The sequence below is a fragment of the Chiloscyllium plagiosum genome, unplaced genomic scaffold (genome assembly GCF_037043375.1).
Source record: "Chiloscyllium plagiosum isolate Xiang-an unplaced genomic scaffold, Cpla_swu_hap1 HiC_scaffold_34, whole genome shotgun sequence".
NCBI lineage: Eukaryota > Metazoa > Chordata > Chondrichthyes > Orectolobiformes > Hemiscylliidae > Chiloscyllium > Chiloscyllium plagiosum.
In genome coordinates this window covers 42748229-42892407 of record NW_028270172.1, presented here as the reverse complement: position 1 = coordinate 42892407, position 144179 = coordinate 42748229, and the positions used below count along the sequence as shown (strand labels likewise).

Here is a 144179-nt window from a genome sequence, read left to right as displayed (position 1 = left end):
TACATCCTGTCCCTCAGGATTCCCTCCAACAACTTGCCCACCACCGAGGTCAGGCTCACTGGTCTATAGTTCCCTGGCTTGTCCTTACCACCCTTCTTAAACAGTGGCACCACGTTTGCCAACCTCCAGTCTTCCAGCACCTCACCTGTGACTATTGATGATACACATATCTCAGCAAGGGGCCCAGCAATCACTTCTCTAGCTTCCCACAGAGTTCTCGGGTACACCTGATCAGGTCCTGGGGATTTATCCACCTTTAACCGTTTCAAGACATCCAGCACTTCCTCCTCTGTCATCTGGACATTTGCAAGATGTCACCGTCTATTTCCCTACAGTCTATATCTTCCATATCCTTTTCCACAGTAAAGACTAATGCAAAATATTCATTTAGTATCTCCCCCATTTTCTGTGGCTCCACACAAAGGCCGCCTTGCTGATCTTTGAAGGGACCTATTCTCACCCTAGTTACCCTTTTGTCCTTAATATATTTGTAAAACCCCTTTAGATTCTCCATAATTGTATTTGCCAAAGCTATCTCATGTACCCGTTTTGCCCTCCTGATTTCTCTCTTAAGTATACTCCTACTTTCTTTATATTCTAAGGATTCACTCGATCTATCCTGTCTGTACCTGACATATGCTTCCTTCTTTTTCTTAACCAAACCCTCAATTTCTTTAGTCATTCAGCATTCCTTATGGTTACCAGCCTTCCCTTTCACCCTGACAGGAATATACTTTCTCTGGATTCTTGTTATCTTATTTCTGAAGGCTTTGTGTTTTCTTTTGATTTTTCTTTGATTTATTAGTCACTTATTTATTGGTGTTGTTTTGCACAGGGTTAGGTTTTGTTTTGTATTATAGGGTAGGTTTGTAGTTAGTAGACAGTAGTTGTAATTTGTGGGGGTTTTCCCCTCTTTATTATACTGGTATTTGTTATTGTTTGTATTTTCAATAACTTTGTATTTTTGTAAAGTCAAAATTTTAAAGTGTTGTTTTATTAACCCAGAAATGTTACACTATGTACTGCACAATAAATTAGCCCACTGCTTAGTTAGAAATTTGTTTTTTTTGTTTCACCAATTTTTCTCATTAATCTGGCCAGAGATGTTCTTACACACCTCTAGAACAGATGGACTTGAACCTGAGCCTTCTGGATCAGGGTCGGGATATGATGACTATGCAACGAGAGCGCGATGAAAAGACAAAATTCACAAAGCTTTTGTTTATCTTAGAGTTTCAATGGTGATGAATACAAAGTTGCAAGTCAGAAAGATCAAGGGAATCATGACTAATCAAACATTTTGTCTGCACCATTCCTGTATCCTTGCATGCCAATCTATCAATCTTAATCTTAAACAGACTCTAAGAATGAGCTTCCACACCCCTCTGTGGTACAGAATTCTGAAAGTTTACAACCCTTTGAGTAAAACATATTTATACCTCTCAATTAGGGATGGCACCACCTCATTATTCGTAAATTATTCCCCCGGCTCTAGACTGTCCAACCGGGGGAAACATCTTATCTCCATCTATCCTACCCATTCCTTTTAAGGATTCGTAGGTTTCAATGAGATCATCTTTCCTTCTTTAAAACTCCAGAACCTATAGGCCCAATTAGCCCAATCTCTCTTCATCATCTCAGGAACAACAGTCTGTCTGTCTATCTTTATTGTATCCCCTCAATGGCAGTAATTTTTTTTCCTGAGGTATGGAGACCAAAACTGCAAACAATACTCCAGATATAGTCTAACCAAACTCTTGTGCACTTGAAGAAAGATTTTGCAACTCCTATACTCAAATCTCCTTTCAATAATAGCTAACATTCCATTAATCTCCTTACTAGCTTGCTGGACTATCATGTCAGCTGTCAGGGAATTATTGACAAGGATACCCAGATTCCCCTTGTACATCTACACTGTCCAACCTCTTGCTATTTAAAAACTACACTACGTATCTTCATCACCTGCTTAAAACAGATAACTTTTCACATTTTTCCACATCATGCCATGTTTCTGTCCACACATTCAAGGTGTTCAAATGTTCCTGAAGAGACCTTCCATCTTTCTCACAATACCCATTAACACGCAGTTTTGTATCATCTGCAAATCTGGAACTCTTAATTGGGTCCCTACCTCTAAAGCATGGACATATAGTGAATAGCAGGGGCTATAGATAGAAAACACAGGAATAAAAATCAATCATTAATCCATGCTAATACACTCTCATTGCATTTTTCACCATCCATTTGAAAATTTAAGTACTCCAATCAGCTCTCCGTTCTCAATTTTGTTAGTTATATCTACAAAGACCTCCAAGTTCCTATTCACAAATCTATGCTGACAATGCCTAATCACAGAATTGTATCAATGTCTATTTGCTCCATCCTGAATATAGATTTGAATATTTTCCCCTTCTACTAATGCAAAACTAACCAGGTTGAAATGCTGTTTTCTTTCTTGCTTCCTTCTTAATGAGTAGGAAGGTAATCTATAGAAGTTTGGAAGATAATCACCAATGACTCTCTACAGCCATCTCCTTCAACACTATGGGATGAAGATATCAGATCCTGGAGACTTATCAAGTGTCGACCCCATTAATTTCTCCAGTACAATTTTTATAAACCGAAAACTAATTTTCTTCAAGTTCTCATTTTTCCCATCCACATGGATCACTAGTTTGGGAGATTTCTGGCATGTTCCTCCATGAAGACAGACAAAACAGCCACTTCACTTCTCTGCCATTTCTTTATGCACACATTTTCTTTTCTTCTGACTACCTGTAATGGATCCACATTCATTCTAGCCAAACGTTTACACACCTATAGAATCTCTACAATCCATTTTGGCAGTATTCATAAATAGCTCCAAACTTAGATTGACATAAATTTATTCACTTAGTCAATTTGACATGAATTGAGCTTGAATTGGCAGACAAGGGAGGTGCGGTAGTAGTTTGGCGCACAGACCTTTACACCGCTGAAGCTAAACACCAGCTCGCGGACACCTCCTACCACCGCCCTCCTACCCTTGACCATGACACCACCTCCTACCACCAAACCATCATCTCCCAGACCATCCATAACCTCATCTCCTCAGGGAATCTCCCATCCACTGCCTCCAACCTCATCGTCCCACAACCCCGCACCGCCTGTTTCTACCTCCTGCCCAAAATCCACAAACCTGACTGCCCCGGCCGACCCATCGTCTCAGCCTGCTCCTGCCCCACCGAACTCATCTCTGCATACCTCGACACGGTCCTGTCCCCCTTAGTCCAAGAACTCCCCACCTATGTTCGAGACACCACCCACGCCCTCCACCTCCTCCATGATTTTCGCTTCCCCAGTCCCCAACGCCTTATCTTCACCATGGACATCCAGTCCCTGTACACCTCCATCCCCCAGCACAAAGGACTCAAAGCCCTCCGCTTCTTCCTTTCCCGCCGTACCAACCAGGACCCTTCCACTGACACCCTGCTTCGACTGACTGAACTGGTCCTCACTCTGAACAACTTCTCTTTCCAATCCTCCCACTTCCTCCAAATCAAAGGAGGAGCCATGGGCACCCGCATGTTCTACGAAGCCCTTCTTCGTAGGATATGTGGAACAGTCCATCTTCCACAGCTACACTGGCACCACCCCCCACCTTTTCCTCCATTACATCGATGACTGTATCGGCGCTGCCTCGTGCTCCCACGAGGAGGTTGAACAATTCATCCACTTTACCAACACCTTTCACCCCAAACTCAAATTTACCTGGACCGTCTCAGACTCCTCCCTCTCGTTCCTAGACCTCTCTATTTCTATCTCAGACGACCGAATCAACACGGACATTGACTATAAACTGACCGACTCCCACAGCTACCTAGACTACACCTCCTCCCACCCTGCCCCCCTATAAAAATGCTATCCCATATTCCCAATTCCTTTGTCTCCGCCGTATCTGCTCCCAGGAGGACCAGTTCCAATACCGAACAACCCAGATGGCCTCCTTCTTCAAAGACAGCAATTTCCCCCCCAGACGTGATCGACAATGCTCTCCACTGCATCTCCTCCACCCTTGAGCCTCACCTGTCCAATCGCCACCAGGACAGAACCCCACTGGTCCTTCCCTACCACCCCACCAACCTCCATATACATCATATCATCCGTCGTCATTTCCGCCACCTCCAAACGGACCCCACCACCAGGGATATATTTCCCTCCCTTCCCCTATCAGCGTTCCGAAAAGACCACTCCCTCCGTGACTCCCTTGTCAGGTCCACACCCCCAACCAACCCAACCTCCACTCCCGGCACCTTCCCCTGCAACTGCAAGAAATGCAAAACTTGCGCCCACACTCCCCCCTTACTTCCCTCCAAGGCCCCAAGGGATCCTTCCATATCCGCCACAAATTCACCTGCATCTCCACACACATCATTTACTGCATCTGCTGCACCCGATGTGGCCTCCTCTATATTGGGGAGACAGGCCGCCTACTTGCTGAACGTTTCAGAGAACACCTCTGGGACACCAGGACCAACCAACCCAACCACCCCGTGGCTCAACACTTCAATTCCCCCTCCCACTTCACCAAGGACATGCAGGTCCTTGGACTCCTCCATCGCCAGACCATAGCAACACGACGGCTGGAGGAAGAGCGCCTCATCTTCCGCCTAGGAACCCTCCAACCACAAGGGATGAACTCATTTCTCCAGTTCCCTGATTTCCCCTCCCCCCCACCTTGTCTCCGTCCCAACCCTCGAACTCAGCACTACCTTCTTCCTGACCTCTCCGCCCCCACCCCCACTCCGGCCTATCACACTCACCTTAACCTCCTTCCACCTATCGCATTTCCAACGCCTCTCCCCCAAGTCCCTCCTCCCTACCTTTTACCTTAGCCTGCTGGACACACTTTCCTCATTCCTGAAGAAGGGCTCATGCCCAAAATGTCGATTATCCTGCTCCTTGGATGCTGCCTGACCTGCTGCACTTTTCCAGCATCACATTTTCAGCTCTGATCTCCAGCATCTGCAGTCCTCACTTTTAACTTGAATTATATTAATGACTGGGTCTCATGACCATGCCACTCACTCAAAAATTTTGTGAATGCCTGACTATTATACAGGGTTATAAGGAATGAAGGGGTCTCAGGTATATCCAGCATTCTAACATAGATAGTTTAGAATTAAAGAATAATAGAGAACCTGTTATGATGCTGGGTGAATGCTTCAAGCACCAAACTGTAGAAAGCGCAAAGATAAATTACAGTAAAACGTGCAAGAACTTGGAGACTCGCGAAGCATAAGGCACAGAGGGCACAAATTTCTGGAATAATTCCCTTGTTAATTGTTTCCACCCCAATTAGAAAGGAATAAATACTGGATCGAGCTGTGGGAATGTAGTGGGACAAGTGTTGTGTGGGGGGGTTGGGGGGTAAGAAAAGAGTTGGCGAACTACGATCACAATGTCATGAAAAAGAACCAGGAAATAGCAAATTTGAAAATACTCAACTGGAGCAAGCTATTTACAATGAAGTGGGAAGGGACCCCTCGTATACTGGAACAGAGTTTCACAGGTAAAGAAAGAAGAGAATACAGCTTCCTATATGACAAAGACAGAAATTAAGACACAAAAGAAAAAGCAATGTTGTTTAGATGGACTTTACTAAAGCCTAGACAAGGTTCCGCAATGTCGTCTAATCAGTAAAACGGAATCACGTGCATTCACAGTGAGCTTGCCAACTGGATACAAAATTGGCTTTATTCTAGGAGACAGAGGGTGGTGGTAGTGGTGGTGGAGGGTTGCTTTTCAGAATGGAGGCCTGTGACCAGCAGTGTTCCGCAGGGATTGGTACTAGGTCCACTTTTGTTTGTCATTTAAATCAATGATTTGGATGAGAATTTAGGAGGCATGGTAAGTAAGTTTCCAGATGACACCAAAATTGGTGACATAGTGGACAGTGAAGAAAGTTATCTAAGATTAGAAAGAGAGATCTTGATCAATTGAGTTAATAGGCTGTACTTAGGATGTACAAAACAAGGACAGGACTTGAACCACTACCCAGGGCCCTACCATTAATTGTACAAGAATAGAGACAACATGGTTCAGGTACAAAGTCCTTTGTAATTTATGTCACAGGTTGACAGAGTGGTTAGGAAAGCATTTAGCACATTTGCCTTCATTGCTCAGACCTTTGAATACAGGAGTTGGGACATCACATTGAGGTTGTACAGGATATTGGTGATGCTCCTCCTACACTACTGTGTGCAGTTTTAGTCACCTTGGTATAAGGAGGATATTATGAAATTGGAGAGGATTCAGAGAAGATTTACCAGAATGTTGCTGAGAGTGGAGAGTTCAGTTTTAAACAAAGGCTGGATAGTCTGGGGCTTGTTTCACTGGACCTTAGGAAGCTGTGAGGTGACCTTGTGAGGTTTATAAAATCATGAGCGGCATAGATAGGGTTAATGGCAGGTGTCTTTTCCTTGGGATGAGGCATATCAACACTAGGAGACATGTTTTTAAACATGAGAGGAGAGACATTTAAAAAAAAAAGACATGAAGAGCAATTTCTTTTTTACAAAGGTGTTTCTCACATGGAATGAACTTCCTGAGAAGTGGTGGATGTAGGCACAGTTACAACATTTAAAAAGATAGTTCAATAAGTATATGGAATACAACTGATTGGGATGGAAATGAGCAGGAGCAGGCCGGTGCAAATAATTTATAGTTGGCTTGGACTGAAGAATCTGTTTCCATACTCTATGACTTGATGACCCAAAGTGACAAATGTTAAAATCATTATTCAGCTCCCTAAATGACAAAGACAGAGATTAAGACACAAAAGAAAAAGAGGAGTCAGAGCGTGATGCACGTTAGACAAATTATTTAGTAGAAAACTAACCAGAATATAAATAGAGGAACTGAAAAAGGAAACAAACAAGACAGAGTGCACGAGCACAGATATGCTGCTACCATTAGAAGAAACCCAAGGAGCTCTTCTGGAAATTAGCAAATAGGAAAAACTAAGTCAAAAGGAATTTTTACCAACTGAGGACCAAACACATGGAAGTGGTTATGGCTGAGCTTGTAAGTGAGTATCTTGTATCAGTTTCCACCCAGAAGAGGATGCTGCAAATGTCACATTAATGATAGATGAAAAATAGATAAAACAAGATGGTTGGAAGTTCTCATGAGAGAAAACAAAATAATTTCATCCAGATAGGATGAAACCTAGATTGTTAAAGGATTAAAACAGTAAAGAAAAATTGGATGATTAATTGGTTTGACGTTTATTTATAGTTGCTGGTGATTACCTAGTTTTGATGCTGATCTTCATAGTTGATGGATATTATTCATAGTTTTTGCCATGACATGAAACAAAGTACTTCTAGCTCCACGTTCAGTACTGATTAGGTTCTTCATTACCAGAGAAAGTCACGTGAACTCTTAAATTTCTTCCATCACTCAAAAGACAAAAACTCTTTATATTAGTTTTGAAAAAAATGGAAATCAAATCAATCAGTCATTTCTCCAGTTTGCTAAATTAACACATATTTACTAAACCTTCCCTTACGAGTTGCAATCCCAGTGTCAGGCTTTCATATCAAAATGTCTTCCTGGTTGAAGGTCAGAAAATAATAGATTGAGAACAATTAGGTGGACTTAGTCCCTCACTTTTCCACTGTACCATGGGTGCTACACGGTTACATGCCAGTGTGAATTGGAATCCCACCATCATGCAAGTTACCCCCTCTGGGAAATTCTAATAATTTTGTAATTGTGGATAAATATGCATGTTGGTAGCAACCTTAATCCAGGTCCTGTACTTTCAGTGTAGGTTAGCAGTAGCTGTTTTTAGAATTGATTTTAAGACTTATTTTAAGTGCTACTGTCATTGTCCAAAATCTAACATTTGGAAAAATTAATTCCTGAAACTTCTCAACTTCACCCCTTGCCTGAGGGGAGTTAAGTTTCACGTTTAACAAACCAACAGTGTCTCTCTCTCACACATGAGACAGCAGTCAGAGTCATACAGCATGAACACATGCCCTTCAGTCCAACTTGTCTGCATCGACCAGACATCCAATCTGACCTCGTCCCATTTGCCAGAATTTGGACCATATCCCTTGTAAACCTTTCCTAATTATGTACCCATCCAGATGCCTTAGAAAATGTTGCATTTCATAGTTTGTACTCATCTCCACCATCACCCCCAGCAGCTCGTTCCATACACGTATCACACTGCATGAAAACGTTGCCCCTCAGGTCCTTTTCATATCTTTCCCCTCTCACCTTAAACCTTTAGTTTTGCAATCCCCACCCTGGGGAAAAGACGTTGTCTATTCACTCTGTGCCGCTCATGATTTTATCAACTTCTATAAAGGTCACCACTCAACCTCTGACGAAAAAAGCCCCAGTCTGTTCAGCCTATCCCTATAACTCAAATCCTCCAGTCCCAGCAACATCCTTGCAAATCTTTTCTGAACTTTCAATTTTAACAGTATCTTTCCTATAGCAGGAAGACCAGAATTGTACACAGTATACTAGAATTGACCTCACCAATGTCCTGTCAGCTGCAACATGATGTTCCAACACATGTACTCCATAAACTGACCAATAAAGGCAAGAGTCCCAAATGCTTTCTTCATCACCCTGCCTACCCACGACTCCATTTTCAAGGAACTATGCCCCTGCACCCCAACATTTGTTTATTCAGCAACACTCACCAGGGACTCATGATAAGTCTTGCCCTGGTTTGTCTTTCCAAAATGCAACACCTCACATTTATCTAAATTAAACTTGATCTGCCACCCACAGCCCACTGGAGCATCTGATCAAGATCCCTTTGTACTCTGAGATTACCTTCTTCACTGTCCACTACACCACCTCTTTTGGTGTTGTTTGCAAACTTACTAACTACGCCTATATTCTCACCCAAATCATTTATATAAATGGACCCAGCACTGATCCTTGTGACACACCACTGGTCACAGACCCTCTACCACCACCCTGTGTTTCCTACCTTCAAATCAATTGGCTAGCTCCCCCAGATCCCATGTGATCTAACCTTACAGAGCAGTCTACCATAGTCTTGGGAGACCATGGGAATAGTAAAATGAATTTTCCTTACTATTGAAACCATAATGCTTACAAATACCACAATGCATTTCTTAATGCACCTAAATGGCAACTAAATTACCAATTTAGGATTATTTAATAATGGAGTATTTGCTGAAGATTCTCAAAATCCATTTTTACATTATTTCTAAAGCAAACCACACAGCATAATAAATTCAAATCATTTAAATAATGAAAAGACTATGTTTCAGTGAATTTGACAGCTTGATCTAGTTTATTTTGAGATATTTTAATGAGGGAAACAGGCAGTGGATAATTTAAATGATGGTTATGTGAACAAACTATAGACACAGTAAACTACTTAATTTATACGTACGTTCATTGGAATAACTCCAATGAAAAGTTACAGCAAGATGTTAATTGTTTCTTTTCCCACGGAAATCCACCTGTTTAGCATTTGCAGCATGTTTCATTTATTACTTTTTGCCACTCCAGGTGGACAGAAGTCATATTTTACATCTATTTAGATGTAAACAAATCTCAAACTAGATAGATTTCAACAAAGCCTGGTATATAATTAACATATGGCCCCAGGAAAATCTGATCAGTACTTTCAGATCCTATAGCCTTTTGAAAGAATCATTTTGGAAGATATGACAAATTGACTTTTTTCCTTTTATATTGTTTATGGTCTCAGCTGATTTGATGCAATTGGCCACAACAGTCAAAACACAATCAGGGTTTTCCAGGTGTGAATTGGCCTGAAGCCATGGCAGTGAAGCTCTTAGAGTGTTGCACTTTTCAATGTTGCAGTTACTGGTTAGCTCAGTCAGCTACATGGCTTGATAAGAAATTAGAGGAAAACAAATTAAGCGTTTTGACTGTCGAAGAGCGACACAACGGAAAGGTGGAAAACGAACTAAAGTTGGTCGGGTGAGGGATTTGACACACAACGTTTTGAGTGGGAATGAAGAATTTCCTCTTTCAGCTCTGGTAGTGAGGGGCTGAAGTAGCGGCGTTAGTCTCTTAGTGTTTTCCACAACCGCTCCCCCCCCACCCTGCCGCCAACCTTTCCCCGGTCCCAATCCAAAGAGGCATGCACATCCATCTCCTTTGACATGTTGACTGAACTTTACATTTACTTTTATTTTCCTTGTAACTAGATGAGCTGTTTTATTCTAACCCTTTCTCAGTTTTGTATTGCTGTGTCTTTGAAAAATATCCCCCAATAGGTGAAGGATTCACTGCAGCCCAGTGACTGGCTGGGTACACCTGGTGCAGGACTACCTGGACTGCACTCCCTCGCTCTTCCCATCGATGATGCCTTCAACTTGTTCATAAGCGCAAACTTGGACCATTTGATATGATGTCCTGCAAAGGTGAGGGAAGGAGCATATAAGGGTTTCCCTCGCAAACAAAACGATTGGTGTGAATTGTATTTGTGCAAGGATGATTCAGTACTCTTTGTTAATTTGCATCAGAATATTGCCTTGTGCCTTTCTGAAGTAACTTTCATAAGTCCTCAACTGTAGCATATTTAGATACTTCAAAAATATTTAAAGTATGGAACAAACAGGCACACCAACTTGACGAGTTTTTCTGTAGTATGTAGTATTGTATCTGATTTTTGGTGTATTTTTACTACACTTTGTAAAGTGCACGGGTGTAATGAGTTTAAATTTTATGTGCAATGATGGTGAAATATTGCACTAAATACTTGTGACGTACATTCCACATGATGGCTAACTTTTGCTTGATCAAGATTTTGGAATTTTTTTTATACAAGTTATCTGCAACTATCAGAATTCTTCTAAATCTCGCTCATCACTCGAAGATCGAGCCAAGTTGGTTGCAAGCATCAAATACTTTAACTGAACCCCATCCCATCCCATGGGTTAATGGAGAATAGTCACAATCTTGACAACTATTGATAACTGGATAAACTTGATTTTGGCTAGTTTGAAGTACTTAAGATGTGGAATGCATTTTGTTTTTAGTACATCACTAGTTTTTAAGCACTGTTGTCTCTCACAGCCAGGAACCCAGATTCGATCCCAGCCTCAAGCGACTGCCTGTGTGGAATTTGCACATTCTCCTTGTGGCTGCATGGGTTTCCTCCCACACTCCAAAGATGTGCAGGTTAGGTGAACTGGCCACTCTAAATTGCCCTTAGGTGTTCATGGATGTGTCAATTATGTGCATTACTCAGGGGAAAATATAGGGTAGGGGAATGGGTCTGGGTGGGTCACTCTTCAGATGATCGTTGTGGACTTGTTGGGCTGAAAGGTCTGTTTCCACACTGTAGGGATTCTAGGATTCAAAAACAGAAAGACTTCATATCCCATACCGGCTGAGGTCACCAAAGGTTCCAACCATCTCAAATCACCTTATGCCTGAGGCATTGTGACCTTCAGATTAAAATCATCACCACACCTGCAAGAATTCTTTGAGGAAGTAACAAGCATGTTAGACCAAGGAGAGCTGATTAATGTTATCTACCTGGACTTCAAAGGAGGCATTTGACAAGCTGCCACACAGGACTCTGAGTAAGATAAGGGCCCATGGCGTTAGAGGCAAGGTGCTAGCATGGGCGGAAGATTGGCTGTTTGGCAGAAAGTGGGGATAAAAGGGTCCTTCTCAGGATGGCAGCCGCTGAGAAGAGATGTTCCGCAAGGCTCATTGTTGAGACTACAACTTTTCACTTTAGACATTAATGATCAGATGAAGGAACTGAGGGCATTCTGGCTAAGTTTGCAGATGGTACAAAGACTGATAACATTGAGGAGGTAGGGATGCTGCAGAAGGATTGAGACAGGATAGGAAGGTGGGCACAGAAGTGGCAAATGGAGTACAACATGGAAAAGTGTGTGATTATGCACCTTGGTAGAAAGAAGGGGAGGCATGGACTATTTTCTAATGGGAAGAATATTCAGAGGTTTGAATTGCAAAGAGACTTGGGAGTTCTAGTCCAGAATTCTTAAGGTAACTCTCAGGTTGAGTTAGTAGTAAGGCAGGCAAATGCAATGCTAGCCTTTACCATAGAATCCCTACATGTGGAAATAAGCCCTTCAGCCCAACAGGTCCACACTGACACTCCGAAAAGTAACCCACCCAGACCCATTCCCCTGTGATCCTATATTTACACTTGACTAATGCACCTAACCTTCAAATCCCTGAACATTATAGGCAATTTAGCACGGCCAATTCACCTAACCTGCACATCTTTGGATTGTGGGAGGAAATCCATGCAGACACGGGCAGAATGTTGGAAGGAGCAACAGGAATTCAGAGTACTGAGTTAATGGTAAGATTCTTGGTAGTGTAGGTGAGCAGAGAGAGAGGGATCTCAGTGCCCAGGTACATAGATCCTTGAAAGTTGCCAACCAAGAAGATAGGGTTGTTAAGGCATACGGTATGTTAGCTTTTATTGGTAGAGGGATTGAATTTCAGAACCATGAGATCATGCTGCAGCTGTACAAAACTCTGGTGCGGCCACATTTGGAATATTGCATACACTTTTGATCACCGCATTATAGGAAGGATGTGGAAGCTTTGGAAAGTGCTCAGAAGAGATTTACTAGGATGTTGCCTGGTATGGAGGGATGGTCTTACAAGGAAAGGCTGAGCGACTTGAGGCTGTTTTCGATAGAGAGAAAGAGGTTGAGAGGTGACTTAATTAAGACATAAGATAATCAGAGGGATAGATAGGTTGGACAGTGAGAACCTTTTTCCTCAGATTGTGATGGCTAGCACGAGGGGACATAGCTTTAAGTTGAGGGGTGATAGATATAGGACATATGTCAGAAGTAGAGAATGCATTGCCTGCAACAGGAGTAGACTTGCCAACTTTAAAGGCATTTAAATGGTCATTGAATAGGCAGATAGACAAGAATGGAATAATGTAGGCGAGATGGACTTCAGATTGCACCAACCTGTAGAATCAACATGGAGGGCCGAATGGCCTCTATTGCACTGAAATGTTCTACGCTTTAATGTGCAAAACTCACCACAGTCGCCAGAGGCTTGAATCGAACCCGGGTTTCTGGCACTGTGAGTCAGTAGTGCTAACCACTGAGCCAGAGGACTTGAATAGAAAACAGGGATGTACTTCTGAGGCTGTAAACGTCTTTGGTCACACCACATTTGGAGTATTGTGCACAGTTATGTGCCCCACACCTCAGGAAAAATATACAGGCCCAGGAACACGTTCAGAAGAGATTCACGAGTATAGTCCCAGGAATGACAAGCTTAATGTATGAGAAACATTGAGAAGTGTGGGTCTATACTCAATAGAGTTTAGAAGGATGAGGGGGTATCTAATTGAAACTTACAGAATACTGAATGGCCTGGACCGAGTGGATGTTGGGAAGATGTTTCCATTGGGAGCAGAGACGAGGACTTGAGGGGACAGCCTTAGAGTAGAAGGAAGACCTTTGAGAATAGAGATTTGCTGAAGATGTTTCACCCTGAGGGAGTGGTGAATCTATGGAATTCATTGACACAGAAAGCTGTGGAGGCCACGTCATTGAGTGCATTTGAGGCTGAGTTAGATAGGCTCTTGACCGTCAAGAGCACCAAGGGTTACAGGGAAAAAGCAGGAGAATAGGGTTGAGAAACTTATCAGCCATGATTGAATGGTAGAGCAGACTCAATGGGCTGAATGGCCTGACTTATGCTCTTATGTCTCACAGTCTTATCTCTCTCCAATGAGAGAACAACCCTATGGTCCTCTAGGACTTTGATACTTCCGAATCAGGCATAGAAAGCCTCAAGGGACAACTGGAGTATCGTAATAACAGTTAACAACTGAGTGGATATGTGCAGAGTGACCTCAACATATTATACCACATAGTCACACCTGATATTACCATTTTACTTCATTGGTTTCGTGCAATTCTGCAGCACTACAAAAGAAATATACTGCCGATTCACGTCGCTCTTCACCAGGAGAAACTCAGCTCATGGGACAGCATCGTGTGTAAAGAAAAACAGTATTAACGTTTCCAGTCCAGTGAACCTTTGTCGACTCATCCTCACTTTTTTTGTTCACTAATCACAGGAATTCAAAACTCTGCAGTTAGAGTCATTGATTATTGTTCACTCGTTTCCCCCCCACCCCCCGAAGCAAAGGTTTGCTACTCAGCTCCGCATTGGTTTTTAAAATATAACTTTGACGCATAAATATAAATTCTATTTAAAGGAGGACAGACAATATAATTGCAGTACCCACTTGATATGGACGACGTTGAGATCTTATCTTGGTGGTAACAGGAACTTATAAGCAAATGATATAATTTCTCTCTACCGCCTTCAAAAATTTAAACCCGCAAATCTGACCACTTGGTATTTTTGATACGTCTTACTTACTAGTAAATATAAATTGATTATGTACAAATACTCACTTTGATTTAGAGAGGAATTTCTTTAGTAAGCTCTTCTTTGCATACAGACAGCCAGTGCTGTGCACTTGCCTGCACTGACCTCCGGTCAGAGACAGACCCTACCATTTGTACCAACCACCAGGGACCGCATACCTGCGCAGTGCGCTCAAAACTCCAACTGCTGCCATGAGGCCAACTGGGAAAACTCAGGAAAAGGTTCAGCCTCCATCCATAGATGCTCCTCCATCGTTGACTCTAGGGAAGCGAGAAGAAAAAAGGACATTTACTTCCAACCAGAACTCTCGTTATATCAAAAACACAAAACTATCCCTGAACTGCTCTTCACTAAGACACCCTGCCATTGCCGCTCATGCGCGGTCTGGATCAGGTACATGGTCACATTGGTGCACGTGCGAGTAGCACCTCATGGGCACGCGGTTGTTGGTGCGCACGAGCCTTCTTAGCCGTTGGGTTTCCCGGCAAAGTGCGCGTGCTGCTGACAGCAACCCTTGTCCGAGATGACAATTGCTCTTATGGGATTTGTAATGTACTGCAGTTAGTATAAGACTTATATTTGAGCTCCTAAAGTTATTTCGTTTGTGAATAGCAGAAACATGTTGGTGCTGAAAATTTGCAATGAAATCAGAAACGATGGTGTAAGAAACAAACTCAATAAAATTTTAGACAAGACCAACAAATCTGGAAAGAAGACAATTTATTACGGACTTGCAAGTACGGGCTGCAACTGCACAAAGCAATTGAGCGAATTAGACTTGGGTTAGTTTACAATTATACCAAAGTCCGTGAGAAGATTTGTAGCTCGGGTGTTCGTTGTTGTGGTTCTGTTCGCCGAGCTGGGAATTTGTGTTGCAGATGTTTCGTCCCCTGTCTAGGTGACATCCTCAGTGCTTGGGAGCCTCCTGTGAAGCGCTTCTGTGATCTTTCCTCCGGCATTTATAGTGGTTTGAATCTGCCACTTCCGGTTGTCAGTTCCAGCTGTCCGTTGCAGTGGTCGGTATATTGGGTCCAGGTCGATGTGCTTATTGATTGAATCTGTGGATGAGTGCCATGCCTCTAGGAATTCCCTGACTGTCTCTGGCTTGTCCTATAATAGTAGTGTTGTCCCAGTCGAATTCATGTTGCTTGTCATCTGCGTGTGTGGCTACTAAGGATAGCTGGTCGTGTCGTTTCGTGGCTAGTTGGTGTTCATGGATGCGGATCGTTAGCTGTCTTCCTGTTTGTCCTATGTAGTGTTTTGTGCAGTCCTTGCATGGGATTTTGTACACTACATTGATTTTGCTCGTGCTGGGTATTGGGTCCTTTGTTCTGGTGAGTTGTTGTCTGAGAGTGGCTGTTGGTTTGTGTGCTATTATGAGTCCTAGTGGTCTCATTGAGCTGAGTGAGGTCGCCTCTCCAGACTCCTAATTACCAAATCTCTCTTACTAGGCTATACAACTGCCCATCTTCGCTCCACCCTTGTTACTTCCCCTTCCCCATGTTGGCAACCTTCCTCCCTGTTAGTGCTGACATTTTCATTATTTTGTCGATAGTACATCAAGATAAAGTTTAACATTTTGTATTAATACTGCTGGTACATTCCATTCTCCATACACTTCATCAATTTTGTATCATTTTTGTACAGCTCAGGCATCTTAGTTATCTCAGGTTTTTTGCTGAAAACCTATTTTAAAAAAGTTAACTTGACTCCAGAATTAGTATTAATTAACCATAATTAAAAGTAAAGATACACTTCCCTAAGTACCTGCAGAGTTAATAGCTTTTTTTGCTGGACCCCTTTTCTTAATGTTTTTATATATCTGCAAAAACAACACTCCTTTTCGTTTCTAACAACAGGAAACACCAGCATCTGTAAAGAGTTATCGCATAAATTCAGATCAGACAGGAAATGTAATTTCAAAAAATTGCAAGGACCATGATATGTGACATAGTGACATAAAGGTAACCATCTTTTCTTCAGTCACACTCTGGGTAAAATAAAGTCAGTGTTGTGTGTTTGGTCAGTCAATTATGTCTGTGTAATGTACAGCAACATTCAGCACCAAATCTAGGCTATGTATACCTCTGTGATGTTATAACAATGGAAATGCTTTGTGTTAATTTAAGCTTAAGACATTTGTCTCAACAAGCACGTGATATTTATCATATACTTTACGTGAGCTAACATATATGCCAGTCTCAGATTGATAATAGTGCTTGACCCAAGAAACCATATCATGGTGACACATTATTTAACATTTCAGATCAATTTTTTTTATTAGAACTGGGGAAAGTTAAAGATCTAATAGACATTGAACAAGAGGTAAGGACAAAATGAAAATTTGTGATAAGATGGAGGACAGGAGAGATTGAATGATAAAAAGAGTTACTTCCATGGGGTAGAAGGGAAATGTGGTAGGGCAAGAACAGAAACAAAACAAAAGAATGTCTGGAGCACGTGTGCTACTGGAATTAAAGGTTAAAGCTCTCAACTGCATTTTGTGGTTATGATCTGTTGTCATCACAGCCTCCATACCCACTTTGTTGGCCAGGAATCCACACTGAACACCAGTTCTCCAACTCTTCTTATGAGGATTATGACTTCACCGCTGACCATCAAGCCACCATTTTTAAAGCAGATGTTTCCCTCATTTCTTCATAAGCAAGTTTGAGGAACCAAATGGGCTCCTCCTGTTCCTATTTCTTATGATCTTTATGGGGTTCTGGAATTTTCCCTGAACAGCTTCTTCCTGCTTCCCAAGATCAATAACTAGCTCTGCTCTGGTGGACACAACCTTCCTGCCCCAGTAAATTAATTTCTTCCAATTTTGACTCCATTTATCTCTCTCCAAACTGTCTGCATTAGGCGATTGCAAGAGAAGAGGGAGCTGTGGGGTCATGTAACTTACTATGTACATTTAACCCATTTCTAACTATCCCATATGCCGCACTTCTAAACATTTCTTACATTTTTGGCATAATAAAATTTATCAGTGTTGGGACCTTTGCTATTTGTGGTAAATATAAGTGATTTAAATTTGATTGCAGGATTATGTGAAATTTGTTGGAGTGTTAAATCGTGAAGAGGATCAACTTACATTGCAGGAATGTACAGATTGGCTGCTCAGATGGTCTGATCAATGGCAAATGGAATTTAATCAGAATAAGTCTGAGGTGGTTCATTTGGGCAGGACAAATAAAGCAAGAGAATATATGATGAATGGCAGGACCTTGGATACACCTTGACATGCAGGTCTGTGGTCTTTTAATGTCGGACAAGTAAAGTTATTGCCTTTATTAGCTGAGGCATAGAGTTTAAGAGTAGGCAGGGTGTACTGCAATTGGATAATAGTCATGATTCGGAGATGCCGGTGTTGGACTGGGGTGTACAAAGTTAAAAATCACACAACACCAGGTTATAGTCCAACTCGTGTGCTTCCAATTAAACCTGTTGGACTATAACCTGGTGTTGTGTGATTTTTAACTTTGCAATTGGATAAGGCATTGCTTTGGCAGAGACTACAATACTTTGTGCAGAGGGGAATCCATGTTATCAGAAGGATATGATGGCACGAGAGAGAATGCACAAGCAATTTACCAGAATGTTATTTAGACTGGACAGTTTTAATTATGAAGAGAGATTGTTTACCTGAGAACAGAGGAGACTGAGGGGAGCCACTATTGAGTTGTGTAAAATAATGGGAGGCATAGTTAGTATAGACAGAAAGGAATTTTTCCCCTTGGTGGAGGAATCAATTCCAGGGACATAGCGTGAAGGCAAGGGGCAGGAGGTTTAAAAGGACTGTGAGGAAAAACCTTTTCACCCAGAGCGTATTGGGAATCTGGAACTCAATACTTCTAAGGGTGGAAGAGGCAGAAGCCCTCATAATTTCAAGAAATATTCAGATGTGTTGTTGCAGTGCCAAGACATTCAAGGCTACGGGCCAAGTGCTGGATTTTGGGATTAGAATAGTCAGATGCTTGTCTTTGACTGGCACAGATTCAATAGACAGAATGGCCTTTGTTCTGTCCTGTAGATTTCTGTGACTCTATAACTGTTCCAAACCTGTTCTTTCCTGGGAAAGCCGTAGTTATACTTCATAATTTACTGTCTGTGAGGACATTTATGTATCACTATTGTTTTGTGTTTTGACTAAAAATGTCATAAGAAAAGCCTTTTTAAAAAAAAAAATCATCTCCCGATGTGGGAATCGAGACAGTGGCTCTGGGAATAAGAGACCTCGAAAATTAGCTACCTGCGCTGTCCAAATATTGGGATTTGCCGATAACTGGCACTTTTGCCAGTATGTCCCACCATTTCAGATGTCTTTCTGGTTTGCATCAGGTGTTACAATGTTCACGAGAGGCCACAATTTATTACTGTTCCATAAAACAAAATTTAATTGAAACTGATAGTAAAATCAGCAAATTGTATTGCTTTCTCATCGAGCCTCAAGGGAGGAATGAATGTTGACCAGCCTGCATTGGAATATTGAACTACCAATAGACTTCAATAAAAAAGGCGGTTCCCAAGACTGGTTAAAAAAAATTCTTGTCAAGGTAACTGTTGATGAGGATGTATGATTCACATCAGTCCCAGTCTGGCATAAAATCAAAGCTGATGGCGATATTTCAGTGCAAAGCTTTTCCTGAGGAGAATTTTTTGATTTTATTGTCACATGTATTTTACAGTCAGAATGCAATAATACAGGGTGAAAAATTTTCATTTGTCGTCACTGTGAGATATTGTATTATAGGTCTCATTACTAACCCACTCACAAGTGCCTTGTTTATTCATTCGTAACTCCTTTCTTACCCACTCTCAAGCGAACACAGTGTACCCGTTTCATTCATTCATAACTCCCTACTATAATAAAATTTCATTTGTTCGTTCATAAAACCATGGTTGTGTAGTATAATTTTACGATCATAAGATAGACCAAATTAAAACAACACTTTCTAATCAAAATAACCCTTTCAAACCCATTACTGCATTTTCACACCTTATCAGTCATTGCTATAAGCAGTGTTTAGGCCTATTTACCTCTGAATAAGTGTAGCATATTCAGAACAATATCAACCCCAACATCAACTCTCCACAAAACATTATAATATTAATTAGCCCTTACCAACCGTCTCTCGGACCTGATAAGATTACAGAACACCAAACATTTCTCCCAATTAGTATGTACCTGTTAAATACCCTTCAACTGGGCTGTTATCTCATTAAGAAACCAACTGTCATAACAGCACTGATGTGAAATTGCATGAATGAATGAAACTCACACCAGCAAATAGTAAACAAATCTCACATCGGCTGTGGTAATCAGTTTAATATCCTTTATTCTTTTCTTAAATACAGGTACAATTTCTAACTTATTTAAAGCATGTCAGCCTGGTAAATGTTTTACTAATGTTGACTAACAGTTCAGACAAAAGGATGAATACCTCTTAATTATACAAGCAGACAGGACAGTCACACTTAATCCTATCAGGAGTAGCAACTAGTATTTAGCACATGTTTTAATCAATCTCCTGTCTCCCAGGGCAGACGCCTGTCAAACCATTGTGTATTATAGATAAAACAATGTAACATCACAGTAATGGGAATTTTAATATATGTAAGAACTGTGCATAAAGAGGCTAGTGTAAGATCTGTATTTTGGGACTCTGTTGCCACCTTGAAATTATGCTTCTTGTGGTTGCTGAATAAAGAGGCTATTTTCTCCACTCACTGATTTCGATCATTATTTGAAGACGATCCCACACCACAAATCGGCGCCCTTTTAAATAATTTAAAAATAGGGACAAAAAAAATTTCAGAAAGGCACTGTGATCCACTTGTACAAGAAAGGTTTAATTGAAGAAATAGATCAAATAAGTGTGAAATTTGAGAATGGGGGACTATTGAAGAAAGAACTTTGCTTCTCTGGGATTTGTTCATATTCCACCTTGTCAACAGTGTAGTCTGTGTTATACAATCAATCAAAACCAACTTAGAAGTTATACCTGGCCTTATGAATGTAGTTCAGCCCTTGGAAATGTGCAAAAATAAACTTATCTAGGACAGCATCTGAAATATTTGGAACAACTGCAAACATCTGAAGATAAACAATTTCACTAAGGGCAGAAGTATGTGAACATCCTTACAAGCAGTTGTGTCATAGCGTCATGGAAATGGGGAATGAATTTGATTCTAAAATTGCCAAAAAGTTAATTTCTAACATTGAATATCAAATGTACCAAGAGCAATTACTTATGCAACAATAATGCCAAAGTTAATGGGGTACTGAAGATGCCAAGCTCAGGGACGAATCAAATTTTGATATTATGCAACAAAGCTACTCATGTTGTATATTTTATGGATCCATGCAGAGACAACACTAGTTTCTATGAACATAAGTTTCATTTACTGTGCTTTAAAATACTTACATTACTGTTTTCTGAGACCTCCCCCCCCCCCCCCCCCGCCGCCCCCCAATTAAGCATAAAGAGGATCAAGAGTAAACAGACCACAACATGATAATCAAACTCTTAACAATTGAATACTACATTTTTTTCCCTTTGGAAAACTCAAATACCTTATTTTAAACTAAACCATCGAAGGAACAGATATTTGTATATAAAGTTATTTCGTAGAATTCAATTTGCCTTGTTTGACCAAGTACAGAAATAATATTTGTATCGAGACATCAAAGTTTCTGTTGTCTCTGTTGTGATGAGCAAATTTGAGGTTGGAGTTCTGTGTGATCGACTAATGAAAAAGATAGTCAACCTAATTGCAAGGACCTGCAAGATATTCAATCTTGAAGTTATTACTGATGATCCTGATTCCATCGATCTGTCAATGACTAGATCTTGAAATGGCTTAACATTGTAGTCAGCACTTGATAATCGTTGCAGAGAGTGTATCTTCTACCAATGTGGTACATGTGCCAGCGTCGACAGGTGTACGTGTAAACTAATACTTCCTGCACTTCAGGAAAATATTTGCATTCAGTTTCTTACATCATGTACGATGTGTAAGTGATTTTTTTTTGCTTCCTTTGTGTCCTGTGTTAGCACAGCTGCAAGCATATTTTCAGATGTACCAGTTGTGACAACCATTTCCACAGGTGAAGAACTGTGAGGACTGGGATGCAGATACAGTCTTCACCTTTAATGTGCCAAATATGGTTGTTGTGCAATTGTTAATTCCGAATGGGTGTCTTTGCACAGTAGCTTCTGATGAGTCTCCACGATCTCTGAGGATTTGGAAGGAATTTATGACAGAAGTGGCACTGTGGTTAACACTGCTGCCTCACAGCGCCAGAGACCCGGGTTCAATTCCCGCCTCAGGTGACTGACTGTGTGGAGTTTGCACATTCTCCCCGTGTCTGTGTGGGTTTGCTCCGGTTTCCTCCCACAGTCCAAAAATGTTAGGTGAATTGGCCATGCTAAATTGCCTGTAGTGTTGAGTGTAGGGGAATGGGTTTGGGTGGGTTGCACTTCGGTAGGTTAGTGTGGACTTGTTGGACCGAAGGGCCTGTTTCCACACTGTAGGTAATCTAAAAAAAAGTTTTCGTATTCTATGACAAAATTAGCTCCAACACTTCATGTTGAAATCCTTCAAAATCATTCTGATCACTATCTGAATCACCAAACAATTCATCCCAATTTTAGTTTTCCATTGTTCATGACTAGATTATGTGAGTTTGAATACAGGCATTCTTCACTGTGCTTAATTGGTTCAGAAAATACATTTTTGCAACGTTGCTAGGTAATTACCATCTCCAGTAAGAGACAATCTAACCACCACTCTTTGACATTTGATGGCATTACCATCACTGAATCCCTCACTATCAATATCCTGGGGATTGCTGTTGACCAGAAACTCAACTGGACTCACCATAAAACTCCATTGGCCATGTTAACAGGTCAGAGGTTAGGAATACAGCAGCAAATAACTCACCTCCTGCCTCCCCAGAGCTTGCCCACCATCTACAAGGCACAAGTCAGGAACGTGATGCAATACTCATCACTTGCCTGGATGAGTGTAGCTCTAACAACACTCAGTAAGTTTGACACCATCCAGGACAAAACATCCTACTTGATTGGCACCATATCCACAAGCATCCACTCCCTCAGCCACTGATTCCCAGTAACAGCAATGTACTATCAACAAGATGTCTTGTAGGAATTCCCTAAAGATTCTTGGACAGTAGATTCCAAAGCCAAAACCACTTCCATCGAGAAGGGCAAGGGCAGCAGATATACAGGAACAGTACCACTTGCAAGGTCCCCTCCAAGACATTCACTTCCTGACTTGGAAATATATTGCCATTCCTTCACTGTCCCACCAAAGTCCCGAAATTCTCTGCTTAATGGTATTGTGAGTCAATCTATAGCATGTGGACTATGGTAGTTCAAGAAGGCAGCTTCCCACCAACTTCTCATGGGTAACGACGGATGGTCAGTAAATGCTGGCCAAGTGGCAACTCTTACATTCAACAAGAGAATAAAAAGATTGGGTGTGGACCTAGCTAAGAAAACAAGCTGTTGAAAGAGATGGAACCCAGAGCTGAAGTGTGGAGAAATCATTTTAAAGCACTGCAAGTAGTAATTATGATCTCTGCATGGTAAGGAATGAATTTAGAGTCACAGAGAAGTACAGCATGAAAACAGACCCTTCGGTCCAACCCGTCCATGCCGACCAGATATACCAACCCAATCTAATCCCACCTGCCAGCACCTGGCGCATTTCCCTCCAAACCCTTCCTATTCATATACCCATCCAAATGCCTCTTAAATGTTGCAATTGTACCAGCCTCCCCCACATCCTCTGGCAGTTCATTCCATACACGTACCACCCTCTGCGTGAAAACGTTGCCCCTTCGGTCTCTTTTATATCTTTCCCCTCTCACCCTAAACCTATGCCCACTAGTTCTGGACTCCCCGATCCCAGGGAAAAAACTTTGTCTATTTATCCTATCCATGCCCCTCATCATTTTGTAAACCTCTATAAGGTCACCCCTCAGCCTCCGACACTCCAGGGAAAACAGCCCCAGCCTGTTCAACCTCTCCCCGTAGCTCAGATCCTCCAACCCTGGCAACATCCTTGTAAATCTTTTCTGAACCCTTTCAAGTTTCACAACATCTTTCCGATAGGAAGGAGGCCAGAATTGCACGCAATATTCCAACAGTGGCCTAACCAATGTCCTGTAAAGCTGCAACATTACCTCCCAACACCTGTACTCAATACTCTGACCAATAAAGGAAAGCGTACCAAACGCCTTCTTCACTATCCTATCTACTTGCGACTCCACTTTCAAGGAGCTATGAACCTGCACTCCAAGGTCTCTTTGTTCAGCACCACTCCCTAAGACCTTACCATTAAGTGTATAAATCCTGCTAAGATTTGCTTTCCCAAAATGCAGCACCTCGCATTTGTGTCAAATATTGTGCCAGGGTTCACTCCAGCAAGGGTTGTCATGACTTTAACGTTGTGTTTCGGCTTTGCTCCAGACTGTGATCACAACTTAAACTGATCAATGAAGGAGTTTTGATTCAAGGCATCCAGTAGGGATCAGAATGGCTGAACTCAATATTGGTTCCAAAGACTTCAGAAAGCAGAAAAATGGAAGTGAGACTTTGTTTTAATATTTCAAGGAGCATAGCAAATGTACAATTATGTTAAATGAACTATACTTTGTGAATAAAAGCAAATTACTGTGGATGCTGGCATCTGTAACCAAGAGAAAATGCTGGAAAATCTCAGCAGGTCTGGCAGCATCAAAGGTCAGTTAGACTCGAAACATCAGCTCTTTTCTCTCCTTACAGATGCTGCCAGACCTGCTGAGCATTTCCAGCATTTTCTCTTATATTTTGTGAATTTTGTTTACTTGTTTGCTCTGTTGTTAAATCATTTATTTTCAGTTATCTGGGAGCATGCATCTTTTGGAGGGTAAATGTTCATTATTGAGGAGAGTCAGATGGTGGCTAATGTTCCCTCTAAGTTTTCTTTATTTTCGCAGGCTCAAAGCTCCTCTGAACACTGTGTTGAAATTTATGGAGTGAGAGGGGCAGCTATGGTACATATTGTTTCCCAAATCCAGAAGTAAAGTCAGTCCCAAATGGACATTTTATAGAGGCCAGCCCACAGCCAAAATAGACAACCTTAGCGATATGACAATAGATATTTCCAACCCTTAGCACAAGGATGTTCTAACTTTAAGAGCCGTCCAGTTCCAACAATGCCAGAATGTGGCAATGGAAACCTTTTGAGGCTATAAGCAAACCCACAGAGATTGTCAGTTGGATCTAGCTAGGACCCTGGCATTTTTGGCAGGGAGCTTGCAAGGAGCCTAAGGAGCAGGGTGAGGCATAGGATTTGGTGGTCAGATGAGAAGTGGCAAACAGCAGTTACGTCAGAATGTGCTCCTCACACATACAGGATGCATGTACCGTCTTTCATACACGTTTATGTAGGTATGTTGGACTATCTTTTTAAGAGCTGAAAATGTGTTGCTGGAAAAGCGCAGCAGGTCAGGCAGCATCCAGGGAACAGGAGAATCGACGTTTCGGACATAAGCCCTTCTTATCTCCTGTTCCCTGGATGCTGCCTGACCTGCTGTGCTTTTCCAGCAACACATTTTCAGGTCTGATCTCCAGCATCTGCAGACCTCACTTTCTCCTATCATTTTAAGAGTCCAATTATGTGATGTTCTATGCCTATATGCATCATGTTACTGCAATCCAAAAATGTTTGGTGGGCAGAAGCCAAATTCAAAGGGCTGAGAAATGATCAATGATTCTTTCAATTTCTGTGAACCATTGTATATATGATTGCAAATACTGAACATGTTTTCATTGCATTTCATTATTTATTGTGTGTTTATCTAAGTTTGTTGGATTATCCCTTTAAGCATCTGACATTGACATTTTGGAGGAAAGCATCTTAATATGAGCCTTGCCTGCAGAGTGGTCACATTGTAATATAAACCTTCTGCTGTTGTGAAACACTTTGGCCTTCCATCCTTCTTGGAATGCTGACACTACTACCTTCCACTTCCTTCCCACCTTTCAATCAGCTGAATTAAAAATGTGCTTTTAAACTCCTACCTGCCTGCTGTAGCTACAGTATTATAGCACGGCAATGCAATATTGCGATCATTTGGCTTGTTAAGAATTTCAATTTCCATTAGTTACTTTTGAAAACATGATTGGTGGATAGGTTGTCGGTTTCAGCACCCACCAGCCTATGAGGATTTGTCATGGATGGATGGGAAGGCATGGACTCGCCACCTGATACTTTAAATGAAAACATGTCAGCAGAGAGCCATAACATTCAGCCATATATTTTTGACTGTAAACAGTTTTCATTTTAAAAGAAAAGCAATATATTGAGAATGATGGAAATCTGAAATAAGAAATGCTGGAGAAACTCCAGAACAAGAGAATGAGAAGAAGTCATTGGATTCGAAATGTTTACTCTTATTCTCGTTCCACAGATGCCTCCAAACTTGCGATGCTCATTCACATTTTCTGTTATTATTCCATTTTAAAGATCATGACTTATATTATTGCTGGAAATTTCTCCTGAAGAAATTGTGTGCTGTCTGTCTATTTCAGTTTTCTGACTGCATGGCTGCACACATGTGTATCTGAGAGAGAACATAGTGATGGATTGTGATACTTTTTTAAGCTAGAATATGGTGGCCAGGCTATTACTTATCAGAAACCCTGGCTATAACTTAGATCTATTTAGATACTAGGCATGTTATGGTACATTGTACTCCTCTACATTGGGGAGACAGGCCGTCTACTTGCGGAACGTTTCAGGGAACACCTCTGAGATACCCGCACCAACCAACCCGACCGCCCCGTGGCTGAACACTTTAGCTCCCCCTCCCACACCGCCAATGACATGCAGGTCCTTGGCCGCCTCCATCGCCAGACCCTGGCCACACGAGGATGAGCACCTCATCTTCCGCCTCGGAACCCTCCAATCACACGGGATGAATGTGGATTTCTCCAGCTTCCTCATTTCCCGTCCCCACCCCCCCCACCTTATCTCAGTCCCAACCTTCGGATTCAGCACCGCCCTCTTGACCTGCAATCTTCTTCCTGACCTCTCCGCCCCCACCTCGTCTCCGGCCTATCACCCTCACCCTCACCTCCTTCCACCTATCGTATTCCCAGCGCTCCACCTTTTATCTCAGCCCACTTGGCACACCACCCTCATTCCTGAAGAAGGGCTTATGCCTGAAACGTCGATTCTCCTGTTCCTCGGATGCTGCCTGGCCTGCTGTGTTTTTCCAGCACCACATTTTTCAACTCTGGTACTCCAGCATCTGCAGTCCTCACTTTCTCCTATATTATGGTACATTCTGACTTGGGGACATGGAAATTATTTGCAAAAATAGTGTTTGATCCAGAACCTGAGCAAGACATGTAGTGGAACCCCAAATTAGTGGAATCACTCTACATATGCAGATTTGCTCGTAGAATTCTAAAACCTACAGTGTGAAAGGTGTCAATTTTGCGTGCTGTGCCTCTGTTTGCTTTTTGTACTGACTTCCAAATCCCCTATTTATGTGTATAACCTTGAAAAGAGATTGTGTTCGCCGAGCTGGGAATTTGTGTTGCAGACGTTTCGTCCCCGGTCGAGGTGACATCCTCAGTGCTTGGGAGCCTCCTGTGAAGCGCTTCCGTGATCTTTCCTCCGGCGGCATTTGTAGTGGTTTGAATCTGCCGCTTCCGGTTGTCAGTTCCAGCTGTCCGCTGCAGTGGTCTGTATATTGGGTCCAGGTCGATGTGCTTATTGATTGAATCTGTGGATGAGTGCCATGCCTCTAGGAATTCCCTGGCTGTTCTCTGTTCGGATTCGACTGGGACAACAGTACTATTATAGGACAAGCCAAACAGAGAACAGCCAGTGAATTCCTAGAGGCATGGCACTCATCCACAGATTCAATCAATAAGCACATCGACCTGGACCCAATATACCGACCACTGCAGTGGACAGCTGGAACTGACAATCGGAAGCGGCAGATTCAAACCACTACAAATGCCAGAGGAAAGATCACAGAAGCGCTTCACAGGAGGCTCCCAAGCACTGAGGATGTCACCTAGACAGGGGACGATACGTCTGCAACACAAACTCCCAGCTCGGTGAACAGAACCACAACAACGAGCACCCGAGCTACAAATCTTCTCACAAACTTTGAACCTTGAAAATTCCTAATCCTGGAGTACATTTTTAAATTATTTATGGAATCAACTTCTGCTATATTTTCATGGTGAACATTCCAGAGGTTATTGAACATTCCAGAGGTTATTACCATGGCCAATCAATTTTTGACTGTGAAAGGAAACCAGATTGATTGAAATTCACACAGATGCAGGAGAATGAGCAAACTCCACAACGTGACCCAAGGTGAACCCGGATTCCTGGCGCTGTGAGACAGCAGTACTAACTACTGTGCCTCTGTGCCACCCAGCTTTGTTCAAAGGGTCTCTGGAAAACCAATAGATAGACCAATAAGAAATGGCTCTTATCTCTAACAAGGTATACTCAAATGTAGTATAGCCATCAGATACACCCCTGAGAAGGAATATCTGAGAAGCTCTGAGAATGTACCATCAAAATGTTCCTCCCATCTTCCATAAGTGTAGATACATTCACTTGGGTGTGTAATCTATCCTGAATAGGCTCAGGGACAACTGCTGGTGAGCTTGGCACAGACATGGGCCTTATGGCTAGTGGATGAAATCATGACCAAGCTCTCTAAAACCCAGAGGATATTTGGAGAACAGGTCCCTGCTGAGCACACTATGATGATGAGTCTCTGGATGTGGACATGAACGAACCAATGGAACGCATGAGAAGCAGAGGAATGTTAGGCAGAGGTGTCAGAGATTACGTGTAGACTGGAACAAGATGCCTCGGAGTCTGGCCAAGGTCTGTCTGACCTATAGTTCTGGCATGGCAGCCTCCATAGTGACGGCCGCTGCCCTGGGAAGTTAGGTCCAGCAGAGCAAACAAAGGGAACTTCAATCTATTATTCAAGCTCCAGGCGCATGGATGAATTCATTCAATGGTGAGGTGAGGCCTCCTTGCAAGTGCTACATCCCTTCAAAGTGTGAAGATGGTGCCATTGTGCCCCAACAGGGAGGAGGACTGACAGCCAGACATCCAAGAATTCTTATCCCAGGATACTTCGGCAGAGAAGTGCCTCTCCACCTTCATCTGCCTGTGACCTAATAACCTCAAGGAGGGTAGGCCAAGAAGATTACATCTATGCAGGCATCCCACAGCAGGCCTCACTGCTCTAGCTCCTAAATGACCAGAATTCACCCACCAAAGTCACCTGAGGCATTCTGTCAAAGTGGTCAGCAGGCTTCCTCAAGCTTAGCTGCAGCTGTCAAGGTAGTACCCAGCTGTAGCAGTAAGAAAAGAAAGAATAAAGAACATTAACATTTTCTTTTGGATGTGCAGCTGTCTATGTTATGTGGAACCAAGTATTTCACAAACATAGCACTTTGCACTACATGAATGAAGTTTCTTTCTCACTGTTAAGGCTTCTAAAAGTTTCTGTTATGTGCAAGATGGATAGGGTAGCAGTGATAGGGAAGCAGATTGGGTCTGAAAGGGATGATGTTCAGAGGGGCAATGTGGACTCGATGGACTGAATGGCCTGCTTCCACACTGCTGGGATTCTGATTCTATGAGAGTCATGATTCTTTGCAACTGTCTCCCTGAAAAAAAACGGTGAAAGTGGAGTCTTTGAATATTTCAGAGCAGAGGTGGACAGATTCAAATTAAGTAAGTGGTGAAAGGTTAAAAGGCTGGTGGGAATGTGAACTTAATCATATAATCAGATCAACCGTGATCATCTTAAATGTTGCAGCAGGCTCGAGGGGCTGAGTGGCCATTCCTATTCCTGATCCTGTGTTTTAATCTACATCTACCTGCCGATCAAAGGGTACAGCTGGATTTCCAAGCCATTATTATCCAGAATCCCTGTTTCTACTGAACTTCTAGGTTGTAACCCTTGTGGAATTTGATGAGAAGACATTGGAACAGTGGTATTGCACTTGTAAGAAGGGTTGGGGGTGGGGTGAATAACTTAGTTGGTTGGACTGCTGGTTTACAATTTACAATAATACTAACAGTGTGGGTTCAGCTGCACCAGCTGAGGTTATGATAAAGGATTGTCCTTCTCAACCTCTCCCCTTGCCTGAGGTGTGTTGACCTTCAGGTTATACCATTACCAGTCATCTCTCTCTCATTAGAGAGCAGCCCTATGGTCCAGTAGGACTGTGGCAACTTTATCTTTACCTGTAATTTGTTCCCCACAAATTGTTTCCACAGGCTTCTGAACAGTTTGGACTGCAAAATATTTATCAAACAAATATAGTGGAACCTCTAGATGCCAAATACCCATGCCAACATTCCACTTTCAGTATTGGACTTATTTTCCTGTGCCGTTGTGATGGGTTTTGGATCTGAATGTGACACATTAGTTGTCCTGCAGCAGACCCGTACCAAGGCCTTTTTGAGAGGTGTCTATTTTCAGAATGGTAAGGTTAGAGAGTTTACTGAAGTACACGTTGTCTCTTGATGTAAGACACAGCATTCTTGAGTGAAACATTATGTAGAGATGACCAAAATAAGGTGTTTTTTTCTCCAGTTATGAAAGCAGCTGAGCAATGTTCAAGCATAGTGCTGTACCCAAACCTAGCAAATTTGTGTAGATCTTTCACTGCTCAACAGAGAGATGTCAAGAGGAATCCACCGAATGTCTACCCGAGTTAATGAGAGTTCAACAAAATTATCCAAAAGTGTGTTTCTCATGAACCTCAATGCATTTTGCCAGGTGCTATTGATAACCAATCAAGATTGTGGCACGATGGCACAGTGGTTAGCACTGCTGCCTCACAGACCCGGGTTCAATTCCCACCTCAGGCGACTGACTGTGTGGAGTTTGCACATTCTCCCTGTGACTGCGTGGGTTTCCTCCGGGTGCTCCGGTTTCCTCCCACAGTCCAAAAATGTGCAGGTTAGGTGAATTGGCCATGGTAAATTGCCCGTAGTGTTAGGTGAAGGGATAAATGTAGGGGAATGGGTTTGGGTGGGTTGCGCTTCGGCGGGTCGGTGTGGACTTGTTGGACCGAAGGGCCTGTTTCCACACTGTAAGTAATCTAATCTAATTGCTTGTCACATTCATTTGGAAAGTTTTGCTTCACCAGATTAACATTGGGATCACTTTGGTCCTCATCATTTTCCAAAGGAATATGTCCAATATCGTATAATGTCTTCAAATAGTCATATGCCACATGGAAACATAATGATGCTTGGGAAACAGGGGGACACGATCAGAGTCCTAAAGCAATTATCTGTGGAAGGGCTCACCCAAAACAGCATGTATTATTTTCAAAAGAATGTATTTTCTTCTCGCAACATAATCAACAATGATGGTAGACCTAAGAAGACTAAAGTCCTTTCAGGATTTTGCTAGTTCAAACTCAGTTCATGATTCCCAAGATCTTAGAAGATGGTAAACCAGTTGGTGATTGCTTTTGTCTCACTTTGCAACTACCATAGAACCCTGACACATTCTGCAAGAAAGCGTAAGAATGTGGGCGGCACGGTGGCACAGTGGTTAGCACTGCTGCCTCACAGCGCCAGAGACCCGGGTTCAATTCCCGCCTCAGGCAACTGACTGTGTGGAGTTTGCACGTTCTCCCCGTGTCTGCGTGGGTTTCCTCCAGGTGCTCCGGTTTCCTCCCACAGTCCAAAGATGTGCAGGTCAGATGAATTGGCCATGCTAAATTGCTTGTAGTGTTAGGGAAGGGTAAATGTAAATGTAGGGGTTGGGGTATGGGTGGGTTGCGCTTCGGCGGGTCGGTGTGGACTTGTTGGGCCGAAGGGCCTGTTTCCACACTGTAATGTAATCTAATCGTATCCACTGTGGCTGCATCAATTGAATGCTTTTCACAGGATCAAGAACATGTCGTGTCAAAGATGTCCTAGCTTAATACAAGTTGGCCTTTCCAATCATTACGGAGGAGAAAGTGAGGTCTGCAGATGCTGGAGATCAGAGCTGGAAATGTGTTGCTGGAAAAGCGCAGCAGGTCAGGCAGCATCCAGGGAACAGGAGAATCGACGTTTCGGGCATAAGCCCTTCTTCAGGAATGGGGAAAGTTTGTCCAGCAGGCTAAGATAAAAGGTAGGGAGGAGGGACTTGGGGGAGGGGCGTCGGAAATGTGATAGGTGGAAAGAGGTCAAGGTGAGGGTGATCGGTCAGACTGGGGTGGGGGCAGAGAGGTCGGGAAGAAGATCTCAGGTTAGGAAGGCGGTGCTGAATTTGATGGATTTGACTGAGACAGGGTGGGGGGAGGGGAAATGAGGAAACAGGTGAAATCCGAGTTCATCCCTTGTGGTTGGAGGGTTCCTAGCCGGAAGATGAGGCGTTCTTCCTCCAACCGTCGTTTTGTTGTGGTCTGACGATGGAGGAGTCCAAAGACCTGCATATCCTTGGTGGAGTGGGAGGGGGAATTGAAATGTTGAGCTACAGAGTGGTTGGGTTGGTTGGTCCGGGTGTCCCAGAGGTGTTCTCTGAAACGCTCCGCAAGTAGCCGGCCTGTCTCCCCAATATAGAGGAGGCCACATCAGGTGCAGAGGATGCAATAGATGATATGTGTGTAGGTGCAGGTGAATCTGTGGCGGATATGGAAGTTTCCTTTGGGGCCTTGGAGGGAGGTGAGGGGGGAGGTGTGGGCGCAAGTCTTGCACCTCCTGCGGTTGCAGGGGAAGGTGCCGGGAGCGCAAGTCTTGCACCTCCTGCGGTTGCAGGGGAAGGTGCCGGGAGCGCAAGTCTTGCACCTCCTGCGGTTGTAGGGGAAGGTGCCCTCCACCACATCTCTTCCACTTCCCGCTCCTCCGCCCTTGAACCCCGCCCCTCCAACCGCCACCAGGACAGAACCCCACTGGTCCTCACCTACCACCCCACCAATCTCCATGTACAGCGCATCATCCGCCGTCATTTCCGCTACCTCCAAACGGACCCCACCACCAAGGATATATTTCCCTCCCCTCCCCTATCAGCATTCCGTAAAGACCACTCCCTCCGTGACTCCCTCGTCAGATCCACACCCCCCACCAACCCAACCTCCACTCCCGGCACCTTCCCCTGCAACCGTCATAAACTGGTCGATTATACATTATAAGCATTATCAGTCACGGTAAATTGTGCAGGGCCATTTCTGTGGTTCTGGCACCTAATGTCATCCCCTGAAGTAAACTGTCTCTCTTGCTTAAAGTAAGCAGGTGGCCTGCATTTGCATTCCTGCTGGTTCCAATCACTACACTCCTTTTCTTCTCTCTCTCTCTCTCTCTCTCTCTCTGTCCCCCTTCCCCCTTTCTTCTGATGGGGCCTTTCTCTCCTTTAGCTTCTGCTTTTAATCATAATTCAAAGTTCCATTTCCTTTTCTCTTCCTTTTTGTTCTGATCTGGCTATTCTTTCCTTTCGTTTTCCCTTTCCATTGCCTTTAATTCCAGCTGCTTCACTTGCAATCAAATTTTAGCCATTTCCAAAGATTCCGATTGTATTCCTGACAATTGTAAATCCTGTGCAATTGCCACAACTATCTCCACTTTCCTCACAGGTACAGGCAACTCCAACTCCAGCTTTTTTGCTAATTCTGGAAGCTTTGCTTTGCTCACTTTCTGTAAAACTTTTGAAGTGACTTCTTCCACCCTGAGGAAACCCTTAGTGACTGAAAGAGCCATCATTCCACAAGGCACACCCTGTTTAAACCAACGAAATACAATGCTTGAAATGAAAAAAAGTCAACACTTTCTACTCACTGCCTTTGAGTCCAATAATCTTAAATCCATTCTAGAAATAGAGATTTTGATCCCAACAAGAGTCACCAATTTGTTATGGACCACAATATATTTTGAATTTATATATTAAGAAAGTAGACTAGACTGTACCCTTTTCTTATTTTAAAGGCATTGTGTTCTGGGTGCAATTTGATTGGTCAAATTACCAGTGTTGAAGCAAAATGCACTTGACTCATACACGATAGTTAAAATACATTAGAAGACAAATTGTAGTAATTTAACTCTAATAGAAAACTTAACAGAACAATAGATTACTTAATGAATAAACAGTAACTGTTCCAATATAGTAACATCCCATAAACACACCCCCAATAAAGGCAAATTCAGCAAAATAGATTGTCTTACAGGCAATTGTCTAGTCTAGGAGGAAAGAAAAAAAACAAGAAGACTCTGTGTGTGTGTGAGAGAGAGAGTAGCAGCGAGAAATGTATTGCAGCTTCCACCCAGCTTCAAGAACCTAACAACTGCCACTGAAGCATTAATAGTAAAAACAGTGCTGGCTCTGTGGAAGCCTGACCCCAGTCATTTCGGCTGCCTCCATTGCTCCAATTTAAAAAAAATACCCAAAGCCTCATAAGCTCTTTACTGGATTCAAATAGCCAGCTTGTTGTATCTGTCTTTAAACCTCTCTTCAAAAAAACACAGGACAATATGTACTTCTTAAAGCCACAATATCACCACATCACCACCCTGTCTACCTCCCACTCCACTAATTGTGCATCTGCACCCTTCGGTCTCTTTTTATCGGCCACACTCTCCAGAACCGTATCATTAACTGTATAAGTTCTGCCCTGGTTTGCCTCACATTTGTCTAAATTACACTCCATCTGCCATATCCCTTTACTGTGAATAGCCTCTCCCAATCAACTTGTGAAAGTTCTTGCCTAATCCTATCAAAATTGGCCTTACTCCAATTTAGGACTTTAACTTTTACATCAGGTCTATCTTTTCCATAACTATTTTAAAACTAACAAAAGAATTATATCTGTTTCTAGTACAGTGAGTGCTGATGCAGCTTATTTCAGAAATGGTTTGGAGATGTCGGTGTTGGACTGGGGTGTACAAAGTTAAAAATCACACAACACCAGGCTATAGTCCAACAGGTTTAATTGGAAGCACGAGCTTTCGGAGAATTGCTCCTTCATCAGGTGGTTGTGACAACCCCCTGGTAAGGAGCAGCTCTCCGAAAGCTAGTGCTTCCAAATAAATCTGTTGGACTATAGCCTGGTGTTGTGTGATTTTTAACTTATTTCAGAAATGTGAGTGACTGCTAAATACTGTGTTTGCTAGCCTGCCAACCTCTGATATCTGGCAAGCTGATAAAGGAATGGAAATGATTGTGAAAATAGAAAGTTTTGAGATGTATTGGAGTACATCTTCCATGGATAAAATGCTAATCTGGCTTGTACAACAGTTCTACTCCCTTGACTGACCAAGGGAATCTAATGTTATCCGGTTGGTGGGAATGTGGAATTGAGGCCACGATCAGATCCCCCATGATATAGTGGATGGTGAAGCAGCTTTCAAGGGGCCTACTCTTGCTCCTGCTTCATATATAGAATGTTGAAGTTTGGATCTAACAGTGTGAAATGTACCCATAGCTTTGAATGGTTTCCTTGAAGTTTAGTTCATCCATTTGCTTGGTTTTCAAGCTTTGGCAGAAGGCTGGGCATCTGATTATCTTCAAATGCTTTACTGAATTAAGCCAAGGAGAGTTTGTTGACCCAGTTCTTCAATTGAATCTTGTTATAAATAGTTGGCTGACTTTCAAAACAACTATTTGATTCCGCTCTGGAAGGTTAGTTCACATAGTGGTCAAACAGAATATGAACTTTCTTATTGTGACAGATTTTGACTTGGTCTGAGATCATGGTTTTCAAGTGAAATTCAAGTAATGTTTATTTATTTAGTCAAAATTATCACCTTCCCAAGGATTTGCAAATGTTAGTATATAGCTTGTGAGTTATTTTTACCATGGATATTGGATGACGGCTCGGGGTTATACAGAGATGAGGGATGTCTTGAGGGCGTGGGGTGGTAAGAGAGTGAATGTCAAGGAGCTGTACACATCACCAGACTGGGCTGTTATTTCAATGAACAGAGGTGGGCCTCAGTATTGATCAGCTCCTGTTCCTGAGCTGGGTCTGATGAATATAGTGTTGGTGGGCAGAAGTAGAATCACAATGTTTTACTTGTTAAGTCAATTCATTATTCATCTTGTCATATCTGCATGAAGATTCTTGTGCTTCAGTGTGAGAGCTGGCCTGAATTTTATAAATTAATATGAAAGGAGGGAAAAGGAAAATCCCAGTATTATTTTGGCTGACAACAGGATATAAAACCTTATTTCTTCACTAAAATGTTGACATTTTTGTTTTTAATGAATTGATGTTGAGGTGGTCATTCCTACAATGTATTAGTATCAAAGCATCACAAAGTCTCTACTGATTATACCCATCATGACAGCAGCACTTCGTCAGGCATCGGAAATCCACGAACAGCAGCCACAGCATTTTCAGTCATTATCTCCAGCATTTCACGAGTGGTCTTTTCAGTGGCAGTTCCAATGTGGGGAGTCAGAATGACATTTGGTAAGTGTAGTAAAGGATGATTCCTTTTAGGAAAATCACAAGATGGTTGTGATGTCAAATGGGTTTCTGTGCCAAGATTATTGATTGTTATTTTTGAAATGATAATTTGAATAAATGAATGTGACAACATACCTCGGAAGGGGCTCTGGTTCAGAGACATCTAGTGCTGCTGCACGAATAACCCCATTCTGAAGCGCTTTCGCCAAAGCATCCTGATCAATCACTCCACCTTGAGGTATCAAGCAAACTATGTTAGCTTGGTCTCATAGTCTTCTGTATATGGAACAAAGATTTGTAATATGCAGGCAAAGTAAAAGTTACATAGTTTTAGCAACATTTATTTTGGGGAAATTTATCCCAAAAATGTTTTATTGCAGTTGTGGAGGCCATATCATTCATTTTACTTGAAATTAATGTCAATTAGGGAAAAGTATTGCACCTAACATATAAATGTAATGTTAACTTTATAAAGAATTCATTAACTCAAAAATGATTGGTTGAGGTAACCACTATCTCCTGTTTTCTTGATTACTGTTCACTATGTTTCTCCATGGACAAGGCATTCTGGTTCAACAGCAACACTGTTTCAATGGTTAGAACAAGTCAGTAGTGGCTTGAAGAGATAGGGACATGAATGACAAAACCAGGCATGTTCACCTCATGTGCCTGGGCCTGAGTGGCTGCTGTGGGTAAAGGTAGATGGGTTAGGTTTAGATTTGTGCAAGTGTAATTCCTTCTAGGTTGATGGGATAGACCACTGGTAAGTGGCTGTGGATATTTGAGGAGTCATGTTGAGGCTGGGAGAATGTTGCAATAATGACAAGGAGGAAGAGTGCTTACTATTGCCTTCCATCTGGAAATTGCAAGTGCAGGCTAAGTGACTGGGTCTGTGTGGGAGGAAACTGCAGCATACACATCACAGGGCTTTTAGAGGGAACCAACAAAGGTTACAGGCATGTGAAAGGTCGAGTGCAAAAGCCTGCATGATGTATACTCACTGGTCATTCTCCAGAATTGACTGTCTCTGAAGGTGGCACCTCTCTGGCACAGCCACTTTGACTGCTAAACTTCGTGCACAAAGGTATTTAGATTAGATTAGATTCCCTACAGTGTGGAAATAGGCCCTTCAGCCCAACCAGTCCACACCAATCTCCGAAGAGTAACCCACCCAGACCCATGCCCCTCTGACTAATGCGCCTAACACTAAGGGCAATTTAGCATTGTCAATTCACCTAACCTGCACATCTTTGCAATGTGGGAGGAGACCAGAGCACCCGGGGGAAACCCACTCAGACACGGGGAGAATGTGCAAATTCCACACAGACAGACGCCCGAGGCTGGAATCAAACCTGGGACCCTGGTGCAGTGCTAACCACTGAGCCACCATGCTGCCACCCTAAACATTTAAACGTTTGGGATCTTCATCCAGAAGGGCCAAAGGTGTCAGCAGCATATAAAGTGATGTGCACACATTGTTCTATCTGATTATAAGTGATGCTGTCAGCTCTGTGCACAAACCTCAATCCATGAAGCCCCTTGTTTGATTATGAACTCCTGCTGGATGATATGACCAAGTATCATCAGTTGTCTCTGCCGCTACTTCAATGCATCTTCTCCTGAAACTTATGCAGGATTTATTTTTCTCCAGACTCATTCTAAAACTCTTTCAATGGCTTCCAATTCTCCACTTAGCTTCAGGTCATCCTGAAGCAGATCCTGCTCACACATCACCACAACCAAGCTTTCTTATATTGATTTATAGTCCTTTTCTCAATATTTCATGCACTATCGATGAAAATTTCATACAGTTTATATACCAGCAGTACTGCTCAAATCTTGACCTTCAAGTTGACTTTGGGTAGTCCACTTTGTGAGGTGGTGAATGAGTTTAACTACCGCATGGAAAGCTCTGTTACATGTTCTTATATACAAGAAGTGTCTTGCCCAGTCCTGTTTGATCCTTACTAATTGGAAGATGTTGCCCCTTTGAAAGGAAACATATATTGTTGACATAACTACATAAATATTTAGGCTGCTCCCCGGAGATGCAATGCTGAAACCATCAATCAGTGGAATTCACAAGTGCTCCTGTGAAGAAGAGTATAAACTATGGAATCTGGTAAAACACATCCAAAAAAATGAGTTTTGATAATTTTCTGTGTTAGAAATGTGTCACTTTTATAAAATATTAAATAGAATTACAAAATCAGAAACCTCTTAAATAAGGAACTTAGTCATAGCAAAGAGATGGTGAAAACATTTTTGCAAACGACATCTATATTTGTAAAACAAGCAATCACATATATATTTTCTTACCACGGGAGATATTAATAAGAGTAGTGTTGGGTTTCATTAGACTGAGCTCTCTTTCCCCAATCATTTTGGAAGTTTGAGGAGTCAAGCTTACTACTATCATCACAAAATCTGACTTCAGGAGGAGATCATCAATTTTTGCACAGTAACAAGCCCCAACCAGCCTCTCTTCTTCCTCAGTCCTAAAAATAGATGAAACAAGTGTTCTGATAAAGATAGAGAATTTTTAGGACCTGGTATCCAGTTTAGTTTAGTATGCTGTTTTGGAAAATGTAGAGGATGACTGACTCTCAGGAGAGTGTAGCATGAAATGCCAAGTTTCTGGTATCGAGATTGGCTCTAATGCAATCAGGGGACATTGGGTTCCAAGCGATTGATTGTGATAGGGGACTCTGCAGCCAGAGGCACAGACAGACGTTTCTGCAGCCGACAGCAAGAAATCAGTATGGTGTGTTGCCTCTCTGGTGCCAAGTTCAAAGACATCTCTGAGAGGGTGCAGAATGATCTCAAAGGGGAGAGGGACCTGCCGGTCATTGTACACATTGGAACTAACAACATAGAAAGGGAAAAGCATGAGATTCTGAAGGGACAAAAAAAAAGTTAGGCATGAATTTAAAAAGGAGGTCTTTGAGAGTAGTAATATCTGGATTACTCCCAGTGCTATGAGCTAGTGAGGATAGGAATAGGAGGATAGATCTGATGAATGCGTGATTGGGGAGCTGGTGCAGGGGAGAAGGGTTCACGTTTTTGGATCATTGGAATCTCTTCTGGGGTAGAAGTTACCTGTACAAGAAGGACAGATTGCACCTCAATTAGAAGGGGACTAATATACTGGCAGGGAAATTTACTCAAGCTACTTGGGAATATTTTAAACTGGTAAGGTGGGACAAGGGGTTGGGGGATTGGACCCAGGGAAATAGTGAGGAAAGAGATCAATCTGAGACTGGTACAGTTGGAAAAATGAGTGAGTCAAACAGTCAGGGCAGGCAGGGCCAAAGCAGAGAAGAAGGTAGGACTGATAAATTAAACTGCATTTATTTCAATGCAAAAAGCCTATGCAAAAAGCCTAGAAGGGAAGGCAGATGAACTCAGAGCATGGTTAGGAACATGGGACTGGGATATCATGGCAATTATAGAGATGTGGCTCAGGGATGGACAGGACTGACAGCTTAATGTTCCTGGAAACAGATGTTATAGGAAGGATAGAAGGGGGAGGTGGGGCAAGAGAGGAAGGGGAGTGGCGTTTTTGATAAGGAATAGCATTAATGCTGTACTTAGGGAGGATATTCCTGGGAATACACCCAGGGAAGTTATTTGAGAGGAACTGAGAAATAAGAAAGGGATGATCACCTTATTGGGATTGTATTGTAGACCTCATAATAGTCAGTGGGAAATTGAGAAACAAATTTGAAAGGAGATTTCACTTACGTGTAAAACTAATAGGGTGGTTATGGTTGGGGATTTTAACTTTCCAAATGTAGATTGGGTTGCCGTGGCATTAAGGGTTTAGAAGGAGAGGAATTTATTAAGTGTGTACAAGAAAATTGTCTGATTCAGTATGTGGAAGTACCTAGTGGAGAAGGTGCAAAACTAAGTGTGACTTGAAAGTGTGATACCAACAGTGTGGGTTCAATTCCCATTACTGGTTTGAGGTTACCATGGTGGACTCTCCTTCTCAACCTCTTCCCTGGCCTGAGGTCTGGTGACCCTCAGGTTAAATCACCAATGAAGAGAGCGGCCACTATGGTCTGGTAAGAAAATGGCAAGGAGAAAGTGAGGTCTGCAGATGCTGGAGATCAAAGTTGAAACTTTATTGCTGGAACAGCACAGCAGGTCAGGCAGCATCCAGGGAACAGGAGATTCGACGTTTCGGGCACAGGCCCTTCTTCAGGAAATATAAATCTGCACTCCAAGGTCTCTTTGTTCAGCAACACTCCTCAGGACCTTGCCATTAGGTGTATAAATCCTGCCCTGATTTGCCTTTCCAAAATGCAGCACCTCACATTTATCTAAATTAAACTCTATCTGCCACTCCTCAGCCCATCGACCCATCTGTTGTACTCTGAGGTAACCTTCTTGGCTATCCACTATATCAACAAGTTTGGTGTCATCTGCGAATTTACTAACTATACCTTCTATTTTCATATCCAAATAATTTACATAAATGACAAAAAGCACTGAACCCACCACCAATCCTTGTGGCAACTTCTGGTCATAGGTCTCCACTCTGAAAAGCAACTCTCCACCACCACCCTCTGTCTTCTACCTTTTGAGCCAGTTCTGTATCCAATTGGCTAGTTCTCCCTAATTTCCAACCTTGCTAACCAGTCTACCATGAGAAACCTTTTTTGAATGCCTTACTGAAGTCGGTATAGATCACGTCCATTGCTCTCTCTTCATCAATCCTCTTTGTTACTTCTTCAAAAAAATCAATTAAGTTCATGAGACACGATTTCCCATGGTCAAAGTCATGTTGACTATCCCAAATCAGTCCTTTCCTTTCCAAATACATGGAAATCCTGTCCCTGAGGATCGCATCCAAAAGCTTGCCGACCACTGATGTCAGACTCACTGGTCTGTAGTTCCCTAGCTTCCCCCGTCTTCCAACACCTCACCTGTGGCTATTGATGATTCAAATATCTGAGCAAAGGGCCCAACAATCAACCCTCTCGCTTCCAAAATGTTAGGTTACACTTGATTTATCCATCTTCAATCATTTTAAGACATTCAGCACATCATCTTCTGTAATAGGGACATGTTTCAAAATGAAGCCATTTATTTCCTCATGTTCTCTAGCTTCCATATCATTCTCCACAGGATTCACTGATGTAAAATACTCGTTTAGTATATTACCCCCATCTCCTGCGGTTCCATATGTAGGCAGTCTTGATGATCTTTGAGGGGTCCTGTTCTCTCCCTAGTTACCCTTTTGACCGTCATTTATTTAAAAGTCCTTTGGGATTCTCCTTAACCCTATTTGCGAAAGCCCCTTTTTGCCATCCTGATTTCCCTCTTTAAGTACACTTCTATGGCCTTTATATTCTTCGAGGGAATCATTCAATTTCTGCTGTCTATATCTGCCATATGCCTCCTTTATCTTGACGAATACGTCAATTTCTCTTGTCATCCAGCATTCCCTGTACCTAATAAGCGTACCCTTCACTCTCACAGGAACATACGCTCTGTGAACTCTCATTAAATAATTTTTGATGGCTTCCAACTTTCCAGTGGTCCCTTTACCTGCAGATACCCACCCCCAATCTACACTTGAAAGTTTTTTGCCTAATTCCATCAAAATTGTTCTACCTCCAGTTTAGAACTTGAAATTTAGATCTGGTCCATCATTTTTCTATCACTATTTTGAAAGCAAGAGAATTATGATCACTCGCCCCAAAGTGCTCTCCCACTGACACCTCAGTCACCTGCACTGCCTTATTTCCCAAGAGTAGGTCAAGTTTTGCTCCTTTTCTCATAGGTACATTCACATACTGAATCAGAAAATTTTCTTGTACATGTGTAACAAATTCCTGTCTGTCCAAGCTGTTAACACTATGGCAGTGTCAGTCTGTTTGGAATGTTCAAATTCCCTAACATTACCACCCTATAATTCTTACCGATAACTGAGATCTCTTTACAAATTTGCTTCTCAATTTCCTACTGACTACTGAGGAGTCTGTAGTACAATCCCAGTAAGGTGATCATCTCTTTCTTATTTCTGAGTTCCACCCAAATAAGTTTCCTGGATGGACTCCCCGGAATATCCTCCCGAAGTACAGCTGTTATGATATTCGTAATCAAAAGCACCACTCGCCTTCCTTTCATGCCCCACTTTCTATCCTTCCTATCGCATCTATACCCTGGAACATTAAGCTGCCAGTCCTGTCCATCCCCGAGCCATGTTTCTGTAATGGCTATGATATCCCAGTCCTATGTTCCCAAACATGCCCTGAGTTCATCTGCCTTACCTGTTGGGCTTCTCGCATTGAAATAAATGTATTTTAATTCATCAGTCCAACCTGTTCTCTGCTTTATTCCTGCCTGCCTTAACTGAGATACTCCATTTTCCAGTTGCAACAGTCTCAGACTGATCTCTTTTCTCATTATCTCCCTGGGTCCATCCCTTACTGGTGTAAATCCTCCCGAGCATCCCTCGCAAATCTCCCCAACAGTGTATTAGTCCCCTTCCAATTGAGGTGCTATCGTCCTTCTTATACAGGTCACTTTTTTACCCAGAAGAGATTACAATGATCCAAAAATGTGCATCCTTCTCCCCCACACCAGCTCCTCAGCCACGCATTCATCTGTTCTATCCTCATATTCCAACTCTCACTCGCTCATGGTAGAGAGTCAATCCAGATTTTACTACCTTTGAGGAACTACTTTTCAAATTCCTGTCTAATTTCCTATATTGTCTCCTCGAATCAAGTCCTTTACTCTCCCTATGTCATTGATTCTGCGTAATCCAAGATGGAAGACAGGAAAACATTGTGGATGTAAGAGCTGCTCCTTATTTGAAATGTTTTAGGTGTTGGAGGTGATTTCCTTGAAATCCAGGAGCAGCGATTACTGTTCTATATACTGTTATGTTGATTTGGAACTTAGTGGGGAACAACAGATCAAAACAATAGCACTTTAAAAAGGAGGAAGACAGAGAAAAGCATTGACCACATGGTTAAAGAAAGAAACCTATACTGCTGTCTGACACAGCAGTGAATCTGCACAGTTACTACCTTTGCTGTTGAGTTCAAGTATCTCTGGACATCAGAGTGTGTCCATGAAAAATTAACAAACAGCGAAATTCACAGCTGAACCTGGAGGAACCTCTGTGGGAGAGCTCACAGCACAGGAACGGATAGGTGCTTAGTTTTTAAGTGTAGCCTTACTGTAAATCAACAACAGTGAGTACAGTGGGTTATTTCTTGATTATATTTTTAATTCCAATCTGTCTCCTGATTAAATTTTAAAAATATAAGCTATAAGTATTAAGTTAGCCTGGAGCAGTATTTTTATTAGAGTGGTACTGGAAAAGCACAGCAGGTCATGCAGCATCTGAGGAGCAGCAAAATTGATATTTCGGGCAGGAGCCCTTCATCATTCCTGATTTTCCTGCTCCTTGGATGCTGCCTGACCTCCTGTACTTTTTCAGCACCACTCTAATCTTGATGCTAATCTCTAGCATCTGCAGCCCTCAGTTTCCCCCAGTGTTTTTATTTAAGAACAATAAGACGGTGCTATTTTTTGGGCTAGTAGATTGTGAAGGAGCAAAGATGGCCTTTCGTAGAGTGAGGTGCTCTTCCTGTCAGGTGTGGGAGTTGAGGGAGAGTTGCCATGTTACTGATGATTATGTCCAGGGGAAGAGTCATTGGTTGCAAATCCTATCCGATCGCATGGGTCAGTTGGAGCAGCAGTTAGAGGCAATAAGGAATTTTCAGGAGCTAAGGAGTGTGATCAATGACAGTTATAGGAAAGGAAAAAAGCCACAGTTAGAGCCAGGATGATGAGCTAACTCCAGGAAAGATAGGAGGGGTAGATAGGTAATGCAGGAGTCTCCTGTGGCTATCCCCATCTCAAACAAATATGCTGTTTTGGAAAATGTAGTGGACTCTCAGGGGAATGTAGCATGAACAGCCAAGTTTCTGGATCTGGAATGGCTGTAATGTAACGAGGGGTATGTCAAGTCCCAAGCAATCGATTGTGATAGGGGACTCTCCAATCAGAGGCACAGATAGATGTTTCTGTGCCCAGCAGCAAAAAATCAGAATGGTGTGTTGCCTCCCTGGTACCAGGATCAAGGATGTCTCAGAGACGGTGCAGAATGTTCTCAAAGGGGAAAGGAACCAGCAGGAGGTCATTGCACACATTGGAACTAACAACATAGAAATGGAAAAGGATGAGATTCTCAAGGGATAATTTAGAAAACTAGGCTGTAATATAAAAGTTAGGTCTTCTAGGGTAGTATTATCTGGATTACTCCCGGTGTTACTAATACCTGGACCCCCTGGGGTGGGGGGTTGTGGGGTGGTACCGCTCTGTTCCGTGATCGGTCAATAAGCACTCACAATCAGTCTGGTTCTTTAAGGCTTCATTCTTTCTTTCTTAATACGGCCAGGTACACAGCATCCGGAAACACAGAGGTTATTCACTTCCATGTTCCTCAGAAGAGCTGCACACATGGTTAAAATAAAGACATTTTTATACTTTTCTTAAGGAAAGATACAGGCCATGATCACCTAGTTCATTCAGACAATTACCAATCAATACATGATACTGCTTTATTTGATAGTTACTGTCAGGCAATGAGACAAGTCACTGACAATGTGTAAAGGAATAAAACCAAGCAATCCTGCCAATTAATTCTGATTTTGTGATTCAGGGCTAATACAATTGATTATTAAAAATAATAAATAAAATAATCATGATCTGTAATTCAGAGGGGGAAACTGAACAAGTGACTCAGATATTTTTTAAATCATCATAGAAGTTGGGAAGTTATGTTGCAGTTGTACAGGACTTTGATGAGGCGCAATTGGAGTATTGTGTTCAGTTTTGGTCACCTTGTTATCGGAAGAATGTTATTAAACTGGAAAGAGGTGCAGAAGAAATTTGCAAGGATGTTGCCAGAACACAAGAGACTGAGTTATAGCGAGAAGTTGGACAAGCTAGGACATTTTTCTTCAGATCTTAGGAGACTGAGAGGGGATCTGATAGAAGTGTGTAAGATCATGAAAGTGGGGATAGGGTGAATGTATACTGTCTTTTTAACCAGGGTTGGGGAATCGAGGACGAGAGGACATCAGTTTAAGAATAAACAGGAACCTGAAGGACAACTTTTATATACAGAGGGTGGTACACAAATGGAATGAGCTGCAGGTGGAAGTGGTTGACGCAAGTACATTAATGACATTTAAAAGACATTTGGAGAAATACATGGATAGGAAAGGTTCAAAAGAATATGGGCCAAGTGCAGGGAAATGGGATTAGCGTGGATGGACATTTTAGTTGGCATGGACCATTTTGGGCTGAAGGGCCTTTCTCCATACGAGAGGACTCTATGACTCCATAAAAAGAGCAATTTAAGGAAACTTGCCATGGTGAACAATTAGATCTGAGGCCACAGCAACTTCAGGACAACCCAAGTACTCAACAGACAATCAAGCGGTCTTTGAAATGTGGTCACGATTGTAACATAGGAACCATGGCTGCCAACTTGTACGTCGCAAGCTTCACAAACAAGTGTGGTAACAAGCAATTAATTGTTTTTGTATGTTGCTTGAAGGGTGAACATTAACTAGGACACTGTGAAGAAGTTATTAACTCTTTTTAGGAATAGCACCATAGGATTTTATATATCCCATAGAAAACACAGCATCTCTGAAATGCAGTACTCTCTCAGTTCTACATTGATATAGCAACCTACATTTTGCTGGAGTGGGACCTGAATTCAAAATGTTCTGACTCAGAGGTATGTGTGCTACATTTGGCACATAAACGTTAAGAAGATTAAACTCAGTTTCTTCAAACCCCACCACAAACTCTGCATCTTTGCTGCTATTTCCAATTCTATTTTGGCTGCTGTCTCAATAACCTGGGTAGACCTTTGGACTCCCTGAGGGGTTTGCGGACACAATCGGGTTGCACCTTTTGAATTTTTAGTCAGCCTCTATGTATTCTTGTGGGGGGGGGGCGCGGAACTTCCACCAGGATTTGAATTATCACTGTGAATATGGCAGCAAGGCAGTTGTAATATGGAATATCAATTTTTTGTGATTTTAATTTCTCATTCAACCCTGACCTGGCTATCCAAGAAGCAGGTGAAATACTGTGTTTGGGGACTAATGTGCTAGTATGTCAAGGTGGACCTCATGATTTAGAAAAGTCGGTGTGGACTGGGGTGGACAAAGTCAAAACTCACACAACACCAGGTTATAGTCCAACAAGTTTATTTGGAAGCACTAGCTTTCAAGGCGCTGCCTCTTTATCAGGTGTTATGGAACATGATCATATAACGCAGAAATTAAAGCAAAAAGGTTACAGTGTCATGGAGTTGTAATGATATATTCAACAACTTCAGTTAAAAATCACACCATAAGACCATAAGAATTAGAAGTGGAAGTAAGGCCATTCAGCCCATCGAGGCCACTCCACCATTCAATCATGGCTGATGGGTATCTATCCACACTCTCCCCGTAACTGTCTGAGCTGAGATGACACCTATTATTAAATAAGCTGACGTCACCTTGAGAATGTAATTCTGGGATTTACATACTAAAGAACCTAAACCATCATATCCCAATCTCAAAGATGAAAGACTTAATCTACATTTGTTTAAGAACTATAATCTGGTGTGGTGTGATTTTTTTAATAATGTGCACCTCAATATACTATTAACAGATAATATCTATGCACTGTTACAAAATGATCTTTATTTGGAACCTCCAATAAATCCTACCTCCTGTTCCTGTTGTGATACAGAATTTTCATCTCAAATCCTTTGGCTCTTTGAGCGACTTTGTATCCGATCCGTCCCATTCCAATGATCCCAAGAGTGGCTCCGTCACTTCGACTCCGTACCAACTCAAAGGGTACATTTTAGTGTCTGGACAAGTTGTAATCTTCTGACCTAAAATTTTAAAATCAAACTAGTCAAGAGCAGACTAATAAATGTGTTTCAGAAATAAAAATATAAAACTGCTGGAAATATTCAGCAGGTCAGGCAGCATCTGTGGAGAGAGAAACAGAGTTATCATTTCAGGGCGATGACGTTCAAACAGAATGTTTTTCAGAAGCTGGAAGAAGGTTATAATTGAAGGCCAATATTGTCCAATATCCTCGTTGTCTGGCAATAAATAGGTCAACAATCTGTTGCAGTACTGCTTGCAGATTAGCAGATTATCTTGAGATGTCACTACAGTGCTATTTGGGTTAATTAACTTTTATACCTGCAACAATTAAACTTAGAAGCCTCGTGCACATCTTCAGCACTGTAGCACCAACAAAATAGTTGGTTTCATATGAAAACCAGGGAAGAAGTGTGCACAAATCTGATATGACCAATTGAAAATCTATAGGAGGCTCATGTGCTAAATTGAAAATCAATTTTCAGTAATTTTGGTGGGGGGCTTATGTAAAGACTTTCCTTTTATAACCCATACATCATGAATGCCTACTGTTTATGTAAAATACCACATCCACAAGAGAAACAATTCATATTGTTAAATGTAGTAACCCCATATGGTAAGACGTGGAGTCCCTGAGTGAACTGCATGTCTAAATTCAGATCAATTCTGTTGAATTCAGTTTTCAGATATTATTTTTATGAAGACGAGAACACTCAGAAGTTAATAATTTTAATCACATAAAGCAACCCAATCTTTTCATGGTTTATATATTTTAACAAGGTACATTCCTTTTCCTGTCCATAAGACAAAGGAGCAGAAATTATCATCACGTTGCTCTGCTACTGAATCATAACTGATAGGTTTCTCAACCCCATTCTCCTGCTTTCTCCCCATAACTCTTGACCCCCTTGACAATCAAGAACCTACCTATCTCTGTCTTAAATATACTCAATGATCTGACCTTCACAGCCTTCTGTGGGAGTGAATTCCGTAGATTCACACTCTCTGGCTAAAGGGGTTTCTCCTTATCTCCATTATAAAAGGCTGTGCTCTTGGGTCCTAATGTCTCCTACCAATAGAAACATCTTCCCAACATCCACTTTGTCCAGCCATTCAGTATTTTATAAGTTTCAGTTCGATACCCCCTCATCCTTCCAAACTCCATTGCGTATAGAGCCAGAATCCTCAAACATTCCTCATATGTTAAGCTTTTCTTTCCTGGGACCATTCTCCTGAACCTCCTCTGAACATGCTCCAGGGCCAGTACATCTTCCTGAGATTTGGAGCCCAAAACTACACACAATACTCCAAATGTAGCCTGACCAGAGCCTTATTGAGCGTCTGAAGTACATCCCTGTCTTTCTAGTCAAGTCCTCTCAAAAGAAGTGCCATCATTGCATTTGCCTTCCTATCTACTGACTCAATCTGTAAGTTTACATGAGAGAATCCCAGACTAGAATCCCAATTCTCTTTGCACTTCAGACTTCTGAATTTTCTCCACATTTAGAAAATAGTCCATGCCTCTATTCTTCCTACCAACACGCATGACCTCACATTTTCCCAGGTTGTATTCTATATGCCACTTCTTTGTCCACTCTCTTAACTTGTCCAAATCTTCTGCAGCCTCCACCCCTCCTCCATGCTGCCTGTCCCTCTACCTATCTTTGTATTGTCTGCAAACTTAACCAGAATGCCCTCAGTTCCTTCATCTAGATCATTAATGCATAAAATGAAAGTTGTAGTCCCAACACTGAACCTTGTGGAACACCACTTGTCACTGGCTGCCATCCTGAGAAAGATGTTTTTATCCCCACTCTCTGCTTCCTGCCAGACAGCCAGGTTTCTACTTCTGTGAGCACCTTGCCTCTAACACCATGAGCCCTTATCTTACTCAGTCTGCTGTGCGGCACCTTGTCAAAGGCCTTCTTGAAGTCCAAATAGATATATCCATTGGCTCTTCTTGGTCTAACATGCTTGTTCCTTCCTCAAAGTATTCAAACAGAGTTGTCAGGCATGACTTCCCCTTGATGAAACCATGCTGACTTTGCCCTATTTTACCATGCTTTCCCTAGTTTTCAGAAATCTCATTCTTCACAATGGACTCCCATGACCAAGGCTAGGCTAATCGGTCTGTAATTTTCTGTCTTTTGCCTTAAAATTAAATTTGTGCCCTCTCGTTTTGATCCTTCTAGCTTCTTCCTTTGCCTATAAATCGGATACACAAGGGATGAGTGAAATTAAGTAATTCCTACAGGGTGAAAATGTGAAAAAAAGCTAAAGAAGCACCTCCTTCATCTAACTCCATCAATTCACCAAACTCCCAGCATTCCGTTCAAGTTGCACTGAGGTGCTATGTGTAATAACTCTGAAACTGAACTCCAGTTACAGAAAGAAAGTTCAAACGAGCTTCCTTAATTTACTAACCTAGCTATCCTACAGTGATAATTTGCATACCTCTGCTTAGGCCCTGGTTCATAAATTTATGCATTAACTTTTAGCTAACTGTTAGATATAAGCAAGTTTAAATTTTAAGAAAGAGATAAAAATACCCTCAACTCACCAACTCCAGCACACTGAGCTAGTTGTAATAACAGCCAGTAAATGCAGTTAGTCTATCTGACAGCGTGTTTCTGTTGTGCATAATTTTATGATTTGAACCTCTGTTTTCTCTGATTATTATATGTTAATTTGAATGTTTATTACCACATGCTCTACTCCTTCCTTGGTTTTAAAGTTCAAAGTTATAGATTCCAAGTCATCATCTGTCTGTTTGCCAAAATAGTTTACATTTTACCTTCCAATATATTCCTGGCAGATGCCAACATCAAAGCCATGCCCATTTCAGCAGTAACATTTTCCACCACATGAGGAGTGTTGGCCACCTTCACCCCAAAACTTTTGATTAGAGGTAAGTCGAGATGGTCCACACCAACTCCATGATTTATAATGGCCTTCAAATGAGGTAGAGATTTCAGAAGCTTTTCATCTATTATGGGATAGTGTTTCCAACCAAAAATAAACTGGATTTTCTCAGCAAGTTCTTTTTCATTTTTCAGGAATTCTTCATAGTAGATGATGTTGAAATGTTTCTTGATGAGTTCTACAAACCTTTCTGGAATACCTTCAGTTTCATGAAGTGCATAAGCTAAAACGTGAGGCTGATTGTTCATTGTCTGTGGAAGAGCAGAAATGAAAAGGCATTATTCTGTAAATTTGTTGCTACATTTTTCTTCTCATAATCCTTCACTTCTGATGCATCATGTAGGCAAACACCAGGGAGAGAGTTAAAATGGATTGAGCCATCAACATGTGGAAACCTCCTGGGTCTCACACACACACAGGTTTGGAGACAAGTCAAAGGGCAGAATTGGAAATTTGCAACTCTGGTTGACACAATTCCACCCTCAAGCACTCTTGCCAGAGGCAGCACTATTGTCACAGAGGTCATCCATTTTAAAAAATATTAGACAGATTCTGAGAGCGCCTGCATCTTGAGCCAACCTCACACTCTCCCATCTACCTCAACAACTCCACCTCAGCTGGTGGTACTTCTATTTTCCCCTGCTGCAAGCCTCCCTAAAGGCTTTCCTGTCTTGGGAGCCCACCCATCGTCCTTCACTATATAGTGAATTTGAAGGTAGCCTATTCATTTGCTGCCTCCTGGAAGATTGCAACCTCTGACCTGGACTGGGTTTGGGGGCCCAGAAATAGATCTGATTCATAAAACTTTCCAAAAAGCAGGTGGTCCCATCCAACATGTGATTTGGTGACCAATTGCTGAATTCATGACACATGGAGTGAGTCAACTAAGGGAAAATCCTTCGCTGTGATGGAAAAATTATTTCCCACAATACACTGCTGAACAAGCATCTGCACTTAACTAACTAATCCTGCAGAGTAAATTAGTTTTACTACCATTTTAATTTCACTGCTTTGTTAATTCAGTTTATTTCTATTTCTATTTAGTGTACTTACATTTTTCGCTCTCTTAACTCTATACAGGGCAAAGGAGTAAAGAAGTAACTTTTGAACAGAACCACAGGTTGGAAATGCAAAGAAAAATGAAAACCAATTTTTTAAAAATCTCCATGATTTTTCTCCAGGACTGTTTCAATTCTTTTAGGAGAATCATTTTTAGTTCCAGGGCAATGCTGGAGGATTGATGTTCTGCACAAATTTGAATTTTTAAAGTGAAAATCTCAAAAAATGAAAGGAAATATTATCGAAAACTAAGTGCATACTCCTCTGAGTCATGCTTGTTGGAGATTCATGATAGGATAACATGGTATTCCATTGTATTATTGTAAGATCATCTTGGTGTCTGTCAGCTAGCAAGATTAATTGGTTGACCAGCCATTATGCGGAAAGGTCAAAGAGAGTGGCTCATTCTGATAATTGGAAGAGAACAGGACAGACAATACGTCTTCAGATTTGCAGTTGGGTGGACAGGTTTCGGAGTTATAGGTTTGAGGGAGGGTTTGTTTGATAACCAAAGAAACCTACTCGAAGAAACACGGACAACAGTCCTGATCCCCTGACTCGCCAGGGTGCATTTTTCTGCTCGTTCAGGCTGCTACTATCTCTGTTTTGCGATTGGATTTATCAAGAATTAGGAAAGCGCACTTGCAGCCATGAAATCAGGTTTTCCGTCTCATTGAGGAAGCATAATTTAGTTATTATAGTGGAGTATTCCATTTTACAGGTTCGCTACACTGCACAATGATGCAAAACAGTGTGTATGCTGAGGGTTGGGTTACACCATTGTTTACTTTTACCTTCTTTTTCCTCCTCCCATACTTTCTACCCTGTCATGAGAAGGATTAAAATTTGCAATTTCACCTCCATGTAATGTTTTAAGTGGCCATGGTGAAAAGTTGAAGGTCGAGTGAGGAAGGCGTTTGGTATGCTTTCCTTTATTGGTCAGAGTACTGAGTACAGGAGTTGGGAGGTTGCTGCACAGGACATTGGTTAGGCCACTGTTGAAATATTGTGTGCAATTCTGGTCTCCTTCCTATTGGAAAGATGTTGTGAAACTTGAAAGGGTTCAGAAAAGATTTACAAGAATGTTGCCAGGGTTGGACGATTTGAGCTATGGGGAGAGGTTGGAACAGGCTGGGGCTGGTTTCCCTGGAGCGTCGGAGGCTGAGGGGTGACCATATAGAGGTTTACAGAATTATGAGGGGCATGGATAGGGTAAACAGGCAAAGTCTTTTCCCTGGGGCTGGGGAGTCCAAAACTAGAGGACATAAGTTTAGGGTGGGAGGCGAAAGATATAAAAGCGACCTAAGGGGCAACATTTTCATACAGAGGGTGGTATGTGTATGGAATGAACTGCCAGAGGAAGTGGTGGAGGCTGGTACAATTGCAACATTTAAGAGGCATTTGGATGGGTATATGAATAGGAAGGGTTTGGAGGGAAATGCGCCAGGTGCTGGCAGGTGGGACAAGATTGGGTTGGTATATCTGGTCGGCATGGACGGATTGGACCGAAGGGTCTGTTTCCATGCTGTACATCTCTATGACTATGACTCTATCTATAAATAGCACACCTGATCCATGGTGCAAGTCACTTCCTGTTACTGCAACAGTTTGATTTCTGTTGTTTTGTAGCTTTGTTGGTTGTTCTTTGCTGTTAATGGATTTACAATCTATCTGGCAACAGCAATAATGAAACCATCAAATCTCAAATAAAGTCAGTAATGTGTGAAATTAAGAAGCCACATTGTGAGCTGACAGTGATCTAGGTTTTAATTGCATCCCAACTATATTCGCCACAGGGAGAGGACATGTTCTGGTGTGAAGGAGAAACTGCTGAATTGCTGCAACTAATTTCTGCCTTGCTGCAATCAGCTGCCAAGTTTATGGTCTTTGAAAGGGGAAATAAATGGTGGAAAATCAAAGCATTTATTTGCTTCCATGGTTTCTGTCAAGATCGTCTATTTAGAGGGATGTTTAGGAAGCGTGAAGTAAAGATTGTGCTTAAATTTGTAGTTGCAAACAATGAAGCTGAACTGGACCTTTATGGATGGTTCATCTCTCTGGTACACTATCCATCCTTCACTGGAACTCTCCAACCCCAGCAATATGCTTGTAAATCTTTACTGCACCTTTTCAAGCTTAATAGTATCTCTTTCATAGTAGGGAGACCAGAACTGAACACAGTATTCCAAATGTGGCCTAAACAACATCTGCATACTGAATAATAAAATTCTCTTGTACACATTTAACAAATTCCTTGCCATCCAAGTCCTTAACACTATGGCTGACCCAGTCTATGTTTGGAAAGTTAAAATTCCCTACCATTACAACCCTATTATTCTCACAGATATCTGAGATCTCCTTACAAATGTGTTTCTCAATTTCCCGCTGACTACTGGGGGCCTTCAGTACATCCTAGTAAGCGATCATCCCTTTCTTATTTCTCAGTTCTACCCAAATAATTTTACTGGATATACTCTCGGGAATATGGTCCCTCTAGTACAGCTGTAATGTTATCTCAAACCAAAACCACTCCCTTCTTCTCTTGCCATCTTTCGATCCTTCCTGGAACATTAAGCTGCCAGACTGCCGTTCCCTGAGCCACATTTCTGTAATTGCTATGATATCCCAGTCCCATGTTTCCAACTATGCCCTGAGTTCATCTGCCTTACCTGTCAGGCCTCTTGCATTTTAGCTTATCAGTTTTACCTCATTCTCTGCCTTGCTCTTGCTACCTTGACTACTTGACTTGCTCGTCCTCTCAACTGAACCAGTCTCAGACTCACCTTTTTTTCTGACTATCTCTTTCGGTCCCAGCCTCTTAATGGTTAAAGCCTCCGGAGTAGTGCTAAATCTCTCACCAGGATATTGGTCCTCTTCCAATCCAGATGCAAACTGTCCTTCTGAAACAGGTCACTTCCTACCCAGAAGAGATTTCAATGATCTAAACATGTGAAAGCCTGCCCTTTGCACCAGTTCCTCAGCTACACCTTCATCTGGTCTATTCTCCTTGTCCTACTCTCACTAGCAAGTGTCACTGCGAGAAATCCAGATGTTATTATCTTTGAGGATCTTTTTAAGCTCCTGCCAAGTTTCACATATTCTCCCTTTAGAACCTAGTCACTTCCCATGTTGATTCCACTGTGTACAATGACCTTCTGCTGGTCATGCTCCCTTTTGAGAATACTTTGTACCCTCTCCAAGACATCTTTGATCCTGGCATCAGGCAGGCAACACATTATTCTGTTATCATGTTGTTGGCCACAGAAACGTCTATCTGCGCTCCCAACTAGATAGTGTTGCAAAATAAAAAGAGGACATAGATTTAAAGTGAGGTGCAAATGAAACAAGTGAGGTGAGAAAAATATTTATTCCACAGTGAGTATTTATAGAGTCAGACAGAATAGAAACAGACCATCAGTCCAATTTGCCTGTGCTGCCCAGAGATCCCAATCTGATCTCGTCCTATTTGCCAGCAATTGGCCCACATCCCTGTAAATCCTGCCTATTCATATACCTATTTCTGCAGTGGTCATGAAAGCCAGGACGATGTACTGTGCAGGATCCTTCCTTTATTCGTCCAAAGCCACCACTGTGGTTAATTAGTTAATTGTGAATCAACAATAACACTACCTACTGTATGCATTTGTTATTCAGTGGTACCTACACAATCAGACTTTGTCATCTCCTACAGCACAGACCCACAAGCAAAAACACATTTCTGACTGAACTCCCATCCTCATGTTCCAGAATGTGGAGCAACCACAGCATCCGAGCTTCATGACTCACTGGTTTCTTCCATTCATGCCAAGTCATTGGTTATTAACAATTCACTCATCCCCCTCTACCTGCAACAAAATCAAAACAGTTGTTTGGTCACCTAAAATACTATCTGTACTACACCCATGGTCACTATGCTTCAGGCTCACCCTGCCCTATTAACCAATCAACTCCTGTCTCCAATCATTTTGACCTGCATGCATATTTTGAACATTTTTGTTGGTCTTCTGCTAAATATTAATAGGTATTTTATAGTGAACTTGATCTCTGAGCTCAGAGATAGGGACACTTCAGCCCTGAGACAAATGTTAATATAGCAAGTAGTTAAGCAAGTGTTTGAGGGTTAATTGACAGGTTAAATATTAAAGGGCGACAGGTGGAACAGTCTCTTGGTTTTTGGTTCATCAGCTGGCTTGGACTAACATTGCTATTGGTAGTAGGGAATGACTGTATAAATGTGAGGCTTGCAAACGAAAAGTTTTCTTTTCATATAGAAACTTGATTTTAGAGTATCTTTGGAGAAGAATGGCTGAATCCAAATGCAAAGAATTAATATGTGACTTCCTGTTGAAGCCGAACCTTATGATTGATGGGAAAATCAAATGTATATGTGGAAGGGGTTGTTTCTTTACGAAGAAGACAACAAAGTCTGGTCCTGGTATTGTTGTTTACTGCTACAAGCACGATCAGGTGTAATATATTTTCAATTAGACATGGGTGGATGGCTTGAAACTTATATTAATTTATACGAAAAATGACACTAAAGCAATATGAAGCTTAACCAGATTCTGAATTTAGGAAAGCAAGATATTCTAAATAAGAATGCATAATGGGATTTAATAGAATATATGTAAGATTGCAAAAAACCTACACATTTCTAATTCTGTATTTATCTTTAAACTGGACAATGCTGAATTTGTATAGACTTCTAGAATTGCCTCGAGTTAAGTTTTCAGTAAGAAACATGCTTTCTGAACAGATGTCAGAAGCGTGTGTGTGATCTGCAAACAAGTCGAAGTAAAGAATCTACACACTTCAACACTGGCACGCTGACAATTAAAATGTTCTCACACAATTTGAGGATGTAGTACATACAACTCCACCTAATGGGACAAACAATATCCAACAATTCAGGACAGCTTTTCAGGAAGAAATTTCCTAGCTCAGAGATCAAGGATACTATGAAGAACAAAAGAAAAATCCCCGTTCTGAAGAACTAAGATACTATTTTGTTTTGAAAAACATTAGTACACCTTCAAAAGGATATCTGACCTCTGAAGCAAATGCATGTGATTAATGGTCTCCAACAGACCAACACTTGTTTTCAGCAGGAACTACTTTTGGCGATGATATTGGGTGAGGAGAAGCTTGGAGGGAGATATTGTAAAGCGTCTGAAAGGGTTCATGTTGAATTCATTAGGGTCTTTCAGCACTACTTAGAGTCCTTGAGCGATGCAGCATGAAACCAATCCTTCGTTCGAAATTGTCGATGCCAACCATATAGCCTAAATTAGTCCCATTTGAGAGCATTTGGCTGTGTCCCTCTTAATCTTTCCTATTCTTATACCCATTCCGATGCCTTTTAAATCTTGTAATTGTACCAGTCTTCGTCACTTCCTCAGGCAGCTCATTCCAGACGTGCACCACCCTCTGCATGAAAAAGTTGCTCCTTCGGACCCTTTTAAATCTTTCCTCTCGCACCTTAAACCTATCCCATCTAGGTTTGGACTCTGCTATCCTGGGGAAAAGATGCTGAAACTCGTTGGCAGGAATCCCAGTAACTTGTCTGCTTCGTGAGGTAAGTAGCTTGCATTTTTATATGAAACTTTGAAGTCCATCTCTGTCCTGCTCAGCAAAGCTAGAAAAAGAACATAATCCTCCCTCTGCTGAGCTCAGTCTCATTATTTAGTCCATGTGGGCTGCCATTGCCTGGAATGATGCTTGAGATAAAACATTTGGACGGGAGGAATTTCTTTCTCCAAATACCTTCTTAAACAGAATTCAGATACTAACAAGGCCTTAATGGAAAAGAGACTGAACATCGGCAGGTTGGTCTTGAGAGTGTTACTGGCTGAATATTTGCTGAGTGAATGTAGTGTAACAAATAATGTGTAGATCCCTTGCTCAAATAAAACCAGTTCCTTCACTATTCCAAATACTCACCTTTTTTGGGCCTTAAATATCCCTAATTCTTTTGGAATACTTTTCCTCCTCTTCTACTATGTTTCAAATTATTGTTGCATTATTTTGTACAATGGTGCAGTTTTTTCTGCTGAAGTGGAATTCTGTACCTCTGAGGCAATTATGTCAAGTTATTTAGTTATTCAGAGAACATTATGATTTTTTTTCCCCTGGGATCTTTAAAAATTTTGAAGTGCATAACAATTTTGGCTCTGGGCAAAGTATACCCAGCAATAAATAAATGGAATTTCCCCTTTTTACAAGAGTTTTCATCTCGAAGTTGTGTAATGTTTGGAATGTGATGCTTGGAGCATGTTGATGTACTATTTCGAAGTTCCTAATTTTCCTTTAAGGGAACTTGCCTTTTAAGAATCAGAGACATTGTAATTGCATTGACGCACTGAAGCAAACTTTTGCCCTAACTTGGGAAAACTCGACCAACTCACTTTTGTGTCTTTTTGCTCAGTGGTGTATTTGTTTGTAGTGTATTTTGTGGATTATGATGGAGTGGACGAAGAATGTTGCTTGGTAGGTGGGCCAGTTAGAGACCGGGTTTTGTTTGTCTACATAATATTGCAGCTCCTAATATTGTTTAAAGGCCACCTTAGCCTCACTTCATGCCCCTTCACCCCTCGGTCCAATTTCCGTGCAACCCCTCTATGCCTCAATGCCATGTCTAGCCCTGCCACATTTCCCCGGGAAACCCATGTCCCCTGCTATTCCCCCATGCCACCTCTGTCCCCATGTAATAGTGTCACATAGTTTTTTTTACAGAAGGAGCCCCTTGGGCCATCAGGTCCACGTCATGAAAAATCCATCCATTCTAATCACATTTTCCAGAACTTGGCCCATAATCTTCTATACTACGCTATTTCAATTGTTCGTCTAAATAGTTCTCAACTGACTTGAGGGTTCCTTACCACCTCACATTTTCTATGCCACCTCTATGCCCATGTTTCCTCCAAAGCCACCTGCCTAGTCTGTGCAGTTTTCAAGAATCTCTGCATCATGCGCCATTCTTAGGAGATATGTGATAGTAATAACAGTTACTTTAAAATTACAAACCTCTAACGATCTCTGAAAACCATGAATTCAAACTCACTACCATTGATGTGGGACCAAAATAAAACCTTGAGAAAAGAAAATCCTGATCCTTTAAGCATCTATTAGATTTGTAAACAGACAAGAAATGACACGTAAAAGATTCTGCAACTGTAAATTAATTCAGGTGACATACATATTCCAGAGGGATCCAGTAAAGAGATGGATATGGCAGAGGACTTGCAGAAGAACCTTTGAACAAACTGAAATATTCATTGAGTGTTCAGAATGATGGACAAGAAATGAGGCCAATGGATTAGTAAAATGGCATGAAACAGTGGGAATAAGAAAGCTGAGTGAAGATGATGAAAGTAAATCTGGAAATGACCTTACATTAGAAAACGATCACAAACTTGAGAAAGAAACCTCAATACCATAAGATTGAGATATGGAGGAACTTCAGCAGGTCTAGAAATACGAGTATAAGCTGCAGCTTGAATCAATTAGATAAGAAATAAAGGCCACAGAAAAATCAGGAAACAGAACTAAAATCAGAATTCCTCACAATTATGAGAGTTTGATGGCTGCCAACAAGTTTGAGAATACAGTAAATTTGATATTCGGACAGAGTTTGCCCTTTATTCTGAGGCATTATTATGGCCACCAACTTTGTCATGTTAGGGTATTTGTACTGAAAATGTTCTTTCAGGTTGGAGGGGAATGAATTGTTAGGGTTTTCAAGGATGACTGGATGAGATGGATGTTAGTGGATTCACCCACAGCTGGAAGGGAATCTATTGAAATTGTGTTCTTTGGTCATATATATTCAAGGGTCATGGAAGTGGCATTTGTAAATTAATTCAGGTGACATACATTTTCCAGAGGGACCAATAAATAGATGGATGTGGCAGTTAGAGGACTTGCAGAGAAAGATATGACTGACACTGCCTGAAGAGGCAATAGGTTCAGAAGGAAAATAAAAATACTAAACAAATGCATCTACAGGTTGAATAATTCTTCCAGAGAACAGAAGGATGCTTGGTGGAGTGCAGGCCTGTGACTAGTGGAGTGCCTCAGGGTTTGGTGCTGGGCCCATTGCTGCTGGTTATCTACGTCAATGATTTGGATGAGAAATTACAAGGCATGATTAGTGAGTTTGCAGATGATACCAAAATAGGCGGTATCATAGACAGTGAGGAAAGTTATCAGAAATTGCAACAGGAATTTGATCATCTGGGGAAGTGGGCTGAGAAATGACAAATAGTGTTCAATATAGATAACTGTGAGGCGTTGCATTTTGTAAAGTAAAATCAAGGTAGGAGTTTCATGGTAAATGATCGGGCCTTAAGGAGTGTAGTGCAACAGAGGGATCGTGGAGTACAGGTGTATGGTTCTCTGAAAGTGGAGTCACAGGTCCACAGAGCAGTGAAGGAGGTTTTTGGCCACAATGACCTTCATCAGTTCAGGAACTGAGTATAGAAGTTGAGAGGTTATGTTGCAGTCACACAGGACTTTGGTGAGGCCGTACTTGGAGTACCGTAGTCAATTTTGGTCACCTTACTATCAGAAGGATGCTATTAAACTGGAAAGAATGCAGAAGAAATTTACAAGGATATTGGGACTGATGGGATTGAGTGAAAGGAAGAGGTTGTACAAGCTAGGAATTTTTCTTTGCAGTGGAGGAAACTGAGGAGGGATCTTTTAGAAGTTTCTAAGATCATGAGAGGCATGGCTTGGGTGAATGCACTCAGTCTTTTTCCCAGGGTTGGGGAATCGATGAGCGGACATTGGTTTAAGTTCAGAGGGGAAAGAATAAATGGGAATCTGAGGGACAACTTTTATGCACAGAGGATGGCAATCAAATGCCAGCAGATGTGGTTAAGGTGGGTACATGAACAATATTTAAAAGGTGTTTAGACAAATACATGGATAGGAAATGTTTAGAAAAACATGGGCCAAGTGCAGGGAAATGGGGTTAGCGTGGATGGACATTTTAGCCAGCATGGACTAGGTTGGACCAAAGGAACTGTCTCTGTGCTTTAGGACACTATGACTTCTTTACCCCCACTTAAAAAATGAACCATCAATTTGCAAAGATGGCTTCATTTTTAAAAACCTTTAGTCTTACATTATTAGACAGTACAATACATATGTCATGTTGACTGTAATCACTTTCCACAATTATAGTCCATGTGTTTTTTTCCCACCACCAAACGCCTCCATCTTCTTTCATCAAAGTCGTGACAATGTGTCAGTAATTACCTTCTCTCATCCTGCCATGCGTATAATTTTCAAATTGAATTGCTGCAATAATAAGTTCCACTCGAATAGTCTGGAAATTTTATCCTTAAATTTTCCAAAAACTTTTAATGTGTTACAATCAGTATATACAATTGTGTCAGTCACATCACTGGCAATATAAATGTTAAAATGTTCCAATGCTAACACCAAGCTCAAGGTCTCTTTCCGAATCATGGAATGTTTTTGAGTTCATGATTTTCAGTTTTCTGGAAAAATACCCAATAAGTCTTTCTATCTTCTTGTCTTCTTGCAAGAATACAGCACTGACACCCACATCACTCGCATTGATAGCCACCGTGAATGGATTTACGTAATTAGTTGTGGCTAATACTCGGGCAGTGGTTAACACTGCTTTCAGATTGTCAAATGCCTTTTGACAGTCCTCCATCCATCAAAGTTTTCTGCACTTCTTCAAGTCAGTCAGTGAAGCAACCACACTACGACAATTTGGTCCAAACATCCAATTAAAAACCACTCAGGTGACTCATAGTGCTTTCCTCTTCGATGGTACGGTATTCCAATGTGTGACTAAAAATCACCAGATTGTCAAATGTACTCCACAGGATTGGGTAATCTTGAAATCACTTTATGAGTTAGTCTTTGAAATGTGGCTGGTGCATTTTTTCACATCAAATGGCATGACTTTAAACTGGTACAGACCATTTTGTGTCACAAAAGCCAAACTTTCCTTTGATTTTTCTTAGTTGGTCTAATATTGAAATGTAAGTTGTTTTCCCATCTTCTCAATACAGTCTTCCAAATGTGGAATTTGGTATGAATCAAATTTTGTAACTGGACTTTGTGATAGTCCACACATAATTGTTGGGGATCACCTGGTTTTGGCACTATAAGTATGAATGAGCTTCATTTGCTGCAACTCACTTTCATTATATTGCCTTTGGGCATGTGTTCAATCTCTTTGTGAACCTGTGCCAACTTTAGAAGGTTAAATCTTTAAAGATGTTACTTAACTGGATCAGCATATCTACGTCATGTGTAATCAAGTTCATACTTCCCAGCTTATTCCCACCTATGATTATAATCATTCTTTCAGGCCATTTTGTTTTTACTTTGAAAAGTGACTCAGTAATTTATCTCAATTTTGGAGAACTTCAACATTGTCCAATTTAATTTGAGGAATGTTAAATTCAGAATCACCTGAGCTTGATTCTTTACTCTGTATTGTATTTAGTAACGTATTCTTTTTTTGCTTTCCTTCCCTATCAAAATATTTTTTGAGCATAGTCACATGTCACACTCTGAGATTTCTTTCTCTCTGGCCTTCTTATCAAATAGTCCACCTCACTCAATTTCCTTTCAATTTGATAAGCTCACTAAACTTTGCTTTTAAAGGTTAAACTAACACTGGAAGTGTTATCTCTGTTAGTAAAATTACAACTTTTTAATTTCTTATCTGATTCCTGTTTCATCACCTGCCTAGCCAACTCACCCATTTGATGTAAACTCTCTCTAAAATTTGACACATAATCCAAATGAGTGGTTTCTGAACTCTAACTCACCAATTTTCCCCTTAATTAATTTCAGTGGTCCTCTCACCTCATGCCCAAAAGACTAATTCAAATGGACTAAATTTAGTTGATTCATTAGGTGCATCCATAATTACAAAAAGTACATACAGAATTTCTGTATCCCAATCCTGTGGATAACCTTAACTATAAGCCCTCAACATGGTTTTTAAAGTTTGATGCTACCATTTGAATGTTCCCTGCAATTATGGATGGTATGTAGTGGACTTCAGTTGTTTTATTTTCAAGCTATCCGTAACTTCCTGGTATAATCTTCATGTAAAATTTGACCTTAGGTCTGATTGTATCTCTGTGGTTAGCCCATACCTAGTTAAATAAAGATTGAGTAATGCATCCACAGTCCTTTAAACTATGATAGGCATAATGAAATAGTCTTTGGAAATCTAGTGGACACACCCATTATGGTCAACAAATACTTATTCCCATTACTTTGGTTTAGGAAGGGGCCCTACCAAATCAATTGAGACCCTTGTAAAAGGTTCCTCAAATGTAAGAATGGATATTAGGGGTACTGGTTTTATCACTGCTTGAGGGCGTTTCCAATTACCTGACACATATGACATGGATAAAGTGTATGCCTGGAACCGAACATTTCTCTACCTCCTACCAACTTTGTTTAGATCAACAATACTGACATGACCACCAGCCATTTCATGTCTTCGGCCATTTTCTCTAATTAAATGAAAAAGCCTTCTCCATCCTTCTCATTGAATGATTATGCAACGCTTGGATATATTTAAACAGATCCCCACTAGGCCTTTGGCTATGATTGGCTCCTCACTGCTCCTATTTTTCACCTCAGTTTCTGTCATTTTAAATCACTTTTGAGTTTTCAGTTCCAACCTCAGAAGTTCAAAACCTCATTTTCTCCCTTGCTTCTGCTTTTAATTGGAATTCAAACTTATCATTTCCTCTTTTCTTTCTTTATGTTCTACCAAAGCTATTTTTGCCTTTACTTTGGCCCTTGCCATTGCCTCTAATTCAAGCTGCTTCTTCTGCAATAGAATTTTAGCCATTTCCAAAGAAATATATATATATATATATATAAATAGTGCAAGATTGCCACAATTATCTCCCCTTTCCTTACAGACACAAGCAATCCTAACTCCAGTTGTTTGGCAATTCAAAATGCTATGCCTTACTTAATTTTTGTAAAATTCCCGAAGTGATTTCCTCCACCTCCAGGAAATTCTTAGTGACGGAAGGAGGCATTATTACACAAGGCACACCCAGTTTAAACCAACCAAATGCAATACCTAAAATAAAAAAAAAACACTCACTGCCTTTAAGTTCAACAATCCTAAACCCAAGCTGGAATTGGAGATTTTGATCGCAACAGAACCTCCAATTTGTTATGGACCAGACCAAACTTTCTCAAAATATATTAAGAAGATAGCTTAAGCCCTAACTTTTTTTTTCTTTTATAGGCAAATGCTGGGCATTGTTTTCCAAATTCTGTTTGATTAGTCAGACTACCAGATTTGAAGCAAAATGCAATTTATGCATACTTAATAGTAAAAGTACAACAAAAGAAAGAATAAATTGGAATAATAACTCCAATGGAAAATGTAACAGAATAGTGGATTATTTATAGAGTCATAGAGTTGTATAGCATAGTAACAGACCCTTCAGTCCAACTCATCCAGCTGACCAGATATCCCAAATTAATCTAGTCCCAATTCATGTACCCATCCAAAATGCTGTAATTGTAACAGCATCCACCGCTTCCATATACACACCACTCTCTGCAAGAAAAAGTTGCCCCTTTGATCCTTTTTAAATCTTTCGCCTCTGACTTTAAACCTATATCCTCTACTTTGGACTTATTCGACCTATCCATACCACTCATGATTTTATAAACCTCTGTAAGGTCACCCCTCAGCCTTTGATACTCCAACTAAAATAGCACAGCCTGTTCAGCCTCTCCCTATAGCTCAAGCCCTCCAACCCTGGCAACATCCTTGTAAATCTTTTCTGAACCCTTTCAAGTTTCACAACATCATTCCTATGGCAGAGACACAGTATTCAAAAAGTGGCCTCACCAATACCTGTATAGCCGCAACTTGTCATCCCAATTCCTATACTAAATACACTGACCAATAAAGGCGAGCATACCAAATGCTTTCTCCACTAGCCTGCTTACCTGCACCTCAAGCTTTCTTAGTTCAAGAACACTCCCCAGGACCCTGCCCAGATTTGCCTTACCAAAATGCAACATTTCACATTTATTAATTTAAACTCCATCTGCCACTCCTTGGCCCATCTGATCAAGGTTCCAGTGTATTCAAATCATTATATAAATGACAAAAAGCATCAATCCTTGTGGCTCACCACTAGTCACAGGCCTCTGGTCCAAAACAAATTCTCCACCATCAACGTCTATCTCCTACCTTCAAGCCAATTTTGTATGCAAATAGCTAGCCCTCTCTAGATTCCATGTAATCTAACCTTGCCAACCTGTCTACCATGTCAAACCTTGTTGAGTGCCTTGTTGAAGTCCATATTGACAACGTCCACCACTCTGCCTTCACCAATCTTCTTTCTCACTTCTTCAGGAAACTCAATCAAGTTAATGAGATGCCATTCCACACGCACAAAACCATGTTGACTATTCCTAATCAGTCCTTGCCTTTCTAAATACATGTAAATCCTGTCCTTCAGAATACCCTACGTAATCTGACCCATTACTAACATCAGGCTAAGTGGTCTACGGTTCCTGGCTTTTCCTTCTGACCTTTCTTGAATAATGGCACCACAATAGCTAACCTCCAGTTTTACAGCACCTCACCCATGGCTATTCATGATGAAAATATCTCAGCAAGGGGCCCAGCAATCACTTCCCTAGTTTCCCTCAAAGGTCTGGGGATTTATTCATTTTATGTGTTGTAAAACATCCATTATCTGTAATATGGATACTTTTCAAAATATTTATTTCTCCAAGTTCTTTAGCTTCCATATTCTTCTCCACAGTAAATACTGTTATGAAATGCATGTTTAGTATCTCAGCCATTTCCTGCAGTTCCACACATAGATAGCCTTTTTGATCTTTAAGAGGCCCTGCACTCTCCTTCTTTACTCTTTTGCCCTTACTACATTTATGGAATCTCTTTGAATTCTTCTTAACGCTGTGTGCCAAGTCTATCCCATGTCCCCTTTCTGCTGTCCTGATTTCCCTCTTGACTATATTCCTTCTGCCTTTATACTTCTGCCGTTATAACTGTCTATATCTGTTATCTGCCCCCTTTTCCTTGACCAGAACCTCAATTTGTAGTGTCATACAGCACAGAAATAGATCCTTCGGTCCAACCAGTCCATGCTGAACATAATCCCAAATGAAACTAGTCCCACCTGCCTGCTGCTATTCCATATCACTCCAAACCTTGCCTCTTCATGTATTTATCTAAGTGACTTTCAAATGTTGTAAGGTGCCCATATTCACCACTTACTCAGGAAGTTCATTCCAAATACGAACCTCCCTCTCACTTCGAAGCTCAGCCATATCCTCCACCATCTTTTTGGTCCTTAATTGGTGAAAAATCCCTTTGAATAAATTCTTCCGACCCGCAAATTACTAAGAGCGCTCTTGTGTTTCCTCTAAGACATCAGAACATTAGTTCTGATCCACACTTGGTCCTGTGTGTTTCATATTTCAGTTCCTCTGTTATTTGTATTCAGTTTGGTTTTCTACTGAACAATGAGTCTAACATTTATCACACTATAATTCATAAAGTCATACATCATGGAAACTGATATTTCGGTCCAACCAGTCCATGCAGAACATTATCCCAAACTAAACTACTCCGCACCTGCATGCTTCTTGCCCATATCCCTCAAAACCTTTCCTGTTCATGCGCTTATCTAAGTGTCATTTAAATACTCTAACCATGCCCACATCCACCACTTCCTCAGGAAGTTCATTCCATGCACAAACCACCCTCTGTAAAATAGAAATTGTCCCTCATGCCCTTTTAAAATACCACTCATCTTAAGAATATGTCTTCGAGTCTTGAAGCCTCCCATCCTATGGAAGGGCCACCTAGTATTTACCCCTCATGATTTTATAAACCTCTATAAGGTCACTCTCAATCTAACACGGTCTAGTGAAACAAGTCTCAGCCTATCCAGCCTTTCTTTACAACTCAAACCCTCCCTCCTGGCAACATCTTTGTAAATCTTTTCTGAACCCTCTCCAGTTTAATAATGCCCTTCTATAACAAGACAACCTGAACTGCACATAGTGCTCCAGATAAGGCCTCACCAACGTCCTGTACAAGCTCAATGTGACTTCCCATCTCCTATATTCAAAGGACCGAGCAATGAAGACAAACATGCTAAACACCTTTTTATTTCCCTTTCTAAAGGTGATGCAAACTCAAAGAATTGTGTACATGAACGCCTACATCCCTCTGTTCTACAAACTACCCAACGTCCTACTATTAATATAAAGTCCTGCTCTATTTGTTGTACCAAAATTTTGTTGTACCTCACATTTATCCAGATTGAACTCCACCTGCCATTTTTAAGCCCATTGACTCATTTGACCAAGATCCCTTTGTAATCTTAAACTGTTTTTCCCGCTATTATTCCACCAATTTTGGAGTCATCCACAAACTTACTAACCATGCCTTCTATTTTCTCATCCAAATCCTTTGTATTAATGACAAACAAAAGAGGACCCAGAACCAATCCCTGTGGAACATCGCAGGTGACACACCTCCAGTTCAAAAAGTAACCCTCCACCATCACTCTGTCACCTACCATTAAGTAAATTATATATCCAATTGACAAGCTCACCCTGAATCCCATCTGACTTAAATTTACTAATTAGTCTACCATGCGAAACCTTGTCAAAGGCTGTACTACGATCCAAGTAAACAATGTATATTGCTCTTATCTCATCTATCTTTTTGGTAACTTCCTCAAAAAAACTCACTTGGGGCAACATTTTCACTCAGAGTGTGGGACATGTATGGAATGAGCTGCCAGAGAACGTGGTGGACGCTGGTACAATTGCAACATTTAAAGGGTTTGGAGGGATATAGGCCAGGTGCTGGTAGGTGGGACTAGATTGGGTTGGGATATGTGGTTAGCGCGGACAGGTTGGACCAAAGGGTCTGTTTCCATGCTGTGCATCTCTATGACCCTATGAATCTAAACAACTCATCTTCAACAAATTTCTCTGATTTAAAAAAAATCTTCTCCAGAGCCAATCATGCGTAGGACTGCCCAAAATGAAGACGCGACTCTGTCTAAAAAATACTGTTCAGCCACTCAAAAAATCCTTTTACAATGTTAAAAAACTGCTTAAAATGTATATGGTATTTTAAAGCTTCTAAAATTAGAATAAAGAAACCTTCAACCATTCACTACAGCTCTTTGAAAGGCTTGTTTTTCAACAAAGGTCCATTTGAAAAAAAAACTCTTCTTGTTTGTTTTAATGTTAAAGAAACTAAATAAACAAAAATCTTTTACTGGTGAAACATAATAACTGTATTTCTCTAGTCATCCAACATTTCCTACACCTACCAGCCTTGCCTTCACACTAACAGGAACATCCTTTCTCCAGACTCTCATTCTCTCATTTTGAAGGCCTCCCATTTTTCAACCATACCTTTACCTCTGAATACGCTCTCCTAATAAACCTTTGGAAGTTCTTGCCTAATATCGTCAAAATTGCCCTTACTTCAATTTAGAACTTTAACTTTTAAGATCAAGTATTTAACTACTAAAGAGCAGCTGTGCCGATATAGTATAATTCTATAAACACACCCTTGTAAAGTCAAATTTAGTAAAATAGATTGTCTCATGGGCAAATGTCCAGTCCAGGAGGGAAAAAAAACATCGAGAAAACACTGTGTGAGAGTGAGTAGTGGGGAGAGATGTACTGCAGCTCCCAAACCCAGTTTCACGACCCAGCAATTGCTACTGAAAAACTAAAACTCAAACTCTGGGCTCTAAGGGGGTTCACCCCATCCAATCAGGCTGCTTCTCCTGTTCCAACTTTGGAAAAAAAACACCCAAAACCTCAGAAACTGTTTCCTTTATGAGCTTTCAAGCAGACTGATTATCACCTCTGTCTCAACCTTTCTTCATTTAATAAAAAAGCTGAACAAAATACAGCTCTTAAAGCCATAGTATCATCACAACAGGGGCAGCATGGTGGCTCAGTGGTTAGTGCTGCTACCTTTCAACACCAGGAATCCACGTTTGATTCCAGCCTTGGGTGACTGTGTGGAATTTGCACAGGATTTTAGCATTGCTAGCCAGGCAGCATTTATTGCTCATCCCTAATTGCCCAGAGGGCAGTTAAGAGTCAACCACATTGCTGTGGGTCTGGAGTCACATGCAGGCCAGACCAGGTAAGGATGGCAGTTGCCTTCCCTAAATATTTTTCAAATGTTACTTGCATATTCTCAAATTTTCATACAATAAACCTTTACAACTTTCTGTTGTACATCTCCAGTTGATTAGATTTCCTACAGTGTGGAAACAAGCCCTTTAGCCCACACCAACCTTCTAAAGAGTAACCCATCCAGACCTCTGACTAATGTACCTAACACTATGGGCAACTTAGCATGGCCAATTCACATGAACTGCACATCATTGTGACTGTAGGAGGAAACCAGAGCACCCAGAGAAAACCCACACCAGGAGAATGTGTAAACTCCACACAGACAGTCACCTGAGGCTGGAATCAAACCGAGGACCCTGGTGCTGTAAGGCAGCAGTGCTAACCACTGAGCCACCCTTTCTTTCCTCTCTTAAAAGCCATCAAATCCAAAATCTAATATGGTCTTAGTCTCAGGGTTGCCTGTTCTGAAATACTGTACCTTTAACAATTTCACCAATGATTTATACTGGATGTGATTTGAGTTTATTATGTTAGTGTGCTATTAACATATAATCTTTGAACACATTATCAGCAGTGCTGTTGGAATGTACTAGAATTTGTGGATTATTTGTCAAATTTGAGCTGTTATGTAATGTCCTTCTTGACAAGCTTTTTATGGCTTAAAGTATACTTTTGGGAAATAAATACATCCTTTATCCTTGATTTTATTTGGTGTGCCATCACTCTCTATATTAGTGAAGTAATCAAATTGCTGTTCTAAATATTCTTAAAAGCTTAATTAAGCACTTTTTAAAGCCCGCATTTTTGCATTGTATTTTGAAGTATTGTAATTTAGATGGTGGGGAGATGGGATCTATGGTGATTAATTGTTGACATTTTTACAGCAAAAGCTCAGTGAAAGATTAGGAAGGTTGGTTGTGTGCAGTTTGAGATATACTTCGAGGTGCAAAGTCCAATATTTTAGTAGATTGGGAATTGCAAGGAAGATGTAAAGCAGAGGATTTGGATAAGGTTAGTGAATGGGCAGTGGCAAATGGAAGATAATGTAAAAAAATGTTAGGTTGTCCATTTTGGTAGGGCAAACAGGTGAACAGAATGTTTATTTTAAATGGTAAGCAGTTGGAAAGTTTAGGTGTACAAAGAGGTCTCGGTGTTGTTGTCAATTTGTTACTGAAGCCTAACATGCAGGTTCATTGAGCTATGAGGAAGGCAAATGGCATATTAGCATTTTATTGCAAAAGGATTTGAGTACAGGAAGAGTGAAGTTTTACTTCAGTTGTACAGAAGCTTAGCCACACTACACCTGGAGTACAATGATGCAGTTTTGATCTCACCTCTGGAAACATATTGCTATAGAGGGAGTGCAACTAAGGTTCACCTGACTTGTTCCTAGGATGGTGGGAGTACCCAATGGAGAGACATTGGGCAAACCTGGCTGTATTCTCTCGAGTTTGAAAGAATGAGACATGATCTCATTGCAACTTACAAAATGCTTCAAGGGATAGACAGGGTAATTGCAGGTAAAATGTTTCCTCTGGTTTGATGTCTAGAACCAACGGACACAAGTTTAAAATTAAGGGGAATGCCACTGAGAAGAGAATTTTTATTTTTACTGAGAGGGTTGTTAACTTTTGGAATTCTAACTGCTGAGTTGATCTTTATAGCCTATTTGAACAAGGGATCAATAGTGGCGATTCTACAGTCCTCCAGCCCCAAGTCCCCAATCGAGAGAAAATTGAAAGATGATTGCCAATGCCTTTGTAATTACCACACACTCTCTCTTCCTTTAGTATCCTTTGCATCTCACCTGGTCCCCTTGTCTTAATAACTGAAGTACAGACAACTTGTCTGATACTGCCTCCTTATCAATTTTAACTTGCTTGTGACTGAGTTTCCTCCACTGTTACTAAGGCCTGTTAAACATCAGCCTCACAGATAAAGACAGATGCACAGTATTAATTTCAACACCTTTAACCATACTTTCTGCCTCTAAGTATAAATCTTCTCTCTTAGTGCCTAATTAGCCGTATTTTTTTTAAAACACTTCTTTTACTATAGATGTGCTTATAAAAGATATTGGGATTCCTCTTTACATTCACAGCCAGTCATTTTTTTATAATCCCTCCTTGCTTCTCATTCGCTGTCTTGCCTCCTTTCTACACCTTCCATATTCAGCTTGGTTCTCAACTGTATTTACTACCTGACACTTACCATTTGGCACTTTGTTTCTTTAACTGAATTTCTATCCCACTATCATCCAGGGAGAACTGGATTATTGTCACTCCTTCCCTTTTTTGAGGGTATGTACCCTGACTGTGCCCAACCATTTCCTCTTTGAAGGTCACCCATTGTTGAACCACTATTTTCCTTCCAACTCTTAGTTTCAGTCTATTCAACATTAACTCCATTTTCATCCAACGTCCCTACTTGTCATTAACCAAAACAAATTTTCCTTCATCCTAAACCTCATACTACAACAATCATGGGTCCCTAAATACTCCCCAATTGTCACATGATCTACTTATCTGACCTAATTGCCAAGAAATCAGACTAGCAGTGACCTCTTATTGGGCTGAATAAATACTCCTGTCGGCAACTGGCCTGAACACAACCAAGGATTGCTTGTCCTTCACAGTCTGTTTAAGCCACCACTGTTGAGGTGATATCCAAGTATTTAAAGTTCCCATTATAACTATGCTATTTGCACCTCACTGTAATTTCCTTGTACATTTTTTCACTATATCTTTCCCACCAGCTATCAGTCTATATATTACAATGAGCAATATAGTTACACCTTTTTTTAATTCCTTAGCTCTAGTCCTGTCCTTGAACCCTTTCAGACATCCTCTTTCTCTAGTACTCTAATATTCATGTACCACAATCATCACCTTTTCTGTTTCTCTTCCTTTCGTAACTTTTCCGAACACCTTAGGAACAGAAATAATTTAAAAATCCAAGCTGCCTTCCGTTTGGCCAAGTCTTTGTTACTACCTCAACATTATAATCTCAGAAAGAAATATGTGTCTGTAACTCCCCAGTTTTATGAACTGGGGAGTTCATGCATTCACATATACCGAAATCTATCCACAATTTTTAGACTTCATTATTTTCTCCATTACTCTGACTCCACCTATTAATTTACTGATCTCTCTTTTTAATGTTATCTGCCTCTCCTATTATGTCATGCACTTTTTTAGTATTACTTTTTAATATTCTCGTCTGGTTTCCATGTTCCTGCTGAGTGGACTTAAATCTTCCAAATGTACAGCAAAACATTCTCTCTCTCTCTCTCTCTCTCGCTGTGTGTGTGTGTGTAAATAACTCAGTCCCGGCTCTGTTCGACCTGTCCAGCTTCAAAAGTGCCATCTTTCCCAGAGCTAGGTCCTGTGTCCCAGGAATCTAAAGCCCTCCATCTTGCACTACCTTTCCAGCCATACATTCACCTGCCTTATCTTCCTCGTTCTGAACTCACTTATAGGTGATACTGGGAGTAATCTGGAGAGTACTAATTCTACAGGTCCTACTGACTCATTTTCTAAATTCAATTGCAAGATCACCTCACCCTTCCCACCTAGTCATTTAGAACCAATGTATGTTCATACAATGGCCTCTGGCTGTTCACCCTCCCTGAGAAGAATATCTTGCGGCTGTTCCATGACATCCCGAACTCTATCATCAGGAAGGCATCAAACCATTCTGGAATCACACTGATAGCCACAGAAACAAGTATCTATTTCGGGAACTAAAGAATCCTGGAATAATAGTAGTGTTCTTCCTCCACTCCAGTACAGCTTAGCTTTTAGATTAGATTAGATTTCCTACAGTGTGGAAACAGGCCCTTCGGCCCAACAAGTCCACACCGACCCTCTGAAGAGTAACCCACCCAGACCCATTTCCGTCTGACTAATGCACCAAATACTATGGGCAATTTAGCATGGCCGATTCACCTGACCTGCACATCTTTGGACTGTGGGAGGAAACTGGAGCACCTAGAGGAAACCCACACAGACAGTTGCCCAAGGCTAGAATTGAACCCAGAACCCAGGTGCTGTTATGCTGCATTCCTCCAAGGATCCATTGCCCTCACCATGATCAAGAATGGAAAACCAATTGGTGAGCAGGATCTCTGGACACTTTCTTATGCTACCTGTCAGTTTCTCGTGAACTGTCTGGTGGATAGGTTCAAGTTCCTGTGCTATATAGCATGGTGACTCTACAATCAGTTAAAGGTTTATTTTTTATTTCAGAACTAATATTATCTGCTTGACAACGAATGCCCACACAAGCTTGAGGAAAAGCACCTCATCTTCCAGTTTGAGATTATAACCACTTTATGTCCAGGCAAGAATAGAGGATGATGATTTATTCTCCTATTTACACCTCCTCCCGACCTTTTTCATATAATTTTCTTTTCCCATTGCTGCTGTTTTTCTCTTTGCTCCATAGTTTTCAGGAAAAATAAAATCAATCCTGCCTTTGACCTATCACAAGCCTCCCCATTTGTTCCATCCTCTCCTCCCCCACTTTCTGCTTAAAGTCTTTTCACGTCATTCCTGGTTTACTGAATGATGACTGATCCAAAACATAGTTAAAAATCACACAACACCTGGTTATAGTCCAACAGGTTTAATTGAAAGCACACTAGCTTTCGGAGCGACGCTCCTTCATTCGGTGATTGTGGAGGGCTCAATCGTAACACAGAATTTATAGCAAAAATTTGCAGTGTGCTGTTTTTCTCACATTCTGGTGATCCTGGACACTTCCATTGTTTTCATTTTAGATTTAGGGCAGAGTCAGCACAGCTTCACGAAGGACAGGTCACACCTGACATATCTGTTAGAATTCTTTTGAGGAGGTAACTAGCAAGTTAGACACAGAAGATCCAGCGGATGCGGTCTATTCGGTTTACAGGAAGGCTAGGTTCCACATAGGAAGCTGCTAAATAAGACATGAGTCAATGACACTGGGGCCAAGATACTGGCTTGGACAGAGGACTGATCAACTGGGAGAAGGTGCAAAGAGGAGATAAAGGAGTCAATTTCAAGATGGCAGCTGGTGACTAGTTTTACAGGGGTCAGTGTTGGGATCACAATTATTCACAATAGCAATCCGGATGAAGGAACTGAGGGTATTGTTGATAAATTTGCAGAAGAAGATAAATTTGCACAAAGGTAGATGAGAGGGACAGGTAGTGTTGAGGAAGCAGGGAAACTGCACAAGGTCTTGGACAGGCCAGGAGAATGGGTAAAGAAGGGGTACATGGAGAACAACTTGCGAGAATGAGATAATACAGTTTAGTAGGAAGATTAGAGGTGTTGACCATTTTCTAGATGGGGAAAGTCTTTGGAAATCAAAAGCACAAAGAGACTGGGTAGTCTGAATACAAGATTCTCTTTAGGTTAACATGCAGGTTCCATTTGGTAGTGAGGAAAGCAAATGTAATGCTGGCATTCATTTCAAGAACTGAAAATGTGTTGCTTGAAAAGCGCAGCAGGTCAGGCAGCATCCAAGGAGCAGGCGAATCGACGTTTTGGGCATGAGCCCTTCTTCATGCCCTTCCTGAAGAAGGGCTCATGCCCGAAACGTCGATTCTCCTGCTCCTTGGATGCTGCCTGACCTGCTGCACTTTTCCAGCAACACATTTTCAGCTCTGATCTCCAGCATCTGCAGTCCTTACTTTCTCCTAGATTCATTTCAAGAAGTCTAGAATACCAGAGCAGAAATGTAGTGCTGACGCTTAGGCTGTGGTCAGACTGCATTTGGAATATTGTGTGAGCAGTTTTGGATCTTGTATCAAAGGAAAGATATGCTGACGTTGGAGGGGTCCACAGACAATTTACATGAACGATCCCAGGGATGAAAGGTTTGTCATATGAGGAGCGGTTGAACATCTGGGTCTGTACCTGAGGGAGTTTACAAGCATGGGTTTGGTGATCTCATTGAAATTTATAGATTACCAATAAGCCTGGATAGAATGGATGTGGTGAAGATGTTTGCTCTAGTAGGACAGACTAGGACCTGGGGACACAGCCTCATGGTGAAGGGATGACCCTTTAGAACTGAGATGGGAAGAATTTCTTCCAAGTGAAAATGGTTAATCTGTGGAAGTCATTGTTGCAGATGGATGTGAAGGCCAAGTCATTGAGTGTATTTAAGGTAGCGAGGTTCTTGATTTGCAAAGGGGTCCGGGGTCACTCGGAGAATGGGGCTGAGAGACATAGTCATGATCAAATGATGGAGCAGATTGAATGGACTGAATGGCCTAATTCTGCTCCCATATCTTCTGGTTGTATTTCCAATATCCACAATAATGAGCTTTAGCAAGATGAAAAACCATGGATATTTTAAATTGCATTTAATTAACATGCTATAAACCTTCTAAGTAAGGGAATCGTTGAAGTGTTAACATGTCTCATGATCCCAGCATTGGGTTGTGCTTTCCAGAGGGATGGAAGATTTATCTATACAAAAGGTGGCATGGTGGCTCAATGGTTAGCACTGCTGCCTCACAGTGCCTGGGTTCGATTCCTGTCTCGGGCAACTGTCTGTGTGGATTTTTCATGTTCTCCCCATGTCTGCATGGGTTTGCTGTGGTTTCCTCCCACAGTCCAAAAATGTGCAGGTTAGGTGAATTGGCCATGGTGTTAGGTGCATTAGTCAGGTGGTCAATGTAGGAGAATAGGTCTGTTGGGTTGCTCTTCAGAGGGTTGGTGTAGACTTGTTGGCCGAAGGGCCTGTTTCCACACTATAGGGAATCTAATCAAAGTTAGTGTAATCTCTCCAGTTCTGAAGAGCAATCATATCAGATTCAACTTATACTATTACCTTTTCTCTATCTCTCAACAGATGCTGCCAGACTAGCAGAGTTTCTCTGGCATTATCTATATTTGTTTGGATTTCCAGCATCTGCAGTATTTTGATTTTTATGTAATCTTGTGCAAGATATCCTCCTGCGTCTGCTCATATAATTTCTGTTTACTTTATTACTGATTTTGGAGTGGTTATAAATGGCAGACATTTATTCTGCATATTCTGTAGCCAGAGCTAGTCACAATTCTATGATCTGTCAAGAATGTAAGAAATATGAGGAGGATTGAGACATTTGCTCACTCAAGCCTGCTGCATCATTCAAAATGGCTGATCTGCCCCAGCCCTCAACTCCTGGTGTGCCAGCTCTCTCTCCCAACCCAAGCTTTAATAATTATTTTCAGTGATAGCGACTCAGTTGCATGGTCAGCTGGTTTGCAATGCAGTGTGATGTCAATGGCATGGGTTGAATTCCTATTTCAGCTGAATTTAAAATTCATGAAGGACTCTCCTTCTCAATCTCTCCCCTTGATAAAGCTTCCCAGCCATCTCTCTCTCATTAGAGACAACGGTAACTTTCCTTCTTACTTTCAGTGTTTAAGCCTCTACAAATGCCTGAAGATATTTCACAGAATCACAGAATTCCTCCAGTACAGATAGAAGCCATTCGGCCCATTCCAGTCTGCGCCAATCTTTGAAAGAGTATCCTGCCCAGACACTCCCCCCCGCCATTTTCCGTATTTCCCATGGCTGACCCATCTGACCTGCACATTCTTTGACACCTTAGAGTTTTTTTTAAACATGGTCTTCCCACCTAAGCTGCACATCTTCGGACATCATTTAAAGACTTCTTTGTTCTTTCTCTCTTTGCTGTTCTCAAGCTTGACAAAAGAGTCTCCCTATTAAAAACGAAAGAACTGCGGATGCTGTAAATCAGAAACAAAAACGGAAGTTGCTGGAAAAGCTCAGCAATTCTGGCAGCATCAGGTCTGAGGAAGGGTTACTGAATCCAAAACGTTAACTTTGATTTCTCTGCACAGATGCTACAAGACCTTCAGAGGATACCCCTGCTTTTTTTTAAAGATTAAATTCCCTACAGTGTGGAAACAGGCCCTTCAGCCCAACCAGTCCATACCGACTCTCTGAAGAGTAACCCACCCAGACCTATTTCCCCTCTGACTATAGCACCTAACACTATGGGCAATTGACCTTTGTGACGATGAGAGGAAGCCAGAGCACAACCACACAGACATTGGGAGAATGTGCAAACTCCACACAGACAGTTGCCCGAGATAGGAAATGAACCCGGGACCCTGGCGCTGTCAGGCAGCCGTGGTAACCTAAGGTAGCAGTGCTAACCACTGAGCCACCGTGCTGCCCCAATTTATTTTTGTGTGCGCAGCAATAATTATTTATGTCACCTTAACTTTTTCTGTTTACCGCTGGTCGATGCAACTTGGAATTCGCCCTCAAGGGCCCCCTCACCTGAACTAAACTATAATCGCCAAGCAAAGGCTAAAGGCGCGGTTTCAAAGGTATTGCTAGAATTCTGCTCTTCAATCCTCGAGTTTGAAGATGAACAGTTCACTTTTTCTCCTGCTTTAGGTAGGAGCTTCAATTGTGTAAATAGTTCAACTGTATTCTAACTTTCAAACATCGCTGTTCATGATCGAGAATCAATGTGTCTCAAAAACCGCGTATTCACATTATCCCTCCGGCTCGCACTGGGGCTTCTCCCACCTTTTTCACGGAGCCAGGACATCACTGTCCCTTGGGAGGGATTTTTGGATTTGTTGAGTAATTAAGGGCAGAATTGTACCGTTTTGCAGATATCTACATTTGGATGTACAGCGGGAATCGAGCCGTTTTTCCCTCAGTCCAGTCCAGCTCAGCCCAGAAACCCTGCCGCAGTTACACACAGACACCACACTCTCACTCTGAGTGCTGGGCTGTCCTGCCTGCGGGAACTGCTCGCTTCAGCGGGAACAGTGCTCCGGCCTGAAGACATCAGCCACACAGACACGGCGTGAGTATTAACACCGCTCCTGGATTGCATTGGGTGAGGGTATCGCCCCATTGGGAGAGTGCAGCGACCGCGCTAAGTTCCAGCCTGCGGCGTCTGAACTTGTCCGGGATCCAGCGGGAAACCTAGTGCTTCAGTCGATGGGAGGACTTCGGCAAACAGCCTGCACGTTGGTGGAATATGAAGATATGATTTATTTCATTCTTGTCCAATGTACCTAGGTACAAAGTCAAGCCTTGTTTTGCGTGCAGTACAAGCAGAGTATACCATACAAAGTGCATAAGGATAATAGAACAGAGCGAAAAATACAATGTTAAAGCTGTGGAGAAGGTGCACAGAGAGTGAGATCAAGATTAGATTTAAAATTTGAGAGGTCCTTTCAGATCCTGTGCTGAATTATGGCTTTTTCAGAAACCATAATAGTCTACCCTGTGAAGTCGGCTCCATAAGGACCTATTTAGAGGTAGCTTCACACTGCAGTCGGCATTCATCGAGTTGGCTCCTGTTGCAGTTCTTTCTGCTAAGCATCCCACACCTCCACCACCACTGGAATATATAACTTCTTTGAGTTCAATCAAGCCATCAAATTATTAACACATCTTACCCAAGATTTGATTCTCATTCAGTTTTCAAAGTTATTTTCCCTGGTCCGGTAACTCACTTCCTGAGTTCCCTAAAACTGGTGTCGAAATGTTGCATCATTTGACAAGGCACACTGCCAGGGCTCCTTCAGCATCTGCCAACTTTGCAATCGTTTGTTATTTGGGGAAAAAAAAGTAGTTGTTTTGGGAAAGAAAACTGCCACCTGGAATATCCTAGATGAGGCACCAGCCCCCATAGTAATAGCATTGGTTCTGAATTGTCTTAGCAAACTCGATAATTCTGTATATGAAACCATTAAACAGCCTAAAAAAAAGTAGTGAATTACCTAATGTTAACCTAGTCACTGGAAACAGCAAATTTAACTGTCAACACTTCAGAGTCATCCTTACCAAAATCTGTTTACTCATTGTTAAAGTACAGATTTGAGACGGCCCAGGGAATCCCTTGTGGACTCAGACCTGTAAAGCCTCTCTTGGTTCATCCCGGAAATTGCACTCTTCGGAAGTCGAGAATAAAAATCTCTTACAGACAGTTTAGTTTAATTTTAGTCATCCCCATTATTTACCAATAGCATCGCTGTTACAATATAACACTCAAAACTTATAAGCTAAACTAACCAGGTTCTAATAACCTAGGAGAGTAGGGTACCAGCTCTTCAAGTGCCCCAACACGCTACTCCGATGTACTGATACAAAATAGCTTGCTTTACGCAAAAGTTTACAAAAACATTGCATGTTCTTAATTGTACAGATTACAGTGAAAGACAATAATTCGTAAGGAAGAAAAGTTAATTGACAGATCTGTGTGCGTTTGACTGATCACTCCTACAGGCCTTGAGCTATCCATCAGGTGAGAAAAACAAATCCAGCTGAGTTAGGCATCTGCTGGCGAGATACGTTCCTATAAGGAAGTACTGGTTTAAATTAAGTGGGAGATGTCAGAAGGCAACCTTGGGCAGCTCGCATGTCTGATATCATTGTTTTACAAAATATTGCTGGAAAAGCGCAGCAGGTCAGGCAGCATCCAAGAAGCAGGAGAATCGACATTTCAGGCATGAGCCCTTCATCAGGAATGAGGAAAGTGTGCCAAGCAGGCTAAGATAAAAGGTACGGAGGAGGGACTTGGGGGAAGGGCTTTGGAAATGCGATAGGTGGAAGAAGGTTAAGGTGAGGGTGATAGGCCGGAGTGGGGGTGGGGGCGGAGAGGTCAGGAAGAAGATTGCAGGTTAGGAAGGTGGTGCTGAGTTCGAGTGTTGGGACTGAGACAAGGTGGGGGGAGGGGAAATGAGGAAACTGGAGAAATCTGAGTTCATCCCTTGTGGTTGGAGGGTTCCTAGGCGGAAGATGAGGCGCTCTTCCTCCAGCCGTCGTGTTGCCATGGTCTGGCAATGGAGGAGTCCAAGGACCTGCATGTCCTTGGTGGAGTGGGAGGGGGAGTTGACGTGTAGGTGATTGTGGAGGGCTCGATCGTAACACAGAATTTATAGCAAAAATTTGCAGTGAGATGTTTTTCTCACACTCTGGTGATCCTGGACACTTCCATTGTTTTCATTTTAGATTTAGAGCAGAGTCAGCACAGCATCACTAAGTACAGGTCACACCTGACATATCTGTTAGAATTCTTTTGAGGAGGTAACTAGCAAGTTAGACACAGGAGATCCAGTGGATGTGGTCTATTCGGTTTACAGGAAGGCTAGGTTCCACACAGGAGGCTGCTAAATAAGACATGAGTCAATGACACTGGGGCCAAGATACTGGCTTGGACAGAGGACTGATCAACTGGGAGAAGGTGCAAAGCGGAGATAAAGGAGTCATTTTCAAGATGGCAGCTGGTGACTAGTTTTACAGGGGTCAGTGTTGGGACCACAATTATTCACAATAGCAATCCGGATGAAGGAACTGAGGGTATTGTTGATAAATTTGCAGAAGAAGATAAATTTGCACAAAGGTAGATGAGAGGGACAGGTAGTGTTGAGGAAGCAGGGAAACTGCACAAGGTCTTGGACAGGCCAGGAGAATGGGTAAAGAAGGGGTACATGGAGAACAACTTGCGAGAATGAGATAATACAGTTTAGTAGGAAGATTAGAGCTGTTGACCATTTTCTAGATGGGGAAAGTCTTTGGAAATCAAAAGCACAAAGAGACTGGGTAGTCTGAGTACAAGATTCTCTTTAGGTTAACATGCAGGTTCCATTTGGTAGTTAGGAAAGCAAATGTAATGCTGGCATTCATTTCAAGAACTGAAAATGTGTTGCTGGAAAAGCGCAGCAGGTCAGGCAGCATCCAAGGAGCAGGCGAATCGACGTTTTGGGCATGAGCCCTTCTTCATGCCCTTCCTAAAGAAGGGCTCATGCCCGAAACGTCGATTCGCCTGCTCCTTGGATGCTGCCTGACCTGCTGCACTTTTCCAGCAACACATTTTCAGCTCTGATCTCCAGCATCTGCAGTCCTTACTTTCTCCTAGATTCATTTCAAGAAGTCTAGAATACCAGAGCAGAAATGTAGTGCTGACGCTTAGGCTGTGGTCAGACTGCATTTGGAATATTGTGTGAGCAGTTTTGGATCTTGTATCAAAGGAAAGATATGCTGACGTTGGAGGGGTCCACAGACAATTTACATGAACGATCCCAGGGATGAAAGGTTTGTCATATGAGGAGCGGTTGAACATCTGGGTCTGTACCTGAGGGAGTTTACAAGCATGGGTTTGGTGATCTCATTGAAATTTATAGATTACCAATAAGCCTGGATAGAATGGATGTGGTGAAGATGTTTGCTCTAGTAGGACAGACTAGGACCTGGGGACACAGCCTCATGGTGAAGGGATGACCCTTTAGAACTGAGATGGGAAGAATTTCTTCCAAGTGAAAATGGTTAATCTGTGGAAGTCATTGTTGCAGATGGATGTGAAGGCCAAGTCATTGAGTGTATTTAAGGTAGCGAGGTTCTTGATTTGCAAAGGGGTCCGGGGTCACTCGGAGAATGGGGCTGAGAGACATAGTCATGATCAAATGATGGAGCAGATTGAATGGACTGAATGGCCTAATTCTGCTCCCATATCTTCTGGTTGTATTTCCAATATCCACAATAATGAGCTTTAGCAAGATGAAAAACCATGGATATTTTAAATTGCATTTAATTAACATGCTATAAACCTTCTAAGTAAGGGAATCGTTGAAGTGTTAACATGTCTCATGATCCCAGCATTGGGTTGTGCTTTCCAGAGGGATGGAAGATTTATCTATACAAAAGGTGGCATGGTAGCTCAATGGTTAGCACTGCTGCCTCACAGTGCCTGGGTTCGATTCCTGTCTCGGGCAACTGTCTGTGTGGATTTTTCATGTTCTCCCCATGTCTGCATGGGTTTGCTGTGGTTTCCTCCCACAGTCCAAAAATGTGCAGGTTAGGTGAATTGGCCATGGTGTTAGGTGCATTAGTCAGGTGGTCAATGTAGGAGAATAGGTCTGTTGGGTTGCTCTTCAGAGGGTTGGTGTAGACTTGTTGGCCGAAGGGCCTGTTTCCACACTATAGGGAATCTAATCAAAGTTAGTGTAATCTCTCCAGTTCTGAAGAGCAATCATATCAGATTCAACTTATACTATTACCTTTTCTCTATCTCTCAACAGATGCTGCCAGACTAGCAGAGTTTCTCTGGCATTATCTATATTTGTTTTGGATTTCCAGCATCTGCAGTATTTTGATTTTTATGTAATCTTGTGCAAGATATCCTCCTGCGTCTGCTCATATAATTTCTGTTTACTTTATTACTGATTTTGGAGTGGTTATAAATGGCAGACATTTATTCTGCATATTCTGTAGCCAGAGCTAGTCACAATTCTATGATCTGTCAAGAATGTAAGAAATATGAGGAGGATTGAGACATTTGCTCACTCAAGCCTGCTGCATCATTCAAAATGGCTGATCTGCCCCAGCCCTCAACTCCTGGTGTGCCAGCTCTCTCTCCCAACCCAAGCTTTAATAATTATTTTCAGTGATAGCGACTCAGTTGCATGGTCAGCTGGTTTGCAATGCAGTGTGATGTCAATGGCATGGATTGAATTCCTATTTCAGCTGAATTTAAAATTCATGAAGGACTCTCCTTCTCAATCTCTCCCCTTGATAAAGCTTCCCAGCCATCTCTCTCTCATTAGAGACAACGGTAACTTTCCTTCTTACTTTCAGTGTTTAAGCCTCTACAAATGCCTGAAGATATTTCACAGAATCACAGAATTCCTCCAGTGCAGATAGAAGCCATTCGGCCCGTTCCAGCCTGCGCCAATCTTTGAAAGAGTATCCTGCCCAGACACTCCCCCCGCCATTTTCCGTATTTCCCTTGGCTGACCCATCTAACCTGCACATTCTTTGACACTATAGAGTTTTTTTTAAACATGGCCTTCCCACCTAAGCTGCACATCTTCGGACATCATTTAAAGACTTCTTTGTTCTTTCTCTCCTTGCTGTTCTCAAGCTTGACAAAAGGGTCTCCCTATTAAAAACGAAAGAACTGCAGATGCTGTAAATCAGAAACAAAAAACGGAAGTTACTGGAAAAGCTCAGCAATTCTGGCAGCATCAGGTCTGAGGAAGGGTTACTGAATCCAAAACGTTAACTTTGATTTCTCTGCACAGATGCTACAAGACCTTCAGAGCTTTTCCAGCAACTTCTGGATTTGCAAAGGATACCCCTGCTTTTTTTTAAAGATTAAATTCCCCACAATGTGGAAACAGGCCCTTCGGCCAACCAGTCCATACCGACTCTCTGAAAAGTAACCCAGCGAGACCTATTTCCTTCTGACTATAGCATCTAACACTATGGGCAATTGACCTTTGTGACTATGAGAGGAAACCAGAGCACAACCACACAGACATTGGAAGAATGTGCAAACTCCACACAGACAGTTGCCTGAGATAGGAATCGAACCCGGGCCCCTGGCGCTGTCAGGCAGCAGTGCTAACCACTGAGCCACCGTGCTGCCCCAATTTATTTTTGTGTGCGCAGCAATAATTATTTATGTCACCTTAACTTTTTCTGTTTACCGCTGGTCGATGCAACTTGGAATTCGCCCTCAAGGGCCCCCCTCACCTGAACTAAACTAGAATCGCCAAGCAAAGGCTAAAGGCGCGGTTTCAAAGGTATTGCTAGAATTCTGCTCTTCAATCCTCGAGTTTGAAGATGAACAGTTCACTTTTTCTCCTGCTTTAGGCAGGAGCTTCAATTGTGTAAATAGTTCAACTGTATTCTAACTTTCACATATCGCTGTTCATGATCGAGAATCAATGTGTCTCAAAAACCGCGTATTCACATTATCCCTCCGGCTCGCACTGGCGCTTCTCCCACCTTTTTCACGGAGCCAGGACATCACTGTCCCTTGGGAGGGATTTTTGGATTCGTTGAGTAATTAAGGGCAGAATTGTACCGTTTTGCAGATATCTACATTTGGATGTACAGCGGGAATCGAGCCGTTTTTCTCTCAGTCCAGTCCAGCTCAGCCCAGAAACCCTGCCGCGGTTACACACAGACACCACACTCTCACTCTGAGTGCTGGGCTGTCCTGCCTGCGGGAACTGCTCGCTTCAGCGGGAACAGTGCTCCGGCCTGAAGACATCAGCCACACAGACACGGCGTGAGTATTAACACCGCTCCTGGATTGCATTGGGTGAGGGTATCGCCCCGTTGGGAGAGTGCAGCGACCGCGCTAAGTTCCAGCCTGCGGCGTCTGAACTCGCTGTGTCCGGGATCCAGTGGGAAACCTAGTGCTTCAGTCGATGGGAGGACTTCGGCAAACAGCCTGCACGTTGGTGGAATATGAAGATATGATTTATTTCATTCTTGTCCAATGTACCTAGGTACAAAGTCAAGCCTTTGTGCAGTACAAGCAGAGTATACCATACAAAGTGCATAAGGATAATATAACAGAGCGAAAAATACAATGTTAAAGCTGTGGAGGAGGTGCACAGAGAGTGAGATCAAGATTAGATTTAAAATTTGAGAGGTCCTTTCAGATCCTGTGCTGAATTATGGCTTTTTCAGAAACCATAATAGTCTACCCTGTGAAGTCGGCTCCATAAGGACCTATTTAAAGGTAGCTTCACACTGCAGTCGGCATTCATCGAGTTGGCTCCTGTTGCAGCTCTTTCTGCTCAGCATCCCACACCTCCACCACCACTGGAATATATAACTTCTTTGAGTTCAATCAAGCCATCAAATTATTAACACATCTTACCCAAGATTTGATTCTCATTCAGTTTTCAAAGTTATTTTCCCTGGTCCAGTAACTCACTTCCTGAGTTCCCTAAAACTGGTGTCGAAATGTTGCATCATTTGACAAGGCACACTGCCAGGGCTCCTTCAGCATCTGCCAACTTTGCAATCATTTGTCATTTGGGGAAAAAAACGTAGTTTTTTTGGGAAAGAAAACTGCCACCTAGAATATCCTAGATGAGGCACCAGCCCACATAGTAATAGCATTGGTTCTGAATTGTCTTAGCAAACTCGATAATTCTTATATGAAACCATTAAACAGCCTTAAAAAAAGTGGTGAATTACCTAATGTTAACCTCGTCACTGGAAACAGCAAATTTAACTGTCAACACTTCAGAGTCATCCTTACCAAAACCTGTTTGCTCATTGTTAAAGTACAGATTTGGGACGGCCCAGGGAATCCCTTGTGGACTCAGACCTGTAAAGCCTCTCTTGGTTCATCCCGGAAATTGCACTCTTCGGAATTTGAGAATAAAAATCCCTTGCAGACAGTTTAGTTTAATTTTAGTCATCCCCATTATTTACCAATAGCATCACTGTTACAATATAACACTCAAAACTTATAAGCTAAACTAATCAGGTTCTAATAATCTAGGAGAGTAGGGTACCAGCTCTTCAAGTGCCCCAGCACGCTACTCCGATGTACTGATACAAAGTAGCTTGCTTTACACAAAAGTTTACAAAAACATTGCATGTTATTCGTTATACAGATTACAGTGAAAGATAATAATTCGTAAGGAAGAAAAGTTAATTGACAGATCTGTGTGCATTTGACAGGCCTTGAGCTATCCATCAGGTGAGAAAAACAAATCCAGCTGAGTTAGGCATCTGCTGGCGAGATACGTTCCTTTAAGGAAGTACTGGTTTAAATTAAGTGGGAGATGTCATAAGGCAACCTTGGGCAGCTCGCATGTCTGATATCATTGTTTTACAAAGTGTTGCTGGAAAAGCGCAGCAGGTCATGCAGCATCCAAGAAGCAGGAGAATCGACATTTCAGGCATGAGCCCTTCTTCAGGAATGAGGAAAGTGTGCCAAGCAGGCTAAGATAAAAGGTAGGGAGGAGGGACTTGGGGGAAGGGCGTTGGAAATGCGATAGGTGGAAGAAGGTTAAGGTGAGGGTGATAAGGTGAGGGTGATAGGCCGGAGTGGGGGTGGGGGGGGAGAGGTCAGGAAGAAGATTGCAGGTTAGGAAGGTGGTGTTGAGTTCGAGTGTTGGGACTGAGACAAGGTGGGGGGAGGGGAAATGAGGAAACTGGAGAAATCTGAGTTCATCCCTTTTGGTTGGAGGGTTCCGAGGTGGATGATGAGGCACTCTTCCTCCAGCCGTCGTGTTGCAACGGTCTGGCAATGGAGGAGTCCAAGGACCTGCATGTCCTTGGTGGAGTGGGAGGGGGAGTTGAAGGGTAGAGCCACAGGATAGTTGGGTTGGTTGGTCCGGGTGTCCCAGAGGTGTTCTCTGAAACGTTCCGCAAGTAGGCGGCCTGTCTCCCCAATATAGAGGAGGCCACATCGGGTGCAGCGGATGCAGTAAAAGATGTGTGTGGAGGTGCAGGTGAATTTGTGGCGGATATGGAATGATCCCTTGGGGCCTTGGAGGGAAGTAAGGGAGGAGGTGTGGGCGCAAGTTTTGCATTTCTTGCGGTTGCAGGGGAAGGTGCCGGGAGTGGAGGTTGGATTGGTGGGGGGTGTGGACCTGACTAGGGAGTCACGGAGGGAGTGGTCTTTTCGGAACGCTGATAGGGGAGGGGAGGGAAATATATCCCTGGTGGTGGGGTCCGTTTGGAGGTGGCGGAAATGATGATGGATGATACGATGTATATGGAGGTTGGTGAAAACCAGTGGGGTTCTGTCCTGGTGGCGATTGGAGGGGCGGGGCTCAAGGGTGGAGGAGCGGGAAGTGGTGGAGATGCGGTGGAGAGCATCGTCGACACCGTCTGGGGGGAAATTGCGGTCTTTGAAGAAGGAGGCTATTTGGGTTGTTCGGTATTGGAAGTGGTCCTCCTGGGAGCAGATGCGGCGGAGATGAAGGAATTGGGAATATGGGATGGCGTTTTTACAGGGGGCAGGGTGGGAGGAGGTGAAGTCTAGGTAGCTGTGGGAGTCGGTCGGTTTATAGTAAATGTCCTTGTTGATTCTGTCGCCCGAGATAGAAATGGAGAGGTCTAGGAAGGGGAGGGAGGAGTCTGAGACGGTCCAGGTAAATTTGAGGTCGGGGTGGAAGGTGTTAGTAAAGTGGATGAACTGTTCAACCTCCTTGTGGGAGCACGAGGCAGCGCTGATACAGTCATCGATGTAGCGGAGGAAAAGGTGGGGGGTGGTGCCAGTGTAGCTACAGAAGATGGACTGTTCCACACATCCTACGAAGAGGCAGGCATATCTGGGGCCATTGCGGGTGCCCATGGCTACTCCTTTGGTTTGGAGGAAGTGGGAGGATTGGAAAGAGAAGTTGTTCAGAGTGAGGACCAGTTCAGTCAGTCGAAGGAGGGTGTCAGTGGAAGGGTCCTGGTTGGTATGGCGGGAAAGGAAGAAGCGGAGGGCTTTGAGTCCTTCGTGATGGGGGATGGAGGTGTTCAGGGACTGGATGTCCATGGTGAAGATAAGGCGTTGGGGACCGGGGAAGCGAAAATCATGGAGCAGGTGGAGGGCATGGGTGGTGTCCCGAACGCAGGTGGGGAGTTCTTGGACTAAGGGGGACAGGACCGTGTCGAGGTATGCAGAGATGAGTTCGGTGGGGCAGGAATAGGCTGAGACAATGGGTTGGCCGGGGCAGTCAGGTTTGTGATTTTGGGCAGGAGGTATAAACGGGCGGTGCGGGGTTGTGGGACTATGAGGTTGGAGGCGGTGGATGGGAGATCCCCTGAGGAGATGAGGTTATGGATGGTCTGGGAGATGATGGTTTGGTGATGGGAGGTGGGGTCATGGTCAAGGGGGCAGTAGGAGGAGGTGTCTGCGAGCTGGCATTTAGCCTCAGCGGTGTAAAGATCAGTGCGCCAAACTACCACTGTGCCTCCCTTGTCTGCCAGTTTGATAGTGAGGTTGGGGTTGGAACGGAGGGAGTGGAGGGCTGCACGCTCTGAGGGTGAGAGGTTGGAGTGGTTGAGAGGGGTGGAGAGATTGAGGTGGTTAATGTTGCGGCAGCAGTTGGCTATGAAGAAATCAAGGGCAGGTAAGAGGCCAGTACGGGCTGTCCAGGTGGATGGGGTGTGTTGGAGGTGGGAGAAAGGGTCGTCAGAGAGTGGGCGAGAATCCTGGTTGAAGAAGTAGGTGTGGAGGCGAAGGCGGCAGAAGAATTGTTCGATGTCTCGCCATGTGTTGAACTCGTTAATCCGAGAGCATAGGGGAATGAAGGTGAGGCCTCTGCCAAAGACTGATCTTTCATCCTCAGAGAGGGGTAGTTCTGGAGGGATGGTGAAATTACGGCAGGGCTGGGAGCTCGGACCTGGGAGCTAGTGTGGGGCTGGAGCTGGGAGTGGGGGCGGGGCTAGGCGTGGGGGCGGGGTTAGGCGTGTAAACGGAGATCGGCATGGGGGCGGGGTTAGGCATGCCGACGGAGATCGGCGTGGGGGCGGTGTTAGGCGTGCGAACGGTGATCAGCGTGGGGGCGGGTTTAGGCGTGCAGACGGAGATCACCGTGGGGGCGGAGATGCATGCAGGCGTGATCGTTGTGCAGGTGAGTGATGTCACTGGGGGCGGAAGTGGCTGCGGCGACGGCAATCCCAGGGGCGGAAGTGGCTGTGGCGACGGTAGGAACGGTGTTGTTCCCGATAGCCGTGGAGGCTGCGAATCTGTCGGCGATGCTCTTCCTGGCGATCGTGGAGGCGGTTGTCTGGGCGGTGATCGCGGAGGCTGCATGGTTGGTGGGGACAGAAGTGATGTCATGGTTCGCGGCGGCGGTTGCTGCCACGCGCGCTGCAGCAGCCACGTGGTTAATGGCGCCTAAGTGATTCCGGAGGCCGATGGAAGATTCTGGAACAGTTGAGGAACCCAGAGTGTGGGGGTAAGTACATGAAAGTTTTTGGTACTTACTGTCTTTAATTTCCAATATGGCTAGGAAGAACTGTTTGTTTAGTGTATGGATTTTTCTGTGGATGAAGAATAGTAGAGGTCCTTTGCAAGTCTGTGAGAATGTTGTCCTGAGCTGGGGTAGCACTGATTGCAGGGAATGTAGGTAGCGGCGCATGGCTGCAAGCGTGGACCGGAGGGAGGTCTGTTACTGGAGGCTTCAGATTTGTTGTAGGTACTGGTTATCCTGGTTGGGTTCAAATTTTGTTGACCGTAAAATGGCTTTCCAACAGATTGTGTCAGAATCTCTTCAATGTTAGGTTTAGAATAACTTTAAGCTGGGAGCAGATTCCTGCCTTTTACCTTAAGCACAGAATCATTTTGAAAATGAGGGTTAAATGTTACTGCAAAGTTATATTTAAAATGATTAATTAGTCTCGAATTAAACATGCCTTCTTTTCAAGTTTGTGATTCAAATTCAAATAAGACATAAGGCCTGATTAGTTAGAATTGACAGTGGGGCAGTCTGTAAGGTCTGTAGTGTGGTCTGCAAGAACAGCAAGTAGGTTAAGGCTTCATCAATATTAGCTTTTATAGAGTTTGTATTTGATAACTGGTAATGGCTACTCAATGTCATCAAAGTCCCAAAATGCAATAAAATTCAATCCATAGCAGATAAGCACCAAGAGGTAACTTTCTCCTGGCTTCAACAGCCTCAGCACTAAAATGGTCTCTCTCTTCAGTGTCCTTTTGAACTCTCGTCAGGGTTTTGTAACAGCAAAAATTTTTTCTCTCTGTGTCTGCCCCGCTTGCATGGGATAATAAGAATCCACTATAATTAACAGCATCTGACTGTTAATTACAAAGTTTTTGATTGTACTAATTAAACTTATAAAATGTCTTTGGATTTTGCTTTATTTTAGCTACTTTTTCTCCATGCCTCCTCTTCATAATTTCTTCATTTGTAATACCCTGCACTTTCTATCCTCCTCTCAGATCCTGCTGTTTCAGCTCTCAGTACCTACCATAAGCTCCCCCTTTTCCCCCTTAACCAATCCTATGCATTCCTTGACATTTCTGGTTCCCTGGACCTATTTCCCTGCCTCTCTCCATTTACGGGAATACGTTAGCCCTGCACTCTCACTACTGTCTTTTTAAATGACTCCCACTGCTCTGTGGATTTTCCTACAAATAGCTGCTTCCAGTCCACTCTCCACTCTCATCAAATCCTGCCTTGTCATTTTCAAATCAGCCTTTTCCCCATTTCAGCACCTTTTTATTCCTTGTCAAACTTTTCTGTACTTTTCTGTAACAATGTTTTTAAATAAAAGACTTATGGTCACTATCACCTAAATGCGTCTCCACTGACACTGCTTGAATTTGTTCCCTAAAATTAGGTTGAACAGCTTCCTTCCTTTAATCATGTTCTATGTGTTGGCTTTAATTTTGAGAATTCTGTACCCTTTTCCTTTCACACTTTGTTTATTCCACTTAACAGTGGAAAAGTTGAAAGCCCGTAATATTCCTACCCGATTAGTTATACATTTGAGATTTCAAACTTTTTCAGATTTTATGTATTGTCATGTGTGCCGAAGTACAAGAGTGTTGGAGTACGGTGAAAAGTGTACAGAGTTGCCACTCTCCAGCACCATCTTAGAAACCAATAGATGGAATTAAAAACAAGCTGAAATGAAAGAAACAGAAACAAAAAAAATCCAGATCACCTTCGCCACTGTCATGAGTCTCGGGCCAGACTCACCAACACTGCCTGTGCTGGGCATGCCAATACCATGGTGCCACCATTGCTGCAGCCGCCAATGCCAATACCTCAAGTCCTGCGCCAGACCCACCAACCTGGAAGTCACCACACACCGGCACCGTTACTTATCGCTGGTGGCACCTTTTTGATATCGCCCACTTGGAATCAATTGAATTATCAGAGTCCACAAACTTTCTGAACAAATGCAAGAGTGTAACCCTTTATGAACCAGCACTGCCATGAGAGAAGCTGTCAATGCTGGTGCTGCCACATCTACTTTCTATCTCTCTGTTTGGGAGTTTATAGTACGCTCCCAACAAAGTTATTACCCATTGCTGTATATTGAGTTCTCCCTGTTTGGCCTCAATTGGAGAAGTCTTAATGACATCATCTCTTCGTGCAGTAATTTACTTCTTGATCAATACTGCCACACTGCTTCCCCTTTTCCACATCCTACACTTGTCTTACCTCAAGTTTGGAATATTGAGTTGCTGTTTTGCCCCTCCCTCAAACATGTCTCTATGACAGTAACAAAATCATATCCATGTCTGTTAATCAGCACCCTCAACTATCTGCCTTACTTGCAACCCTGTCATGCTCTCTTACTCCATATCGAGATAAGTGCTCTACCTTTCACATTGGCTTGATATTTTTCTTCTACAACTTTTCTGTGCATCATCCCCACTGCACCTGCAGTTTGTATCCTTTCCCCCTGTGAATTTAATTAAACTCCACAGACAGCCCCAGCAAACTCCTCGCATTGATGCTTGTCCAATTTCGATTCAATTCACCCTATCAAATTTGTATACATTCAGCCTTTCCTGGAATGTAAGGTCCTCCATTCTGCATTAACCATTCATCTCTCAATCAATCTATTCTGTCTGCTTATTCCTGTACTTAGCACATGGTACAGAGTGTAATCCAGAGATTACAACCTTTTAAGGTCCTCACAAACTTTAATTCTTTAATATTCCAAGAGATATCAATGGAATAAGAAGTGAGGAACTGATTGCCTTTGCGAAAGTGATTATGAGCTGCTTCTTGAACTGTTAGTATAGGTTTGCCTACACCTGTTCGGCAGGCAGTTCCAGAACTTTTACTCAACGACTATAAAGGAACAGGTTCGAGATAGCATGGCATGTAGCTTGGAGATAAACTTGCAGGTCGATCTGTACACTTGTGTCTGCTGCCCTTGTCTTTCCAAGTAGTAGTCGGTTTGAAAGGTGCTCTTAAAGGAACCTTGGTGTGTTATCTTAGTGCAACTTGTACATAGAATGTACTGCTGCATTGTCTGTCAGTGGTGGAGGGTGTAAATGTTAAAGCTTTAGATAAGACGTTAGTCAAGGAGCTGCTTTGTCCCTGATATCATTGTGTTTCTGGAGTATTGTTGAAGCTACATCTGCCAACTTGTGCTTTGGAGATAATGAAAACATTTTGGGGAGTCAGGAGATGAGTTATTGATCGTTTCTTCTCTGCTCTTGTAGCCTACAGGATTTATAATGTTGTATTAACCACGTGAGTGGTTATCAATACCCTTCTTTTAAAACCCTCCCTTTGGTCAGTCAAAAGAAACTTTAATTTTCAATAGCAGAAGCTATTGCAATTCAATTAAGTTAGTTGAGTGAAAAATCGGCATTTTAATCATTTATCAAACCTGGGAAATATGAGAAAATGACATTAAACACACACAAACAGAGGTAATAAAAAGTTTCAAAAAGGTGGTGTCTGTACAGACAGGAAGATAAAGGCAGATGCTGTTTACAATTTTTAGAGTCTCAGTTATAAGACTGAAATATTTAGTTGATATCTCGATGCCTCAAGAGTAGTGAAACTGAGTAATAACGTTAATGTCTTGAATAGTGGTTATTCTAAATTACTTTTTCACTGATGCTGGTTTCTGAAATTGAGAGGAGACAGAGAGAGACTTCAGTGTCTTTGCTGTTATCATTCCATGTTGCTCTCTATCACTTTTGTTCCTCAAAGGATGCTGTTGGTATAGAGATTCTTTGCAGATTCATTTGTTTCAGTCAAAGCTAATCTTGGCAACATTTCTTCTCTCAATATGTGAATGAAAATTTTCACGCTAGTGTGAGTAAAACAAACAAATATCTTGGGACCAAACTCTTTCAGTTTCAGGAGGAATCAATTACTAGGGGACACTGGTTCAAGGTGCTGGGGATGTTTAAACGAGATGAGTGAGGCAAAGGTTTCACACACAGAGTGGTAAGTGCCTGGAATGCGCTGCCGGAGGAGTGGTGGAAGCAGAACACAACAGCAGCATTCAAGAAACATCAGAACAAATTCATGAAGAGGAAAATAATAGAGGGATATGGATTCTTTGAGTGAAGACACTTTTAGTACGGAAGAGCAAAGGGTGTTGGCACAGGTGTGGAGGGTCAAAAGGTTGATCTTGTGCTGTATTGTTCTTTGTTCTTTCGTTCCTCTAAATTAAAATGGTCATTCTAATGCAAATGACTTTATATTTTCTATGTGGGCAGCCTGAGTTTTTTTAAGATGAACACAGCAGCCACATTTAGTCAGTAGTGTCCTTTTCAAAACAATTTTAGCCTGTGAAAGATTAATATATTAAAGTCAAATGATGAAAATTGAATATTGATCATCCATTTTCACTATGGTTATAACAATATGGCTCGGTCATTTCAATTCATGTCAATGGTAAGTCCCAGAATTCACCACAGATCCTTAGGCAACTTCTTCCAAACACACACCACTTCCATCTAGAAGGATAAGGGTAGCAGTTATGTTGGAACATTACCGCCTGCAAGATCCCCAAGAAGCCACTCACCATCCTTACTTGGGAATATATCACTGTTCTTTCCCTGTCACTGGGTTAAAATCCTGAAATTCCCCCCAATGGCATTGTGGGTCGACCCCACAGCAGGTGGACTGCAGCGGTTCAAGAAGGCATCTTACCACCACCTAGGAATGGGCAAGCCAGAGACACCCACATAGCATGTGTGATTAAAATTTAAAAATGGTGAATGTTGATTGTAAGCACTTCTGGGATGGTAATGTCATTGAATGATAAGAATAGATGTTTAAATTCTCTTGTTTGAGGTAGTGATTGCTTGGCAATTATGATGCAAATGTTACTTACCACTTGTCTGCTTAAGCTTAAATGGTGTTCAGATTTTGCTTCATGAGAGTACAGTTTTGTCAGTATCTGAGGAGTTACAAAAGGTATTGAACATTGTCGAATTGTCTTCAGACATCCTCATTTTTGTTACTTGAAGGCTATTGATGACTTCTCACTTGGGCCGTGGAAAATACAATGCCATCTGAAATCCAAGTTTCTTTTAAAGATGCTTATTAAGAGATCTGGAGAACAAGCTCAGCATGTGACTTTGTAATAAATTTCAGATTTGAGCCAAATCTGTAAAAGTATTGTTACATTTTGTGTTATAAAAAGACAGAGGCAAGTTTAATTATTCTTTTGACTTTTGTTTGTCCTTGAATGCCTCATTTTGCAGTTGAGAATCGCTGATGAGTTATTCTGGAAACAGAAACATGCAATTACTCTGTTCATGAAATGGATATTACCAGATCAGCCAATTTCTCACCATGCCTGATATCCCTTCCACAGACATCCATGAAATGATAGTGCAAATTCACGCCATGACTAATTTCATTACCCTGCCGTCTGTAAAGATGGCTGCTTTCTTGGCCTTCTCCAAGATTCTATTTCTTGAAGATGTCAGGGCTGGTTTGCTTCTACTTAATGCTCAAGGACACTAGCTGTTCATAAGCCAATCGCATGTCATGTTCATAGACTTGTACTTTGTTTTCTTGAAGACATCATTATTAACTGACTTTTTTAAAAACCTGCAGAAGATGCAAATTCAAATTTTTAGAGAAATTGTATTTTGTTAACTTGGTGTTCATGATGATTCCTTCAAGGATTCTTACCTCCAGGGAATTGGTTTAGTTCAACTGGCTGGATCATTGGTTTATCGAGTATGATGCCAACAGCATGGGTTCACTTCCCATCATCGGTCTGAAGTTACCATGAAAGACTCTCCTCGATTGCTTGCCTAAGATTTGGTGGTCCTATGGTTAAAATCACCACCAATAACTTCTCTCTCTAATGTGAGAGCAGCCTCTACGGTCTGGTAAGATGATGGTGACATAACTCTTACCTGCATTACCAGCCTGGTGTTTGCAGACATTTGGATACCCAGTCTGTTGTTAATATTCAGAGAAACAAATTACGTTTTATTTTCCTAAAATAGCTGAGACAAAGGCACTCTTTAAATGAAATAATAGGCTTTTAGTAACATATCTGGTCTTGGGATTTCTAAATGAGTCCACAATTCTTCAGATTGTTGATTTTTTTCCCATGTTTTATCAAAAGTGCATTCACTTCATCAGAATGTGCATTCAATATCACATTTAAAGGAGTTGTTATACAGCTAAAATGATAAAATATTGCAAGGCAATACATGCTGTTGTTTTTAAGATGATACATGCCCTCATAATTTCATAAACCTTTTTCAGGTCAGCCCTCAGCCTGCAGGGAAAATAGCCCCAGTCTATTCAGTCTCTCCCTATAGCTCAAACAGTTCAACCCTGACAACAGCCTTGGAAATATTTTCTGAACTGTTTCAAGTTTAACAACTTCTTTCCTATAGCTCAGGGATGAGAATGGAATGCGGTATTCCAAAATGGCTTCACCAATGTCTGTATAGCAGCAACATGACCTCCCCACTCCTACAATCAATGCGTGGACCGATAAAGACAACTGTACCTAACACTGCCTTCACTACCTTGTCTACGTGTGACTCCACTTTCAAGGAATTTTGAAGTTGCTCTTTGTTCAGCAACTCTCCCCAGGACCTTACTATTAAGTATATGCACCATGCCCTGATTTGCCCTACCAAAATGAAGAGAGTGAAAGGTTGTAGGTGTATACAGGAAATCTATTATTACCTATGAGTGAGCTTCCAAAGGTGTAGTCAATCCTGATAATCAGATTGCACAGTTAATTGTTTAAGGGAACATTTTTGTTCTCATGATGAAAATGTAGTAAACTAGACTAGCATATTTATATCCATTTCCGTTCACTTCTCATGGAATATTCATTGGAACATTTTAATACATTGCTGTGATATTCATATTGTTTCTCTCTAGAGAAAAACGTATCTAAATAAGGTTTAAATTGTGATAGGTGAAAATGAGCCTGTTTCAAAAGAAGGAAATTGGCAAGCCATTAAAGGTCTTTTCCGATTGTTACACTTGACTCGGGGTTTTATGTTGCAATATCTGAGTCTGTTCTTTTATTCAATTATACATTGAACTTTAATATACACAGAAAAGGTCACTTTACAATTCAAATGGGAGCGGAATGCAGGACGTGTGTTGCAATCCATCTTGGTCCTGTCAGAAAGATGAAGAATGGACAAATGAGGAGGAGAAAACTTTAATGGAAATAAAAATGTTATTCAAATTAAAATCGTATTTATGTGCACTCTATTTTTCATGTCTGGTGTTGTTGGGTATCTGGGCGTCAACCCAGTATGACATGTCCTGGGAATCTAGTCCTGAAGAAGGGTTACATCCGAAAAGTCAACTCCTGATGCTGCCTTGCTTGCTGTGTTCTTCTTTCAGCCTCCTGCCTGTCTACGTACTGGGAATTGAACACCCGTGTTTTACTGAAAGAGCCAAGTCATTTAACAGCTTGAGCCCTTCTATAAGACATTCTGTCAGGGAATCTTAGTCATTTTGATGTCAAGCACCTAAGATAGCACCAATTGACCACTAGGTGTTTTTGCTTACTATATTCCAAAACGAGTAAGTGTTAAAATGAACAGTCCTTTCACAGTTCTTACATGAAGCTTTTCCAAGTAGACAGTATATTCTTCAAGATCAATGTGTGTCTGTGTGGTGAAACATTCACTTTGCTGTTAGATCAGGAGTTCCAGGATTTTGACATAGTGGGAGAGTTGCTGTCAGAAACCAAGGGTTCTACGAGTGAATATTTCAGGTGAACTGGGAATCATGACCATTTTAAGTTGCGAGCTGGTTAAGTGTTTCAAGACAATTGGTAACTGATATTCCAACAGACCTATGTTATGATTTGAGGATATTAGCAACAGTTTATTAACAATCTACGTATAATGATATAGTGCACAAATATAACATGAGCAACATTGAGTACAGAAAGTAATTAATGCTGTAAATTTCGTGGTCTAATACTTGGATGCGCACTAGTGGTAGTCCTGGAAAACATCTCAATTACAAATTGAAGTACAAATTAAAATCAATAACACTGAAGCACTTTACAATGGCCATCCAGTGAAGTCCCATTTGTAAAGACTAATAAAGTACAGGGACTAGCATAAAGATACTGCCCTAATATAGGATACCCTGGGGATTTCTTCAATAAGGTTGGCACCAGTTATGTCTTGTATTTGATGTTATTGTCAATTCTTGCTGGATATGCTGTGGCCAGCAGAACAATGTGAGAAAAAAATCTAAACAATTACTTCAATCTGGACCATACATACTGACTCATCCTTCACAGGCAAGTGTCAATGATTTTGAAAGTTCCTTTTGCCCAGTTGTTAGGATTAGTGAATTATTTTTATTTGTAGCTGCTGTTGCTATTTCATGTTGCACTGCAATAGAACTGTCTCTTTCCATAATGCGATTGGTAGCATTAGTTCAAGATTAGCACTTAGACCTCTGAGATAGAATGCCAAGAAATCAAGCCCTACTCACGGGACATGAGAATAGGCTGATATCTCGATACACAATTTGAGTACAGCACTATTGATACTTCCTTTCAGATGATTTGAAAAAAAAACTCATGAAATTATTTGAAGAGCAAGGGAATTCTCCTGGTGACCTATCCACTGGTCATCTTAGTCATAGAGTCATAGAGATGAACAGCATGGAAGCAGACCCTTCGGTCCAACTCGTCCATGCTGACCAGATATCCCAACCTAATCGAGTACTGCTTGCCAGCACCTGGCCCATATCCCTCTAAACCCTTCCTATTCATATACCCATCCAGATGCCTTTTAAATGTTGCAAAGATACTAGCCTCCACCACTTCCTCTGGCAGCTCATTCCAGACACGTACCATCCTCTGCATAAGAAAGTTGTCTGTTAGGTTTCTTTTATATCTTTCCCTCTCACCCTAAACCTGTGCCTCTAGTTCTGGACTCCCCCACCCGAGGGAAAAGACTTTGCCTATTTATCCTATCCATGCCACTCATAATTTTATAAACCTCTCTAAGGTCACCCCTCAGCTTTCAACACTCCAAGGAAAACAGCCCCAGCCTATTCAACCTCTTCCTATAGCTCAAATCCTCCAACCTTGGCAACATTCTTGTAAATCTTTTCTGAATCCTTTCAAGTTTCACAGTGATAGTCCTTCCAATGGGAAGAAAATCAATTGCGCGCAATATTTCAAAAGTGGCCTAACCAATGTCCTGTATGGCCATGACATGACCTCCTAACTCCTGTACTCAATACTCTGACCAAGAAAGGAAAGCATACCAAACACCTTCTTCACTATCCTACCTATGATTCTACTTTCAAGGAGCTATAAACCTGCACTCCAAGGTGTTTTTGTTTAGCAACACTCCCTAGGACCTTACCATTAAATGTACGAGTCCAGCTCTGATTTGCTCAGACCAAGTCCCAATTTAGTCACTTATCTTTTGTAGTTGTAGTTTGAGAGAGATTACTGGCAGATGCATTCATTTACATTCCAATAGTGCAAGTTATTTTCAAATCTCAGTGCATACAATGCACTACAAAAATGCATTTTCCTTAGTGTTTATTGTATAGTAATTTGAGCAATCTAAATACCGGCTCCAGATAATGTTTTTCAGTACTACTTCACGTAGTAAGTTACAGATCTGACTGTTCTATTTTACAGATAATTAGTTGGGGAATTACTGTATGTAAGTGACACTGTTGTAATTATGGAATAAATGTGCAAGGCACATATGATTTGTTGTAGTAGATATGGATTATGTTGATTGAATTGAATCCATTGTCACACCACATAAAACATTGCAAATTGCCAATGTGATTCATGAAGTAGCTGTTGCATCATGCCAATAAAAAGCAAAGCTTAATACAATAAGTAGTTTGTAATTTCTGACACAGCTAGAGGTTTGTGCAGAGAATGTGATGTTTTCTTTATTCAGCCCTTAAGTATCAGCATACCCAAGTACACATCTTGGTAAACACTCTATATTTATTTAATCCAATGCAAGAAGGTTTTTGTACATTCACCTCCTCATTTTTTGCTAGATCTTCCCAAGTATGTAAACAATACAGATGATAAAATTGTCCAAAGCACAGTACATACAAATTCTGTAATACACAAATGCATCATTCAATGAAGTGGTCTATGCTAGTGTTTACACTTGACAGTAGTCTCAATCCAACTGTTATCACAGACTCAGAGGTTTACAGCATGGAAGAAAGCCCTTCAGCCTAACTTGTCCATGCTGCCCAGTTTTCACAATAAATCTAGTCCTATTTGCCGGTGTTTGGTCCGTAGCCCTCCATATATAACAAAATTGTACTTGCCTCCACCACGACCTCTGAAAGCCCATTCCAGACACTCTCCACCCTTTGTGAGAAAAAATTGCCCCACTGGATACTTTTGTATTTCTTCCCTCTCAACTTAAACCTGTGCCCTCTAGTTTAGGTCAAAGCTGTTGGCTATCTCCCTTATCTATGCCCCACATCTGTTTATAGACCTAGTTAAGGTATGTCATAATATCTCAGAACAGGTTGATTATGGAAAATGTATATCAAGTCCAAAAACTGAAGAGAGGACTAGACTGTAGTGATGCACTCAACATCGTTCATTGGGAAATGGAAGAGGAGCAGGATGCAGAGCAGAATAGTGCTCATGCTGTGTAGCAAGTTCGCCAGTACAGCTCAGCATTTAAAGTTGTCAACAGGTTACCATTGAAAACAAGGATATTTCTGATCTAGGAACATTGCATCTAAGTGCTACTGAACTTGCACGACTCCAATTGCTGCCAGTCAGGATGATCTGTCTGGGAGAACTGGAATGGCAAGTTTAAACCTTTATTGCTTCAAAATTCTTTAAACATTTATTCATGCACTAAAAATAGTGTATAGCTCAAATCTTTATTCCAAGAACAGTTTTATTTTAACCATTTTTACAGATAAACTTCCGATTGACTGACTTCCTTACAGCTCACAGTTTCCAATCAAAAGATGAAACATTTATTCGCCTATGTTTCCATCCAGCTTTGTTTGAATAGTTAACATTCTAAATTGGTACACATGACTATATTAGCCAAATATATTCAAATTAATACATTTATTTATTGCCCAATTATATCAATACATATTTGTATCTCTGAGCTGAAATATGTGCTTGAGACTGCAGGAAAATCTACCCTATTTATTTCCCCTCCCTCCTGTTGGCCCTTGGTAAATACCCAAGACGACAAAACACATGGCTTAATGACTAGGCAACAGTAAGGACTGCAGATGCTGGAAGTCAGAGTCAATAGATGTGAAGTTGGAAGAGCACAGCAGGTCAGACAACATCTGAGGAGCAGCAAAACCCTTCGTCAGGACTCTTCCTGAAAAAAGGGTTTCATCCTGAAACATTGACTTTCGTGCTTATCAGATGCTGTCTGACCTACTGTGCTCTTCCAGCTTCGCATCTATTCAGTGTCTACTGACATACGGGCCTTTGTTCCTTTAGAAGAGGGATGATGTGGGGATTGCGTAGAGGTATTATCTAGCTAAACAGTCAATTCAGAAACTCAAGCTAATATTCTGGGGACCTAGGTTCAAATCCTGTCATGGTAGATGGTGGAATTTGAATTCAACAAGGAATCTGGAATTAAAGGTCCAAAGATGACCATGAAACCTTTGTTAATTGTCAGAAAAATCCATCTGCTTCACGCCGACCTGGTCTGGCCTATATGTGACTCGAGAGGGTTGATTCTGAAGTGCTCTCTCGGCAATTAGAGATAGACAATAATTGCTGGCATAGACTGAGACATCCACATCCTGTGAGAGAATAAAAAATATTAAATTTTCTCACCAAGTGTGTCTTGTTCACTGTTAGCTGTTGCTTAATCTTCTTTTCGATGTCATACCTACACCCTGATCAATTATAAGTTACATTTTGATTGGGCTAAGCTAAGCAAGATATGGGGATGATGGACATTGTCCAAAGTCACCTCCCACTATCTCCTGACAGGCTGCTTAAGTTGTTAATTATCCATAGGTCCACCCTCTTCGTTAAGTTTGTTATTGCAACTTTGTTAAGATGATTATTCTTTGCTGCTTTGTGAAGAGTAAAGTGAGGCCTCTGTCATCTTGACCTGCTGTCCCAATCCTAGCTTAATTAGTGAAGTTCCCATCAAATCAGACACTTCCTTATCACTAACCATTTTTTTTTCCCCCAGGTTTTTTTGCAGACACTTACAAACAGTTTATATTCCTTATATACCTTCATTCAGAAGATAAGGAAGTGTTAATTTCTGCAAATTATTATGAATTCTATACGGTCAATTCCTCTACTTTATGCTTCATAAATACAACAATACAAGGGCAGAGTTTTGTTGACGAATTGTGACCACAGCTAACAACCTTGGGAGTATATCATCTGTAACTGGATCTTGAAAATCTGGATTTTTGTATTTGAAACTAAACAGTCTGTCTTGCAGCTGCAGTTATCTATCTGCACGCTCTAAGCTGGTTTAAAAACAGAAATTCAGTTCCCTCATTGGACACACATCCATGCTGTCTTTAAATTATTTGTTGTAACTTGTCACACTTTTTAATGAAGGCAAAAATGACACTTTGTTTTTCTTTGCTTCCACATTGGCACATTCCTATCATCAAGGGTGACTCTAATTCTAAGCTATCTCATGTGCTGTTCAATTTCAGAATAGAGGAGCGATGTAAAACATGATGTTCTGCTCTTAGTTTATATACTCAAAATGTGGGTTACCATGCTATCATTTCACTGTCATTATAACTATTAATACAGTATTACCATTGTTAAAAGATGAAATTCAATCATTGAAGTAGTGTGTGGGCCTTTGGTGTCCTTATCGAAGGAAAAATATACTTGCCCGTTGAGGTCTGTAGTTCTCCACCCTTCCTTTTCCTTCAATAGTGGAGTTACAATTGATAACCTTCTATTTGGCTAGAACCTTTCCCGAACCTTTTGACAATTATGGAGGAAAGTTATCGGCGCATTTGTTACCTATGTTGATACTTTCTTCAAGGAGCTCGGATAAAGTTTGTCTGGTCCAGGAGATTTATCAAATCGCAATCCAGCTTTTTTTAAAAGAAAAAGTACTATTTCTACACAAATACTAAATTTATTTTAGATCTTTAGTTACACAACTGCCTTGATCATCTTTATTTTTGGCAATTTCCTGTATCTGGTCTGTAGACAGCTGTGAGGGAACAGCTTAGTTTTTCTGCTGTTTCCATGGCCTAGACTATAAATTCTCTTGTCCCTAACTGCCCAGTTTTGCCATAGCTTGTCTTATACCTTTCATTATGTCAATGAAAGCTTGTGCAGTCTGCAAGTGTGTTAGTTGCTAGTGTGCCTTTGCATTCTCTTATCAATTTCTTAGATTTCCTTTGGGTCTTAAATTTCTCCCAATGCTTAAGCTTGTTGCATTTCTGACATTTCTATATGCCATTTCCTTTGACCTAAGGCAATCTTTAATTTATTTCATGAGCCATGAATGATTTACCTTTCATCTATCAGGTATTTTGTAGACCTTGCAGTATTCATTTAACTTGCTTGTCCGCTGCCATATCTTTTACATTATTTTGCCAGTCCATCCTAGTTGACTTTCCCTTCAGATCTTTATAATTTACTTTGCACAGATTTAAGATCCTGGTTTGAGAATGAACTTTGTCAGATTCAAAACTTCATGAAAAATTCTAGCATATTATGGTTGCTATTACAGCAAGTTTGTTAATTAATTGACCCCTTCTCACTAATCCATACCAACCCCAAAATAGCCTGATCCTTAGTTATCTTCTCAGTATTATGCTCCAGAGACCCATCTTCTACATGTTCTAGGAATTCCTCCTCTACAGCATTAGTGTTGACTTGGTTAACTCAGTTAATATACAAATACAAGTCATCAGTTATTACGATATTATAAAGGCATATAATGTGATTAATGTCAAGATTTATAATGCGACTAATATTAGTATTACAGTTTGGTGGTCTATGAACTTGCTTCAATGTTTGCTTCTCCTTGCTTTTGCTTAGATCTATGCAGACAGATTCTATCCTGTCCCTTCAGTCTATGATCCTGTCTTACTAATGTATTGATGACATCCCTCATTAGATATGCTACCTCATCACTTTTTTCTTTTCTGGTTGTCCCTTCTAAATGTAGAAAATACTGAATGATCAGTTTCCAATCTCAATCACCCTGTGGCTATGTCTCTGCAATAGCAATTAAATCATCCATTACCTTAATTTATGCATTTTGAAAATAATACATGCCGACAAATTAGAATACTTTGAATTCAGTCTATTTAAACATTATTCTCCATTTTGATCTGATTTGATGCCTGTCATTGTTCCATCGCTCTTATTTACTTACTACAGTTCTACCTCCTTTGATTGGATCTGCTTTTCTTGGATCTGACTTCACACTTGGGTTCCCAACTCCCCAACAATCTAGTTTAAAACCTTCCCAACACCAGCACCAAATATCCCTAATGAGGAAGTTAGTCCCACGCCAATATTTTTAAAAGGGAGCCTGAGAGAAATGGGGAACTACAGAACTCTTACCCTCATACTAGAGATAAGGAAATTGCTAGAGCCTATTATAAAGGTCTGGATAAATATCCAGTTGATGATGAGTTTAAGCCCATTGGAGGTTTAAAAAAACATTGCTACTAACAAAATTGATAAAGTAGAGCTCCTGGATGTAATATACTTGAGTTTCAGAAGACTTTTGATGAAGTCCCCCACAGAAGACCAATTGGAAAGATTAAATGATTTGGAGTAAAATCCAGAAAACAGTAGGAATAAATGGTTCACTCGTGTTGATAGACTGTGAGTAACAGAGTACTGTAAGGACCAGTGCTTGAGCCATGGCTGTTTCCTCAAATAAATGACTGAGGTGGAGACCCAAAGCAATATTTTTTTCAACATTTACAGATAATACAAAGCTAAGTGGGAATAAGTACTGTTTGGAACATGTCAAGCAACTTCAGAACAATGACAGACTTAGTGAATGGGCAAGAACATAGTAGATGTCATATAATGAGAGGTTATTGACTTTGGTAGGAGAAACATATGCGGAATATTTCTTAAATGATAAGAAGTTGGAAAGTGTAGATAAACAGAAGATATAGAAAAGGTACAGAAGAACGGCAAGGTGATGGTGATCATGAGGGGTTTCAATATTCAGGTGGACTGGGAAAGTCAAGTTGGTAGTGGATTGCAAGAAAAGGAATTTGTGGAATGTCTACGAGATGGCTTTTTGGAGTAGCTTGTGGTGGGGGTCCACTAGGGAACAGACAATAGTGGATTCAGTGTTGTGCAACAAGGCAGACCTTCCCAAGGTGAAGGAACTCTGAGAAGCCAGTGACCATAATATGATAGAATTTACTCTACAAACTGAGAGGGAGAAGGTGGAATCACATGCAATGGTATTGCAGCAGATTAAAAGGCAACTACTGTACAGAGGCATGAAGGAGGAGCTGACCAGAACTGACTGGGACAGGAGCCTAGCAGGAAAGATAGTGGAACAGCAATGGTAGGTGTTTCTGGGAGTAATTCAAGAGAGACAGCAAAAAATTATCCCATGGAAAAAGCAGCATGGTACAGGGAGGATGAGGCAACCAAGTCAGGTGCCGCATAAAAGCAAAAGAGATAAAAAAACACAGTCACTGGTTTCCACAATGTGGTGAAGGGCAGTCAGAAGCCAGGGGATTGGGAAACAAACAATGACAAACAGAGGAAAACGAGAAAAGAAATAAAGGAGGGGACAAGGTAAATATGGGGATAGCGAGCCAGTGATATTCGGAAAGATTGTAAGAGTTTCTTCAAATATATAAAAAAAGGGCAAAAGAGAGGCAAAAGTGGACACTGGGCCACTGGAAAATGTTGAAGCAGTAGTAAATCAGGAACAATGAAATGGGTGAGAAGCTGAATAAGTACTTTTTGTCAGTCTTCACTGTGGAAGACAAGTAATATCCCAAAATTTGAAGAGAGTCGGGGCGGGGGGAGTAATGCAGAGATGAGTACAGGGGCTTTCACCAAGGTGAAGGTGTTAGAAAATCTGAAAGTGGTAAATCACCTGGACCCAATGGGCTACACCCTAGAGCTCTGAAGGAGATAGCTGAACAGATAGAGGCTTTCGTAGTAATCTTTGAGAAGTCACTGGAGTCAGGGAGAATCCCAGAGGACTAGAAAATCGCGAATGTAAACCAGCCCCCAGTATTTAAGTAGGGAATACTGCAAAAGATGGGAAATTATAAGTCAATTAGCCTGACGTCAGTCATTGGTAAGATTTTGGAGTCCATTGTGAAGGATGAGATTTCTGAATACTTGGAAGTGCATGGTAAAATACGGCAAACTTGGCATGGTTTCATCTAGGGGAGGTCATGTCCGACAAATCAGTTAGAATTCTTGGAGGAGATAATGGGCAGGTTACACCAAGGAGAGCCAATGGATGTTGTCCATCTGGACTTCCAGAACGCCTCTGATTAGATAGCACACAGGAGGGAGAGTGGGGTTAAAAGGGTCCTTCTCAGGATGGAAACCAGTAGCTGACAGTATTCCAAAGGGTCAATGTTGGCACCACAACTTTTCACTTCATACTTTAATGATCTGGATGAAGGAACGGAGAGCATTCTGGCCAAGTTTGCAGATGACACAAAGATAGATGGAGGGGCAGATAGTATTGAGGAAGCTGGGAGGCTGCAGAAAGTTTTAGACAGTTTAGGAGAGTGGGCAATGAAGTGGCAGATGAAATACAATGTAGCAAAGTGTGAGGTTATGCACTTTAGTAGGAAGAATAGAGTATTGGTTTATTTTCTAAATGGGGAGAAAATTCAGAAATCTGAAGTGCAAAGTGACTTGGGAGTCCTAGTCCAGGTTGAGTCAGTAGTTAGGAAGGCAGATACAATGTTTTCATTCATCTCAAGAAGAATAGAATACAGAAATAAGGATATACCTCTGAGGTTTTAAGAGGCTCTGATCAAATCACATTCAGGTATTATGAGCAATTTTTGGCCCCACACCTCACGAAGGATGTATTGACCCTGGAACGGTTCATGATCCCATGAATGAAAGTCTTAACACGTGAGGAATGTTTGGAGGACTCCAGGAGTATACTCGATGGAGTTTAGAAGAATGAGGGGGATCTGACTGAAACACAGAATACTGAACGGTCTGGACAGAGAGGACATTGGGAAGATGTTTCCTTTGGCAGGACATATGAGGACCCGAGGGCACAGCAGAAGGAAAGAGGAAAGACCCTTTAGAATGGAGATAAGAAGAAATGTCTCAAGCCAGAGAGTGGTAAATCTGTGGAATTCACTGCCAAAGAAGGTTGTGGAGGCCAGGTCATTGAGTATATTTAAAAACAGTGATAAATAAATTCTTGATTGACAAGATGATCAAAAGGTTACAGGGAGAAAGCGGGAAAATGGGGATGAAAAACCCATCAGCCATGATTGAATGGCAGAGCAGATTAGATGGGCTGAATGGCCCAATCTGCTCCTATATCTTATGGACATAGGTGTCCTTGTCAATGGGTCACTTAGGACTCACATGCAAGACTTGCAACTATTAGGAAGGCCATTAAAATATTAGGTTTTATTGCAAGAGGATTTGAGTACACGAGTAATGAAGTTTTGCTTCAATTCAGAGTTTGCTGACACCATACAGAGCCAACTTTGTGCAGTTTTGGTCTCCTCTCAGGACGAATATTTTTTACCATGGAAGGAGTGCAACTAAGGTTTATCAAACTTGATTTGCAATGGTGGGATTGTCCTCACAGAGATTGGGCAAACTAGGCCTGTATTCTCTACAGTTTCAAAGAATTAGAGGCGATCTTATTGAAACTTTGAAAATGTAAAAAGGGATAGACAAGGTAGATGTAGGTAAGATGTCGCTCCTGGTTGGGGAGTAGAGAACCAGGGCAAATTTTAAAAGTTACATGTATGATTCTTAGCTCCAAGATAACAAGGGATTGCTTTACTCTGTGTTGTGATTGTTCAAAATTCTCGACCACAGAGAGCTGTGGAGGCTAAGTCTTTGTGTATGTTTAAGGTAGAGATTGATAGACTTCTGATTAATAGTAGCAATTCAGGGTTACGGAGATGGAGTGAATAAAAGCCACTGAAATGTTCAATCAGCCATGATCATGGGGAATGCCAGGACAGTCTCTCTGGGCTAAACTGCGAAGTCTGTCACTGGAATGTTTTCCAAAGGTTTCCCTGTTAGAGGCTCATTGGCCAATACTACCCTGGTTTATCCCCACCAACCTTCTTGGATAATGGCATCTATTAGTGGTTTCCAGTCCCCTGACCAGAAAGTATTTGAAAATTTAATGTCAGAGCCCATGAACTATCCTCTCTTGCCTCCCATAGCAGTCTGGAATACACCTCATCTGAATTTAGGGAATTATCTAACATGAAGCCTACTAAAACCTCTAATATCTGCTCCCTTCCAATGTTGACTTGTTTGTTTATCACAGTCCCCCTTCACGGTTTCTATACCGATTTGGTCCTCCTCTGTAGTGAATATAAATGCAAGGTACTCATTGAAAACCTGACCTGTATCTTTTAGCTCCATGCACAAGTAGTGACTCTGGCTCCTAACGGACCTGCTCTTTCCTTTTCCTTTATCCTCTTGCCTTCCTTAAACTGGTAAAATATAATTGGATTTTGTTCTATTTTAGCCTTTTTTTAAGAAAAATCATGCCTCCTGTTTGCTGTAATAATTTATTTATAATTAATACCCTACACTTTCTATCCTCCTCTGGCATTTCTGTTGTTTTAGCTCTCAGTACCCATCATAAGTTTTCCTTTTTCGCTTTACCCAATCCTATACATTCCTTGACATCTCTGGTTCCTATTTGTCTGCCCCTCTCCATTTATGGGAATATTTTGGCCCTGCACACACACTACACTTTTTTTAAAAATAAATGACTCCCACTGCTCTATGAATTTTCCTACAAATAGCTGCTTCCAGTCAACTTCACACTCTTGTCAGATCCTGCTTTGTCATTTTAAAGTCAGCATTTCCCCAATTCAGCACCTTTTTATTCCTGGTCAAACTTTGTCCTTTTCTATAGTTGTCTTTTTAAATCTTTTAAATGACAGAGTTATGGTCACAATCACCAAAATGCTTCTGCACTGACCCTGCTTCAATTTGTTCCCTAAAGTTACGTTGAACAGCATTCCTTCTCTTGAATAACATTCTAGATGCTGTCTTAAAAACCTTTCTTAGATGCAAGGTTTGTCGCTCAGGTTGAGATTTAGGGTGTAGGTTTGCTCGCTGAGCTGTAGGTTTGATATCCAGACGTTTCATTACCTGGCGAGGTAACATCATCAGTGGCGACCTCCAAGTGAAGCAAAGCTGTTGTCTCCTGCTTTCTATTTATATCTTTCTCCTGGATGGGGTTCCTGGGGTTTGTGGGGATGTCATTTCCTGTTCGTTTTCTGAGGGGTTGATAGGTGGCATCTAGATCTATGTGTTTGTTTATGGCGTTGTGGTTGGAGTGCCAGGTCTCTAGGAATTCTCTGGCATGCCTTTGCTTAGCTTGTCCCAGGATAGATGTGTTGTCCCAGTCGAAATGGTGGCTTTTTTCATCCGTGTGTAGGGCTACGAGGGAGACAGGGTCGTGTCTTTTTGTGGCTAGCTGGTGTTCGTGTACCCTGGTGGCTAACTTTCTTCCTGTTTGTCCTATGTAATGTTTGTGGCAGTCCTTGCATGGAATTTTCTAGATGACGTTGGTTTTGTCCATGAGATGTACTGGGTCTTTTAAGTTTGTTAGTTTTTGTTTGAGAGTGTTGGTGGGTTTGTGTGCTACTAGGATTCCGAGGGGTCTTAGTAGTCTGGCTGTCATTTCTGAAACTTCTTTGATGTATGGTAAGGTGGTTAGGGTTTCTGGTTGTGTTTGGTCTGCTTGTCGTGGTTTATTCTTGAGGATTCTGCGCACTGTATTTTTTTGAGTATACGTTCTTCTTGAATACATTGTATAGGTGGTTCTCCTCTGTTTTGCGTAGTTCGTCTATACTGCAGTGTGTGGTGGCTCGTTGGAATAGTGTTCTGATACAGCTTCGTTTGTGTGTGTTGGGATGGTTGCTGGTGTAGTTAAGTATTTGGTCAGTGTTTGTCGGGGGTTTTCTGTATACGCAGGTTTGTAGTTCTCCGTTGTCCTTTCTTTCGACTGTGATGTCCAGGAATGCAGGTTTGTTGTCGGTTTCTTCCTCCTTGGTGAACGAAATGCCTATGAGGGTGTTGTTGATGATAAAACGTCTGGATGTGAAACCTACAGCTCAGCGAGCAAACCTACACCCTAAACCTTTCTTAGATAAAGTTTGAGAATTCTGCACCCTCTCCCTTTCATGCTTTGTCTATTCCAGTTAAAAGCCCTAAGTATTCCTATCCAATTATTTTTACATTTGAGACATTTTCAGATTTTATTTATTGTCACATGTACCCAAATACAGAAGTACAGTGTCACCACTATCTTAAAATGCATTAATTAAAATTAAAACAAGCCAAAATTAAAGAAACAAAAAAAAATTGTCCAGGTCACCTCCACCATTATAAGTCTTGAGCCAGGCACAACAACACCACCTGTGCTGGACACCAACGCCATGGTGCCAACACCACTGCAGCCACCAATGCCATGCCTCAAGTCTGAAGTGGACCTGCCAATGTCGAAGCCACCACACTCTGGCACCATTACCCGTCACTGGTCACACCTTGCTGACGTTGTCATCTTGGAATCAATTGAAATATCAGAGTCCACAATCTTTCTGAACAAATGCAAGAGTGTAAACTTTGAAAACCAACACTGCCATCAGAGAAGCTGTCAGTGTTGGTGCTGCCACATCTCCCTTTCTATCTCTCACTGTTTGGGAGTTTATAGTACGCTCCCAAAGTTATAATCCATTGCTGCATTTTAAGCTCTACCTGTTTGGCCTCAATTGGGAAAGTCTTAATGACATCATCTCTTCTTGCAGTAATTTACTTCTTGATTAATACTACCACACTGCTTACCTTTTTACACATCCCACACTGGTCTTGCTGAAACCTTGGAATATTGAGTTGCTGTTCTGCCCCTCCGTCAAGCACGTCTCCGTGACAGTAACAAAATCATATCCACGTGTGTTAACCAGCACGCTCAACCTGTCTGCCTTACTTGCAAGCCTATGTGCATTAAAATAAATATCATCCAACCCTGTCATGCTTTCTTATGGTATAACTTGGTAAGTGCTCTATCTTTCACACTGACTTGATCCTTTTTCTTCTACGTTTGACTTGCAACATCCCCACTGCACCTGCACTCTGTATCCTTTCCTCCTGAAAAATTAACTAAACAGCCAAAAACAACCCCAACAAACTTCCTGCATGGATGCTTGTCCAGCTTTGACTCAGGTTCAACTTGACAGATTTGCCCATATTCTGTCTTTCCTGGAATCTAAGGCCCTCCCTTCTTCACCACCATTCAGTTTCTATCTGCTTATTCCTATACTCTGTACCACGTGCTGAGTGTAATCTAGAGATTACCTTTTGAGGTCTTGGAATATTAAAAAATTATCAAAACAGATGAATGGAATAAAAAGTGAGGAACTGATTGCCCTTGAGAAAGTGATGATGAGTTGCTTCTTGAACGACTGGTGCAGATTTACCAGAACTTGTTTGGCAGAGAGTTCCAGAATTTTGACTCAACGACTGAAGAAACAATTTCAAGGTAGCATGGTGTGCAGCTTGGAGACAGACTTGCAGGTCGTTGTTTTCACTTGTGTCTGCTGCCCTTGTCTTTCCAAATAACAGTTGTTTGAAAGGTGTTCTTGAAGGAACCTTGGTGTGTTATTTCAGTGCTACTTGTACATAAAATATACTGCTGCATTGCACGTCAGTGGTGGAGGGTCCAAATGTTGATGGCATTAGATAGGGCGCCAGTCAATGAGTTATTTTGTCCCTGTTAATATTGGTGTTTCTTGAATGTTGAAGCTACATCCAAAATGACGTCAAACACATACACAAACAGAGGTAGTAAAAAGTTTCAAAAAGATGGTGTCTGTACTGACAGGAAGGTAAAGGCAGGTGCTGTTTACATTTTTTAAGAAGAATCTTAGAGTTGAGAGTGAAATCCAAATCCAAACTATTTCGCTGGCATCTCCATTCCTCAAGAGTGGTGAAATTTAGAAATAACCACTGTTCAAGAAATTAAAAGTTATTCCAAGTTGCTTTTTCACTGATGCTGGTTTCTAAAATTGAGTGGAGAGAAGAGCTTTCAGTATCTTTGCTGTCTATCATTCAGTGTTGCTCTCAACCTTTATAAATCAAACCATCCATACCCAGCAACAACCTGGTATATCTTTTCTTCATCTATCCCAGCTTAATTATATCCTTCCTACAAAACAGGGCAACCTAAATTAGATACAGTACACCAGAAGAGGCCTCACGAATATCCTTTGCAACCTTATCATGACATTCTGACTCCTTTACTCAAAAGGTCTGAGCAATGAACACAAGCATGCTAAACGTCTTTTTTTAAAAATCACCCAGTCTACAGGTGATGCAAACTTCCACAACGCTACCCAATAACAGAAATTAAGATTTACGTTAAGAAAAAGAAGGAAGCATATGTCAAGTACGGACAGCAGAGATCAAATGAATCCTCGGAGTATAAGGCAGTAGGGGTATAATTAAGCAAAGGAAGTGATTGCTGGGCCCCTTGCTAAGATATTTGTATTATTGATAGTCACAGGTGAGGTGCTGGAAGACTGAAGGTTGGTTAACATGGTGCCACTGTTTAAGAAAGGTGGTAAGGACAAGCCAGGGAAATATAGACCAGTGAGCTTGACATTGCTGGTGGGCAAGGTGTTGGAAGGAATCCTGAGGGACAGGATTCCATATATTTAGAAAGGCAAGGAATAATTAAGGATAGTCAACATGGCTTTGTGCATGGGAAATCACGTCTCACACACTTGATAGAGTCTTTTGAAGTAGTAACAGAGGATTGAGGAGGGCAGAGCATTGATGTGATCTATATGGACTTCAATAAGACGTTTGACAAGGTTCCTCAGGGGAGACTAGTGAGCAAGGTTAGATCTCCCGGAATCCAGGGAGATCTATCCATTTGGAAAAAGAACTGGCCCGAAGGTAGAAGACAGAGGGTGGGGGTGAAGGGTTGTTTTTCAGACTGGAGGCCTGTGACCAGTGGAGTGCTACAAGGATTGGTGCTAGATCCACTACTTTTCACCATTTATATAGGTGATTTGGATGCAAACACAGGAGGTATAGTTAGTAAGTTTGCAGACTACACCAAAATTGGACGTAGTGGACAGAGAAGGTGTTTATTGAAGAGTACAATGGGATCTTGATCAGATGGGCCAAAATCGGCTGAGGAGTGGCAGGTAAGTTTAATTTAGAAAATTCTAGGTACCTTCGCATTTTGGAAAAGCAAAATCAGAACAGGACTTACCCACTTCATAGTAAGGTCCTGGTGTGAGCATTGCTGAACGAAGAGACCTTGGAATGCAGGTTCATAACTTCTTGAAAGTGGAGTCACAGGCAGACAGGACATTAGGTATGCTTTCCTTTATTGGTCAGAGTATTGAGTATAGGAGTTGGGAGGTCATGTTGCGGCTGTACAGGACAATGGTGGCAACTTTTGCATACAATTCTGGTCTCCTTCCAGTTGGAAAGATGTTGTGAAACTTGAAAGGGTTCAGAAAAAATTTACAAGGATGTTGCAGGGTTGAAGGATTTGAGCTGTGGGGAGAGGCTGAATAGGCTAAGGCTGTTTTCCCTGGGGCGTCAGAGGCTGAGGGGTGACCTTATAGAGGTTTATAAGGGGCATGGAAAGGATAAATAGACAAGGCCTCGTGCTCATGGCATTAAGGAAAATAAGTCCCACTGGGAGATCTGCTCTGAAATGAATTGCTGCAATGCCAATGTGGTTTAGCACAATACGGATTAGGTCAACCTGGAAAATTGTTTAATTGTTGTAGATATTGTGCCCAAAATAGTTTGTTACATGCCAGTGTTCATTGCATTTCTGAACCTTACAGGATTAGGTCAACCTGGAAAATTGTTTAATTGTTGTAGATATTGTGCCCAAAATAGTTTGTTACATGCCAGTGTTCATTGCATTTCTGAACCTTACAAAAACCCATTGGTGTGATTAAGTTTACACATCATTCACTACAAACACCCTTATCCTTGCTTCATGTTTGTTAAAAAGATCATAAAGCAAAATTTTCAGGGTAGAAATACCTTTCTTTATGTTACAAATGGTAGTCACCTAAAATACTTTGGATTCCAAACTTGTTCAATGTTCACAGTCCCTTCCTCAGAGCCATCAGCAAGTTCTAACAATCTTTCAACCTGTACCACCAAGTAAAATAGGTTTAAATCTGGTGTACCTTAAAACGCCATATATTATAAAAGTGAATAAAGCATTTTAACTTTTTTAAAAACTGAGTTGTCAATTGTTTATGACAAGTCTATTAGGTTATTGTTAAACTGTAGATACAAGTTTGTTCAGGACAGATTATACAGCTGAAATACAATACGACGACTTATTTTCTGCCATTTAGGCTTTCATTTCAGTGCTTATTACCCACTTCAGCTATCACTGCTTGCTGTTGGTCTTTAAGACAGACTACTGGAGGAACATTACCCATGACTTGCTGGGAAATGAGAAGGTACCTCTAACCTTTCACAAAAAAAATATTTTAATTGGAATTTGCCCATCTCAAGTCAATAAATGCTCCCAGTGCATTTTCACTATGAATGTTTCTTTATGAACTATAGATAAGACAAAATATGGTTTGGTTAACATCTACTGTAACAAAAATGGTGCAACTTTACAGAAAAGGTGGTAATGATGACAATTACATGTGGAGAGTACTTTCCTAAGAATTGCTAGACACAATTATCTTTTTTCCACCAAACTGCTTGCCACCTCATAAGTTCGACATGCTGAAAAGTCCACAGTCAACATTAACTATAATGCAATCAATGAATTTGTGAAATCTATATATGGGTGAATTAAATCTTGATTACCAGATCGCCACGACTCAGCAATTTAAAATACCTTGAAATATTATTACAACCAGATCAGTCATTGCTATTTATACCAAACAAATTATTTTAGATTTCAAATATAAAATATAACTAATTGTCAAAGAAGCCAAGAGTGATTAAGCATTTTGTTTAGAGAGTGTAAAAGTTGTACCCTTTGGAGTAAACGTTCCATCTTTTTGTTTTGATTTTTATAAAAAAAAGTTAACAAGTTTCTGCAGTCTTTTTGAGAATAGACTTTATCTTGAGACTTTGTTCCTTTTCTTCCATTATGATAAAAGATAACTGAAAGATCGGTTGTGAATTATTTCTCAAAAACTTTACATGTTCTTGACAAAGACTTTTAAAACCACAGTCCAAATAGCAAAAGGAAAAATTCCTTCAGTGATTTCTGAACTGTAACTGCTTGCTTACGATCAAGCTCATTCAGTCAACATCTACTATTGATATTATTACAATCTAACCATAAACTGCTGGAATACATAACAGCTGCACTGTTTTTATATATTGAAGAATAAAGTCGCATTTGGGTGTTTGAGGCATGACTGACAGTTCAAGATACTGAGGAAGTCTGGAGGCAGATATCCAAATCAAATCTGGAGAATGTTCACCAAGGCTGCATTTAAAATATGTAGTCTCAACAGCATATTTATATAAAAAGGTGGGATATGAAAACAGGGAAATTGTAGAATATTAAGTCATCCTCAGATTTGACTCTCTACAGGGAAAGGATGATGTGGCATATGGTATAGCAAAGACTTTTACAGGTTAGGAGAACCTGTATTTAAGAATGTTCTTCCTCCAGTCATAAGCTTGTAACATAAAATTAGTATTCAAAATGTGACATGTGAAAGATCAAGAGCAAATCTAAGTATTTTTGATTTGGAAGGGTGATAGTGGCACATTGGAATTAAAACATATGGTATGTTTAAAAAAAATCACACTGTGACAAAAAAATAAGAGTTTCAGAGGGATAACTAGATGGATTAATGTTCTGCTTGCCCTAAAACATTGATGTATCATTCCTTGTACCATGTTTTGTTTTATTAAAAACAATCCAGTTCAACATTAATGCATGCTCAGATAGTTCATACACTGATGATCTTTCAGTTCTGAGTAAGTTTTTGAAAGTAATATCAGAACAACTTGAATTGTTTCCTTATGATGCATTTAACCTTTGGGAAGAATAATAGCTTCAGAACATAAATTTGTACTTTGGATCTCTCAACATTATAGTCATATTTCTGAGCTAACTTCAGTGACAGTGGGTTCACCTGAATTCTTGCATTGTCTTAGCATCACCACCTAAATCCAAAAGCCTTTCTAATGGGCTGGTTAGTGCTGGCCAGAGGGCATGAGAGAAGATTTAAACTAATTTGGCAGAGGCAAAGATCCTAAGGTAAGTCTGGCATAAATAAGGGGAGGGATAAGTTCTTAATACAGGAGGGAAGGGATAGAAAGTGGATGACCAGTTAATCAAAGAAACTGTTCCAGCACCAGAAAGGGATGATATAGATAAGTGTTCTAACATAGATTGTTTAGAATTAAAGAATAATAGAGAACCTGTTATGATGTTGTATGAATGCGTCGAGCACCAAGTTGTAGAAAGTTTTAGACAAATCACAACAAGGTGCAAGAATTTGGAGACTCGTGATAATGGAGCTCTTCAATTGCTTGAGAAATTAACAGCATGGTGGCACTACTGCTTCAAAGGGCCAGAGACCCGGGTTCAATTCCCGCCTCAGGCAACTATCTGTGTGGAGTTTGCACGGTCTCTCCGTGTCTGCATGGGTTTCCTCCCACAGTCCAAAAATGTGCAGGTTAGGTGAACTGGCCATGCTAAATTGCCTGTAGTTTTAGGCGAAGGGGTAAATGTAGGAGAATGGGTCTGGGTGGGCTGCTCTTCGGAGGGTTGGTGTGGACTTGTTGGGCCGAACGGCCTGTTTCCACACTAGGTAATCTAATCATAAAGCACAGAAGTTACAAATTCCTGGAATGTTTATCAGAAAACTTCCTTGTTCATATTCCTTTCTAGTTGGGGTGGAAGCAATAAGTATTGGATCTAGCTCTGTGTTTCAATAGGGAAATAAAGAAAAAATAAGTTGGTGAATTATGATCACAATGTTATTAAGGTTTAGATTGTCATGAAAAAGAACCAGGAAATAGCAAATTTGAAAATACTCAACTGGAGCAAGCTAATTACAATGACGTGAGAAGGGACCCCTAGTGTACTGGAACAGAGTTTGACAGGTAAAACACTGAACGAACAATGAGAGGGCTTCTACAGAAGATGATTTGGATACAGGTTAGCTAGTCACACTCCTATGAATGGGAAAGAAAGAGAATACAACTTCCTATATTACAAAGACAGAAATTCAGACTCAAAAGAAAAAACAATGTTGTTTAGATGGACTTTACTGAAGCCTTTGACAAGGTTCTGCAAGGTAGACTAATCAGTAAAACAGAATCACACACATTCATGGTGAGCTTGCCAAATGGCTACAAAATTGGCTTTATTCTGGGAGACAGAGGGTGGATTGCTTTTCAGAAAGGAGGCCTGTGACCAGCAGTGTTCCGCAAGGATTAGCACTCAATCCACATTTGTTTGTCATTTAAATCAATGATTTGGATGAGACTATTGTTCGTAAGTTTACAGATGGCACCACAATTGGTGGGATAGTGAACAGTGAAGAAGGTTATCTAAGATTAGAAAAAAAGATCTTGATCAATTGAGTTAATGGGCTGAGGAGTAGCTGATGGAGTTTAATTTGGATAAATGTGAGGTATTATATTTAGGTAATACAAACAAAAGGACAGGAGTCGAAACACTACCCAGGGCCCTACCATTAACTATACAAGAACAGAGACCACATGGTTCAGGTACATAATTCTTTGTAATTTGCGTCACAGGTTGACATGGTGGTTAAGAAAGCATTTAGCACACTTGCCTTCATTGCTCAGACCACAGAGTATAGGAGTTGGGGCATGTTGAGATTGTACAGGACATTGGTGATGCCTCTTCTGGCATTAAATGGTAGGTTTCTTTTTCCAGGATGCAGGGATATCAACACTAGGAGGTATATTTTTAACATGAGAGGAAGGAGATTTAAGAAAAAAAACATGAAGGGCAATTTCTTTCTTAAAAGACGGTGTTTCGCACGTGGAATGAATTTCCTGAGGAAGGGGTGGATGCAGGCATAGTTACAATGTTTAAAAAGATAGTTCGATAAGTATATGGAATACAACTGGTTTGGATGGATATGAGCCAAGAGCAGGCAGGTGCAACTAATTTATATTTGGCATGGATTGCTTGGACTGAAGGATCTGTTTCCGTGCCATATGACTTGATGAGTCAAAGTGATAAATGTTAAAATCATTATTCAGCTCACTAAATGACAAAGACAGAGATTAAGACACAAAAGAGAAAGGAGTCAGAGTGTGATGAACGTTACACACATTATTTCATAGAAAACCAACCTGAATACGAATAGAGGAATTGAAAAAAAAAACCCACAAGACAGACTACACGTGCCCAGATATGCTGCTATCATTATAGGAAACCCAAGGAGCTCTTCTGGAAATTTGCAAACAGGAAAAACTTAGTCAAAAGGAATTTTTCACCACTTAAGACCAAAAACATGGAGGCTGAGTTTCTAAATGAGTACCTTAAATTAGTTTCATTCCAGATGAGGATGCTGCAAATGTAACAGTTAAGGATACGATAGAAATAGATAAAACAAGATGGTTGGAAGTTCTCATGAGAGAAAACAAAATCATCTGATCCAGAGAAGATGCAACATAGATTGTTAAAGGATTAAAACAGTAAAGAAAAATTGAATGATTAATTGATTTGACATTTATATTTGTTGGTGATTACCCAGTTTTGATGTTGATCTTCACAGTTGATGGATATTATTCATTCTTTCATGTCATGACAAAAACCAAAGTAGTACTTATAGCTCAACGCTCAGTACTGATGAAGTTCTTAATTCGAGAGCTTTGAGAAGATTTGTAGCTCAGGTTGAGGTTCTCGTTGTAGGTTTGCTCACTGAGCTGGAAGGTTTGTTTCCAGATATTTGTCACCATATTAGGTAACATCAGTGAGCCTCCAGATGAAGGTGGCATGGCTCACTTTCTATTTGTATGTTTAGGTTTCCTTAGGTTGGTGAGGTCTTTTCCTGTTCTTTTTCTCAGGGGGCGGTAAATCGGATCAAAGTGTTTGTTGATAGAGTGCTGGTTAGAATGTCATGCTTTTAGGAATTCTTGTGCATGTCTGTTAGGCTTATCCTAGGATGGGTGTGCTGTCCCAGTCAAAGTGGTGTCCTTCCTTATCTGTATGCAAGGATATTAGCGAGAGGGGGTCACGTCTTTTTGTGACTAGTTGATGTTCATGTATCCTAGTGGCTAGCTTTCTGCCGGTTTTTCCAATGCAGTGCTTGATACAGTTCTTGCAAGGTATTTTGTAAATTACATTACTTTTGCTTGTTGTCTGTATAGGGTCTTTCAAGTTCATTAGCTACTGTTTTAGTTTGTTGGTGGGTTTGTGGGCTACCATGATGCCAAGAGGTTTGAGTAGTCTGGCAGTCATTTCTGAGATGTCTTTGATGTAGGGGAGAGTGGCTCAGGTTTCTGCAGTAAACCCACATAAACACAGGGAGAATATGCAAACTCCACAGTAGCCTGAAGCTGGAAGCGAACCAGAGTTCCTGGCGTCGTGTGGCAGCAGTGCCAACAACTGAGTCAGAGGACTTTACTATGAAAACACTAAACTCAGACCATATTTGAGTGTATTGTGCACAGTTTTGGGCCCCATACCTCAGGAAGCATATCCTCATTCTGGAGCATGTTCAGAGGAGATTCATGAGAATGGCACCAGAAATGAACAATTGAGGTCTGTGGCTCTATATTCAATTGAGTTGAAAAGGATGAGGAGTTATCATATAAGTTTCAATGACTGAATGGTTTGGACAATGGATATTGGGAAGATGTTTGCGTTGGTATGAGACACCAGGACCCAAGGACATAGCCTTAGCATAAAGGGAAGGCCTTTTAGAATGGAGTTTGGCTGAAGAAGTTTCACTTTGAGAGAGTGGTGAATCTACAGAATTCGTTGCCATAGAAGGCTTTGGAAGGCAAGTCATTGAGTGAATTTAAATAGAGATAGGCTCTTGACTGTCAAGGGCACCAAGGGTTACAGGCAGAAGCAGGAGACTAGAGTTCAGAAACTTATCAGCCATGAGTGAATGGTGGGGTAGACTCAATGGGCTGAATGGTCTAACTTCTAGTCTTATCTCTCTCCAATGAGAATGTCCCCATGGTCCTCTAGGACTTTGATAGTAGGCACAAACAAAGCCTCAAGGAACAGCTGGAGTATTGTAATAACAGTTAACAACAGGGTGAAGATATGCACAGAGTGGCCTCGGCACAGTGGTTGGGGTGGCACGGTGGCACAGTGGCTTACACTGCTGCCTCAAAGCACCAGAGACCCTGGTTCAATTCCCGCCTCAGGCGACTGTCTGTGTGGAGTTTGCACATTCTCCCTGTGTCTGCGTGGGTTTCCTCTGGGTGCTCCGGTTTCCTCCCACAGTCCAAAAATGCGCAGGTTAGGTGGATTGGCCATGCTAAATTGCCCGTAGCGTTAAGTGAAGGGCTAAATGTAGGGGAATGGGTCTGGGTGGGTTGTGCTTTGGGGGGTCGGTGTGGACTTGTTGGGACGAAGGGCCTGTTTCCACACTGTAAGTAATCTAATCTAATGTAACTTTTTATACCACATAGTCACAACTAATATTACCATTTTAATTCATTGCTTTTGTGCAATTCTGCAGCACTACAAAGAAGTATACTGCCCATTAAAACTCAGCTCATCGGACAGCATGGTGTGTAAAGAGAAACACTTAACATTTCCAGTCCAGTGAACCTTTATCGACTCATCCTCACGTGTTTTGTTCACTAATCGCAAGAATACAAAACTCTGGAGTAAGAGTCACTGATTATCGTTCGCTCGTTATCCTCCCGAAAAAGCAAAGGCTTGCTACTCAGCTCTGCATTGGTTGTTAGTTCATTAGTTTTTACAATACAATTTTGATGCATAAATACAAATTCTATTTAAACGAGGACATACAATATAATTGTAGCATCTGCTTGACATGTACGACGTTGAGATCTTATCTCGGTGGTAACAGGAACTTTAAACCGCCTTCAAAAATTTAAACGTGCAAATCTGACCACTTGGTATGTTTGATACCTCTTACTTACTAGTAAATATAAATTGATTATGTACAAATACTCACTTTGATTTAGAGAGGAATTTCTTTAGCAAGCTCTTCTTTGCATACAGACAGCCAGTGCTGTGCACTTGCCTGCACTGACCTCCGGTCAGAGACAGACCCTACCATTTGTACCAACCACCAGGGACCGCATACCTGCGCAGTGCGCTCAAAACTCCAACTGCTGCCATGAGGCCAACTGGGAAAACTCAGGAAAAGGTTCAGCCTCCATCCATAGACGCTCCTCCATCGCTGACTCTAGGGGAGCGAGAGTAAAAAAGGACATTTACTTCCAACCAGAACTCTCGTTATATCAAAAACACAAAACTATCCCTGAACTGCTCTTCACTAAGACACCCTGCCATTGCCGCTCATGCGCGGTCTGGATCAGGTACATGGTCACATTGGTGCACGTGCGAGTAGCACCTCATGGGCACGCGGTTGGTGGTGCGCACGAGCCTTCTTAGCCGTTGGGTTTCCCGGCAAAGTGCGCGTGCTGCTGACAGCAACCCTTGTCCGAGATGACAATTGCTCTTATGGAATTTGTAATGTACCGCAGTTAGTTTAAGACTTATATTTGAGCTCCTAAAGTTATTTCGTTTGTGAATAGCAGAAAAATGTCGGTGGTGAAAATTTGCAATAAAATCAGAAACGACGAGAAATACCAGCATCTGTGAAAAGTTATCGCATAATTTCAGATCAGACAGGTAATGTAATTTCAAAAAATTGCAAGGACCATTATATGTGACATAAAGGTAACCACCTTTTCTTCAGTCACACTCTGGGTAAAATAAAGTCAGCGTTGTGTGTTTGGTCAGTCAATTATGTCTGTGTAATGTACAGCAACATTCAGCATCAAATCTAGAATATGTTGAAGTTTGTGATGTTATAACAATGGAAATGCTTTGTGTTAATTAAAGCTTAAGGCATTTGTCTCAATAAGCACGTGATATTTATCATATACTTTACGTGAGCTAACATATATGCCAGTCTCATATTGATAGCAGTGCTTGACCCAAGAAACCATATCTTGGTGACACATTATTTAACATTCCAGATCAATTTTTTTTTATTAAAACTGGGGAAAGTTAAAGAGCTAATAGACTTTGAGGCTGAACAGGTGGGGTCTGTTTTCCTTGGAACGTCGGAGGCTGAGGGGTGACCTTATAGAGGTTTACAAAATTATGAGGGGCATGGATAGGATAAATAGACAAAGTCTTTTCCGTGGGGTCGGGGAGTCCAGAACTAGAGGGCATAGGTTTAGGGTGAGAGGGGCAAGATATAAAAGAGACCTAAGGGGCAACTTTTTCATGCAGAGGGTGGTACGTGTATAGAATGAGCTGCCAGAGGATGTGATGGAGGCTGGTACAATTGCAACATTTAAGAGGCATTTGGATGGGTATATGAATAGGAGGGGATTAGAGGGATATGGGCCGGGTGCTGACAGGTGGGACTAGATTGGGTTGGGATATCTGGTCGGCATGGACAGGTTGGACCGAAGGGTCTGTTTCCATGCTGTACATCTCTATGACTCTAAGAGGTGAGGACAAAATGAAGATCTGTGATAAGATGGAGGACAGGAGAGATTGAATGATAAAAAAAGTTACTTCCATGGGGTAGAAGGGAAATGTGGTAGGGCAAGAACAGAAACAAAACAAAAGAATGTCTGGAGCACGTGTGCTACTGGAATTAAAGGCTAAAGCTCTCAACTGCATTTTGTGGTTATGATCTGTTGTCATCACAGCCTCCATACCCACTTTGTTGGCCAGGAATCCACACTGAACACCAGTTCTCCAACTCTTCTTATGAGGATTATGACTTCACCGTTGACCATCAAGCCACCATTTTGAAAGCAGACGCTTCCCACAACTCTTCATAAGCAAGTTTGAGGAAGCAAATGGCCTCCTCCTGTTCCTATTTCTTATGATCTTTATGGGGTTCTGGAATTTTCTCTGAACAGCTTTCTACCTGCCTTCCAAGATCAATAACCAGCTCTGCTCTGGTGGACACAACCTTCCTGCCCCAGTAAATTAATTTCTTCCAATTTTGACTCCATTTATCTCTCTCTAAACTATCTGCATGTATCATTATTGCTTTGTGTTTAGACTAAAAATGTTTTAAAAAAGCATTTTTTAAAAAGAATCATCACCCAATGTGGGAATCTAGACAGTGGCTCTGGGAATAAGAGACCTCGAAAATTAGCTAGCTGCGCTGTCCAAATATTGGGATTTGCTGATAACTGCCACTCTTGCCAGTATGTCCCACCATTTCAGATGTCCTTCTGGTTTGTATCAGGTGTTACAGTGTTCATGAGTGGGCACAATTTATTACTATTTCAGAAAACAAAATTTCATTGCTTCTGCCACCTGAAACTGATGATAAAACCAGCAAACAGGGAGGAATGAATGTTGACTGGCCTGCTTTGGAATATTGAACTACCAATAGACTTCAATAAAAAAGACGGTTACCAAGACTGGTTAAAAAAAGTCCTTGTCAAGGTAACTATTCATGAGAATGTATGATTCTCATCAGTTCCAGTCTGGCATAAAATCAAAGCTGATGGTGATATTTCAGTGCAAAGCTCTTCCTGAGGAGAATTTTTTGATTTTATTGTCACATGTATTTTACAGTCAGAATGCAATAACAAAGTTTTCATTTGTCACCACTGTGAAATATTGTATTATAGATCTCATTACAAACCCACTCACAAGCGCCTTAAGTTTATTCATCCGTAACCCCTTTCTTACCCACTCTCAAGCGAACACAGTGTTCCCGTTTCATTCATTCGTAACTCCCTACTATAACACAATTTCATTTGTTCATTCATAAAACTGCAGATATGTATTATAATTTTACTATCATAAGATAGACCAAATTAAAACCCTAATATAGACCAAATTCTAAAATAGACCAAACCCATTACTGCATTTTTACACCTTATCAGCCCTTGCAGTGTTTAGGCCTATTTAACTCTGAAAAAGTGGAACATATTCAGAACAATACCAACTCCACCATCAAGTCTCCATGAAACATTATAATATTAATGAGCCCTTACCAACTATCTCTCAGACCTGATAAGATTACAGAACACCAAACATTTCCTCCAATTAGTATGTACCTGTTAAATACCTATCAACTGGGCTGTTATGTAATTAAGAAACCAATTGTCATAACAGCGCTGATGTGAAATTGCATGAATGAATGAAACGCACACCAGCAAATACTAAACAAATTTCACAAACCGGCTGTGATAATCAGTTTAATATCCTTTATTCTTTTCTTAAGTACAGGTACAATCGCTAACTTATTTAGAGCATGATTCGGAGATGCCGGTGTTGGACTGGGGTGTACAAAGTTAAAAATCACACAACACCAGGTTATAGTCCAACAGGTTTAATTGGAAGCACACTAGCTTTCGGAGCAACGCTCCTTCATCAGGTGATTGTGGAGGGCTCGATCGTAACACAGAATTTATAGCAAAAATTTGCAGTGTGATGTAACTGAAATTATACATTGAAGAATTGATTGTCGGTTAAGCCTTTCATCTGTGAGAATACAGTGATAGTTTCACTTCTTTCATGTGTAAATCACAAAACCCTTTTTTTTAAAGTTGCATTCTCGGGTTAGCTGTTAACAATGGTGATAGCTAGACAATATGTTGAAGGTGTTAGCCCCCTGTGTTCTCTGTCTATGACCTGATGTTTAGATTGATTCCATCTAAAAAGTGAGATAACAGAGTTTTACATAAATTCATGCAGTTTTTGAGCTCAGAGTTCTACATGAATGTATGTGGTTTTTGAGCAAAGTGCAATGTAACTCTGAAAGTACCAAAAAAATTCACCACACAAAATATATATGTGTATGTGGGTCTTTGTCTGTGTGTGTGTGTCTGTCTGGGGTGGGGGTTGTGAGTGTGAGAAAGTGTGTGTGTATGTGTGTGTGTAGTGAGTGCAGAGTGTCTTAAGTCTGTGAGGGGGCGCATGTGTGCGAGTCTGTGTGTCTATAAGGGTGTGTGTGGGTGTCTGTGTGTACCCTTCGTTGTTCAGTACTTCCCAGGGGCTGAAAAATTACGCCATGTTCTTTGTGACCTGCAACACATTATCAATGAGGATGAGCACCTCACCAAGACCTTCCCGACACCTCCACGACTTGCCTTGAAACAACCGCCAAACCTCAAACAGATCATTGTTCATAGCAGGACAACTCCATACAACCCTGTCACGGTGGACGCTGCAAAACATGTCAGATTGTGGACATAGATACCACTATTACGCGTGGGAACACCTCCCACCGTGTACATGGCAGGTACTCATGTGACTCAGCCAACATTGTCCATCTTATACGTTGCAGGCAGGGATGCCCAGAGGCATGGTACATTGGGGAAACCGAGCAAAGGCTATGACAACGGATGAATGGGCACCGCACAATAATCAACAGACAGGATGGTTCCCTCCCAGTTGGGGAACACTTCAGTGGTCCAGGACATTCAGCCTCGGACCTTCGGGTGACCATCCTCCAAGGTGGACTTCGGGACAGGCAGCAGAGGAAAGTGGCCGAGCAGAGGCTGATAGCTAAGTTCTGTACCCAGAGGGAGGGCCTCAACCGGGACCTTGGGTTCAAGTCACATTACAGGTGATCACCATTGCACTACAAACACACACACAGATATTCCTACACACACACACTCTCACATATACACGGACACAGATACACACAGACGCGCACACAGACACCCACACACACCCTTATAGACACACAGACTCGCACACATGCACCCCCTCACAGACTGAAGACACTCTGCACTCACTACACACACACTTTCTCACACTCACAACCCCCACCCCAGACAGACATACACACAGACAGACAAAGACCCACATACACACATATATGTTGTGTGGTGAATTTTTTGGTACTTTCAGAGTTACAGTGCACTTTGCTCAAAAACCACATACATTCATGTAGAACTCTGAGCTCAAAAACTGCATGAATTTATGTAAAACTCTGTTATCTCACTTTTTAGATTGGAATCAATCTAAACATCAGGTCATAGACAGAGAACACAGGGGGCTAACACCTTCAACATATTGTCTAGCTATCACCATTGTTAACAGCTAACCCGAGAATGCAACTTTAAAAAAAAGGGTTTTGTGATTTACACATGAAAGAAGTGAAACTATCACTGTATTCTCACAGATGAAAGGCTTAACAGACAATCAATTCTTCAATGTATAATTTCAGTTACATCACACTACAAATTTTTGCTATAAATTCTGTGTTACGATCGAGCCCTCCACAATCAACTGATGAAGGAGTGTCGCTCCAAAAGCTAGTGTGCTTCCAATTAAACCTGTTGGACTATAACCTGGTGTTGTGTGATTTTTAACTTTATTTAGAGCATGTCAGCCTAGTAAATGTTTTATTATTGTTTACTAACAATTGAGACAAAAGGATTAACACCTCTTAATTATGCAAGTAGACAGGACAGTCACTCTTAATCCTATCAGGAGTAGCAGCTAGTATTTAGCACATGTTTTAATCAATCTCCTGTCTCCCAGGACAGAAGCCTGTCAAACCATTGTGTATTATAGATAAAACAATGTAACATCACAGTAATGGGAATTTTAATATATGTAAGAACTGTGCATAAAGAGGCTCGTGTAAGATCTGTATTTTGGGACTCTGTTGCCACCTTGAAATTATGCTTCTTGTGGTTGCTGAATAAAGAGGCTATTTTCTCCACTCACTGATTTCGATCATTATTTGAAGACGATCCCACACCACAAATCGGCGCCCTTTTAAATAATTTAAGAATAGGGACAAAAAAAATTTCAGAAAGGCACTGTGATCCACTTGCACAAGAAAGGTTTAATTGAAGAAATAGATCAAATAAGTGTGAAATTTGAGAATAGGGGACTATCAAGGAAAGAATTTTGCTCCTCTGGGATTTGTTCATATCCCACCTTGTCAACAGTGTAGTCTGTGTTATACAATCAACCAAAACCAACTTAGCAGTTATATCTGGACTTATGAATGTCGTTCAGCCCTTGGAAATGTGCAAAAATAAACTTACCTAGGACAGCATCTGAAATATGTGCAAAAACTGCAAACATCTGAAGATAAACAATTTCACTAAGGGCAGAAGTATGTGACCATCCTTGCAAGCAGTTGTGTCATAGCGTCATGGAAATGGGGAATGAATTTGATCCTAAAATTGTCAAAAAGTTAATTTCTAACATATTGAATATCAAATGTACCAAGAGCAATTATTGATGCAACAACAATGCCAAAGTTAATGGGGTACCGAAGGCGCTAAACTCAGGGACGAATCAAATTTTGATATTATACAACTAATCTGCTCATATATATTTTATGGATCCATGCAGAGACAACACTATTTTGTATGAACGTAAGTTTCATTTACTGTGCTTTAAAATATTTACATTACTGTTTTCTGAGGCCCACCATCCAACCTAACCAATTAAGCATAAAGAGGATCAAGAGTAAACAGACTACAACATGATAATCAAACTCTTAACTATTGAATACTACATTTTTTCCCCTTGGAAAATTCAAATACCTCATTTTAAATGAAACCATCCGAACGAACAGATATTTGTATGTAAAGTTATTTCGTAGAATTCAATTTGCCTTGTTTGACCAAGTACAGAAATAATATTTGTATCGAGACATCAAAGTTTCTGTTGTTGCTGTTGTGATGAGCAAATTTGAGGTTGGAGTTCTGTGTGATCGACTAATGAAAAAGATAGTCAACCTGATTGCAAGGACCTGCAAGATATTCAATCTTGAAGTTATTACTGATGATCCTGATTCCAACGATCTGTCAAATACTAGATCCTAAAATGGCTTAACCATGTAGTCAGCACTTGATAATTGGTGCAGAGTGAATCTTCTACCAATGTGGTGCATGTGTCAGTGTCGACAGGTGTACGTGTAAACTAATACTTCCTGCACTTCAGTAAAATATTTGCATTCACTTTCTGACATCATATATGATGCGTAAGTGATTTTTTCTTTGCTTCCTTTATGTTCTGTGTTAGTACAGCTGCAAGCATATTTTCAGATGTACCAGTTGTGACAAACATTTCCACAGGTGAAGAACTGTGAGGACTGGTGCAGATACAGTCTTCACCTTTAATGTGCCAAATGTGGTTGTTGTGCAATTGTTAATTCCCAATGGGTGTCTTTGCACAGTAGTTTTTGATGAGTCTCCATGATCTCTGAGGATTTGGAATGAATATACTATGACAAAATTAGCTACAACACTTCATGTTGAAATCCTTCAAAATCATTCTGATCACCAAACAATTCATCCCAATTTTAGTTTCTGTTGTTCATTACTAGATTATGTGAGTCTGAATACAGGTGTTCTTCACTGTGCTTAATTGGTTCAGAAAATAAATTTTTGAAACATTGCCAGGTAATTACCATCTCCAGTAAGAGACAACCTAACCACCGCTCTTTGACATTTAATGGCGTTACCATCACTGAATCCCTCACTATCAATATCCTGGGGATTGCTGTTGATCAGAAACTCAACTGAACTCACCATAAAACTCCATTGGCCATGTGAACAGGTCAGAGGCTAGGAATACAGCAGCAAATAACTCACCTCCTGACTCCCCAGAGCTAGCCCTCCATCTACAATGCACAAGTCAGGAACATAATGGAATACTCATCACTTGCCTGGATGAGTGTAGCTCCAACAACACTCAAGAAGTTTGACACCATCCAGGACAAAGCAGCCTACTTGTTTGGCACCACATCCACAAGCATCCATTCCCTCGACCACTGATTCCCAGTAACAGCAGTGTACTATCAACAAGATGTCTTGTAGAAATTCCCTAAAGATTCTTGGACAGTAGATTCCAAATCCAAAACCACTTCCATCTAGAAGCACAAGGGCAGTAGATATACAGGAACAGTACCACTTGCAAGGTCCCCTCCAAGATATTCACCTCCTGACTTGGAAATATATTGCCATTCCTTCACTGTCCCACCAAAGTCCCGAAATCTCTCCTTAATGATATTGTGAGTCAATCTATAGCTTGTGGGCTACGGTTGTTTAAGAAGGCAACCTCTTATGGGTAACTACGGATGGTCAGTAAATGCTGGCCCAGTGGGAACCCTCATATTCCACGAGAGAATAAAAAGATTGGGTGTGGTCCTAGCTAAGAAAACAAGCTGTTGAAAGAGATGGAACCCAGAGCTGAAGTGTGGACAAATCATTTTAAAGCACGGCAAGTAGTAATGATGATCTCTGCATGGATAGGAATGAATTTGTGTCAAATATTGTTAGTACAGAGAAACGTTGCCACTGTTTCACTCTAGCCAGGGTTGTCGTGACTTTAACGTTGTGTTTCGGCTTTGCTCCAGGCTCTGATCACAACTGAAACTGATCAACGAAGGAGTTTTTATTCAAGGCATCTAGTAGGGATCAGAATGGCTGAACTCAATATTGGTTCCAGAGACTTCAGAAAGCAGAAAAATGGAAGTGAGGCTTTGTTTTTAATATTTCAAGGAACATAGCAAATGTACAATTATTTTAAATGAACTATATTTTGTGAATTTTGTTTACTTGTTTGTTTTGTCATTGTTTTGTCATGTGGGTGGCACGGTGGCACAGTGGTTAGCACTGCTGCCTCACAGCACCAGAGACCCGGGTCAATTCCCGCCTCAGGCGACTGACTGTGTGGAGTTTGCACGTTCTCCCCGTGTCTGCGTGGGTTTCCTCCGGGTGCTCCGGTTTCCTCCCACAGTCCAAAGATGTGCAGGATCAGGTGAATTGGCCATACTAAATTGCCCATAGTGTTAGGTAAGGGGTAAATGTAGGGGTATGGGTGGGTTTCGCTTCGGCGGGTCGGTGTGGACTTGTTGGGCTGAAGGGTCTGTTTCCACACTGTAATCTAAACTAATCTAATCTAAATCATTTATTTTCAGTTATCTGGGAGCATGCATCTTTTGAAGGGTAAATGTTCAGATGATGGCTAATGTTCCCTCTAAGATTTCTTTATTTTGACAGGCTCGAAGCTCCTCTGAACACTGTGTTGAATTTTATGGAGTGAGAGGGGCTGGTATGGTACATATTGTTTCCCAAATCCAGAAATAAAGTCAGTCCCAAATGGACATTTTATAGAGGCCAGACCACAGCCAAAATGTACAACTTGGGGATATGAGGATAGATATTTCCAACCCTTAGCACAAGGATGTTCTAACTTCAAGAGCCACCCAGTTCCAACAATGCCAGAATGTGGCAATGGAAACGTTTGGAGCTATAAGCAAACCCACAGAGGTTGTCAATTGGATCTAGCTAGGACAATAGACAATAGGTGCAGGCCATTCTGCCCTTCGAGCCTGCACCACCATTCAATATGATCATGGCTGATCATCCTTAATCAGTATCCTGTTCCTGCCTTATCTCCATAACCCTTGATTCCACAATCCTTGAGAGCTCTATCAAACTCTTTCTTAAATGAATCCAGAGACTGGGCCTCCACTGCCCTATGGGGCAGAGCATTCCACACAGCCACCAGTCTCTGGGTGAAGAGGTTTCACCTCATCTCTGTCCTTAATGGTCTACCCCGTATTTTTAAGCTGTATCCTCTGGTTCGGCACTCATCCATCAGCGGAAACATGTTTCCTGCCTCCAGAGTGTCCAATCATTTAATAATCTTATATGTCTCAATCATATTCCCTCGCAGTCTTCTAAACAGTTCCTGATGAAGGGCTTTTGCCCGAAACGTCGATTTTGCTGAAGCTTCTCGATGATGAAGGGCTTTTGCCCGAAACGTCGATTTTGCTGAAGCTCCTCGATGCTGCCTGAATTGCTGTGCTCTTCCAGCACCATTGATCCAGAATCTGGTTTCCAGCATCTGCAGTCATTGTTTTTACCTCAAGGGTATACAAGCCGAGTCGCTCCAGTCTTTCAGTGTAAGGTAATCCCGCCATTCCAGGAATTGACCTCGTGAACCTACGCTGCACTCCCTCAATAGCCAGAATGTCTTTCCCCAAATTTGGAGACCAGATCTGCACACTGTACTCCAGGTGTGGTCTCACCAGGGCCCTGTACAGCTGCAGAAGAACCTCTTTGCTTCTATACTCAATCCCTCTTGTAATGAAAGCCAGCAGGCTATTAGCCTTCTTCACTACCTGCTGTATCTGCATGCTTACCTTCATTGATTGGTGTACAAGAACACCCAGATCTCTCTGTACTGCCCCTTTACCTAAATTGATTTCATTTAGGTAGTAATCTGCCTTCCTGTTCTTGCCACCAAAGTGGATAACCATACATTTATCCACATTAAACTGCCAGTACTGATCCCTGTGGTACCCACTGGTCACTGCCTGCCATTCCGAAATGGAGCCGTTTATCACTACTCTTTGTTTCCTATCAGCCAACCAACTTTCAATCCAAGTTAGTACTTTGCCCCCAATACCATGCACCCTGATTTTGCTCACTAACCTCCTATGTGGGACTTTATCAAAAGCTTTCTAAAAGTCCAGGTACACTATATCTACTGGATCTCCCTCGTCCATCTTCAGAGTTACATCCTCAAAAAATTCCAGATTAGTCAAGCATGATTTCCCCTTCATAAATCCATGCTGACTCTGACCTATCCTAATACTACTATCCAGATGTGTCGTAATTTCATCCTTTATAATAGACTCCAGCATCTTTCCCACCACTTTGGCAGGGAGTTAGCAAGGAGCCGAAGGAGGAGGATGAGGCATAGGATTTGGTGGTCAGATGAGAATTGGCAAACAGCAGTTACATCGGAATGTGCTCCTGACACATACAGGGTGCATGTACCGTCTTTCATACATGTTTACGTAGGTATGTTGGACTATCATTTTAAGAGTCCAATCATGTGATGTTCTTTGCCTATATGCATCATGTTACTGCACTCCAAAAATTGTTGGTGGGCAGAAGCCAAATTCAAAGGGCTGAGAAATGATAAATGATTCTTTCAATTTCTGTGAACCTTGTATATATGATTGCAAATACTGTACATGTTTTCATTGCATTTCATTTTTTAATTTAAAGGCGGAGAGATATTGTTTGTTTACCTAAGTTTGTTGGACTATCGCTTTAAGAGTCTGATCATCTACATTTTGGAGGAAAGCATCTTAATATGAGCCTTGCCTGCAGAGTGGTCACATTGTAATATAAAGCTTCTGCTGTTGTGAAACACTTTGGCCTTCCATCCTTCTTGGAATGTTGACACTACTACCTCCCACTTCCTTCCCACCTTTCAACCAGCTGAATGAAAAAAGTGCTTTTAAACTCTTACCTGTCTGCTGTAGCTGCAGTATTATAGCACGGCAATGTAATATTGCGATCATTTGGCTTGTTAAGAATTTCAATTTCCATTAGTTACTTTTGAAAACATGATTGGTGGGTAGGTTGTCGGTTTCAGCACCCACCAGCCAATGAGGATTTGTCATGGATGGAAGGGAAGGCATGGACTAGCCACCTGACACTTTAAATGAAAACATGTCCAGCAGAGAGCCATAAAATTCAGCCATATATTTGTGACCGTAAACAGTTTTCATTTTAAAAGAAAAGCAAAATATTGAGAATGATGGAAATCTGAAATAAAAAAATGCTGGAGAAACTCCAGATCAAGAGAACGAGAAGAAGTCATTGGATTTGAAATGTTTACTCTTATTCTCGTTCCACAGATGCCTCCAAACTTGCTATGCTCATTCACATTTTCTGTTATTATTCCATTTTAAAGATCATGACTTATATTATTGCTGGAAATTTCTCCTGAAGAAATTGTGAGCTGTCTGTCTATTTCAGTTTTCTGATTGCATGGCTGTACATGTGTGTATCTGAGAGAGAACATAGTGATGGATGGTGATACTTTTTAAGCTAGAATATGGTGGCCAGGCTATTACTTACCAGAAACCCTGGCTATTACTTAGATCTATTTAGATACTAGGCATGTTATGGTACATCCTGACTTGGGGACATGGAAATTATTTGCAAAAATAGTGTTTGATCCAGAACCTGAGCAAGACATGTAGTGGAACCCCAAATTAGTGGAATCACTCTATATATGCAGGTTTGCTTGTAGAACTCTAAAATCTACAGTGTGAAAGGTGTCAATTTTGCGTGCTGTGCCTCTGTTTGCGTTTTGAAAGAGCAGTTGTACTGACTCCCAAACCCTCTTCTCATGTGTATAACCCTGAAAAGACCTAATCCTGGAGTACATTTTAAAATAATTTATGGATTCAACTTCTGCTATCTTTTCATGTTGAGCATTCCAGAGGTTATTGATTCTGAATTTTTAAAAATTCCTTCGTTTTCCCTCTAGATCTTTTGCTGATGATTTTTAAATCTGTAACTTCTGGATTTTGATCCCCTCAACAGAAGGACCTGTTCTGTCAAATTTCTCCTCATTTTGTAAACCTTGAATAGGCCATCTCTGAACCTTCTCTTGGATCAAGGATCAGTCTGTTTTTTCCAGCCTCTCCTCATGATTGATGTGCTTATCCTTGGTAAACCTTTGGACCCTTCCGGAGGCTTTCTCAAATAGAATAGAATTAAATAGCAATTATTTGTCACTTGTATTTATAAAAATACAGTGAGATGTGTATAATTCAGGTCGACACCATTGTAAGTGCAGAAATTTTAAAAACAAAGTTCATCTTTTGTTCCCTCCAGTGTTGTATGATGAATCCTCATCACTGCATATCATGTTGTATGAGCTAGCAGGATTTTGGGTCCCCATAACTCTGCTACTACCATATTTTAGGTAGAGATCCACAAACCTGTTTTGTTCAGAATCATAGAATTCTTACAGTGTGGAAAGAGGTCATTCGTTGAGTCCACACCAACCCTCTGAAGAGCACCCCATCCAGACCTAGCCCACTACCCTACCTCTGCAGCTTCATATTTACCATGGCCAATCAATTTTTGAAGGTGGAAGGAAACTAGTTTGGTTGAAATTCACACAGGAGAATGAGCAAACTCCACACTGTGACCCAAGGTGAACCTGGGTTCCTGGCGTTGTGAGACAGCAGTACTAACCACTGTGCCACTCAACTTTGTTCAAAGTATTTATAGAAAACCAATAGGTAGACCAATCAGAAGTGGTTCTTATCTCTAACAAGATATACTCAAATGTAGCTATCAGATACACCCCTGAGGAGGAATATCTGCGAAGTTCTGAGAATGCACCATCATAATGTTCTTCCCATCTTCCACAAGTGCAGATACGTTCACTTGGGTGTGTAATCTATCCTGAACAGGCTCAGGGACAACTGCTGGTGAGCTTGGCACTGACATGGGCCTTATCTCTAATGGATGAAGTCATGACTAAGCTCTCTAAAACCCAGAGGACATCTGGAGAACAGCACACTATGATGATGAGACTCTGGATGTGGACATGAATGAACCAATGGAATGCATGAGTAGCAGAGGAATGTTAGGCAGAGGTGTCAGAGATTATGTGCAGACTGGAACAAGATGCCTCGGAATATGGCCAAGTTCTGTCTGACCTGGTAGTTCTGGCATGGCAGCCTCCATAGTGATGGCCACTGCCCTGGGAAGTTAGGTCCAGCAGAGCAAACAAAGGGAACTTCAATCTATTATTCAAGCTACAGGTGCATGGATGAATTCATTCAATGGCGAGGTGAGGCCTCCCTGCAAGTGTCACATTCCTTCAAAGTGTGAAGATGGTGGCGTTGTGCCCCAACAGGGAGGAGGTCTGACAGCCAGACATCCAAGAATTGTTAGCCTAGGATACTTCGGCAGTGAAGTGCCTCTCCACCTTCATCTGCTTGTGACCTAATAACCTCAAGGACGGTAGGCCAAGAAGATTACACCTGTGCAGGCTTCCCACAACAGGCCTCACTGCTCTAGCTCCTAAACCACTAGAATTCATCCACCAAAGTCACCTGAGGCATTCTATCAAAGTGGTCAGCAGGCTTCCTCAAGCTTAGCTGCAGCTGTCAAGGTAGCATCCAGCTGTAGCAGTAAGAAAAGAAAGAATAAAGAACATTACCATTTTCTTTTGGATGTGCAGCTGTCTATGTTATGCAGAATCAAGTATTTCACAAACATAGCACTTTGCACTAAATTAATGAAATTTCTTTCTCACTGTTAAGGCTTCTAAATGTTTCTGTTATGTGCAAGATGGATAGGGTAGCAGTGATAGGGTAGCAGATTGGGTCTGGAAGGGATGATGTTCAGAGGGGCAATGTGGACTTGATGGGTTGAATGGCCTGCTTCCACACTGCTGGGATTCTGATTCTATGAGCATCATGATTCTTTGCAAATGTCTCCCTGAAAAAAACCAGTGAAAGTGGAATCTTTGAATATTTCTGAGCAGAGGTGGACAGATTCAAATTAAGTAAGTGGTGAAAGAGGGGGGAGAGGTGAATAACTTAGTTGGTTGGACAGCTGGTTTACAATTTACAATAATAATAAGTGTGGGTTCAGCTGCACCAGCTGAGGTTATGATGAAGGATTGTCCTTCTCAACCTCTCCCCTTGCCTGAGGTGTGGTGACCCTCAGGTTATACCATTACTAGTCATCTCTCTCTCATTAGAGAGCAGCCCTGTGGTCCAGTAGGACTGTGGCAACTTTATCTTTACCTGTAAGTTGCTCCCTGCAAATTGTTTCCACAGGCTTCTGAACAGTTTGGACTGCAAAGTATTTATCAAACAAATATGGTGGAACCTCTAGATGCCAAATACCCATGCCAGCATTCCACTTTCAGTATTGGAGTTATTTTCCTGTGCCATTGTGATGGGTTTTGGATCTGAATGTGACACATTAGTTGTCCTGCAGCAGACCCGTACCAAAGCCTTTTTGAGAGGTGTCTATTTTAGAATGGTAAGGTTAGAGAGTTTTCTGAGGTACACGTTGTCTCTTGATGTAAGACACAGCATTCTTTCGTGAAACAATATGTAGAGGTGACCAGAATAAAGTGTTTTTTTCTCCAGTTATGAAACCAACTGAGCAATGTTCATGCATAGTGCTGTACCCAAACCTAGCAAATTTGTGTTGATCTTTCACTGCTCAACAGAGAGGTGATGAGAGGAATCCACCCGATGTCTACAGTTCAACAAAATTATCCAAAAGTGTGTTTCTCATGAATCTCAATGCATTTTGCCAGGTGCTATTGATAACCAGAGTTGAAAAGTGTGGTGCTAGAAAAGCGCAGCAGGCCAGGCAGCATCCGAGGAGCAGGAGAATCGACGTTTCGGGCATAAGCCCTTCTTCAGGAATGAGGCCTCATTCCTGAAGAATGGCTTATTCCTGAAACGTTGATTCTCCTGCTCTTCGGATGCTGCCTGGCCTGCTGCGCTTTTCCAGCACCACACATTTCAACTCTGGTCTCCAGAATCTGCAATCCTCACTTCCTCCCGCTATTGGCAACCAATCAAGATTGCTTTCCACATTCATTTGGAAAGTTTTGGTTCACCTGATTAACATTGGGATCACTTTGATCCTCATCATTTTCCAAAGGAATATGTCCAATGTCTTCAAATACTCATATGCCACATGGTCACATATTGATACTTGGGTAACAAAGGGACACGAGTAGAGTCCTAAAGCAATTACCTGTGGAAGGGCTCACCAAAAACAACATGTATTATTTTCAAAAGAATGTATTTTCTTCTTGCAACATAATCAACAATGATGGTAGACCGAAAGAAAACTAAAGTCCTTTCAGGATTTTGCTACTTCAAACTCATTTCATGACTCCCAAGATCTTAGAAGATGGTAAACCAGTTGGTGATTGCTTTTGTCTCACTTTGCAACTACCACAGAATCCTGACACATTCTGCAAGTGCAAGAATATGGCTGCATCAATTGAATGCTTTTCACAGGATCAAGGGCATGTTGTGTCATAGATGTCCGAGCTTAATACAAGTTGGTCTTTCCAATCATTACAGCAGCTGAGGCTTTAGTTGTAGTTTTAGGAGGAGTGCTTTTCCAGTAGAAACCAGTTGGTTGTCATAAACTGGTCGATTATACATTATAAGCATTATCAGTCACAGTAAATTGTGCAGGGCCATTTCTGTGGTTCTGACACCGAACATCATCCCCTGAAGTAAACTGTCTCTCTTGCTTAAAGTAAGCAGGTGGCCTGCATTTGCATTCCTGCTGGTTCCAATCACTACACTCCCTTTCTTCTCTCTCTCTCTGTCTCTTTCTCTCTCTCTCTGTCCCCCTTTCTTCTGTTGGGGCCTTCCTCTCCTTTAGCTTCTGCTTTTAATCGTAATTCGAAGTTCCATTTCCTTTTCTCTTCCTTTTTGTTCTGATCTGGCTATTCTTTCCTTTCGTTTTCCCTTTCCATTGCCTTAAATTCCAGCTGCTTCACTTGCAATCAAATTTTAGCCATTTCCAAAGATTCCGATTGTATTCCTGACAATTTTAAATCCTGTGCAATTGCCACAACTATCTCCACTTTCCTCACAGGTACAGGCAACCCCACCTCCAGCTTTTTAGCCAATTCTGGAAGCTTTGCCTTGCTCACTTTTTGTAAAACGTTTGAAGTGACTTCTTCCATCCTGAGGAAACCCTTAGTGACTGAAAGAGCCATTATTACACAAGGCACACCCTGTTTAAACCAACGAAATACAATGCTTGAAATGAAAAAAAGTCAACACTTACTACTCACTGCCTTTGAGTCCAATAATCTTAAATCCAATCTAGAAAGAGAGATTTTGATCCCAACAAGAGTCACCAATTTGTTATGGACTACAATATATTTTGAATTTATATATTAAGAAAGTAGACTAGACTGTACCCTTTTCTTATTTTAAAGGCAGTGTTCTGGGTGCAATTCAATTGGTCAAATTACCAGTCTTGAAGCAAAATGCACTTAACTTATACACTATAGTTAAAATACATTAGAAGACCAAATTGTAATAATTTAACTCTAATGGAAAACTTAACAGATCAATAGATTACTTAATGAATAAACAGTAACTGTTCCAATATCGTGACACCCCATAAACACACCCCAATAAAGGCAAATTAAGCAAAATAAATTGTCTTACAGGCAATTGACTCATCTAGGAGGAATGAAAAAATCAAGAAGACTGTGTGTGTGTGTGCGAGAGAGTAGCAGGGAGAAATGTATGATAGCTTCCACCCAGCTTCAAGAACCTAACAACTGCTACTGAAGCATTAACACTAAAAACAATGCTGGCTCTGTTGAAGCCTGACCCCACTCATTTAGGCTGCCTCCATTGCTCCAGCTGAAAAAAATACCCACGGGTTCATAAGCTGTTTACTTTATTGGATTCAAATAGACAGCTTGTTGTCTCCATCTTTAAACCTCTTTTAAAAAAAAACCCTGGACAACATACACTTATTAAAGCCATATTATCATCACATCACCACCCCGTCTACCTCCCACTCCACTAACTGTGCATCTGCACCCTTTGATCTCTTTTTATCGGCCACACTCTCCAGAACCGTATCATTAACTGTATAAGTTCTGCCCTGATTTGCCATACCAAAAGGCAACACCTCACATTTGTCTAAATTACACTCCATCTGCCATATCCCTTTACTGTGAATAGCCTCTCCCAATCAACTTGTGAAAGTTCTTTCCTAATCCTATCAAAATTGGCCTTACTCCAATTTAGGACTTTAACTTTTATATCAGGTCTATCTTTTCCATAACTATTTTAAAACTAACAAAAGAATTACATCTGTTTCTAATACAGTGAGTGATGATGCAGCTTATTTCAGAAATGGTTTGGAGATGCCGGTGTTGGATTGGGGTGTACAAAGTTAAAAATCACACAACACCAGGCTATAGTCCAACAGGTTTAATTGGAAGCACTAGCTTTCGGAGCACTGCTCCTTCAGCAGGTGGTTGTGACAACCCCCTGGTAAGGAGCAGCGCTCCGAAAACTAGTGCTTCCAAATAAATCTGTTGGACTATAGCCTGGTGTTGTGTGATTTTAAACTTATTTCAGAAATGTGAGTGACTGCTAAATACTGTGTTTGCTACCTGTCAACCTCTGATATCCGGCAAGCTGATAAAGGAATGAAAATGATTGTGAAAATAGAAAGTCTTTAGATGTATTGGATAAAATGCTAATCTGGCTTGTACAACAGTTCTACTCCCTTGACTGACCAAGGGAATCTAATGTTATCCAGTTGGTAGGAATGTGGAATTGAGGCCACGATCAGATCCCCCATGATATAGTGGATGGTGAAGCAGCTTTCAAGGGGCCTACTCTTGCTCCTGCTTCATATATAGAATGTTGAAATTTGGATCGAACAGTGTGAAATGTACCCATAGCTTTGATGGTTTCCTTGAAGTTTAGTTCATCCATTTGCTTGGTTTTCAAGCTTTGGCAGAAGGCTGGGTATCTGATTATCTTCAAATGCTTTACTGAATTAAGCCAAGGAGAGTTTGTTGACCCAGTTCTTCAATGGAATCTTGTTATGAATAGTTGGCTGACTTTCAAAATAACTATTTGATTCCACTCTGGAGGATTAGTTCACATAGTGGTCAAACAGAATATGAACTTTCTTATTGCGACAGATTTTGACTTGGTCTGAGATCATGGTTTTCAAGTGAAATTCAAGTAATGTTTATTTATTTTGTCAGATTTATCACCTTCCCAAAGATTTGCAAATGTTAGTATAGAGCTTGTGAGTTATTTTTACCATGGATATTGGATGACTGGGCTCGGGGATATGCAGAGATGAGGGATATGTTGAGGGCGTGGGGTGGTAAAGGAGTGAATGTCAAGGAGCTGTACACATCACCAGACTGGGCTGTTATTTCAATGAACAGAGGTGGGCCTCAGTATTGATCAGCTCCTGTTCCTGGGCTGGGTCTGATGAATATAGTGTTGGTGGGCAGAAGTAGAATCACAGTGTTTTACTTGTTAAGTCAATTCATTATTCATCTTGTCATATCTGCATGAAGATTCTTGTGCTTCAGTGTGAGAGCTGGCCTGAATTTTATAAATTAATATGAAAGGAGGGAAAAGGAAAATCCCAGTATTATTTTCGCTGACAACAGGAAATAAAACCTTATTTCTTCACTAAAATGTTGACATTCTTGTTTTTAATGAACTGATGTTGAGGTGGTCATTCCTACAATGTATTAGTATCAAAGCATCACAAAATCTCTACTGTTTAAACCCATCATGACAGCAGCACTTCGTCAGGCATCGGAAATCCACGAACAGCAGTCACAGCAGTTTCAATCATTTTCTCCAGCATTTCACGATTTTTCTTTTCAGTAGCAGCTCCAATGTGGGGAGGCAGGATGACATTTGGTAAGTGTAGTAAAGGATGATTCCTTTTAGAAAAAGCACAAGATGGTTGTGATGTCAAATGGGTTTCTGTGCCAAGGTCATTGATTGCTATTTTTGAAATGATAATATGAATAAATTAATGTGACAACATACCTCGGGAGGGGCTCTGGTTCAAAGACATCTAGTGCTGCTGCACGAATAACCCCATTCTGAAGTGCTTTCACTCAAGCATCCTGATCAATCACTCCACCTTGAGATATCAAGCAAACTATGTTAGCTTGGTCTCATAGTCTACTATATGTGGAACATAGATTTGAAATATGCATGCAAAGTAAAAGTTATATCGTTTTAGCAAAATTTATTTTGGGGAAATTTATCCCAAAAATGTTTTATTGCAGTCTTGGAGGCTGTATCATTCATTTTACTTGAAATAAATTGCATCTAACACGTAACTGTAATGTTAACTTTATAAAGAATTCATTAATTCAGAAATGATTGGTTGAGGTAACCACTATCTTCTCAGCTGTTTTCTTGATTACTGTTCATTATGTTTCTCCATGGACAAGACAGAATGGTTCAACAGCAGCACTGTTTCAATGGTTAGAGCAAGTCAGTAGTGGCTTGAAGAGATAGGGACATGAATGACAACACCAGGCATGTTCACTTCATGTGCCTGGGCCTGAGTGGCTGCTGTGGGTAAATGTAGATGGGTTAGGTTTAGACTTGTGCAAGTGTAATTCCTTCTAGGTTGAATGGATAGACCACTAGTAAATGGCTGTGGATATTTGAGTACTTACCAACACAGTCGAGTTGTGGCCGGGAGAATGTTGCAATAATGACGAGGAGGAAGAGTGCTTACTATTGCCTTCCATCTGGAAATTGCAAGTGCAGGCTAAGTGACTGGGCCTGTGAGGAAGGAAACTGCAGCATACACGTCAGAGGGCTTTTAGAGGGAACCAACAAAGGTTACAGGCATGTGAAAAGTCAAGTGCAAAAGCCTGTATGATGCATACTCCCTGGCCAGGCTCCAAAATTGACTGTCTCTGAAGGTGGCACCTCTCTAGCACTGCCACTGATGGCCAACTCTTTGACTGCTAAACTTGGTGCAGAAAGGTATTTAAACATTTGGAATCTTTATCCAGAAGGGCCAAAGGTGTCATCAGCACACAAAGCGATGTGTACACATTGTTCCCTCTGCTTATAAGTGATGCTGTCAGCTCTGTGCACAAACTTCAATCCATGAAGCCCCTTGTTTGACTATGAACTCCTGCTAGATGATATGACCAAGTATCATAACTTGCCTCTGCCTCTACTTCATTGCATCTTCTCCTGAAACTCTTATGCAGGATTTATTTTTCTCCACACTCATTCTAAAACTCTCTCAATGGCTTCCAATTCTCCACTTAGCTTCAAGTCATCCTGAAACAGATCCTGCTCACACATCACCAGAACCAAGCTTTCTTTGTATTGATTCATAGTCCTTTTCTCAATATTTCATGCACAATCGATGAAAATTTCAGACAGTTTATATACCAGCAGTACTACTCTAATCTTGACCTTCAAGTTGAAGATGGAAGTCCACTTTGTGAGGTGATGAATGAGTTTAACTACTGCATGGAAAGCTCTGTAATATGTTCTTAAATACAAGAAGTGTCTTGCCCAGTCCTGTTTGACCCTTACTAATTGGAGATGTTGCCCCTTTGAAAGGAAACATATTTAGCTGACATAATTACATAAATATTTAGGCTGCTCCCTGGAGATGCAATGCTGAAAACATCAATCAGTGGAATCCACAAGTGCTCCTGTGGAGAAGAGTATGAACTGTGGAATCTTGTAAAACCCGTCCAAACAAATTAGTTTTGATAATTTTCTGAGTTAGACATGTGTCACTTTATAAAAGATTTAATAAAATTACACAATCAGAAACCTCTTAAATAAGGAACTTAGTCATAGCAAACAAATGGTGAAAACATTTTTGCAAACGACATCAATTTTTGTAAAACAAGCAAACACGTATATATATTTTCTTACCACGGGAGATATTAATGAGAGTAGCGTTGGGTTTCATGAGGCGAAGCTCTCTTTCCCCAACCACTTTGGAAGTTTGAGGAGTCAAGCTTACCACTATCATCACAAAATCTGACGTCAGGAGGAGATCATCAATGTTTGCACAGTAACAAGCCCCAACCAGCCTCTCTTCTTCCTCAGTCCTAAAAATAGATGAAGCAAGTGTTATTATAAAGATAGTGAATTTTTAGTACCTGGTAACCATTTTAGTTCAGTATGCTGTTTTGGAAATTGTAGGGGTGATGGACTCTCAAGAGAGTGTAGCACGAAAAGCCAAGTTTCTGGTATCGAGATTGGCTCTAATGTTATCAGGGGACATTGGGTTCCAAGCGATTGATTGTGATAGGGGACTCTGCAGTCAGAGGCACAGACAGACGTTTCTGCAGCCGACAGCAAGAAATCAGTATGGTGTGTTGCCTCTCTGGTGCCAAGTTCAAAGACATCTCTGAGAGGGTGCAGAATGATCTCAAAGGGGAGAGGGACCTGCCGGTCATTGTACACATTGGAACTAACAACATAGTTAGTCCTGCCAGTCCATCCCTGAGCCACGTTTCTGTAATTGCTATGATATCCCAGTCCTATGTTCCCAAACATGCCCTGAGTTCATCTGCCTTACCTGTTGGGCTTCTTGCGTTGAAATAAATGCATTTGAATTCATCAGTCCAACCTGTTCTCTGCTTTGTTCCTGCCTGCCTTAACTGAGGTACTCCATTTTCCAATTGCAGCAGTCTCAGACTGATCTCTTTTTTCATTATCTCCATGGGTCCACCTCTTACTGGTGTAAATCCTCCCGAGCATTTCTAGCGAATCTCCCCAATATGTTTTAGACTCCTTCCAATTCAGGTGCTATCGTTCTTCTTATACAGGTCACTTTTTTACCCCAGAAGAGATTACAATGATCTAAAAATGTGAATCCTTCTCTCCCACACTCGCTCCAGAGCCACGCATTCATCTGTTCTATCCTCATATTCCTACTCTCACTCACTCATGGTAGAGAGTTAATCCAGATTTTACTACCTTTGAGGACCTACTTTTCAAATTCCTGCCTAATTTCCGATATTCTCTCCTCAGAACCAAGTCCTTTACTCTTCCTAACCAACAGCGAAATTCACAGCTGACCCTGGAGGAAACTCTGTGGGAGAGCTCATAGCACAGGAATGCAGAAGTGCTTAGTTTTTAAGTGTAGACTTGCTGTAAATCAACAACAGTGAGTAGAGTGGGTTATTTGTTGATCACATTTTTAATTGAGATCTGTCTCCTGATTAAATTTTAAAAATATGAGCTATAAGTATTAAGTTAGCCTGGAGCAGTGTTTTTATTAGAGTGGTGCTGGAAAAGCACAGCAGTTCAGGCAACATCCAAGGAGCAGGAAAATCGACATGTCAGGCAGGAGCCCTTCATCATTCCTGATTTTCCTGCTCCGCCTTTCCAGCACAACTCTAATCTTGATGCTAATCTTCAGTATCTGTACCCTCAGTTTTACCCAGTGTTTTTATTTAAGAAAAATAAGACTGTGCCATTTTTTGGGTCGGTAGATTGTGAAGGAGCAAAGATGGCCTTCAGTAGAGTGATGTGCTATTCCTTTCAGCTGTGGGAGTTGAGGGAGAGTTGCCATGTTACTGATGACTACGTCTGCAGGAAGTGTCTTTGGTTGCAAATCCTATCCGATCGCATGGGTTGGTTGGAGCAGCAGTTAGAGGCAATAAGGAATTTTCAGGAGCTAGGGAGTGTGATCAATGACAGTTATAGGAAGGAGAAAAGCCACAGATAGAGCCAGGATGATGAGTTCTGTGATCGGTCAAGAAGCACTCATTATCAATCTGGTTCTTTAAGACTTCTTTATTTCTTAATACGGTCAGGTACACAGCATCCAGAAACACAGAGGTTATACACTTCCGTGTTCCTCAGAGGAGTTGTGTACATGGTTAAAATAAAGGCATTTTTATACTTTTCTTAAAGAAAGCTACAGGCCATGATCACATAGTACATTCAGACAATTAGCAATCAATACATGATACTGCTTTATTTGACAGTTACTTGGTCCAATGATATTTTCTGGGAACTAACTTTGTTTCCCAACAGTCAGGCCACCCTTATCTCACTAACCAAGCCATTGCACTTATATCTGAAGGTCAATTTGGATGTCCAGTAATGTCTTATCTCGTCTAGTTATTTCTATGCTGTCAAGGGAGCATTGTCTTCTCATCTCTATTGAAGCAGACTGTGGTTACTCAATTATACAGCTATAATAGCAGAATTGTCAATTTGCAGCCTGAAGCCATTTTGTCATGTTATTTGCATCGAGAAGCCATTTTATTGCCACCTAAATTATTAAGAATATCGGTTCAGCAGTCATTCCTGACGACAACAACTAGTTATCTCAGCCTGTATTCAGGTTTCCAATCCTCATCTCCCCTCTTTGATCATTCCATGACCATATCATAGGATGGGAGGGCATAGATTAGATCAGTCCAATCGTTTTTGCATCAGTATTTACTGTGGAAAAGGATATGGAAGATCTAGAAAGTAGCAAAATAGATGGTGACACCTTGCAAAATGTCCATATTATAGAAGAGGAAATGCTGGATGTCTTGAAATGCATAAAGGTGGATAAATCCCCAGGACCTGATCAGGTGTACCCTAGAACTCTGTGGGAAGCTAGAGAAGTGATTGCTGGGCCTCTTGCTGAGATATTTGTATCATCGATAGTCACAGGTGAGGTACCGGAAGACTGGAGGTTGGCTAACGTGGTGTCACTCTTTAAGAAGGGTAGTAAGGACAAGCCAGGGAATTATAGACCAGTGAGCCTGACGTCAGTGGTGGGCAAGTTGCTGGAGGGAATCATGAGGGACAGGATGTACATGTATTTGGAAAAGCAAGGACTGATTAGGGATAGTCAACATGGCTTTGTGCGTGGGAAATCATGTCTTACAAACTTGATTGAGTTTTTGAAGAAGTAACAAAGAGGAATGATGAGGGCAGAGCAGTAGATGTGATCTATATGGAATTCAGTAAGGCGGTCTACAAGGTTCCCCATGGGAGACCGATTAGCAAGGTTAGATCTCACAGAATACAAGGAGAACTAGCCATTTAGATACAGAACTGGCTCAAGTGTAGAAGACAGAGGGTAGTGGTGGAGGGTTGTTTTTCAGACTGGAGGCCTGTGACCAGTGGAGTGCCACAAGGATCAGTGCTGACACAAAAATTGGAGGTGTCGTAGACAGCGGAGAGGGTTACCTCAGATTACAACAGGATCTTGACCAGATGGACTAATGGGCTGAGAAGTGGCAGATGGAGTTTAATTCAGAGAAATGCGAGGTACTCAGCAGGACTTATACACTTAATGGTAAGGTCCGAGGGAGTGTTGCTGAACAAAGAGACCTTGGAGTGCAGGTTCATAGGTCCTTGAAAGTGGAGTCGCAGGTAGATAGGATAGTGAAGAAGGCGTTTGGTATGCTTTCCTTTATTGGTCAGAGTATTGAGTACAGGAGTTGGGAGGTCATGTTGCGGCTGTACAGGACATTGGTTAGGCCATTGTTGGAATATTGCGTGCAATTCTGGTCTCCTTCCTATCGGAAAGATGTTGTGAAACTTGAAAGGGTTCAGAAAAGATTTACCAGGATGTTGCCAGGGTTGGCAGATTTGAGCTATAGGGAGAGGCTGAACAGGCTGGGGCTGTTTTCTTTATGTTACAGCATTGTTGCTTTCGCTCTGTTTGTATATTCCTCAGCCTTCGTAGCTTTACACTGTTTCTCATGTCCCTTCTATTTTTTCATCTCATGTCC

General features: G+C 41.4%; 1 long non-coding RNA gene across 1 annotated transcript; it reads right to left on the bottom strand.

The window, feature by feature from the left end:
* Window positions 1-138136: 138136 nt before the first annotated feature.
* On the bottom strand, window positions 138137-140493 carry LOC148141154 (uncharacterized). Its single transcript, XR_015752896.1, has 3 exons — window positions 139125-140493; window positions 138481-138577; window positions 138137-138371 (listed from the first exon to the last, which is right to left on the bottom strand). It is a non-coding gene; the product is annotated as an uncharacterized LOC148141154 (long non-coding RNA).
* Window positions 140494-144179: the final 3686 nt, after the last annotated feature.